This window comes from Equus asinus, chromosome 12 (assembly GCF_041296235.1).
Source record: "Equus asinus isolate D_3611 breed Donkey chromosome 12, EquAss-T2T_v2, whole genome shotgun sequence".
Taxonomy (NCBI): domain Eukaryota; kingdom Metazoa; phylum Chordata; class Mammalia; order Perissodactyla; family Equidae; genus Equus; species Equus asinus.
The window spans coordinates 42,452,772-42,553,820 of NC_091801.1; the positions used below are offsets into that span (position 1 = coordinate 42,452,772).

The following is a 101,049-nucleotide window of genomic DNA, read 5'->3' on the forward strand; positions in this document are numbered from 1 at the left end:
CCACTGCCTCCTGTCTTACACAATTTTCTTTTCCATAATTTTTTATATCTCCAGAACTTGGGTAAACCTTAATTGGACTTACCCATGTATCTAACAGATTCTTCGATCCCCATTGGATCTAGTATCCTATTCCTTCCTAGTGTGGAGACTTCCCTCCTCCTAAATGACACCCTTTGTAAGTTCTTTTATGAATGTCTATAAGTGGTAGACACCTCCTGCCTCGTGGTTTCTCTAGAAAATGTCTATTTCATGCCTACTCTTAACGGTAGTTTACCTGGGCTTGGAATTCTAGAATGATAGTTAATTTTTCTGAGCACCATGAATATATAATATTATCTTTCGACATTTTATTGATGTCAACTTTAACGTCAAGCTTACTGTTTTTTGTAGTTATCCTGTCTTTTTTCCCCAGGCTGCTTGTAAGATCTGACTCTGAAATTTCCTTTAGAATATTTCTAGGTATAGATTTATTGTTATTTATCCTTTTGGGGGGTAATTATACTTCTGGGATCTAACGATTTAAGATAAGTCTGGAATATTTTCAATCATTTTCACATCATATATTGCCTCTTTCCTTTCCTCAAAGACATTCCATTAGATATGTTAGACCATATAGTTTTATCCCACAAGCTCATTAAACCTTACATATTTGTTTTTCACTCTAATCTGCATTCCCTTTAGTCCTTTCTTCTGGTTAACTAATTCTATCTTCAGTTGTATCTAAACTGTTATTTTACCCGTGTAAGGTGTTTTAAATTTTAATAAAACTTTTGTTTATAAAATTCTACCTTTTTATACCTACCCCTTCGTGGTATCTTATTTTTCAGATTTTAAGATTGTGTCTTAATCATTGAAAATATGCTTTTTGCAATTTATCATAACACTTTTATAAATTCTTAGCATTCTAAACCTACTTTCAGTTGATATTAATTACATTCAATCATGTTAGGTTTTTTCATAATGGGCCTTATAACTTGGCATCTTTAGCTCATAATTTGTCATGCTTTATCTATGGAAATACTGTGCAGCTTGTCAGAGTACAGAACCAAGAAACCAGAAGTCAAAGCCAAGCACCATGGGGAAAGCAAAACAAAAGCAAGAAAAAAACCCCTCCAGAGAGTAGGGCTGAGCCTACATCAGAGAACTGCCAGCATGCAGCTGGGTGTACCTCAGAATTGCTGTGGATACACAGCATATGTATCCGACACTGTATCACTGTTACAGAACAATTTTTTTTTTTTTTTTGCCATCTTTTTAAGTGGGTATATCAGTAGCAGTTATCCAATGCCTGTATCCCCATAGATGTGTATGTTTGGAAGAGGGGTGTGGCTAGAGGGGGCAGAAAACTTACCTCTTTGCTTCACAGGTCTTCATATCAAGGGTAACTGTATCTGAAGAACTTAATCTGGCCTGGATCTGATTTAGATTATGAGATCCTGGGCCTTGAACCGGACCCAAATGCTGTAATGAAATAAAATTTTTGAGGGGTCTTGGGAGAAGGTAAGTATGTTTTGCAAGTGAGAGGAATTTAAATAATTTGTAGCCCAAATGCAGACTGTGGTGTTTTTAAAATATGTCCATAAATCCTTTAACACTCTTCTCATTGAGGGCAGTTTCCGTGTCCCCTTCCTTCAAATCTCAGCTGATATAAGTAACTCACTTTTAACAAATAGAATACAGCAGACGTGATGCTGCAGGACTCCTGAAGCTATGTCATAAAAGGCAATGTTGATTCTGACTTGTTTGCAAAGACACTTGCTTTTGGAACCTTGGGGCCACCATGCAGTGGAAATCCCAAGTCACGTGGAGAGGCCAAATGCTGGTGCTCCTGTGAACCCTCACTGAGGACCCAGACTACAGCCAAAATCAACTCACAGACATGTGAAGACTCCTCTGATTGATTCCAGCCACCAGCCACGGAGTCACCCTGACCTGTCAAGTCTTCACGAGCCTGTGCCCCAGACACCGTGCAACATGTAGAACCTTCCTCCTATGCTTTTCCTGAATTCTAAACCCACAGAACCCATAAGTATATGGAAAGGTGGTTTTCAGCCAGTAGTTTTGTAAGAATTTGTTAGCTAACAATAGAAACCCCAATATAGGATTTGTAAATTTATATTTATACTAGAAGCTAAAACTTCATAATGCTTTATCTTGAAACTGTTGTGTAGCCTGGGTGTAGAGTTTCTCTTGCTACGGAAATGCAATTAATTTAGAATATACTTTCATATTTATTTTTCGGCTAGACTTTTCCTAGGTACAGTTGTGGTGGACACTGAAGCCACACCAACTGGATGGCACACATTTAGTGACAAATTCTTAGAGGAATCCCAGCTGGAGTCCAAGAAAAAAACAAAGACTTGTCTGTCAACTCCCTGTGTTTGTGGGTTTATATTTCAGCCAAGTTTTTCATTGAGGGTTAGTTTTACTGTAGGGGTTTCATTGTGAAACACGGATCCTTCAGGGTCCCAGTACAGAGTTCCTCTTCCTGTAGGGATAGTAAAACCCAATCCTCTGGGTTCTAGAGAAGCTCCCCACCCATCCTCACATACCCATCAACTTAGGGAAGCGGTACACCAGCCTCAGCACTGGATGCTCATTGAGCTTGTTCTGAACTCCTTCTTCTTTGTGGAAAACGAGGCATTGTGCTTTCCTTTATATGACCTCAATTTTGCAGGTACAAGAATGCTTGATATAATTTGTCTTGCATATCCAGGCGTTTACAGTGGAAGGTTTTTCAGATTAGCTACTCATGCACAGTGCCATGCCTTATTTTATTTTTTGTTATGAACAAAAAATGGTGCCTTTAGAAAACATAGATAAGCATGTGGAAAAGATACAAAATTTCCATAAACCAGACGTCTATATATTACATTTTAAAGAGTTTGATCGATAGATTTTCAATCTTTTTTACTATGTATTTGTTCAAATAATGATAAATATTTTTATTTTACCAAAATGAAGTAATATCAGACACAGTGCCTTCTAACTCTTTTTACTTAAAGATACTTCATGGCTATACTGTCCATGTTATTAAACACAACATTTATTAAATACTCATAACTTTTATTGCCTCTATTTTGTACTATTGGATTACTTCAAATATTTTCTGTTAGTCTTCTAATATTGGATGGTTATGTTTCAAATATTTCAAAATTAAAAGCAGATTTGTGATGATTATCTAAATATTTTCTGATGTGTGGTCTATGTTTTGGCTTATGGTACCTGCTTGATTTCTCTCCAAGGGGAGGTGGTTTTGTATTTTAATTAGGCATGCATCTTCATTATGCACATCAATTTATATAGAACTATTTTAACCCACCACCGAACTTGATTGTCACGGTAGATGTGCTGCTTTAGTCAACTGGAAACAGAGTAGCTAAATCCCAGATACTCTGGAGTTGGACTGTCCAACACAGTAGCCATTAGCCACATTTGGCTATTGAACACTTGAAATGCAGATAGTCTGAATTGAGATATGCTGTAAAAGCCGGATTTTGAAAACTTAGTACAAAAAAAGAAGATCAAATATCTCATTACTAAGTGTACACTACGTACATATTGAAATGACAATACTTGGAAATATTGGCTTAACTAAAACAAATCATTAAAATTAATTTCACCCGTTTAGTCTTACTTTTATTTTTAGTGCTTAGGGGACTGCTGAAGGGCCAGATGGTGAATGGGAAGTTCCTTTTGATGGCGAAAGTACACAACTTTATTCCAAGTGGAGACAAAGGTTGGGGTTACAAGCTGAACAGGTGAAATCCAGTCACATTCGTCTCTCCATCTGACGTTGGGAATGGATCCACAGAATGGAGATGATGGTTTCACCCAAGTATTTTCGCAATTAGGAGCTCCCTTATGAAATAAATGCATATCTAGCCAGGAAAATAGTCCATTTTTATTCTGGTCTCACGGATATGTACAGGAGAAGAAATTAATAGTAAAATGGTGTGTTCATACATTGTTGTAGACTTTCAAAATACGTTTTTAAAAGAACAATTTAATGAAACACATTTATAGCACTTTTTCCATTCTTGAAACTTCCAAAAGTGACTTTTTTCAGATTGAAAACAAAAATGAATTTGCCTCAACTTTTGTTATATTGTTACTAATGAGATCAGAGTGAAAATTATGTCTTAAAAACATAATAATAATATCTTAAACATAATAATGATAATCTTGAACATAATAAAGATAATATTAAACAGTTGTCTTAAATTACCAAATAAATAGTTGTGCTATTATAAGATAATACTATTCCTATTGTTTCTCTCTTTCAGGATCATATATGTAACTTCAAAATTAAATCATCCCTTTTAATTTTCTCTTTTCCACGGCCCAATATTTTCTCACAGGACACAATGTGTGACCATCATCTACCCGAAGTCTATCCTATTGCATTAGTAAGAAAAACCAACTTAACAGCAGCAGCAACGGATCGACGAGTATCTAAAAGCTACGGTGCCTGGCAGCACATTGTGAAACCCTCTGTCATGTGCATTATGGGTACATCAGCCCTTTATGTTCTCACAGAAACATCTTTATATCTACAAGTTTTTGCTGCAACTATCTACTTTTGTTTTCTAGCGTAGTACCATTCAAACTGCAATACCTGTTTTCATTCCATTTTCCAGAATGCCTAGGTACAGTTTTTGAAAGCACATTTTAAAAAATGTACATTGAAAACTTCTATTATGATCTTTTTTTGGAGTAGTGCACCTTTTCGCAAGTATTTTTAATTATTTTATATTTATAAAAATATATTTTGTAAATATCAAGTACCCTATAAAATATATGTATATTATGTTATTTAAATAGAACCTAGAATACTTGACATTCAACAAATATATACTGAATGAATAACTTTTTTGATGACTTTGGCAGTCCTTAGTGGTTGGCTAATCAATTTCCATCCCCAAGGATGTTCTGCCTCTCCCATCTACCAACTGTAGAGGCAGGCATAGTTAAGTCTCAGTGCGTCAGCCTCATTGCCCTTAGAGGGAATCAAATGACACAGCTATGGATAATAAGATGTATATGAAAGTCTGCAAGGGGTGGGCATGAGAAAACTTTTGCTTCCTTATGAACAGGGCAGCTATAGCTTGAACCATTCTCCCCGCTTCTTCCTGCCCTTTAAGGTTATTCTTACTGAAGCCATGGTGATCATCTTAGGGTCTTGGGGAGAGGCCCTGAGAATTGCAGATACAGAAACTGCAAGATTATTGAACTGCTGTGGCTATTACCATCACTACCAATTCTTCTTAGGTGATAAAAAATAAGAAAAAAACTCTAATTTGTTTAAGCCATTGCTAGGCAGAGTTTCCTTGATAATGACTATGATAATAAATAATACAATGACCAAGATGAAAGTATTATTGAGAGTCAGGTTGTAGACATCACTCAAACACAGTGACCGCACCAATTCTTTGTTTTATCGCATTGCCTCCTTTTCCAGTCCTCTTTTCCAACTCTGCTTTCTTGGAAGGGAATTCATGAGCTGTAATACTTGAGGACATTCTCCTCTGTAGGTTTCAGGATTTTCTTATCTGCCATATTCACCACCCGTCCAGGAGCAAGACCAAAGAAAATCTGCCTTGGGTCCTTTCGAGTAGTAAGCACTTTGAAGAGTTCATCTTTAGTAACGTCAGGTAAAATATAACCATACTTCTGGGCGAGTTCAAGTCTTGCTTCAGGAAATTTGGCCGGATCCGCCAGGTCACCACGATTCTTTGCATCAGTATAATACGGCACCAGTGCTTCAGGTGGAAGCATTCGTTTTGGAATGGGTTGTCCACGCAGAAAGAATGGAACAGGTTTGCACAGAATTTCTAAAACAATTTTTAAATTAAAAAAAGAGAAATGCAAATGTTGACTATTTTATTTACATGATGATTTTCTTTTAATAACGGTATTTTATAATCATTAATTTTTAAATATGACCAAGATGAGAACTTAATTCCAAGAACTTTTTTAATTAAATAAGCTTGTTTTAAGTAAACAAATGGAAATGCTTAATTTTCAAAAGTTTGTATCTTGAAAGTCAGAGTTACTCCTGGGTTACCAACCATTAGTGAGTTTCTAGACATAGGTAACATTGTATTTAAGCCCTGCGTTCAAAACAAAAACAAAACCTTTTTATGACCTACTGGCTGAGGTCTATCAGAGGACAGAGCCCCACCAGCCACAGCACTAATAAGAAATCCTGAAACAGAAAACAGAGGTGTCGAAAGGGCAAGTCAAACAGCCATGAGGACTTTACAATCCTCACATGCAGCCAGCATGAGACAAAGAGGGAGAGAAGAAAATGACTGCAGAGCAAGCTTACCCAGACTTCTGGGATCACAGAAGGCTGTAGTAACGACACCACCACTCTCTTCGATTGCAGCAATGGCTCGTTCCGAAGCCAACTGTACTTCAATATTAACTTTCGCCTTAAAGGTATCAGCACCCTGTAACACGTCAAAATAGTCTGTGAGTAGCTAGCTTGGCTACAAGTAAATTAACTATGGCAAGCTTCCTTTTTACACTGTGTTTTCTCCTCCAAAATGCCCACAATGTAACAGCAATTCCTACTTCAAAGACTTCTGCTTCGAGGTCCTATCAAATAACATCAAATTCTTTTACATTTTCTAGGCCCCCTTCTTTTACCAATTTTCCTTCCCTGTGAGCAGAGATGACTATATTTTCACTTGATGTATTTCGTAGACACCAATATAAGCACCCATTCCCAGTACTTCGGTAATAGTTGGCTGTTTAACCCTCCTAACAACCCTATGACAGAATTATTGCTAAACCAACTTCACAGATGGGGAAACTGAAGCACAGAAAGGTTAAATAACTTGCCCAAAATCACAAAGCTAGGATTCTAACCCAGACAGTCCAGCCACAGTATGTGTTCTTAACCACAACATTACGCTGTAGGATACAGATCATGACTTATCTTCCTATCCATTAATAAGCAAGAGGCCAAGAGAAGGTTAAAGAGGGGGACGAGTGGGCTAGAATCAGCGAAAGAATAAAATATCTGAGCTTTGGAGGGGTCACCCCCTCTAGGAAAAAAGGGAGCAAAGGACAACAGAAATTCACTTTGCATTCGTTATTGACTTTATTACAGCCTCTAAACTGACAGAAAATAAGTTTACCTTTCCCTACCATGGTCAACACTGAAAAATGTAGTCCTGAACTTTTTTAAGTTCTACTTTTGATCACTTTAGTTAGGATGTGCTATATTTAATTTCAAAACAGATTCTGACAAAAATAAAAAGATGGCATCATTACCATTCTTTATGTAGTGATAAGAATTTTTTCCTATTTTGGTGTGGTTGAAACAAGCTGGCTCCCAATCAAGTTCCTTTTATTAATTATGAACCTTTAATATATTTAAAAAATATTCCATCAATTCTAAGATACACTTTTTCCATCTATGATACCGACCTGCATTTTAATAATTATGGTACGTCTGACTCAATAAAGTAAGGTCTTGCCATATTATTTGTGATTTTTTTTTTTTCTGCTGAGGAAGATTCACCCTGAGCTAACATCTGTTGCCAGTCTTTCTCTATTTTGTCTGCGGGTTGCTGCCAGAGCATGGCCGTCGACGAGTGGTGTGGGTCTGTACCCAGGAACTGAACCCAGGCCACAGAAGGGGAGGGCGCCAAACTTAACCACTAGGCCACAGGGCCAGCCCCTATAATTTGTGATTTTTTAATTACTATTCCATAGATTGCTTGACCACTCCCCATCCTTGGACATTGGGGTTAGTTTCAGTATTTTAAGTATTATAAAAGCATTTTTAGGAATGTCTTTCTATCAGTTAGGTTTATTTTGTTTTTCCTTGAAAACATATCTTTCCAAATTGGTAATTTTATGCTGAAGGATCAGAAAGTCTTATTATCCACTATTTACTACAAATCTGAAATCAATTTACAGAGCTGTAAACGATGTGGAACTGTACTTACACAACCACTGCCCTGGTGTCGTTTTCAGGATTAGTTTTGTTAGTTTAATAGACACATACCTGTGAGTTGCTGGGATGCGCAGTTTAACAGCTGAAGAGGTCACGGATTTTTCCATGTCAATTTACATGTGCATTCCCTTATACACCCAGAGTAGGATACTGAGACTTAATCGCATATTTGGTAATCTATCTTCAAATCATCTTATTTGAAAATCCTTTATCCATAAGGTTTACTTTTTCAAAGGAATCTAAAAGGTTTTTCCGTAAACATATGCCTCCCTCTAGTGGACACTAAGTTACTCACACAGTTACATTACTGACAACAAGAAGGAGGAGTAGTTACTTAACAACACGTTTATTTGCTTATGAAATTCCTGGCCAACTTCTATAAATAGAAAAGTCCTTTACTGCGATTAGAATTGGATTTGATCCCTTTCCTCCATAAATACTGAGTTATTATCATGAGCCAATATTTCCAATATTGCAAACATAGGAATGAATCACAGTACCTGCTCTCAAAGAACTTACATCACACTGAGGAAGACAATGAAAAATAAATGCATTACTTAGTAATAAATGTCAGGTGTTCATATATTCAAAGAAAAAAATACTTCGGGCAGAGTAATGCAGACAGAGTACGACTGTGGGGGAAGCGGGTGGGGGCTGAGTGTTCCTTTATAAAAGAAAATCAAAAAAGACCTTTCTGATATTATCAGATCTGAACAGAGAACCAAAGGGAGGGAGGGAACAAGCTGAACGGACACACGGGAGAAGAACATTCCTGGACCATGGGAACAGAGGCCCCTCGACGTCATCATGCTGGCTTTCTAAAACCACAACTGAGTATAAACACAATCACCACTATGTAATGGTTATAACAATTCAAAAGGGATAAAAACAAAGGAGGCAGAGTATAGATTATATGAAAATCAGAAATAGCCTCCTATCTAACTCCAAAAATACTAATCCAGACTTACCTCCTCTACCAGCTGGACACCATAATCCCTTTTATATGGCTGGATGGTCACACCTCTCCCATTGACAAGCTGGGTTAAGTCAATAGGCTGAGTAGGATCAACTCGACCCAAATCAATAAGATACTGCAGCCTGTTGAGACTCAAAGGCTGATACTGGCGTCTGAAGCTACAAAACAAGAGAGTAACAGTTGGAAAACTCAACTCTCTTCCTCTAAGTTCTCCAAATCAACTTAAAAGTTTTGTTCTCTATTTTCCTCCAACAATTTAGATGGTAACAAAATAAGACCCTCCTGACTACAACACAAACGTTATACTGCTTGATTTTTGGTAACGAAACAAAACCAGCATTTCCTTTATTTTGCTAAAAATAATTTGCCTCTTAAGCATTTTACTTCACTCATTTACACAAATCAACAAACAAATCTGGGGAAAATTTAACCCACTATCTGAATTATGCATTAATGGAACTCAAAGTAACCATGGTAGTTGTCATTTATTGGGTAATCACAATGAGCCAGGTTTTTATATATATTATTGCTAAGCCTCTAAACAACCAGGAGAACAGGCATCATTATCTCCATTTTGCAGGCTCAATGTCTGGGCTTTTTTCCCTACTATTCCAAACTAATCGCACGACTAAAGATGCTTCAGAGGAACAGGGGCAAAAGTTTGCTTCAAAGTGACTATCAATTTCTACCAAGCTATCTTTTAGGTGATTCTCAGCGAAAAACAGGGCTTTCTACTTTAAAAAGCAGAACAACCTACCTATGTCCTTCATTAAACCCGTATTTTGGGATTCGTATGTAAAATGGAGTCTGGCCTCCCTCAAAGCCCATTCGGGGCCGGGTTCCTCTCTGTCGTTCTCCTTTATCTGTCGCCTCTGCCACATCTTCTACCTCTTCTCCGCCCCCTCGGTCGTCTTTCCTAAAGGAAAGAACAAAGTTTTATGATCTACAGATGCCTTTTTATAAACTGTATCTCATCTTTTCGTTGTATATTTTTTGTTACACCATTTATTCATCCAACCAACCAGTACTAGCTAACACTACCTTGTGCCAAGCACTGTCCTAGCCGCTCTAGCGTCCAAACACTCTAAATCAGCATCTTTGCCTCTGAAGATGTACCTAATTCTTGCAACCAAAGTGCAAGCTGTGTTTCAAAGGCAAACTTCCAAGGATGGGATGGGGATAAGGATTCTACAACAGGCTGGAACGGAAAAACACCTAGAGTTAAACATCCACAACAAACAAAGCTTACATGATAGTTCAGAAATTTTATTTTGGAATTGTAAATATGTCATTGCTACCCATATATTATTTTATTTAAAGATTAATTTTTAATAAAGAAAACATTTTTCTTAATTTACTTCCCGTCACTTCACGAAGGCAACGGACTGATTTTCAAAATTACAGTACGCCACCTAACAGCTTTTCTGGCTGTATTTAGTGATTTGAAGAGACATCTAACGGAATAAATCAATTCAACTCTTTCCCATGAAGCTATACTGGAAAAGTCCTTCATTTTAATTCCAATTTTGAACGGGACAATCATTTTGCAGTGCGACTTCGCTCCTACGCCCTAGCATAGTTATGCTTTTAAGTATAAACCGTATTACGAGTTGAGACCACGCGAGAAGATTTTCCTCTGCAGTTAAGGAGAACAGGGACTCAGAAACCCTACCTCCATCCCAATACCCTCTGGAATAAGCAGTCCCCGGAAAGCGCGGGCAGTGCAGGGCCGCTTCCATCGCCCCGTGCGCCAGCGCTTGCCCGCAACGCCACCAGCCACTTACCAGTTTCCTGGAGCCCGGATTCGGCTTTCAGTTGGCCAGGCTAACCCGGGGCAGGGTCCGGAGCAGGTCCCGAGCCCTGGACCCACGTGGTCTGGGACGCTGCTTTACGGCTGCGGCCCCGCCCCTGTCGCAATGCCGCGAGCGCGCCAGCGCCCTGGACTCCGGCAGCGGCTTCGGAAGCTTTAGAAGATTGACATGTCGGTGTTGCTCTGCCTTTTTTTTTTTTTTTGGTAAATTCGCTGCAGATGTCTTCATGGTTTGAGAGATCGTGGCTTGAGCCCGGGCTTGAACGTCCGGTGTTCTCTTCCGCCACAGCAAACGCGCACTGCAAACGCTGCAGTCTGCGATCCTCAAGAGGCAGTGTCTTCTCTGACCGCGCCGTGGAGAATGAGATAACCTGAGCGCAGAATTACTAATTTTGAATTTGGCTAATTAAACACAGTGAGATTAAACAATACTCAGAGTCCAGCTAGTAAAATGCCTGGCTAATACTAACCTGTGTAATGAAATTCAACCTACGCACTCCCATCAGTGTGCTTCTACGTGTACTGCATTGACCCACCGAGTCGCTGAGATAACGAACTTCACTGAGCTGCTCGTGATGACAGGTGCCACAGGAGCGCTTGGCACGTGTCATCGCTGTGTTGTCAGCCTTATTCGATCAATCGCTTGTGGAGGTAGATGTTACTACCTTTTACGGACCGGGACGGTAAGGGTTGGCAAGGTCGGGTAGCTTAACCAAGGTCTCACAACAAGCGGCAGAGCCAGGACTCACACTTACACTGCCTCCTAGTAGAACAGTAGTGTTTCCTAGGATATAAAATTGAATATCTGCAGCATAGAATACATAACATTATTTTCAAGCTAAAAAATAGCTTCCCTATTTTTGTCTTAAGTGAATGTGGTATAGAAGACAAGGTTCCTTTCTTTTTCTTTCTCTTACTCTTTTTATATTTCACTTGTCTCGCTGGGGAGTTGTTCTTTCTGGTTCCTCTTAGTGATCACAAATAGTGAAGGAGAGAAATTTTTGGAGGGGAGCTACTTCTATGTTTAATTAAACCCTTTTCAACTTATTTTAAAACAAGTATAAAATACTACAGAAAGAAAAATTTGCATTCATGCTTTATTTAAGCAATATTTATGAGCAAGACACTGAAACTTGTTACTGAAAAATATACGTGGATGAAGTCAAACAAGATCTTGCTCCCACGTTGTTTGAAATCTAGTAGGACAGACTTTCCCAAATGGAGTATTTTATAAAAGTTAAAAAAAAAAAGTACGTCTCTTGTGGACCTAATAATGCAAATTCAAGAAAAATACAGATATATGAGTTCTATCAAACAATGTGAAGATAAAGTCCAGACTCTATTTAGAAGTACAAAATACTGAAAAAAAAAAAAGCTAGTTCCTGCCTTTAAGAGGTTTTACTTCAATATATTTCATAATCTTTTCTTTAGAATTTTCATACTTCTGAGAGGAAAATTACAAAATATGTTGCAAAACGTGCCCTAATCTACAGAAATATATACAATTTTTTTCTCTACCTAGAAAATCGTTTGCATTAAGTAATGAACTTTCGGATGAGTGTTAACACCAATAATGTTTCTCATGGAAAAAATGTGTATTGAATAGATGAGATACAGGAAATAAAAAACAATGTGCTGCATTTCTTGCAAGTAGATGCTCTTTGTTGTGTAGGTTATATAATGTTATTGGTGAACATCCGTTAATAATAGTGGAAATAATTGTTTGTAGTTAACTGTAGGCCGTTTGTTTATCCCATATCCAACATGTTGATGAAGCATATAAAACTGTCAAAATAATTTAATGAGTTTCATCTGTGTTTTAAGAATGTAGGTTAAGGTGTGTGGTGAATAAGTCATCAACCCTTACCTGAAGCCTATAGTTTTACAGCATCATTGTCATTGCATGATAATACTTATTAAGCACCCACCTGCTGGGGGTGTTGTGCTACACTCTGTTTAAATGATGTTAATGAGACCTTGCCATAAGAAAACATCTCAACGAGAGATTTAAAGTCCATCCTAATTCCAGTCCCAGTTGATAGTGACTACTGAATCATTATGTAAAAAGAATAAAACAAGCCCTGTAAAGATGGTGTAATTTGAAGTTCCTTGGGAAGGCCTCTTTCTCACACACTCCCAAATAATTTTCCCCTACCTATCCCAGTGCCTTAACAGTCTGCCAACAGAGATGAATTCTTTTGAGCTCATTATTTAGAGTTAAAATTCTCAAGGTGGGTAGAGAATGAGAGAGGGGGATGAAAATAAAAGGGGATAAATTTATCACATGAGGTACTTGGTATGAACCATAATACTAATACACCGTGAAGTGAAGCATCTGATCAATTTAACCCTCTGTTTCTGAGATTAAAAAACAAAAACATGCATATAAAACTCTCCCATCTAATCTCCCTAAATGAGATCACACATTAAATAATATTTGGCAGGGATGGGAACAGGAGGAGGAAGGGAATTTCAGTTATTAGATTATTACTGATCTTTACCATGAGCCAAAACCAAATCATTTTTATTTTTTATTTATTTATTTTTTTTTAAATTTAAGTGCAAAAGCATTGAAGAGCTTTACTACAAATTACAACCTAGAAACACGTTAACTGAACAATTAAAATTCATACAATCAGATTTAGATATATAACAACACAAAGTAGGAAGAGAATTACAGTACATTCACAACACAAGACAGATACATGAATTCATTAGAAAATACTGTAATAAATAATTCATGAATTATAGAGCAATTGATTTATGCATAAATATAACTAATTGCCTAACAATCAGTTTATATTAACAAAATCTGTCAAAATCAAGGCAGCCAGAGTTTTACTAAATTACTGCGACAATGGAAATACTGCCATTAAAAAACAAATACAAGTATTTGTACTGTAAACAACTAAAAAAATCAGTCTCACTAAAGTTAGTATACAATATAAAATTATCATTAGCTACCAGAAATGGTTTAAACAACTTTACTGAGCAGGAGTTTTCTAAAAACAGAGGCACTGTTTTTCCTTTGCCTTCTTTTTTTTTCTTTTTTTAAAATATAAAATACTTGAGGAACATTCAAATAAGTACAAAGCACATAATGGTTGCTTTCACCTTCATTAAAAGTCTGCTGAAACTGGATTTTTCAGAAAATAATTAATAAGTAATAACTGGTAACTAAATTTATAAAGTACTTTGAAAGTTTAACATAGAGAATATCTTAATGGAATCACTGGGGGGGAAGAGGAACCCATAAATTTCCCTGCCTTTCCAAGTTTGTATAATCAAAAGGGAACTCAATAACTAGAAACATTTTGTTTCTTTTAAAAGTTAGGAGTTGATCATTACCTACAAACTATCAAAAAATATTTACTTTACTATTTCTGACCAAAAATAAATAACACAAGTACTAAAACGCGGCAAATTAACTATAATATTACCTATAAAACTACTGAGCACTGTGAAGTCAATAGCAAAATGATCCCTGATTTTATGAATCCTGTCAAGTTTTTGGTCAGGTCATCTTTTAAATGATATAAAAGTGTTCTGTAAGTATCCCTTTACTATAAACTTCTCAATCAATTTATTAATGTAAATATAGTGTGAGGAATAAAAAAGCTCAATACAATATAAATATTATGTAATGCCTTCAAGCCCCCAAATTTTTGCAAGTAAAATTCTGTATAAAGAGGTCAATAAAATTGTGTTGAAACATTAACTTTGCTTTTCACTGGGGGCGCGGGGGGCGGGGAGGGGAAATATATTAAATCATCCAAGTTCTGGCCCCCACAAAATATGGCTTAATTCTTTAAAAAGAAAGATGACCCTGACATCTGCTGTTTTGCAATCTATTATGTATACTTTCTTGGGGGAATAAAAAAGAGCGAGAGGATTCATACCCTAGCATGCAGGTAACATTAATTGCTGAAGAGGGTTCAGTATGGATCGAAGAGACCAAATATCTACTTGGTTGTGTATTTTCCTCTCTTCAGTTTCCTTATACATATGTAAGCAGTTTTTCAATGTAATAGCTGAAAATCTCTTTAGTATTACATGTATATGTGATTATTAGATACACACAAACACAAGTGTAAAAACACAAGTATTTGACAAGGTGCACTTATTTTTTAAATTCAGCTTTAAGTATTCCTTTTGGACTTAGGAAAACTGGCTTAGAAAAATGATCAGAACCTGACTTTTAACAGAGCAAAGGGGCACTCGGAGAAGTGTGAACATATGAAGCAAATCCCCAATCTTTATATGGAGGCACATGCTTTATAACATTTTACCACTAAAACGGCATACTCCATAAATCCAACATGGATACTCTGAACCACATTTTAAAACTGCTATATAAAAATTACTGGTCTCTTTTATGAGGCTAGTAAAAGTTAAAATGCACTGCCCAGCTTCTAACTGCCCAATTAGTAGAGTTTACATTACTGAAAGTTCAAAACAGCTTCAGTGTTAAATATTTGTAAATCCATTTAAGACCCTGAACAAACTGCAAATTTGGTTATTAGCAAAATGATAATGTATCGCCCACCAAAATGAAATCTGTAATTCATTTTGATAAACTGAAAATGTTTTGAAATGTCACAGCAGCAAATATACTATAGTTACACTGAGGTTTTTCAATAGTAGGAGTCTATCACAATCCTTAAAATTTAAAGTAGTCATAACATCAACTAACCAGCACATTTAAACCAAAATGATCATTCTCAAGCTTTGTCTGTGCACATTATAAACATGCTCTAAGTTGCATTGCAACTTTCTTTTCTAATCTTACGCATGAGCTTATTTTTCAAATGAAAAACAAAATTAAATTATTTTAATAATTAAATTTAAATTACTTTTTGTTCTTAGTATTCCATCTTATGTTAAAGGATTTTATAGCTCCTGGGGTTAACAATGTGTCAGTTTTTTTCAAAAAGTGTATACCTTATAAACCCCAACTTCCTGCTAAAACAACTATTAAATGATAAATATTAAATTTCATTATACATATCATTTAAGGTTTTCTTGTCTATTCCTGGTGGATGCACTTGAGTGCATTTCATATTCATATTCTATATTCATAGAATGCACTGTAGTGTCCTAATACTGTATATATTAATTTTTCTTAGTATGGAGATAGCTGCGTATTTAAACTCTGATTGGTTGTTTGACGTACTTACAGTAACTGTAAGTATGTTAGGTAAAAATGTTTAAAAACTATTAATAGCATATTTCCATTATAAGATGGTTTAACTGAATGGCTGGGGTGGTCTTTCACCTATAAAAATGTTTCACTTGACAATTACTTGTTTTCCCACAACGCTTTATGCTATTGACTACTAAAGAAAACCTGAATCTTTTTCACCTATTTATACAAGGATTAAATACAAACTATCAGAATTAAGTAAGCAACTATATAATTCTGTCCACAGTGAAAACCCTGAATAAAACTTTTTTTCAAAAGGCATGTAAGTGGTTTTTGAACTGCAAAATTTCATGTCTCCTGTCAGAGTGAGCATCTGTAATTCCCACGTGTGTGTATACAGACACACAAACACACACCTGTGCACACACACACACACAAACACACACGTACAAACACTTTCCTAACAAGTAATCTACACAGGCTTGCTGCTGTTTTTGCAGCTGCCAGTCCCTGAATCTGTCATACTATATAACCCAGTGTCTGGTACTCGGAGTTTCTTCGGAGGAGGAGTCTTCAGTGTTCCAGATCTTTCTTTTACCTTGTATTCTAAAGTGCCGTGAGGTACCCCATAAATTCCTTGTGCTTTGGAAGCACTCATTTTTCCACTCATTACCATTGCAATAGCCTCTTCCATTATTTCATGATCATACTGCCGATAACGGCCACGGTTTTTCCTGGGCTGCTTATTATCTTTTCGATCCACTCCATCTTCAGTATTTTCAGAGGTTCCATCAACTGTTCCATTTTTAGAATTAAGACACAAAGGAGAGAAGTCCCCGTGTAGAAAGTAAGAGTCAACACTTGAGTGAGTTACGGGCCCAGAACATTCTATTTTCTTCTGTTTAGGGAGTATATTTTTCAGTTTTTGGAGAGCTGATCCTTCTAGGACTGGAGAGGTTTTGGAAACTTGATACATAACATCCAGCAGACCAGGACCATCAGGTTGTGGTTTTGAAACAGAACTTACTCGTAGTTGAGGAATTTTTAACTGTACAGTAGGATGTGAAGTTTCATATTGTAGGCTTTCATTTTTTTCTTTAAATTGAGCAACCATCTTCTGTAGAGTTAACTGATGGAGGTAACTGGAAGCTGTTGGGAATTTTAATCCTGAGGTTTCAAGTAGATTGAGTTTACTTTTTTCTGTGCGCTCTGCTTGAGCTCTTGCCCACAGGGCTACTTTTTGCAGCACTGCACAAGTTTCTTCACTGTCTTTATATGAGTAACTATCATTGAAATCTCGAGTTTTGTTTTTAAAAGATGCAGGCTTCCCTGCTGGTAAGGCTTCTAAGTGGAGAAGTAAAGTTTTTTGAGGTATGCCTGCTTTATTTCTGTCCAGTGCTCCAGACTGAATGTCTTTCAAAGCTTTTGAGAGCAAACCATCTGCAAACTCAGCACTTCTTTCCACATAGTCCTCTCTGTTTCTCTGTAGTCTCCCAGCCATTGAATTTTCAGAAGGATCGCATATGGATGACTCTTCAGATTTTATGCTGGTTTTCTTTGTAGAGAGATCTAACACTCCATCCCCTTGCTGAGTATTTTGTTCTTGCATTCGATTCACAGTGAGGTCTAAGGGGCCTTCCTGTTCTTCCTGAAGGGAGTTTTCTGCTTGATTCATTTGAATACTTTTACATATTAGACTTGGTCCAATTGAACCATTTCTATTCTCTTGAATTTTACCACTTTTTGAAATATACTCAATTGCAAACTGACGTATCATCTTTTTCATTAATTCCTGAGCAACTAGGGGAATGTTAGGATCACAGTTCTGAGGAAGATCTTTCTTTCGAAAGAGTGCATTTAGGTAATTTTCTGCTTGGCATTCAGTCTTTCAGTGTTGGACTGGCCCTGAGATGATAGTTCCTCTGTTGGTGTTGACTGTGAAGAATCAAGAGATGGTAGACAATCCTTCAAATAAACTCAGGTCTCTTCGTAGCCGTGGTCCATAAAGCCCTTCTAAAATACTCTCAAAACCTACACAGTGCATGAGACGGTGGCGCCAAGACTCGAGTTCCCGCCGGCATCCTCTCCTCTCCGCCGCGCACCGAGGGCTCCGGCACCGGGCGGCGAGGGCAGCGGCCACTCTCTCTCTTCCCTTGTCCATCCGCGTCCCGCGTCCCGTGTCCCGCGCCCTCATTTACATACGAGCGGCGCAGGCACGAGGCAGGGGCGCGAGCCCCGGAGCGCCAAAAACAAATCATTTTAAGAATGAGACCAAGAATAGACTCATTTTGTAATGATCAAAGTTGAGGAGCAGAAAACAACCAGAGATGTGCGGGAGGAAGCCAGGGGCAGGAGGGCAGTGAATCCCTTTGATACTGGGAGAAAACCAATTCCGAGAGAGCCAATCAGAGGGCACGGGAAGGGGCTGGAAATAAATGTCACCTCGACAAAACCTACCCAGTTGTATCAAAGCTTGGCCCTGACTTCAAGGCCTTCATTCACAGCTAAATAGTTTCTGTTTTAATTTTATTAAAGTATACTAACGCATACATTTGTTATGAAAAAAATCAAGTCATACAAAATAATAATGAGGAACAAAAGTTCTCCACAGGTAATTACTTTTCACTTTTTTTTTTTATTTCTTCCGGGGACTGCCTCCATATTTATAAATTAAAGGATCTCAATCACTAATTGTTTTATCAATTTTTGACATTGTGGATTCACTTATCTTATGACAGGTGAGGATTTAGATTAAATTTAAACTATTTCCTCTTAGTATTTTAGTTATTTTATGATAAACCGTATAATTTAAATAAGGTAAGTACTTCAAACATCTGTTTTTTGGATTTTCAACTGTCAAAATTATACATTAGCTCCTCACTCTGTGCGAGATGAAGATACTTACACACCTAACCTCTCACACTTCTTTGCTCCTTCTACTTGCCAACTTCTGTTAGCTATATATTTTCTTTAACATTGTTATAGATTATAATGTACTTATACACTTTAAGTGATCATTTAGGGTAAATAAGAAGCTACAACAATTACTGTATTTGCTCTCTCTAGAACACTTTTCATTATTGCCCTCTTTCCTGGCCACAAAGAACTGGCTTTCAGGCTGACAAGCTTTCTTTAAATTCATGATCACAAACCTTAAGCCGGTCATCCTTTTCCAGGGTTTTAGAAAACTTACTTTTTCACTCTCCGCGATGACTATTTTGTATGTTCTCTCTTGGCCAATGATTTTCCTTTATACTTCAGAAAAAAGTCACGAGATAGGGAATTTCTCCCACATCCCACCACGAAATGTACAATCCTTCCTACAACTGCATTTATCTTCTGCATCATAGTAAAGAGAAGGAAGTGGCTTTTCCTCTGTTAATGTTCAGTCTTTCCAGCTGCGATCTGGACTCCTACGTCTGCCACCTAGTTAGGGGTTTAGTTGTTTTCCGTATCCCCTCTCTTTACTGCATCATCAATCTCTCCTCAGGCTGGATGGTCTCTTCATCATAAAAAATGTTGTAATATCGCTCATCTTAAAAAAACAAAGACAAAACACCACTTTTCTTTACCCCGTAATCCCTCTAGCTGAGCCTATTTCTCTGCTTGCTTTCATAGCAAAACTTCTTGAGAGTTCTACGTGGACTCTCTTTTCCTCCTCTTTGATTCATATGTTTTCCTATGAATAACCTCCATATTGCCAAATCTGATAAGAAATGCAAATCAAAATCACAATTGAGATATCACCCACAAATGTTAGGATGACTATTACCAAAAAACAGAAAATGGCAAGTGTTGGCAAGGATGTGGAGAAATTGGAACCCTTGTACACTGTTGGTGGGAATGCAAAATGGTGCAGCCACTATGGAAAACAGTATGGAGGTTCCTCAAAAAATTAAAAGTAGGGGCTGGCCCTGTGGTGTAGTGGTTAAGTTCAGCTCTCTCCGCTTCTGCAGCCCAGGTTTGCAGGTTCAGATCCTGGGTGCAGACATTCACCGCTTGTCAAGCCATGCTGTGGTAGCAACCCACATATAAAATAGAGGGAGATTGGCACAGATGTTAGTTCAAGGCCACTCTTCCTCAAGCACAAAGGGGAAGATTGGCAGCAGATGTTAGCTTAGGGCCAGTCTTCCTCAAAAAAAAGAAAAATTAAAAATAGAGGCTGGCCTGGTGGTATAGTGGTGAAGTTATTCGCTCCGCTTTGGCGGCTGGGGTTTCATGGGTTCAGATCCCAGGTGTGGGCCGACACACCATTCATCAAGCCACTCTGTGGTGGCATCCCACGTACAAAAAATAGAGGAAGATTGGGGCCAACCCGATGGCATAGTGGTTAAGTTCGTGTGCTCCACTTTGGCGACCTGGGGTTCGGAGGTTCAGATCCTGGACATGGACCTAGTGCCATTCGTCTAGCCACACTGTGAAAGCATCCCACATACAGTAGAGGAAGATTAGCACAGATGTTAGCTCAGCGACAATCTTCCTCAAGCAAAAAGAGGAAGATTGGCAACAGGTGTGTTAGCTCAGGGTCCATCTTCCTCACCAAAAACAACCACATTAAAATAGGCTACCACATGATCCTGCAATTCTACTCCTGGGTATATATGCAAAGACTTGAAATTAGGATTGTGAAGAGATATCTACACTCCCACATTTATTGCAGCATTATTCACAATAGTCAAGATAGAGAAACAACTCAAATGTCCATCAATAGGCAAGTGGATAAAGAAAATGAGGAAAGTGTGGGATATACACACAATTAAACATTATTCAAACTTAAAAATTAAGGAAATACTACCATTTGTAAAAGCATAGATGGACCCGGAAGATATTATGCTAACTGAATACCATTCACAATCGCAACAAAAAGAATAAAATACCTCGGGGTAAATTTAACCAAGGAAGTGAAGGACCTATATAATGAAAATTGCAAGGCCTTTCTGAGAGAATTGGATGACGACATAAGGAGATGGAAAGACATTCCATGTACATGGATGGGAAGAATAAACATAGTTAAAATGTCCGTTCTACCTAAAGCAATCTACAGATTCAACGCTATCTCATCAGAATCCCAATGACATTCTTTACAGAATTAGAACAAAGAATCCTAAAATTTATATGGGGCCACAAAAGACCCCGAATTGCTAAAGCAATCCTGAGAGAAAAGAACAAAACGGGAGGCATCACAATCCCTGACTTCAAAATTTACTACAAAGCTACAGTAATCAAAACAGCATGGTACTGGTACAAAAACAGGTGAACAGATCAATGGAATAGAATTGAAAGCCCAGAAATAAAACCACACATCTATGGACAGCTTATCTTCGACAAAGGAGCTGAGTGCATACAACGGAGAAAAGAAAGTCTTTTCCAAAAATGGTGCTGGGAAAACTGGAAAGCCACATGTAAAAGAATGAAAACTGACCATTCTTTTTCACCATTCACTAAAATAAACTCAAAATGGATCAAAGACCTAAAGGTGAGACCTGAAACCATAAGGCTTCTAGAAGAAAACGTAGGCAAGTACACTCTCTGACATCAGTATTAAAAGGATCTTTTTGGACACCATGTCTTCTCAGAGAAGGGAAACAATAGAAAGAGTAAACAAATGGGACTTCAGACTAAAGAGCTTCTTCAAGGCACATAAAACAGGATTGAAACAAAAAAACAACCCACTAACTGGGAAAAAATATTTGCAAGTCATATATCTGACAAAGGCTTGATATCCATAACATATAAGGAACTCTCACAACTCAACAACAAAAAATCAAACCACCCGATCAAAAAATGGGCTGGAGACATGAACAGACATTTCTCCAAAGAAGATATACAGATGGCTAATAGGCACATGAAAAGACGCTCATCATCGCTGATCATCAGGAAAATGCAAATGAAAACTACACTGAGATATCACCTTACACCCATTAGAATGACAAAAATATCTAAAGCTAATAGTAACAAATGTTGGAGAGGTTGTGGAGAGAATGGAACCCTCATACACTGCTGGTGGGAATGCAAACTACTGCAGCCACTATGGAAAACACTACGGAGATTCCTCAAAAAACTAAAAATAGAACTACCATACGATCCAGCCATTCCACTACTGGGTATCTATCCAAAGAGCTTGAAGTCAGCAATCCCAAAAGTCCTATGCACCCCAATGTTCACTGCAGCATTATTTACAATAGCCAAGACATGGAAGCAACCTAAGTGTCCATCCACAGATGAATGGATAAAGAAGTTGTGGTATATATATACAATGGAATACTACTCAGCTGCAAAACAGAACAAAATCATCCCATTTGCAACAACATGGATGGACCTTGAGGGAATTACGTTAAGTGAAATAAGCCAGTTAGAGAAGGATAATCTCTGTATGACTCCACTCATATGAGGAATTTAAAAATGTGGACAAAGAGAACAGATTAGTGGCTACCAGGGGAAAGGTGGGGTGGGGGGCAGGCACAAAGGGTGAGATGGTGCACCTACAACACGAATGACAAACATTAATGTACAACTGAAATCACACAAGATTGTAACCTATCATTAACTCAATAAAAAAAAAGATATTATGCTAACTGAAACAAGTCAGTCACAGAATGACAAATATAGCATGATTTCTCCTATAGGAGGTATCTAAAATAGTCAAACTTAGACAAGCAGGGGACGGGAGTGGGGAAAATGGAGAGTTGTTGTTCAGCATAAAGTTTTAGTTATGCAGGATACATAAGTTCTAGAGATCTACAACATTATAAACTTAAGAGGATAAGTCTTATGTTAAATGTTCTTCCCACACACACACACAAAAGCAAAGGGACGTAAGAAATCTTTTGGAGGTGATGGATATATTTATTACCAGGATTGTGGTGATGGTATCATGGGTGTAAGCATATTGTCCAACTTCATCACAATGTATACATTAAATATGTACAATTTTTTAATGTTAATTATACCTCAATAAAGCTGAAAAAAATATAAATTCTCTGTTCTCTTAAATGAGTTCTTAGCAGCATTCAAAGCAGTTGAGCACTTGCTCCTTGAAATACTTTTCTTGTTGGGTTTCTGGATAGCCCATGCTTCTCTCACTTTTAGTGGCTCCTCTTATACTATCTAACCCCTAAATGTTGAAATCTATTTTTCCTATGCAGGTGATGGGGTTCAGGGCATGACGCCCCCCCCCCCCCTGCAAGATGCACCACTCTGGTATGTGGATTATTTCAAGCTGAAGAAAATAAAGGCTCAGAAGACTCAGGAAGAACATTCCACCTTCTCCCCAACTGACTAAAAGAAATTTAAAATAAAGGCCAGTCCCCAGGACAAGCCATCACCTTAGATAACTCTGGGTATCTGGTAGACTGGGAGGATCCTTGCTAAGCCCATTCTTATCAAAGTTCTATTTACCAAACATTTGCTTTTCCATTTCCAGGAGTTGCCTTCCTCCCCTTTGAAGCTCCAAATCACTACCCCCAACATCCTCCTTGTCTGTAGCTGAAGAAATTTAAACAGGCAGCCTCAGCCAGATGACTGAGTTACTGTTTCTCCTGAGTTTCTCCCATGTATACATGCTATTAAACTTTGTTTGATTTTTCTCCTGCTAACCTGCCTTTTAAATTATTTGACCAGCCATAAGAACCTTAAGGAAAAGGGGGGGAATTCTCCCACTTCCCCAACACAGGTGATCTTAAATGGTTTATAAATTCTCAGGTTTATATCTGCATCCCAAATCTGAGTTCAACTTGTTTGTATTGACAAATAAAAATGGCAAGCAATAGGATATATTGGAGAATATGAGGAAGCCATTTGGTGTAAACCTAATTCGGCCTGACCTTGTCTTTCCAAAAGGGCCTGACCGTGGCTGTTGAGCATGCATTGTATATCCGCTTTAGATATTCCCTATGGCAAGAACAAAGGCCCTTGAGATAAAGGTGCAACTTCCCTCCCTCTCCCAAAGTTGGCATCTCCTTAAGGCTTAAGTGTCTTTCCTTAGGCTAGAAACTGATTGCTGTGCTCACCTGTGACTGCCCAGCTCAAGACAACAGACTTGCCTCCTGCTACGCCCTCTGAGATAGCAGACCTACTACCTGCTGTGTCCATCAAGTGCTGTGCTGACAGGGCAATCTTGTGACTATTGTGGGAGGGACATTTCAATCATATGTGAAACGTCCTGCCTGGGGGTATATAACCACTCTGTACACCTCACTTCTTTGGTGCCCTTTCTTCCTGTGGGAAGAAAGGCCCCGGGCCATGGTCCTCAGATTTCAGCTCAGAACAAATTCACCCAAATTTTCGTTTATAGATTGGTTATGGATTATTTTCATGGACAGTATCTAGCTGTTTAATTGACATCTTGACTAGGATGTCTTCATAACATAGTCAGAAGGAAATTCTAGATATCCAACTCTCTGCCACAGTCCCCCCAAAGTGCTCTTCCCTTATATTCCCCATCTCATTAAATGGCACCTCCATTTATCTAGTTATTAAAGCCAGCAACCTAAGAGTCTTCTTGATGCTTCTCTTCCCTAATTCCCACATAAACAAGACCTATCTTTTTGATCTACAAACACCATACTTGTTCAACCCCCCTTTATCTTGCCTAGAACAATGCTAGAGTTTACTGACTGGTCTACTTTCACTTCCACTGTTGCCCGCTTCCAGTCCATTCTCCAAAAGTAGTCAGAGTCTCATTACCCTTCAGTGACTTCACACTGCACTTACCATGGCCTATAAAAATTAGGCTAATCTGATTCTTTCATGTCTCTCTATCCTCAAAGTGCTGGGAATACTGCAGTGAATCAAACAGGCAAGTCTTCTATTCTCATGGAGTATTCTGGGGGCTTTTTTGGGCAGGGGGTGGGGAATAGAATAAAGAAGTGCAGATAGATAAAACCATTTCTGAAAGTAAAGAGTACTATGAAGACAATTAAACAGGGGATTGTGCTGGACAGCAACTGATATTTGTGGTGGGTTTTAGACTGTGTGGTCAAGGATTGCCTCTCTGAAGGGACATTTGAACTGAATGATACAAAGGAATTTTTAGCACTTTCTAAGCAAAGGTTTATTTCTTGATTATATCATAATCTCATCAAGGATCATCTGGGAACTCTAGTTTTTATCTAATTCCAGGACCCAGGCTGAGAGAGCAGCCACCAAACTGAAACTTGCAGGTTGCTGTGACAAAAGGAAGTAAGATTCTGAAGGGCCTCACACCAGCAATGAAAAGCTCTAGTCTGTAAGTGACACAGATTTCTTCCACCTATACTTTATTAACCAGAACTATTCACATGACCCCACCCAAACCAAGAATTTGGGAATTGCAGTCCTACCACGTCCTGGAAGGCAAAGAATCAGAAATATTCGGAAAACATAATTAACTACTACTATAGTCCTTCATGTTCACAGGGGAAAATATAAAGGAGGGAAAGTCATAGATACATGCATGGTAGTGGCAGGAGTTCTCCTACAACTGTGCAAGGCCATTAGAATTGCTAGTTCTGGTTCCTCTGGGAGGCATATGGCAGAAACAGAAGACAGTTTGGTGAAGCTTTCCGAGTCTTGCTGCTATCTGATCCCTCTAATACTGAGGAAATGGTTTCTTACTGTTTTGCAGACCTGGAAGAATGAATCCACAGAATGTGACCTCATTCTCCCTACTCAGGATTCTAGTTGGCTCACTTCAGTCAAGTTGCCTTAAACTTTTCTAAAAGTCAAGAACAGTCTGGAAATACATATATTCCCCATATCAACTTCTCAGGGCAAAAATCAAAGAACGGGCACAAGACCGGCTCAATGTTTTTTTATGAATGATTCATAATATTAATTTGAAGACTGTTTCTTACATATTATACATCCATTTGTAGAGGGAGTAAAAGGTTCAATCAAGGTTATAGACACCACTAAGACATACCTGCTTTTTCTTCTAGTATTTCCAGTTTGTCTTTTTAAAAAACTTAATCCTTTGTTCTGTTTGAAATCTTTCAATTGTGAAATATTTCAGGACTGATATTAAATGTGACTAACACTAAGCCAAATACCTATGTGCCCAATACCCTGCTTATGAAATAAAATATTATAAAAATAGTCATAGGTCTTGTTTTTGCACGCTTTTTGGTGAGGAAGATTGGCCCTGAGCTAACATCTGTTGCCAACCTTCCTCTTTTTTTTCTTCCCAAAGCCCCAGTACATAGTTCTATATCCTAGTTATAAGTCCTTCTAGTTCTTCTATGTGGGAGGCTGCCACAGCATGGCTTGATGAGCGGTGTGTAGGTCTATGCCCCGGATCCGAACCAGCGAACCCCAGGCCGTGGAAGTGGAGAGCATGACCTTAACCACTCGGCCATGGGGCTGGCCCCCTATAGGTCTCTTTTTATACCTAATCACATTCCCCTTTCTCCCAGCTTCCCCAGAAGTAACCACTATTCTGAATTGAGAATTTATCCTTCTTGTGCTTTTCTTTGTAGTTTTACTACATCTGTATGTATCTGCTATCAATATGCGGTATTTTTGAGATTTGGGGTTCTAGCAATGACGGGGGAAAACAACTGGATTAAAAAAAAAACAACAAGACTTATCCTCCCACCACACACAACTAAGAAACCGGACAAAACATACAGTGGTGTCCAGATATTAGACAACAGTCAGTGAAAGATAATGATCTCTGAGAGAAATGAAACAAAAGATGTGAGCCATATTATTGCCCCAGCTTACAGCCTGGAGAGAATTTTTAGGCTGTGTGCAGGCAGGAAGTACCCAAACGGAGCCTGCTGGTTCCAGGAGCTAAAGATACAGAGTTCATACAAGGAAATCTTATGAGCATTTATGGGATGAAGTATGAGAGAAGACAGATCTGCAGAGGAAGAGCTCCAAATGAGTACTGATCAATGCAGGTGTGTGAGGAAACTATTCAAGGCCAGTGAAAGACCATGAGAAAGATTCAAGGCCAGTGAAAGACCATGAGAAAGATTCAAGCTAGCCATCCCAGAACTCACACAGGGCTGGTAATACTCTATATTCCCACTAGCCAAATAAAAAAAACCTCCTAATACAAGGACATTCTCAAAAGGGTATCACATCAGTGTTGGGACCAAATTAGTCCTGTACTAAAAGTTGTACTGGACCCACCTAACAAAGCAAGAAAGCAAGCCTCAAAATGGCAGAGTTGATTACAAATGGCTTAACTGAATCTCAAAACAAAGCCTGAAAATATTTTAGAAAAAAAATACAGAAACTCCAACAACTAAGAAAATAAAACTCACAATATGTGGCACTTGACAAAAAAAAATTACCAGATATGCAAGAGACAGGAAAATAAGACCTAAAATAAAAAGAAAAATCAATCAATATGAACAGACCCAGAGATGACAGAAATAGTTGGCAAGAATGTTTAAACACTTAGTATAAATATAGTTCATATGTTCAAAAAGGATGAAAGATGAGCATTTTAAGGAGATATGGAAGATGTAAAAGAAATCTATTCCTCAGCAATATGAATTTACTTAACACTACTGAATTGTGCTACACTCATAAATGGTTAAGATGGTATATTTTATATTTTTAGCATGGTAAAAGAACCTTTCTTAATCTAAAAGGAAACAAACAAAACAAACCACAAATAAACATCTAGAAGTGAAAATACAATGTCTGAGAAGAAAAATAGTATGGTTAAAATTATCAACAGGTTAGACACTGTAGAAGAAGATTAATGAACTTAAAGACAACAGAAATCATCTAAAATGAGAGAGAGGAAAGACTGGAAAAAAACAAATGTCAGTGAGCTATAGAAAAACATCATGTGCCCTAATACAGATATAACTGCACTCCCAAAAAGGAGGAGAGGGATAGGACAAAAAATTTTGAAGGACTTACGGATGAAATTTTTCCAAATTTAATGAAAACCATAAACTCATATTTCCAAGAAGCTCAATGAACCCCAAGCAGAAGAAACAAAGAAAACTACACCAATGCACATCATAATCGTACTGCTTAAAATCAGTGATAAGGAAAAAACTTAAAAGCAGCCCAAAAAAAGACACGTGTACAGAAGAAAAATGAGAATTACAGCAGACTTCTCACTGGATTGAATGAAAGCCAGAAGACAATGGAGCAACACCTTTAAAGAGCTGAAAGAAAAATAATGGTTGCCCAGAATTCTATATACAGTAAACATACATTTCAGAAATGAAAATGAAATAAATACTATTTCAGACATATCAAAGCTAAAATTCATCACCAGCAGCCCAGCATTATAATAAATATTAAAGAAAATCCTCCAGACAGAAGAAAAATGATACCAACTATAAATCTGGATATACACAAGGAAATAAAGAGCACTGGAAACGGAAAATTTGTGAGTAAATACAAAATACACTTTTCCCTAATTTTTAAATATCTTTAAAACATTACTGACTGGTTAAAACAAAAATGTAACAATGCATGTGGGGTACTAATATATGTAGAAATAAAATGTATATCCACAATAACCTAAAATCTAGGAAAGGTGAAATGAAAGTAAACTATTGTAATGAGCTTATACTATACATGAAGGATAATAATATGATCAGAAGGTAGAGCATAATAAGTGAAAGATGTCTAATATAAACCCTAAAACAACTTATAAAATAAAGAAAACAAAGAGTACAGATAATATGAAAAGAATATTGACTTATTCCTAACAATTGAATAAAGGAGATTAAATGGAATTAGAAAATGTAAAATTTTCTGCCTTCTAAAAGAAGGTAGAAAAAAAATACAAAGAGATCACAAATAAGAGAGAGAATGAATAAATAGCACAATGGTGCATTTGACCACTTTAATCACAACAACCAGTAATCATTTTAACTGTGAATGCTGTAAAAAAAATCAAAAGGTAGAGATTTTTGAAACATGAAAAGATAGAGACTGTCATGAAAAGGTAGAGACTGTCAAATTGTATGGAAAAGAAGAACAACACTAAATACATATTCACCTAATGACAGAACTTCAAGATACATAAAACAGAAAATGATAAAATTAAAAGAACTGCACCAATCCACAATTATAGCCACTATTATAGATGTCAATACCCTTCTCTCAATAAATGACAAATGAAGTAGACAGAAAAATCAGTAAAGGAAGACTTGAATAACTCTATCAACCAACATTCTACCTAACATTTTCCCAAATACAACTGGATCACTGACCAAGATAGACGGTAAGATTGGCCGTAAAGAAAGTCTCAATAAATGTAAAAGAATTCAAATAATAAAAACTATGCTTTCTGGCCACAATGGTATTACATTAGAAACTAACAACAAGCCAAAGCAATCTCGAGAAAAACCAACAAAGCTGGAGGTATCACAATCTCTGAATTCAAAACATACTACAAAACTACAGTAATCACAACAGCATGGTACTGGTACAAAACACACACACAGCTCGATGGAACAGAACTGAGAGTCCAGAAATAAAACCACACATTTACGGACAGCTAATTTTCGACAAAGGAGCTAGGTACAGACAATAGAGAAAGGAAAGTCTCTTCAATAAATGGTGTTGGGAAAACTGGACAGCCACAGGCAAAAGAATGAAAGTAGACTATTATCTTACACCATACACAAAAATCAACTCAAAATGGATTAAAGAGATGAATGTAAGACATGAAACCATAATACTCCTAGCTGAAAACATAGGCAGTATGCTCTTCAACATTAGTCTTAGCAGTATCTTTTTGAATACCATGTCTCCTCAGGCACTGGAAACAAAGAAAAAAATTAACAAACGGGACTACATCAAACTAAAAGTCTTCCCCATCAACAAAATGAAAAGACAACCCACCAACTAGGAGAAAGTATTTGCAAGTCATATATCCAATAAGGGGTTAATTTCCAAAATATAGAAAGAACTCACACAACTCAACAACAACAAAACAAACAATCCAATCAAAAAATGGGCAGAGGATATGAACAGACATTTTTCCAAAGAAGATTTACAGATGGCCAACAGGCACATGAAAAGATGTTCAGGGGACGGCCCGTTGGCACAGCGGTTAAGTTCACACCTTCCACTTTGGCAACCTGGGGTCTCCAGTTCAGATCCCGGGGGCAGACCTACACAATGCTTCTCAAGCCAGGCTGTGGCAGGCATCCCACATAAAATAGAGGAAGATGGGCACGGATGTTAGCTCAGGGCCAGTCTTCCTCAGCAAAAAAAGGAGGATTGGCAGCAGAAGTTAGCTCAGGGCTAATCTTCTCCAAAAAGGAAAGAAAAGAAAAGATGTTCAACATCACTGATAATTAGAGAAATGCAAACCAAAGCTACAATGACATATCACCTCACATCCATCGGAATGGCTATTACTAAAATGACACGAAATAACAAGAGTTGCAGAGGATGTGGAGAAAAGGGGAGCCTCATATACTGCTCGTGGGAATGCAAACTGCTACAGCCGCTACGGAAAACAGTATGGGGATTTCTCAAAATATTAAGAATAGAACTACCATACAATCCAGCTATTCCACTTCGGGGTAGACATCCAAAGAAGACGAAAACACTAATTTGAAAAGATACATGTACCCCTATGTTCATTGCAGCATTATTCACAATAGCCACAACCGGGAAGCAACCTAAGTGCCCATCAACAGATGATGGATAAAGATGTGGTATATGTACACAATGGAATCCTACCCAGCCATAAAAAAAACGGAATTGTGCCATTTGCGACAACATGGATGGACCTTGAGGGCATTATGCTAAGTGAAATGTTAGACAGAGAAGGACAAATACTGTATGATTTCACTCATGTGGAATATAAACAAACAAACAAACACACACACAGAAACAGAGAACAGATTGGTGGTTACCAAAGGAGAAGAGGGTGGGGGAAGGCCAAAAGGGGTAAAGGGGCACATATATATGGTGACAGATGGAAACTAGACTTTTGGTGGTGGACATGATGTAACTTATACAGAAGCTGAAATATAATGATGTACACCTGAAATTTACACAATATTAAAAACCAATGTGACCTCAATTACAAAAATTTTCAAACTCAGAGAAAACAGTATTTGAAAGAGAACTGAGGGGCTGGCCCCGTGGCCGAGTGGTTAACATCGCGCGCTCCGCTGCAGGCGGCCCAGTGTTTCGTTGGTTTGAATCCTGGGCGCGGACATGGCACTGCTCATCAAACCACGCTGAGGCAGCGTCCCACACGCCACAACTAGAAGGACCCACAACGAAGAATATACAACTATGTACCAGGGGGCTTTGGGGAGAAAAAGGAAAAAAATAAAATCTTAAAAAAAAAAAGATAACTGAAAAATCCGCATATATATGGAATCTAAACGTATTTCTAAATAACTCATGCATCAAAGAACAAATCCCAGAAGAAATTTTAAAATATTTTGAATAGAATGGAAATGAAAGCATGACATATCAAAATTTGTGGGGTATAGCCAGGCAGTTCTTAGAGGAAAATTTATAGCATTAAAAACTCATATTAGAAGAGAAGAAAATTCTCAAAACTATGGTTAAAGCTTAAGAAGCCAGAAAAAGAAGACCAAAACAAACCCAAATAAGTAGGAAAGAAGTAAATAAAAGGAAGAAATCAATAAAAATAAAAAACAACCAAAAACGACAAAAAGGAGAGAAAACCAATTAAACCAAAAACGATTTGTCTGAGATCAATAAAATTGACAAATCTCAAGCAAGTCCTATAAGGATAAAAATGAGAAAACACACAAATAAATAATATCAGGAAAGAGAGAGAAGACATCACTACAGAACCTTCAAACATTAAAAGTGATATGGGAATATAGTAGACAATTTTACGCCAACAAACTAATGACTTAGATCGAATAGACAAATTCCTTGAAAGACACAAACTAGCCAAGTGGACTCAAGAAGTAATAGAGACAGGACTTCCAGAATGGTGGTATAAGGAGCTCGGCAGAACATTTGCCCATGAAACGATCATTTAAATGATCAAAATTGGAGCCAGCCTGTGGCACAGTGGTTAAGTTCGCACATTGCACTTTGGCGGCCCGGGGTTCGCCGCTTCGGATCCTGGGTGTGGACATGGCACCACTTGGCAAGCCATGCTGTGGTAGGCATCCCACATATAAAGTAGAGCAAGATGGGCACAGATGTTAGCTCAGGGCCAGTCTTCCTCAGCAAAAAAAGAGGAGGACTGGCAGCAGATGTTAGCTCAGGGCTAATCTTCCTCAAAAAAAAAAAAATGGTAAAAATCATTATTATTTTTAAATTTAAATTTTCTGGAAATTGTCCTAATGGCATACAGCAATTAAAAAACATTTACTCAGGAAAATCTAGTAAATCTGGGTAAGAATAGCAAGTCTGTGCCATTTGAGCCATGTCCCACTCCTACCTCCACCCCTCCTACAAGTCGGAGTGATCTAGCTTTACAAGAAAATGAGACCCTCTCTCTCCTCTTAGCTCGCAGTCTAGGGTGAGAGTTTCTCCCTGGGAGAGCAGGCTGCTGGAGTCTCTAACGTTCTCAGCTTCATGTTGCAGAAGTTCTATTCCAGGCAAATGTAGCCAAGAGGACTGGGGCTCTGTTCCCCCAAGTAGCCCCTACTTGGAAGGTGGAACTCTACCACAGGTAGGAGCAGGTTGAAAACACCGGGCCCTGAGCACCCACACCCCAGCTTGCTGACAGGATGCAGGTTCCATACCAGGAAGTATGTCACGGGCTGAAGTGTGTTCCTGAAAAATTCGTATGTTCAAGTCCTAACTCCCAGTACCTCATAATGTGATTGTATTTGGAGAAAAGGTCTTTAATGAGGTAATTAAGCTAAAATGAGGTCATTAGGATGGGCTCTAATCCAAGATGACTGGCGTCCAAACAAGAAGAAGAAATTTGGACAAAGACTCGTCTAAAGGCAAGACCTCGTGAAGACACAGGGAGAAGACAGTAACCTACAAAACAAGGAGAGAGGCCTCAGAAGAAACAGCTCTGCCCACAACTTGATCTTGGACTCCTCACCTCCAGAACTGTGAAAAAATTAATTTCTGTAGTTTAAGCCCCCCAGTCTGTGGTAATTTGTTAAGGCAGCCCTAGCAAACTAATACAGATTTTGGTACCAGGATGTAGGGTGCTGCTGTAACAGATACTTAAAATTGTGGAAGTGGCTTTAGAACTGGGGAATGGGTGGAGGCTGGAAGAGTTTTGAGGTGCAAGTTAGAAAAAGAAACCAAAATTGAAGATTTGAAAGTTCTCAACCTATCTACATTACAAAAAAATGAGAAAATCTGTTCTGGAGAGAACATCAAGGGTGTGGCTGGACAATCACTCACTAAAGGAGCCCAACAATAAATCTGAACCGAAAGATGGACAAACCAGAAAACTTAAACACAGACTGATGGAGATTATGCAATCTGAGGAGCAGAGAGAAAAAAGAATGAGGAAAAATGAACAGAGCCTTAGAGAATTGTGGAACACCATTAGGCACACCAACCTATGTGTAATGGAAGTAACAGAAGGAGAGGAGAGAGAGAAAAGAGCAGAAAAATATTGACTATGTAGTGATCGAAAACTTCCCAAATATGATAAAAACAATATATATCCCTGAAGCTCAACAAACTCGAAGTCGGATAAATGAAAGGAGGGCTACACCAAGACGCATCATGGTCAGATGTTGAAAGCTGAAAGTATATATCCAAAGGAGTTCAAAGCAGGGACTCAAACAGATATTTTTATGTCAATGTTCACTGAAGCATTATTCACTAAAACCAAAAGGTGAAAACAATCCAAGTGTCCATCCACAGATGAAAGGATAAGCAAAATGTAGTGCATATGTACAAAGGTATATTATTCAATGATAAAAAGGAATAAAGATCTGATACATGACACAACATGGATGAACACTGAAAACATTATGCTAAATGAAATAAGCCATGCAAATGGACAAATACTGTATGAATCCACTTATATGAAGTATCTAGAATAGGCAAATTCATAGAAATAGAAAGTAGAGTAGACATAACCAGGGGTTAGAGAGAGGGTAGGGTGGAGACTTATTGCTTAACAATTACAGACTTTCTGTTGGCGGTGATGAAAAAGTTTTGAAAACAGTGGTGAAGGCTGCACAACATTTTGAATGGAATTAGTGCTACTGAATTGTACACTTAAAAATGGTTAAAATGACCAATTTTATGTTGAATATATTTTACCACAATTTTAAAAAATCAATAATGTAATATATCAAAACCCACTGAATTGTACACTTGTAATGGGTGAGTGGTATGGTATGTAAATTATATCTCAATAAAGCTGGTTTTTTTACCCTTAATAAAAAGATATAAAGAACATAACTAGCTTTATGCCTACTAAGGAAATTGATTTCCACTTCAGGCCTAGATGACTTTATGGCTGAATTCTACTAAACGTTTTTTTTCGAACTTTACAGAAGTATAATTGACAATAAAAATTGCATGTACTTAAGGTGTACAATGCAAACAGTTGATATACATATACATTGTGAAATGATTATTATAGTCAAGTTAACTAACACATCCATCATAGTTACTTTTTTGTTGTGTGTGGTGAGAACACTTCAGATCTGCTGTCTTGGGGCTGGCCCAGTGGCATAGCAGTTAAGTTTGCGTGCTCTGCTTTAGCGGCCCAGGGTTCACCGGTTCGGATCCTGGGCACGGACATGGGAACCACTTATCAAGCCATGCTGTGGCAGGCGTCCCACATGTAAAGTAGAGGAAGATGGGCACATATGTTAGCTAAGGGCCAATCTTCCTCAGCAAAAAGAGGAAGATTGGTGGCAGATGCTAGCTCAGAGCTAATCTTCCTCAAACAAAACTACTCTCTTAAAAAACTTCAAGTATACAATACAGTATTATTAACTATAATCACTATGCTGTACAATAGGACCCAAAGGTTATTTGTCTTATAACTACAAGTTTGTACCCTTTGACAAGCATTTCCCTATTCCCCCCAACCTTCTTCCAAACATCCCAGGAGGGAGTATACCAGTTCTACGCAAAATCTTCCAGACTTTTAAAGGGGAAGGAATACCGTCCAACTCACTTTATGAAGCCAACATTATCCTGATACCAAAACCAGATAAAGACATTACAAGAAAAAAGAACTATAAACCAATATCCCTCATGAAAATAGATGGAAAAATTCTTCACAATTTTTGAACAAACAACTTATCATGAATTGAGTGAAAAAACAAAATATATCATGACCAAGTGGGGTTTAACCCAGGAATGCAAAGTTGACTTAATGTTAAAGTCAATTAATATAGTTTACCATATTAACAAACTAAAGAAAAAATAATCATTTTAATATATATATAAAAACATTCGATGCACAAAGATTCATTCAGTACAATAACTCTCAGCAAACAAGGAATAAAAGGGAATTCTTTCCACCTGATAAAGAGTATCTACAAAAACCCTACAGTTGACCTTATATTTCAGGATGCACGACTGAATGCTTTTACCCTAAGATCTGGAATGAAGCAACAATGTTTACCTACCACTTCTATTGGAGGTCCTAGACAGTACCGTAAGGCAAAAGAAAAAAATCAAACATGCAGCTTGGAAAAGAAGTAAAACTGTGTTTATTTTCAAGTGCATAATTGTCTAAGAAAACCCTAAGGAATCTACAAATAAAAGCTACTAGAACTTTTAAGTGAGTATAGCAAGATTGCAGATATGAGGTCAATATGCAAAAATTAGTTACGTTTCTATGTCTAGCAATAAATGGTCAAACTGAAATTTAAAGTACCATTTTCAATAACGTAAACATGGATTTTCTAGGAATAAATTTGATAAAAGATATTCAGGACTATACACTGAGAAGTGTAAAACATTGCTGACAGAAATCCAAGATTACCTTAATACATGGACAGAGATACTGGTTCATGGATCGGAAGACTCAGTTGTCATTTTTCCTCAAATTGACCTGTAGATTTGAGAGAATCTCAATGAAAATCTCAATAGGTTCTTTTGAAGAAATAAATTAGTCAACCCTAAAATGAATATGGAACTACAAAGGATATAGAATAGCCAAAACAACTTGGAAATAGAAGAGCAAAGTAGAAGGACTAAAACTAGTTGATTCCAAGCTTATCATAAAGAGACAGTAATCCAGACAACGTGGTATTGGAATAGTCACAGGCCAGTGGAACACCATAGAGAGTTCAGAAGTAGACTCACAAATTTATGGACAATAGATTTTTAAAATAACAGTTTTATTAAGATATAATTCACATACAATACAATTCACGCATTTTAAATGTACGATTAAGTGGTTTTTCGTATATTCAGAGAGTTGCGCAACCATCATTACTATTTAATTTTAGAAAATTTAGGTCACCCACAAAAGAAACCCTGTATCAATTAGCAGTCACTCCCCATTTCCTCCTGAATCCTCCTTCCCTGGCCCTAGGCAGCCACCAATCTACTTTCTGTTTCAATGGACTCGCCTATTCTAGACATTTCACATAAATGGTATCATACAATATGTTGTCTTTTGTGACTGGATTCTTTACTTAGTTGAATGCTTTCAATGTTGTAGCATGTATCATTTCTTTTCCTTGCTTAGTAATATTTCATTGTACGGATATACCACCTTTTGGTTATTTATTCATGAGTTGATGGACATTTGCTTCCCCTTTGGGGCTTTTACAAATCATTCTGCTATGAGCATTTGTTTACAAGTTTTTGCGAGGACATACGTTTTCAGTTATCTTGGTTATATACTTGGGAGTGAAATTGCTGGGTAACTTTATGTTTAACCTTTTGAAGAACTGCCAGACTTTGGAAAATATCCCAAGCAGCTGCACTATTTTACATTCCCAACAGCATGAATGTTCCAATTTTTCTACACCCTAGCCAACACTTACCTGTCTTTTGTGATTATGGCCATCCAAGCAGATGTGAAGTGGCATCTCATTTGGTTTTAATTTGCATTTCCCTATTAGTTAATTATGTTGAGTATGTTTTCATGTGTTTATTGGCCATTTGTATATCTTCTTTGGAGAAATGTCTATTCAAATCTGAGAAACCATTGCCTAATCCAAGGTCACAAAGACTTAAATCTACGTAGTCTTGTAAGAGTTTATAGGTTTAGCTCTTACATTTAGCTCTTTGATCCATTTGAGTAAATTTTTGTATATGGTATGAGATAGCTGTACAACTTCATTCTTTTTATGTGGCTACCCTGTGGACAAATGATTTTTGACAAAGAAGCCAAGAGAATTCAAAGAGGAAATGATCATCTTTTCAATAAATGGTGATAGGAAATGGGAGAGCCATACGCAAAAAAAGGTCTTAATCGTTGTTTCACACCATATGGAAATATTAGTTCAAAATGGATCATAATAAGTGTCTAAATATAAGAGCCAAAATTATAAATTTTCTAGAAGAAAATATAGGAGAAAATCTTAGTGATGTTGGGTTAAGCAAAAATTTCTTAAATAAAGCATAAACTAAAATAAAAGGCATAAACTATAAAAGAAAAGTCAATAAATTTGACTTCATGAAAATTAAAAATTTTTGTTCCTTAAAAGACACATAAGAAAATAGACGATCCAGCCACAGATTGACAGAAAGTGTTTTCAAATCATCTATCTGACAAAGTAACTCTATCTAGAATAGACATAAACTTCTTACAACTCAATAATAATAAGACAATCCAGTTTATCACATGGGCAAAAGATTTGATCAGATGTTTAAACAAACTATGTTGGAAAACATTTTGGCAGGTTCTTAAACAGTCAAGACTTCACCTTCCAGTTGATTCAGTAGTCCCACTCCTAGAGAAATGTGAACATACATGCACATGAAAACTTGTACAAGATTCTTTATAGCAGCTTTATCTGTAATAGCCCCAAACCGGAAACAACTCAAAAGCCCATCAGCGGGGGAACAGATAAACAAATTGTGTTATATCTATATAATGGGTGCTACTTAGCAATAAAAGAAATGACAACTGATACAACAACATGGATGAATCTCTAAACAGTGATGCTGAGAGAAAGAAGTGTTAGAAAATGCAAACAAATCTATTGTGACAAAATAATCAGAGGTTTCCTGGGGATGGGGCACAGAGGGAAGAGACAGGGATAGACTACAAAGGAGCAAGAGAAGTTTTGTGTGTGATGGATATGTTCCTTATTTTGATTGTGGTTATAGTTTGAGTAGTATATAATAAAACAAAACTTATCAAATTGTACACTTTAGGTATGTGCAGTTCATTGTACATCACATATCTTAATAAAACATCGGAAAGAAACAATATATGGTACTTTAACGTGTTTTCACATATAAATGAATTTATCTGTTTTCTTGTTGATGAGTGTCTAGGTTGTTCTCAGTTTTCAATTTAGGAAGAGCGCTGCAGTTAATATTCTTATATGTCTCTCTGTGTACGTACATGTGAGGGTTTCCAAAGTAGGCCCCCAGAGTAGACTTGCTGGGTCATAGCTATGCACATCTGCCACTTTACTGGATCTTCCCAAATTGTTCTTCAGGGTCATTCCCTTTTATACCACACACCATTAGCAGTGTACGCAATTTAAGCTTGTTCCACTCTTTCCAATATCATGGATCTAAAGTAATAAATTGTTTTAATTTGTACTTCTTTAATTATTAGAAAAGTTGGGCACTTCCTTGTAAATGCTAGTCATTTGAATTTCTGGATACTGACTAAAATTTGGTGGGAGGAATAATGGAGGAACCACCTGAATTTTCTCCCAAATGTAGCCAATTACTTTAATATCATTTGCTGAAAAATTATCATTTTCCACTGATTTGAAATGCCACCTCTAATATGTACTTATTTCTCCCGTGTGCTTTTTTTTTTTCCCTGGAGTTTTAATTCTGTTCTAGAAATAAATCTGAGTAACTAAGGGCATTCAGTAAATGACCTGATCTGCTTATCCTTTCCTACATTGGTAATTTACTCTTGTAATTTTTGTAATTCTAGATGATGTTGATGAGGAGGGAAAAAATTTTTTCCTTTACTTTCTCAGGTTCAATAACTGGGGTCTTGCAAATTGAACTGACAAAAGACAGATTAACAGGAGAAAAAGGTTTATTTCATATGCATATGGTGGAGGGGCCTCAGAAATGACATGAAAATCCTAAAGAGGCAGTCAGACTGTTACCATTTTAACAAAGGGTAATAAATTTGTGAAGAAACGACAAGACAAAGGAAAAGAGGTTTGAGCTTCTAAGGGTGGTAAATTGTGAGGAGGTAAATATAGGGGGAAACTAAGGAAAGATAAAGGTTATTTATTAAAATTTGTTTGTGCAGGCTCATGTTGGTGCCGATTTTCTGTCTTCTTCATAGCCATAAAACTCCCTTAGGAGAAGAGATTTATGGCAGCCCTCAGTTTTTAGAAGTTTCTGCTCTTAGTCAGAGAAAGAATCTCCAAGAAGGCTTCTTTCTGTATCTGTTGATTCTCAATGGCCTTACCTCAAAATAATCCATATGGCATATTTTGGGTGGTGCATTCTAATCCCCTTCAATAAACTGCCAATTACTCTATTTCTTTTTTAACATTCCTGGATACTCCTACATGTTTATGAATTTTAGAATTAGTTTTTAAGATTAAAAGAATTTCCAGAACTAAAAGAAACAACTGGGTTCAAGCAGAACAAGAATTAATAACGTGGGACTGAATAAGCTGAGAAGGATAGTTATAATTTTTACGACTTCTTGTTTGAAACATTTCTGGTTCTTTAGTGTTTTGTTTTTCCAGATTTAAGGAAACTTTTTCTCTTAAGCTACCTATGATTTACAATTGGTAAAGTATACCTTTGTAAACAAAGAGGAAACATTTACTTTTTCTCCCTGTATGATCCCTCCAGAATTTAGAAACTCAAGTGTTCTTTTCATGGCAATACAGTAAGTTACTTGCATAATTTCAAGAAGAATCTGTTCTCCTTCTAACAGGGTACAATTGAAAACACTGGCTATGTTACCAAGGCTTTGACTGGAATGTCATAGTTGAGAGAGATATGCATAGATTCAGACATGACCAGACAGCTGTAAGGAACTGCTTGAAACTTGGCTTGGCTTCCTGGCCTCAGAGGCTTTGAAAGAGTCAAATCTGAGATTCCTTATAAAAAGTTCCAGCAAAGCAGTCTTAAAAGAGCTTATGTGGTCAATCACCATTCTTGCTACACTCATGTAAATAATCAGGCCAAGTTTAATACAAACAAATTAGTTTTACTCTGATTATCTTTGGTAAAAATTGGGGTAATTGTAGAGAGAAAAATTATGTTTGCACCTTTGTAGATATTTAGATTCTAACCCTGTTAATCGTCTTTGAGGTTTTGTTATATACCTGTAAACTGAACTGGATCCTAAATTCTTCTAATTTTCTCAAATATCTGGCTACCACTCTCCAACCTAATGTTTCCCATTTCCTCCCATCCTTCTGATCTGGAATCACTGAGACCAAAGACTGTCCTTGAATCTCCTTGGGAAGGACTATACTAGGTCTTCCTCCCGACCCAGATGGCAGCCAAACCTCCAGGACTTAAACCTTGGCTACACATCTCACAGTGGAAGAAAGCTCCTCCTGACCTCTGGTCCTTTACAAACACTGAAGACCTCTGAATCAAACTGATGAGCAGGAGAAGCAGCTGACATTGACGTAGACTGCTTCCACCCAAGACACCAGATCAAGATTTCCCATTGTAACTAAACATGAAACACTGTCTTCCTCTCTTTCTTTCCTTTACTCTGGCATTGGCCTGGCAAGATAATGCCACCATCATATCTCCCAAGCCATTACTAAGGGAGAGCAACCTTTCAGACAGCTGGATTCATCATCAAAAACTCCAATCTGTTCATGATGCTGGAACCCATGAACAATGCCACCTGAGCAGTAATGGTTTATGCCCCAACAGGATTTAATTTCATCGGTGGTGGTGATCATTCTCCTTGGACCTATAAATGCTTAGATGGCTAACACATAACTGGGCAATGCCCCTTAGGTTATCTAACTGTGCCACTCAACTGTTCTCAAATAGGCTAAGACACTTCATTGGTCAACTCCCCTAATCATCCAATTCGAAAAGACCTGCCAGGAGGCCTTCATGATTCAGGATGTGCTTCTTTCGGCAGGTCCCTACTTCCTTTGTTAGGAGTGAGTACAAATGAGGCTGTGATCAGAAATCCCTCCTTAACTCTTGAAAGTATTGCAGAATTCGCTGCTAAAGCAATAGCTGCCCAATGAAAATCTCTATAGACTCTCAGCTCAAAGTAGTTCTTGATAATACGACAGCCCTTGATCATTTGTTAGCTGAGCAAGGATGTGTCTGTGCTGTGGCCACCACCCGCTGCACCTGGATTAACACTTCTGGGGAAGCTGAAATTTAGTTACATAAAATCACTGAGTACGCCACTTGGCTTAAAAAGGTGACTCCTTCAACAGAGTATTTCTTTCACTTATTGGATTTTGATTGGTTTGGGTCTTGGGGACCATGGCTCTGAAGTGCACTCCAGACATGGGAATGATCCTACCAGTAACAGTCATAGTAATCTCCCTGATGCACTGCATTCTCTCAAAAGCTTTAAATGCGTGTTTGCAGCTGCTAACCATCAAGCAAATGAATGTGAAGTCGTGACCTGTGAATACCACAGGATTCAGCAGAAAACCTCATGACCTGTGACTATAACACGGAGAAACAGTAAAAGCTGCGAGACCAACAGAGCGGTAGCTGAGAGTGGCACTAATGCCTTAAATTTTGATCACATCTTTCAAGTTATGCTAAGAGTCTCATGCAAAGGGGGAGAACTGTTAAAAAAGAAAAAACAGGAACAAAATGGTGTCACTTGTGCTAAGTCCCACATCAATAAATCAAGACTTAATTGCACTTTCAGTCTCTCACAGGAATGTGACCTTTAACTAGTCAATCTGGAATTACCTGGTCGGCATGAGTGAGTAATCTGCCTCATAGATCCCCACACTACTCTTCCCCGAAGGAAGGTGATCTTGCCCGAATCTGCTCTTTGCTAGAAACTTCCTTTATTCTGTCCCTTCTGCCCATAACAGCCTTCCACTCTGCATAGCTCCTTGGACCTCCCTTCTATTTGCTAGCTGGGATGCTGCTCAATTCATGAATTGTTGAATAGAGCCAATTCGATCTTCAAATTTACTCAGTTGGCTTTTGCTTTAAACACCTTAGCATAATCATCCTCTGAAAATAATGCTAATTTTGTCTTTTCTCTATTACTATATTTCTTTCTTTCTCTTATCTGGGGGACAAAGAGATTAATTAGAACACTAAGGTTCCTTAGAGGATGTAAGACTTCAGTGAATCTTGCAGGAATAGCAGCATTTGGACTGGCTAAGAGGGGAGGATGACAGAAATATAGCCACGCATTGCTCAATGATGGGGATACATTCTGAGAAATGTGTTAGGCAGTTTCATCATTGAGCGTACTTACACAATTCATCATAGAGTGTACTCACACAAACCTAGATGGTATAGACTACTACACACCTAGGCTATATGGTACTAATCTTACGGGACCACCCTCCTATATGCCCTCCGTCCTTGACCCAAACGCTGTTATGCTGTGCATGTCTCTAGATAAAATTGAGCTGTCCTACTCCCAACTAACGGAAGTCAGTTGATAGAACGGCTTGGTGGCGCCTGGAACTCTACATATTACATCACAGAAAAACTCAGACTAGTAGTGTCTTGGAACATGTTTTGTTCATAGTAAGTGTGAAAATAAAGGAAAACCTCTTTTAAAATGGAGTCATGAAACCCTGAAGGGGGACCTCTCACGTACATACCACTCACTGCTGCCTGCTTAACTGGCAGGAAGATGGACGATAAGAATTATTTTAACGAGGCCTATTTGTATAAAATTCTCTCAGTCCCAACTTCTTATCCGTGATGATAAGAATGTAACTTTTCTGCTGGTGCAACGGAGGACATCTTCACCTAGGAATTTCATCTCCTGCTTTTAAGAAAAGGAAGGAAGATCCGTCCCTGCCGCAGCGACAACGCATTGTCACAACCTTACACTCTTGTTCTTCTCCCATGAACTTTTATTCTAAATAACCCTCCTTAATTTCCTCCTAACACCTAATAAAAACTAACTTTCCCCCTGTCTCTTCCAACTTGCCTATGGTTCACCATAGTTTGCACGTCCAGAATTGCAATTCCTCGGCTATTCCCAAATAAACTCATTTTTTGAGCTTGCCCCCCAGACAGCTTCATTTAGGTTGACATAAGAGCTAAAGATAGTTTTAGTCTCTATTAACATCACAACCAAATACTTAAATCACAACCAAGTACTTAAAAGCCTGACATAATTGTAGACTCATAAGTGAAATGTCACATTATCATTTTCAATAAATCAGCATCAATTTAACATTTTTGAGAGCCCCCCAAATTCTCAGCACTCAAATCCAAGACAAGAAAGATAAAAAACAGTACGACTGCATTCTGGTTATCATATGAATTAAAGTGGAGTGTGTGTGCGTGTGTGTGTGTGTGTGTGTGTTTTAAAGCCTTTTGTTCACCAGCTTCTTTCTCTATCTTACACTGTACTCCCTAAGGACTGTGTATATCATTTAACTTTCTCCATTGAACGATAAACTTCAGAAGGTCTGGCCATTTTGGTTCTACGGGGTTTCTATCTCTTGCGCTTTCCCAGATCATACCATGTATTTAATATGCATTGACCCACCTGTGCAGAAAAGGGACCGTCTAGTCTCATGCTTAAATCAGTACTATGTCACTATCCATCGATCAATAAGTTGTGCATTCTCGGTGACAACTGAATGTTTTCTCTTTCAGCTGAAGTTTAAAGGAGGAGGGGAGTCGACTCCAAAACTGCACACTGGTGTAGCCCCAACGGAAATACAGCGAAAGCTCGACCGACCTCTCCCAGCGCAAACGAGTCCACCCTGGCTTCAGGAAACAAAGGAGTATGTGGGGTTGCGGATGACTGGCTTTGGGGCTCATTCTTTTCACTATCGCGCCCCAGGAGCGGAAGGCAAGCCCAGGCTCCAGGGACCACGCAGTCCCGCTGGGGCTGAGAGCGTCTCCCCCAGGGTGTCCCGGACGCCCGGCAGGAAAGAGCGCCGCCGGGCCGCCGACACCTGTGCGCGCGCCCGGTGGGGCGGGCCGGGAGCCCTCTCTCCCTTCCGCCTGCGACGCGCGTTGTAGGTCGAGCCGGTGTATGTGCGGTAATAACATGTCTGCCCCGCTTCCCGCCATCATCCCCGCCGCCCGGAAGGCCACTGCTGCGGTGAGTGGCGGCAGCCGGGGCTCGGAGGGGACCCTCGGCCCGCTGCTCACCACTGCCCTTCGCGCAGGGTCGGCGTCGCTGACCGCCTGGCGGCCGGTGGGTGGGTTCCCTCCGCCGGGTCCGGGGTGGGCTGGCTGGGGTGGGGTGGTCGGTGTCGGGAGGGCGCCGGGGCTGCGGCCGGGCCGGAGGATCAGCGCGCCCGCCCCCGTCAGCCCCGAGCCCTCTGCATTGCGGAGCGAGTGCGGCCCGGGTCCCCCGGGACCCCGCCGCCGGCCCCAGCTTGTAGGGACCGGCGTTAGCGGCCAGGCACCCTAACTCGAGGTGGCTCCGCTGCTCGTTTCTCTCTTGTTTGTGGGTGAGGGAAGTCTCTAGTCCTCAAGAAAATGACTTTATTTTCTTACCTTGCACTCGTGTCCTGAATTAAAGAAGTTTGAAGATTGGCAACTTATGACATCACAGGGTGCTGTTCTTTAGAAAACCGTGTACGAGGAGCTCAAATGTCTTTTTAACCCCGGAAGCTCCTTTTTGTGATGGAAAAAGTCTACAGTTTACATGAGACTTGCATGGTTTGACTTGAAACAAACTATTTTTCGTAGAATGTTATTTGCACTTAAGAATGTCTAACTGGGACCTCTTTAAGTGCTAAAGCCGCACATTAATTATCTTCGGAACTACAGTGAGAGAAAGTAAGTATTTTTCCCACTGAAGAGAGCTCTATGGAGTCTGATTTGCTGAAGGTAGTGTTCTGAAATTCTGGCATCCAGAATTGACCAACGCTAGTGTGTATCGATTCTGTGTGGGTTTATTTGGGCATTGTTTATTAATTTTTTCTCTTGTAGGTGATTTTCCTTCATGGATTGGGAGATACAGGGTAGGTACCATTATTTTTAATAACAGTAATGAAATGGGGTCATGCAACTCTACTTACAGGATCAAAGGTTTAATGTTAATGAACTCTAGGATTGTATGAAAAAAGATTGCTAGTGATATTTCTTACAGTCCAGTAATATGATAGAATCTTTTCTTTTTTAAAAACCTCCAGAATTTCCTCTCATCATCGTGAATTCGTCATTTTTCAACTCCTGTTTCTGGAACGTATTAAAATTGCAAACTCCTCCTTGAGTTGCTGTGGGCATTGGATACCAGAGATGGGTGGAATGTTTGTAGAGAGTGTGCAACTGAGAGCTTTCCGGAGGAGTTAAAATTTCAGGGCAAGTTGAGGAGAACAACTGGTTGATTTTGATAAGAGCAATAATCGCAATGTGAGGTATACGGCATTCTGAATGAAAGCTTAATTATGCCCTTAAGAGAAAAAATCAGTTCAAGGGTAGGGGAGGCAACTCAAAGATTTATTTGGCAGTTTATCAAACAGATTTTGTTGTGCTAACTTGAGATGTACAATTTATCTTTCAGTCAGGCTTTTCCTATATTGTGAAGTGTTTGTTTTTAATTTAAATTGTGATTATCTGTTTGAAACTTAGGTAAAACTGTAACAAAATTGCAGAATTAGAGGAAAACTGAAGAGAAACAAATTTTGAGTAGGTGGTCAAATAAACTATTAAATAAACTATTAAATCTTCTTTATAAGGGTGTGTTGGGCTAGATTAATTCTTCAAAGTGATTCCTGATATTCTTTTATGCCCTTTAAGTAGAGGTACATGACAACACGGAAAAGATTGTAGGACTCTTTCTGGCAATGAGGTAGTCCTATGAAAATGACAGACTTATATTTTACTATTTATTTTCCTGAACAGATTTAGAGAAGCTCTCTTTTATAATCAAACCCTTCTTGATACTGCGAGCCGGGGAGGAACTTGCTACCCTGTCACTTGCCCAATAAAGAGAGCTTCTAGGCCTGAAGAATCAGTCCAAGAAAAAAAACTTCAGTGTAGAAAGGTTCTCTGTGGGCCCCCATTTTGACATATTCTGTAGACTGAAGTTAAGAGTGAAAATGAACAATGTGAGATTAAAAATACCAAGAGCATCCAGGACATCTTGACCGAGAATTAAGTTTACATAAAAGATTAGCTGGCCAGCCCCATGGCCGATTGGTGAAGTTCATGTGCTCCGCTCCGGTGACTCAGGGTTCACCGGTTCCGATCCTGGGCACAGACCTGCACGCTGCTCATCAAGCCATTCTGTGGCAGCATCCCACGTGGAAGAACTAGAATGACTTACAACAATTCAGGCGTGAGGAGGGGAGAAGTCCTAAGGCTCTGACATTCATACCGTGTCCCTGGTTCCATTCTAAGCTAGGAAATGCTAACTTTTATGAGGTTCATGTAGAAGAGTGAGCTTCGGGATTTTTCTCTCAAAATTCTATGACGAGACTAACCAAAGGTGGGAATTCTAATGAGGGAACTTGGCTGAACTTTAGGCTTTGAACACTGAATCTAGGATATCTCTGAGAGTGTAAGTACATGAAGTGGATTAAGTGACGGAGTGATGGCCATAGTGAAGATTTACTGGGCTCCGAAATAGGAGAGAAATCACTGAACATGAGGCTCAACTTCTGTCCTATCTACGGAAAGCCCATTAAGGGAAGATCAATTTTAGAAAATGTTAAAGAACAACCAGGTTTGAATTTAGTACCAATACTGAATACTCATTGATTTTAAAGAAAAATATATATGCATATGCTATAATGCTAGTACCCCATTTTAAATAGAAAAATTACCATACATGACTCACCTTCTCTTCACTGAAAGAGAAATTACTAATCTTAAAAATGAAATTGTCTAATTGCTATTATATTTACATTTCTCTACATTTTATCGGTGCCAAAACATTTAAAATATATCCTTCTAGAAAATAAATATACTACAGAAGATAAAACTAGTTGAAAACACAACCATGTAATGTTTTAAGGCACTGCATTCCATTAGACAGAACCCAAAGTGAACTGAGTACAAAGACACAATGTGAAGTTTATACGTGAGACTCTTCCCTTCTCTCCGATTTTGGACTCCAGTGTTAATCTACATGAAGTCGGCTCCCTAGCTACACAAAACATAACTTCTCAGGATTTATTTGAATTGTTATAAGCAGGTAATTAAGTAAACTAAAAGAAGTCTAACTGAAAATTCAATGTGCAAGTAAGCCGAGATACACTTGATAAGGATTCCATATGCTAATGGCCTTGGTGCCACGCCAGCTCTTTCCTCTGAAGTTCTCAGATTTCATCAATCTTTGTGGACTGGCAGCTCAGCAGCTCCCTCACCTTCACTGAGCCACAGACACGTCTGCGCCATCTGTGTCCTGAAGACAGGGGAGGACATATCAGCATTTCCCCTTCCCCAGGAATTCAGTTGACATTCTTTAGTAAAATACACAAAAGAACAGATTGCGCTTCATCTATAGGGCAATTTCACATTTCGCAAAGCTGTATGGTGCACAAATCTCATCCATACACATCTGAGGTCGTCAATTCATCATCTCATTATATCAAGAAAGAACAAACATTCAACAAATATATATTGAGTGCCTAGCATATGAAAGGAAGTACACTGATATGAACCCATTCTTTGCCCTCACTAGGCTCATATTCTATTAGGAGCCATGTGACATATACGCAAAGGAATTCACACAAGGCCAAACAGGATCACGTGTGTGATACACACCAAGATCTATAGCAGTATAACGAGCAAGAGATCCTACTCCCAAGTAGAATAGCTGGCTAAAATAGTAGAAATGTTATTTCAGCTAAACCTTGAAGAAACTAAAACCGTTTTTGTCTTTTGTTGAGGAAGCAGACAGGAAGAGTTAAACATCTCAAGTAGAAGGAAGGGATTAAGCAAAGCCAAAAACACACACAGTGAGTGTGCAAGGCTGTGAGCAGTCCAGACAGCGACAGCACTGGCTGTCTACTGCACAGCAACTTAAAACAAAGGCAAATGACCAGCCCGGACCAGATCACAGAAGGCTCTGACTTCAAAGCTGGGATTTATCCAGTAGCGTCAGTGGGGAGTCACCAAAACACAGCACCGCTTTAGGAAGGTTAATTTTTCAGTACACAGGACATAGTATAGGTCGAGAAAGCCTCGAGACAGAAAAAGTACATTCTAATAGTTTAACTGATAAAGCCCAGAACTAGAATGATGTCAGGAAGCGGGAGTGCAAGGTGATGTAAAAAGTATCTTAAAGTGATCTAGAAAAGTATCTTATAGTGATCTACAGGAGATGAAACAGAAATGAGGAAATTTATGCAAATATAAATTAAAAACAAAAATCTTCATCAGAAAGCTTATTCGAACAAGTACCTTGTAACCAACGGAGACAGGGGATGGGGTCTTTCTTAAAGAAGAATTCAAAAATCACCCAATTGGGACAGTTTAAGGGCTCATTTTTCTGGAGACAGATTTCGTTTACTCATTCAACAAACACTTATTGCAAGCCTACTGTGTACCAGAAAGCATCGTTAATTCCCTCAAGAACAAAGCAAACAACAGAACAAGCAGGGGATTCACTGTTGGCCCTTAAGAAAGGCATCATCTCTGTCCTCTCTGAAAGAACTGGGACTTGTTCCACTGGAGAAAGAAAATGAGCCTCGAATTTCTTCCCATAGTCAGGTTTCAAGACTCACAAGACATAGCAGGTGTTCAGACTACAATAATGAGATACGTTATTCCCAAATCTTAAAGCACATGCTGCCTATGCAAATTCAACAACATCCAACTCCACAAAGATTTTCAAATATGCAATTCCACTTAGACTATCAACTCTTATCCAAATTCTCAACTAGCTGTTCCTTGACTAAAAAGTTACATGTAACTTGATCTTCAGTGTTACCCATAAAAAATTATTAGCCCAGCAAGAAACTCCCAAAAGAAAGTCCCCGCTCTGACTGAAACAGTCTCTGCTATGGTTTAAAAAGAAGAAAAAAAAAACACACTTGCAAGAAAGAAATCGAAACACTCCAATACTCTTTAAGAACAAGAACAAAACAAATCACTAGCAGCCCTCTGATGACACCTGGTGGCCGCTTCTCACAGGAAGTTTCTTTCAGCATTTTAAAGAAATTATTCCAGGAAACGTTAACTTCTCAACCACTTCACATGCTATCTTGACTATGGGCAGCACACGTGAAGTCTCTCCCCTCATTTCCCTCCTTTTTGTTCCAGTTTTCACTTATTTTGTTCCAGTCTTCACTTCTCTTTTCATCTCCTCTCTCTTTTCTAACCAGTAGACATTAAGGCAGCTTGAGCTTGCTTTCTGTCTCTTTCTCACACCCTCTCTCACTCACACACACACACACACACCCTCACACACACACGCACACTCACAGACATCCTCTCTCACTGGTACAAGGCCACCCACACAGGAAACCACCTTCTCCCTGCCTCCATCCCACGCCATCTCACCCTTCACCCCTCCTAGACTTACCCAAATTAGTGGTGCAAGCAGTGTGCAGTTAGCACGTGTTGGCACCAGGCCCATGGTAAAGTCACAACAGGGGATAGTGTGCAGCATGGCTGGCGTGCACACACGTGCATTTATAAAAGCTCCCAATGCTCTTTTGCCCTTTCCCTTTGAGGAGCTCAACAAAGGACGAACTCCAGAAGTTGTGGAGATCCTACAGCACAGTGTCCTCCTGGAAGGGCAAGGTAGGACAGGTAAGACTTCCTACAGGCCTATTGCGAGCTGAGCAAGACAGGAATAAACGGAAATTAGCGGACTGCTCAGATCTCTTTCTTAATCTACCATTTTCAATTGGACCTTTTATCGAAAGTATATGTCTTATACGATTACCTGATTTAATAAAGTACCACCAAGTCCATACATAGTCTGTTCATGAGAAAACTGTAGTATTCGTTGTCGTTACAAAACACCATGTGCATAACCTAAGGGTAACCAAAGGGAGCTGTGCTTTATGTAATCCTCCTCTCACCACACTCTCCCATCAGAAACATCACTTTGTAACAGAGACCACAAAATAAAGTATCTGATCCTACAAAGAAAAAAATCACTCTTCTATGAAAATGCTAACGGTCACAAGTTGAATAACTTCTCCCGTGACAAAAGAGTAAAATTTAACACCCTAAAAACCACTTATTGGTAACATCAGAAGCAATTTTACCACAAATGGATGTGTAACATAGTTGTTTATTCACAATGGGATCAGCTCCTGAACACTCGGGTCCAGCCAAACCCACCTCCTCAAAGGGCCAGGGACAGGCTGCATTGCATTCCTAAGGGTAAGTCTGTTAACTCTACCTTCCCCCACCAGGAAAATGCCTGTGGCGATTCAGAATGAGTCCACAAATTCTCTGACACTCCCTTCAAAAGGTGGAGCCTAATTCCCTCCCCTTGGTGTGGGCTGGCCTTGGTGACCAAGTGCTTGCAAGGGACAGAAAACAGTGGCAGTGAGGGTTTTCGGCTCTGGAGACACAGTCACAGAGGTGCCGGTATCCTGCTTGCCCCCTCTCTTGATCACTCCGCCCAGGGAAGTGGGGGACCTGTCGCAAGAACACTTCTGCAGCCTGTGCACATGGAGGCCCAGGGGGCAAGGAACCGAAGCCTCCTACCAAGAGCCAAACAGGAACTGGGGCCTCCTGCCAACAGCCATGGGAGCGAGCTGCCTGCAGAGCAGCTCCTCCAGCCCCAGGCAAGCCTTCAGATGATTGCAGCCCCTACAAAATCCTGACTGCAGCCACAACCAACTGGGTAATGAGCCTACTCCACACCCTGACCCACAGAAACCGGGGGATAATAAATGCTTATTTGCTTTAAGCCACTAAGTTCTGACATAATTTGTTACACATCGGTAGATAACTAATATAATGCCCTCTCTCTCCTTTGCACCTTGGCAAGAGTAGACAGGGCTCAAGTTCACCCCTCGTTTGTATATATTTTACATAGATTTCCTTTCCTATACCCTCCAACCTTTAACAAGAATGTTCTATACTATCACAATAGTATTAAGGTACACGGGAGGAGGTCCATGAAGTATACTGGTTGAAGAGAAGAATTCCCATCAAACTTCTGAAAGATTTCAAAACTTAATAAACTGACATTTACATTTATGCCTCTCCCACTACCAAAACCAGACTTGACACGGCTTACAATGAAAAACTGGGATACTAAAATCAAGAGTTATTAAAGAGCTAACTAACAAAGACACGAGGTAGAGAGTTTCAAATTTAGATTTGTATGGAATAAAAGAAATGTCTTCATGTTTCCTGAAAAACCTCATTTTGGATGAAGGCATTCATTCTTATTGGCCCCTAGAATCATTTATAGCAAACAACTTGCCTCAAAGATAACAGTAGCCATGAGTTCCTGTCCAGCTAAGCTCAGAAATGTTAGCAACCTCTATTTCTACTCTTCCCCAAACCTGAGGGGGCAGCCCATGCAGTAAACACCTATACAGCCACATGCCACTGGGGCTGAATGAGTCACACTCCTTTTGGCCACACAGAATACAAAACTTCCTCACCCTCACCTAGCAGGAGGCATTCAAACTTCGGAGATGTAGGGGCCTCTGGTCACAGGACTCACATCTGATAAGTTCCACCTCCAAAGCATCTCACATGCCATGTCTAGCCTACTTCTAAAAATAACCTTCCCCAGCCAGAGTCCAAGGACAAACCGAAGACAAGCTAGAACTATGTGCTCTTAAGCCCAAATGGTCAGAGTAAATAAAACTATCGACGGAGAGAAAAAAATTCGCACTCAAGTCAGAAGAGAATACTGTTCCTATTCCAGGGGATACACATGTTCTGTTTCAAATACCTAATTTGATTTTGCCTGCAAGTTAACAATTAGAATATTTGTTTAGTGCTCAAGTTAGAGCTAAAACAATCATTAAAAAGCCATACTAATAGGGATCAAGCCATGGTGACTGTAACAGAATAAACAGACCTCACCCCTTTCATTATCAAAGACTCTCCCCTTCCCAACACTACTCGTGAGGATGTAGTTAACAGCAACATAACCTGACAAGTCATGGGACAAAAATAAACTGTAACATTAGCCCAGTTTTCTTACTAGGCCGTTTCTTTTATTAAAATGGTCCTACACTTCAAGTACTATTTTCCAAATACATTAAATTGATCCAGTAATAAAGTCAATTTCATGGCGATCTTAACCACCTCTGACAAAGCTATCTTGTGTAGTAGGAAAGATTTTACACAAAAAGTTAAAATTCCTTATATCTCCTTTCAAAATGTATTTTTAAAATTAATGCTTTGTTAATATTTCCATCTAATTGTTTTGATTTTTTTTAAAAGGAAGAAAATTCTTATTGGAACAGGAAAACAGCATAAAAAAAGGAAAATTCTATGAGTAAAACAGAAAATGAAAAGTTTCAATGCCATTAAAAGCAGACACACACGATCATTCGTGTCGTATGCCATTTGAAAAGGTTGTTTTATTATCAATGGAACTAATCACAATGAAACCATCTCTTACAACTAAAGACATTATAACGAATTTTCTTCACAGCTACAGAGAGACGAGATTTGCTGTTTCACATCAAATAGAACAGGCTACATAAATTCTTCCTATTTATTGTAAAATATAATTTCATCTATAAAATCAGTCCTGAAATATTAAAACAAACAACAGACTTTATATCCTTTTCTTAATTTAGTTTAAACGGTCTATTCGCTAAAAAAGGGGGGAGGTTTGCAATCACACACATCTCTAGATTCTTTCACCATCTCAGCAGGTTCTCTCTATAAACGTTATGCCATTCATTCGAGAATGCTATCATTTTTCTGTAACTTTCCTGATCCCCTTTTCCTTAGTTTTCACCTAGCAAAACTGCATTTCCATTTTCAAGTTTTCCCTCTAAATTCTCCTTCTGAATTCCATTTTGCTGCTTTTCACTAAAGCTCTATCAGTGTCTCTCACATCTCACTGTCAATTAATTGTTATAAGTGAGAAAAGGGCAAAAAATCTCCAAAGTTTAAATGATTGTTCTTTGACTATTTTAACATACTCCTGTTTTAACTGATCTAACACAAATTACAAAATTAACTCATCTGAAGTTCTATCACTTTTCCTTTATTTACCTTGCCTGCTTTTACTATCCTGCCTGCTGGTATAGGGTGTTAATGATTCAAATCCTAAAAAATGGGTAAAGGAAGTCAGGAGCAAAAACAGGACTATATATGAAGTTAGACTCTTCAAAAGGAAAACCAAAAAGACTAAGTTTCAATGTGCTCAATGTCTATAGTGTATAAGACTCATCTACAAAGTTCTGGAACACCTGAAATAAGCAACTTGCTTTTCAACTTTAAACACAGATGTTTTAGAACAAATTTAAAGTATTAATTTATACACCAAGGGACAAACTTACCAAAATGACGGAAGAAGTTAACATTTAAATTATATATAAATCCAATGGTTTAGGCAAATTCTAGAACTTTAAAACCATTTGAGAGGGGAGAGAAGAAGCACGTGGGTACTTCCTCAGCTACCAAGGATCGCCAGGGCACCCCTCCAACAAAGTACTCTTTCCTGCTGACACTGATAGGAAATGTCCCCAGGACAACATCTTACATACTCTCAAGTGAACAAAAAGATATGGGCAAATAAAAGGAGAAGAGGAGGAAAATGCGAAAAACTTCCCTACTGGAATTCTTTCCTCAATACCTGAAATTTAAGTCAGTAATCTAACAACGCTTCCCCGGGCCGTTCAAGCCTCATTATCTTCTTCACCCTCGGATCACGGGATTATCAAATTCTTTCTCTACCACAAGTATCAGTATTTTCCAAGATTTTTTTACCCTAATTTCACGTTCATTAGCACTTCCTTAGGCCCATTCCTCACTAACTTTAGAAGCACATCCTGCTTAACACTGTTCAAAAATTATTTAAATACACTGTTTTCGTTGTCCCTCAGTCACAAACAAATGTAGATATTAATCAAACAGAATACTAATCTGTGATAGGAAAAAGCTGTAACCAAAGCCCTGTTAGACACAGTACGTCCGCTAGTTTCCTGTGACTGCATCTATTTCTATTAGAATTTTATGGATTAAGCACTGAAGATCCTAAAAAATAATATTCATTATGTGAACAGTATTTCCCAAGTATGACAGAAATATCACTAGTGGCGTTTAAAATAAAGTTATCTACCACATGTTGGGATTTTTAAATAAGTATGTATTATTCAAATAGATATTAGGAAAAAATAACACACCAACCTATGACTCCACATGTATTACTTCTTATGACAATGCTAAGTTTTAAAAAACAAAAAAAAAAGTGAGAAAGGGGCCGGCCCTGTGGTGTAGTGGTTAAGTTCGGCACACTCCACTTCAGTGGCCCAGGTTCGTGGGTTCGGGTCCCAGGTGCAGACCTACACCACTCATCGGCCATGCTGTGGCAGCATCCCACATGCAAAATAGAGGAAGACCGGCACAGATGTTAGCTCAGGGAGAATCTTCCTCAAGCAAAAAAAGGAAGCTTGGCAACAGACGTTACCAAACAAACAGAACAACAAACAAAAAACAAGAGTGAGATAAAATGCTGTGGTATAAAACACAGCAGAAACAATGAAGGAGTAGGGAAATGACTTAAGTTTGGAAAATGCCACATCATACATACCTTATACATTTGCTAACTTTTCAATTATGTAAATTCTAGGAAATCAATAAAAACTAATAATTCTTAGCCCTAAGATCATTATTAAACAAGAGTGCTCTGAAGATCAGTCTCTCCTCCACTGCTGGCAACCTTCACAGTTGGCATCACAAATCCTCATTCACCAGTTTTCACATGAGTAGTAGCCTCCTTCAGATTACACCTCTAAGAAAGTACTGCAGCCTAATAAAATGTCCCAACTCTGTCACATCACACGTCTACATTCTGAGGAATAGATAACAGAATTATACACGTGGAGAAGGAAAACTGCAGAATACTAATTTTCTACATACTCAGAACCTGCCTTTCCTTTGAGATTTGGATACAGTGGCTAGAATCCATCTAACAAGAAGATAATGCCCTAATACCATACTGGTATAAAAAGTGCACTGACAACTGGCCAAAGCACAACAGAAGTCTCTCTCTCGCTCTGGTAAACTTCCACGGCAGGTGTTCCTGGTCAGCAGGCGGTCTGTTCCAGGCCGACTCAGGGATCCTGGCTCCTTCCATCTTGCAGCTCTGCCCTGGAGCTTCCTCGTTCCCTGCATTCAGCTGACTGAAGAAAGCAAGCCTGGAAGCAGCAGACTCTTGGTAAAATATCATCGAGACGTGCTCTGAGACAATTCTTCTCCAGGTCCCAACCAGCTCTGCTTCCATCTGCTGACCTTTGACTTTCAGCATCTGGTCAGACATAACTAACAGTAGTCTTGCAATCTTGACTCAAAAGCAGTGCTGGGACCCAGGGCAGACCGCCCCCAAAGTATGCTACAATGGCACACTGATTATTTTGACTTAGTTATTTGAGAAGCAGCTGATGCAAAAATTGCATTTTGACCCTTTCCATTTCCCCCTGAAAGCAGCAAACGAATCTCCCATGTGAAAAACAGCTTCCTCACGAGGCTGACCCAATGGCATAAGGGTTAAGTTGGCGTGCTCTGCTTCGGCGGCCCAGGGTTTGCAGGTCCGGATCCCGGGGCGGACCTAGCACCGCTCATCAAGCCACACTGTAGCGTCATCCCACATAAAACAGAGGAAGGTTGGCACAGATGATAGCTCAGGAACAATCTTCCTCAAGCAAAAAGGGTGGGGCTGGGAGGGGGTGGAATTCAAGGCGGAGAGGCCTGTATAAACACACCTTGTTACTTTTTTACTAATTTACCACCATAAGTCCAAACTCTGCTTAGATTGCTTACTAATGAAGCACCCAAACCTAAGTATCTTTGTCCTGTCAAATCCTCACAAATTTAGTGTTTCTGTGTGTAAAAAGTATAAAAGCTGCCTGCTTTGGTCACTTCTGAGCGTTAATTTTATGATCTCCCACGTGTACGCATTACATTCGAGTTTTCTCTTTAATCTGTCTTGTGTTAATTTTACTATGAGGCCAGCCACAAGAACTCAAGAGGAATAAGGGGGAAATTTCCCCCTCCCGGACAGGGGCATCTACCACTTCCACTCATACCTGCTTCGCTGCAAGGGAATCTGAAAAGTGAAACCTGGAGCTGTAGAACTGTATCTTATGGAAGGACAGAACTGATTTAGATGGACAGCTAGCCATCTCTGCCACATACCAATGCCCAAAAATTATCATATCGCTTGTCACTCTACCATTAATGAAGGCTTTTCGAGACCTTCGACAACCTTTTCTGAGAAATGCAACTGTCCCTGGAAGAGCATGCCTGGACTTACTACCTCCACGTCTGTAACACAAGGGAACCACAGCCAATACCAATCATTTATCAATTTAGCTAATCAGCCAAACATGAATCCCTTGGTCCCACCCATGGAGAGATCCTGATTAAGAGAGTCTGGGGTAAGGACAAGGATCTGTAGTTTCAGAGAGCTCCCTGAGTGATTCTGATGAGCCAGATTTGGGACCCCCTGGAGTAAACTCCCTTCTAACTTCAAAAAAAAAAATATAAACCTAACATATATTTACTAGACAGAGAGCTGAAGTGTGGAGAAGAGGGGAAAAAAGGAGAAGAAAGGTGAATCAGGAAGGAGAGTAAACAAACTGCACTCAATAGGGATGTCACACAGGGATTCCAAAACAATCTCTCATGCAAAATGACTCTGAGGAATGTCACTTTTAGCAAACACTGCCTCCACCTCCCACCCTGAAATCCTAGGGTGTTAAACACCACCCATATGGAAAACCAGATTACAGACCCTCAAGATTCTTAATGAAAACCATTTGGTCTCATTTTTTGAAAGACTATAATTCCTACTACCTCTCCTCGAATGATCTAAATTGTCTAAGCTATTTTTAAAAGTAGATTACCACCTTAGTTTAAATTCTAATGGTTTTATAGTTATATGAACTTCTATAACTGTGATTTCTCATTCTAGAATAATTGATCCAATAATACGCATCAAATTCTGGTCCGGAATCCACGATCAGCAGAAGTCACAAGTGAATTACACACTTTGAAAGAAGTGGTTTGTTGCTTGCTCTAGGTTTAAAACACAAAGTTTCCATTATCCTTAGTAACTGACAAGCATGCTGGGCTTTGGCTACATTTGATGATTACACTGCTATTATTCCAAAGGCATCAAACAATAAATATCTTTTTCCTATTAGGCTTCCTATTACCTTACTTGTTTTTATTTAAAACTTTTTGTGTTTTTGTTTAAAGGGGGGAAAAAGCATATAAGAGAAAATAAAAGAGAAATAGGAACATGCAACACATTGAAAAGCACTGGCAATTAAGACTGAGATTGTCCAGCTTCAGCAAAATGCATCTGAAACCAGAAGAGCTGAAGTACTTAAAATTTGTTTCAAGAAGCCTATGTTCGGATCTCCAACAAGCACTACGTGTGTCTCAAATGCAGACATCCCTGCTATGGAAGGACTCTCCTGGCTGTCAGCTTAGTAAGGGGCTGACTCTGCTGCAAAGTATGACATTATACAATTACAAATGCTTGACAGTTCATGTGGTTTAGACAATTTGAGCACTCTGAATTGAATACCAAACAAAAACAGTAGTGCTATTTGGTTTCATATAATTTGACTTATGGCTTCTGGAACATCTTTTAATTTTTTCTGTATTTGTTAATTTTAAGGAGTGACTGTCATACTACGGTGGCTTAAAATAAAGTTTACAATATAACCAATGTTTATCTAAGAAATAGTCCTCATAATATGAGATAATTATGATACAAAAAAAATTATCAAAGGCTACAAAACAATAGGCAAAGGGAGAGTCCCCAAAAGTGCCCTTTTTAGCAACCAAACTGCCTAAGCAAGGAAGTAAGATTTCCCAAATCCTATGGTGTGATCTTACCAATTTCTAATGAACTGGAAGATGCAATCCTTAAAACTAAAAACAAAATGCAATTACTTTTCTGCTTTAGGGACTCAGCATCTGCTAGAATGACCGTCATATACGCTGGTTTAGAAACAAACCTACTAAGATAAAGAAAGCAACTTCAAAAATGCGGGTATATACAGCCTTCCCTCTCCACAGTCTTCCACACTCCCATTCCTATTTTGACTTTTCCTTTTTGTCTCGAAACTCCAACACTCTCAGGCATAACAGTCTTGTCTGGCTGTCTCTCCCTCTGACCAGGTCTGACAGAGTGTTTAGGAGTCAGACAGCCTCTACCGTTTTCACCTCTGTATCCACACACCTTTCCTCCCCTAGGAAACAGGAGGAGTCGTGGTACCAACCCCCATATGCTCACTGTGAGGCTCAATCCTCAGTTAACTGAGGATAAACTCAGTACGTAATGTCCTTAGACCAGTGTTTGGCACCTGGCAAGTGCTCAGCAAGTATTAACCATCATCATCATCAAAAACAATCTTCTGTTTGATATCCCTACTGCTGAAAGGACTTTCAGACCATAATGCTGCAAGAACATATATTCCCCACCATCACCCCCACCATATCTTTTTCATACAAACTGAATAGTCCCTGGGTAGACAGACCTCGCAAAAAGAAAAGACATAAGTGTATGTTTTTTAAAAATTTGGCAGGTACAAAAAATAATTTGAATATGTGCGAGGCACTAAGCATAACATAACAAAACCCTGAGTACAGATCACAGTTTAAGAAAATTAAATTCAGGGGGCCAGCCCCATGACCAAGCAGTTAAAATTCTGCACACTCAGCTTCAGGAGCCTGGGTTCACAGGTTCGCATCCCAGATACAAACCTACTCCACTCATCAGCAATGCTGTGGAGGCATCCCACACACAAAACAGAGGGAGACAGGCACCAGATGTTAGCTCGAGACGAGTCTTCCCCACCAAAAGAAAAAAAAAAAAAAAAAAATTAAATTCCTAATCTTTCAGTTCCGTTTCGGGATCCCTATCACCTTCTCTCTTCTAATAGAGCTACCCACTAATTTGAATGTGTTTGTAATTAATCTGTTTCATTACTTTGCCATATCTGTATTCCTAACAGTATGGACTTTTGCTTTACATGTTTCAAAACTTTAAAAAAGGAAAAACACTATGTGCATTCTTCTGGAAGTAGCTTTTTTTCCTCAATATGATATTCCTGACAATAATCCTCAGTGGTGCATGTGGCTAAAATCCATTCAGTTGCACTCCTATAGGAATACAATTTATCCATTCTCCTCTGATGGACACTGCTTCCAGTTTTTGCCTTTTACAAACAGTGCAACTGTGAGCATTCTTGTCATGTCCTCAGGCACTCACATACATGCGTTTCTCTGGGGCAGCAGTTTGCCAATTTTAGCATGCATTAAACCACCTGAACGGCTTGTTAAGACTGAAAGCTGGCTCATCCCCAAAGCTTCTGATTCAATAGGTCTAGGGTGGAGCCCCCAATTCTGCATTTATAGTAAGTTCCTGTGAGATGCTGAAAACACAATTTAGAAGCACTGCTCCAGGATAAAGACCCAGGAGTAGAATCACTGGGTCAAAGTGTACATCCATCTTTAACTTTACTAGGTAATCCCAAAGTTATGGTACCAATTTGCAATCCCACCAGTTGTGTGTAAGCATTCCAGTTATTTCCGACCTTCCTAAACAGCAGACATTGTCAGATTTTTACACTGTTGCCAACCCAATGTTATGAAACTATACACCACGTTGGTCCTAAACTGCCTTTCCCTCATTACTAATGAAGTCGAGAATCTCTGCATGCAGGTTTCCTCTTCTGTGAGATGCCTACTTGGGTCATAGGCCCATTTTTCTATTGTTCTTACTGATTTGTCACTGTTTACCTTTCTAGATACAATCCTTTCTCAATAATACGTCCTGAAAATATCTATTCTCACTTGTGACTTGTCTGCTCACTTTCTTGATGGTTTCTTTTCATAACCACAAGCTGTCAAATTAATGCTGTCAAAGCGGTCAATCTTTTCCTTTATGGTCTACACTTTCTGTGATCTGTTTAAGCAGCTCTTCCTTGTATTAGAGTCACACAATTACTGTCCTACATTGTCTTCCAAAAATTTCATAGTTTTGCCTTCTGTATTTAAGCCTTTAATTCACCTGTAGTTGATTTTTCTGAATGATATGAATTAGAAATGTATCCCACTCTCAAGAAGTTTCCTATTGGCTAAGGCCCACAGATATGACCAACTATAACTTCAGAGAGGATAATGATTCCTGTTAACCCCTACCTTATTGAGGTTTATTCTGCTCTCTCATCGAGGCAAACCAAAAACTGGATAATTTCAATACGGAAAACTTGGAGGGTTATTAGCAAATTAGTCAGACTATGATCCCCACCCCACCATACTCCACGAAGAATCCTTAAAAATACCACAAAAAAAAAAAAAAAGAGGCCAGCCCTGTGGCCAAGTGGTTAAGTTTACACACTCGGCTTCAGCAGCCCCAGCTTTTGCCAGTTCAGATCCTGGGTGCAGGCAGGGCCATGGCACCACTCATCAGGCCATGCTGAGGCAGCGTCCCACAGAGCACAACCAGGAAGGCCTACAAGTACAATACACAGCTATGCACTGGGGAGCTTTGGGGAGAAGAAGAAAAAAAACAAAGGTGCAAATCGTTAACACACAAAAAAATTGTTTTAACTCTAAATTTAGTCTTATTCTAAAAAACTGAAAGTTGAACATTGGGGAAAGTGTGGCAAAATGAGCATTCTCAACAGTACTGGCTGGAATATAAATCTATACAAACTTTCTAGAGGGTTATTTGCAATATATCAAAAGCCTTAAAATACATATCTTCTTTGAGCTATCAATGACTCTTTACAGAACTTATCTTAAGGAAACAACTGAACAAAATACATATTTAGGAATATTCACCATGGAACTCTTTATAACAGAAAAAATTGGAAACAACCTAATCTCCAACAACGCAGGATGGGTTACAGACGAAGCCGCTGCAGCACATCCATATACGGTCATGCGCCATCTAAGGACGTTTCAGTCAACAGTAGATCACGTAGATGATGGCGATCCCATGAGATTAGTACCACAGAGCCTACATGTGTAGGAGGCTATGATAGAAGAAAATTTTATATATTGAGGTGTATGGGGAAGCCGTTCTGGTTTAAATGCGATTTGGACTAAATTTTATTTAAACCAAAGAAGCCTGACTTACAGCCTGTCAAATGTTCGTTGTATATTGTCCCAAAATAAAGAATGTACTTTTTTTTTCAATATTTTTTTCTGCTTTATCTCCCCAACCCCCCCTGTACACAGTTGTATATCTTAGTTCCAGTCCCTTCTAGTTGTGGGATGTGGGACGCCGCCTCAACGTGGCCTGATGAGCGGTGCCATGTCCGCGCCCAGGATCCGAACACTGGGCCGCCGCAGCGGAGTGCGCGAACTTAGCCACTCAGCCACAGAGCCGGCCCCAGAATGTACTCTTTGAAGGTAAGAACCAATAGCTCTCTTCTTATGACACCAGTACTTTTTGAAGGTAAGTGTCCTTTCCCATGACACTGGGGTCATGCTGACCCACTGTGTATGTACTAATCTATAACAAAGTATCTCCTTGAACCCTTGAAAGAATGTACCCCTGTCACACTTGATGTATGTCTGTTTGGAAATGGTATACAATGGTGCTGAAAAATCACTCTTCTTCACAGCACTTACGAAGGCTGCACTCCCTCCCAGGCTGCAGTCCTCAGCTTGGCTCGAGTAAAACTCCCCGCTGTGGAATGATTATTGATTATTCGTGTCAACAGCTCGACCATCTAGGTTTGTGAAAGTACACTTTATGATGTTTGCACAATGATAAAATCACTTACTGACACATTTCTCAGAACGTATCCCCATTGTTAAGCAAGGCATGACTACAGTGGAATACTATGATGATTACATAGCTGTGTTAATGTGGAAAGATGTTTCCAATAGTCTGGTAATTTCTAAAACCAGTTAACAAGATGCACATATGATATTCTTTTATTCTCAAATATTTATGGAGTGCCTTGTGTATGCCAAGCACCAAGCAAGTGACTGGTAAACAAAAAGAGATCTGTTCCCTGCTTCTAAGGAGCTTACGAGCTTTGGAGGGGGATGAGGGGGAGGGAGACAGGCCACATATATATCTTCCAACTGACTCCTGTTGGGATATTAAAGGGATATACAGTTTGAAAATAGAGACAATTTATATGTGTCTATGTATCTATGTAATATCTCCAGCACTTCATCAGCATAGTCTACAAAGAGAACACACACACTCAGCTGTATGGACTAGGAAGTGGGTCAACAAGAGGATACTTGGAGCAACTGCCTTGTGATGAACTGAAGCACATAAATCTTCTACAAAAATGCTCTAGGGAGAATCTGAAGAAACGCAATGTAGTTATGGAAAGTCATCCACTGGAAGACAGATGCGAGACAGATCGCAGAACCACAGAAAAAGAATTGGAACAAAGAGCTTCCGCTGTTGACAATTCAAGACTAAGACTGACCAAGATCAGGTACAAGTTCTTGAACAAATAACTGTTCTTCTAGAAGTCTACAGCTTTACCCTTCCCTACTATGTTGGGATCTAACAAATAATAATGAAGCCTCCAAGATAAGAAAGATCTCATAATTAGGGTCAGGCTCAAAGGATTCTGACATTCTATATTCATTTCATTTAAACATCTGCACTACAATCAGTAAACTTATGAGAGTCATTAATTACAAAGGGAAAATTTTTTTCTTTAGAGCACAGAAACATGTCAGACACCTCAACCAAGAGATCAAAAGTTAACATTCACCAGCGATGAGACCTATCTACATCACACATGTGCCAATATGATGCACTGAGAAGGGAACAACCTCACCACTGTGGTATTCTTGTCAAAAATGCTTAACCCTCAATTTAATCATGAAAGAACACCAGATAAATCCAAACTGAGGGACATTCTGCAAAATACCTGACCGGTACTCTGGAAAAGTACCAAGGTCACGAAAGATAAAAAACTGTCATAAATTGGAAGAGACCAAGGAGACACCATAACTAAATGCAGTGTGGGCTACTGGACTGGATCCTCGACCAGAAAAAAGATATCAGGGGTGAAACCCGAATAAAGACTTTAGATTAACCGTATCAACTGCCTGGTTTCAATAACCGCACTATGGTTACATAAGATGCTAACAAAGGGACGCTGGGTCTAAGGTATATAGGAATTCTCTGCGCTATTTTTGCCATTTTTTTCTACTTCTATAATCATTTCAAAGTAAAAAGTTTGTAAAAATAATTTCAGATGAATGATAAAGAGATATGGGGGATCACTCAATAACTCTTACATAAAATATGCTACCTCCTCGGGGCTGGCCCTGTGGCTGAGCGGTTAAGTTCGTGTGCTCCACTGCAGGTGGCCCAGTGTTTCGTTGCTTCGAATCCTGGGCGTGGACATGGCACTGCTCACCAAACCACGCTGAGGTGGTGTCCCACATGCCACAACTAGAAGGACCTACAATGAAGAATCTACAACTATGTCCTGGGGGGCTTTGGGGAGAAAAAGGAAAAAAAAAATATGCTACCTCCTCCAATAATTGTGCTAAAAAAAACCCAAGAATTGCAAATAAGGCATAAACAAGAATAATCTGTAAGTATTCACTAAAAACCTGTGATTGGGATAATCTAGAGAGCCGACTAACTTTCCTAGGGCACTGAAGTCTCTCCAGATAAATAATCTACCTCATTTTCCCTATTAATCTTTTTTAATTCAATTCAACTTATATTTATTTAACATCTACTATGGGCATGGAACTGTGCTGGGGCCTGATAAGATTTTGATACATTAAGAACATTTCAGTACACAAAATGAGAAAGAAAAACATAGAGTAACAAAACTGGAAGGAACTTTTCACTCCCATACAATCTAGCAATCAATACCGGCACCCTTTTTAGTGTGATTGCTGCTAGGAGCTCAAGTGTATCCCCTTTGCATAAGCGGTTCTGACCTCTACAATTATCTCCAAAAATTATCCCTGAAGATGCCAAAATGACTCTAAAACATACTCCATTTCTAGTACATTTTTCCATCTAATCATTATGTTGTTGGTGCATTACAGTACACAACACAAAATTAAAGAACTTGATTCTCTGAACGTCAAGGAAGGGTCAAGCTGGTATAAACCCACAGACGTTTACTTACTAGCCTCTTAGAAGAGGTCAAAGGCAACATCACATAAGGCCGGGGTTCTCAAAGTGTGCCCTCAGAGTCAGCAGCTTTAACATCACCCAGGAACTTGTCAGAAATGCAAATTCTCAGTCCCAGTCCAGACCCGCTGATTCAGAGACCCAGCCCAGCATCTGCGTTTTCACAAGCCCCCCAGCTGACTCTGATGCACCATCAGTTTGAGAACCACTGATGGAACAGCAGAAAGACTGGCCCCGTGAATCTGGAGGCCTGATTCCAATCCTTGCTCTGCCACTCACCTCTACAATGCATTAGCCGCTCAGCTTCTGTGGGGCTCAGCCTCCTGATCAGTGAGGGAACTGCAATAGCTCACTACCACAGTCCTTACACCCTAATTTGATAACCATGAAAGCATTCATTTGTATAAGGCCTAAAAGTGAAAACACCACTGCAGTATTTCACCACGTATTTCTCTCTTTCATCCAAATGAAACAATTAAAATTTCTTCTTGGCATCCACCAGCCTCTGAATCAGACTTAACGTATCTACAATAATTTCTTCTGATTTTAAATAAAATTGTGTTTACTACTTTGCTGTAGCAAAAGCCATATAAATGCTAATTTTACAGTTTCCTATTTAGTTCTCTATCAAGCCTATTTTGGAGCAATTCCTCATAATAACAAAAATTCCAAGAAACCCACCTACTACAGACTGAATTGTGCACCCCGCCCCCCCTACACACACACACACAATTTTGATGCCAAAGCCCTAATCACCAATGTGATGGTAGTTGGAAATGAGGTCTTTGAGAGGTACTTAGGTTTAGATGAGGTCAGAACGGTAGGGTCTCCAAGACGGGATCAGCGTCTTTAGAAGAAGAGGAAGACAGACCAGAGTTCTCTCTCCATCGCTGCCATGTGAAGACACAGCAAGAAGGTGGCTGGCTGTAAGCAAGGAAGAGCCCTCACCAGGAATCAGCACCTTGATCTTGGACTTAACCTCCAGAACTGGGAGAAGTAAATGACGGTTGTTTCAGCCACCTGGGGTTATGGTGTTTTCCTAGAGCAGCCCACAACGACCAACACACTCACTCAAAATACCCCTCTGCTGTGGGCATAGTTCAGAAGAACTGTGCTCCAACCTCGCATAAAGAATGTGTGTGATCAGACCACTGAAGTACTCAGCAGCTATGAAAGAGAAAGAATTTTAAAACGTACAGATCTAGATACTTCCATTACTAAGAAACACAGCTTAATTTCATCTCCTAGTCATGGATTTATAAACCGCGATTCTTCTCACAGCCTGTGGAAACTATGACAAAAACCTCTCAGAGGAGATGTGAGAAAGACGGACAGAGGAGAATCAAATAAGAAGAGTCCGCTTTATAAAGGTTAGAGAGTTCTCTTCGAACACAAACCTAGGTGGCATGAATGTGGGCAGAAATGTCCCATCAATCAAGTGAATACCCACTAATCCTTGAGACCTAACTCAAATGCTGTATCCTGCAAGCTCGCGCCACTCCTTCCCAGGCAGTCAGACATAAATCACTCTGTGCTCCCCTCTCTCCATTTCAGCACTGAGCAAAAGGCACTATACTTGTTTATGGATCTGTCTCTTCCACCACACCTTGAAATCATCTAGGGCAGCGTGTTACTCTCTCCAGCACCTAGAATGGTGACTGGCATGAAGCAGTTTGCACAAGTGGAGCCACTCTGCTTTGCTGAATACAAGTGGAACTCTCTGTGCTATCTCACAGCTTTTCTGTAAATCTGAGATTATTCCAAAATAAACAGGTTTTTTAAAAAAGGCACCAGGAGCCACTGTATTATCAGTAATAATCACACCTGCCTTACATGTCACGCGAGAAGACACCAGCTACTAGAGAGCCTTGCCTCAGTGTTTTTCAGACGTGCCAGCAGGAGTCAGTAACCTTACATGTAGCAAACTTGAAAAACAATGAGTGACAAACACTTGAGACGCTAATCCTGACCTTAACTTTGGTCAAACTGTTTAACTTTAGTCTCAGTTTGTGAAACGGGACTAGTAATTCCGACCCTACAGGGCTGCCGTGCTACATGAAGTCTACAGAGTATACATCAAATGAGCTCTCCTAACGATGTTCTAATCAATACGTGTTAGTGACCTTCCCCAGGCAGTGCTGCATCTGGACTAACGCTTCACCGCAAACCAGGTGCATACTGTAACTAGTTCCACCGCCACGGACTGTAAAGTCCCGACACAATCACCATTCGGGCTATGATTACCTAGAAAATAATCCTACATATGTGTCCACAGATGCCAACCCTGCCAAGATGTCCTAGTCCAGAACCCCCCAACCCAATAAACAGGCTATTCAAAACTCAACGCAACCGCAGGGGTCAGCAGCTCCTGGCACCCACCTCCCCCCGACTAAGCTCCAAAAAGCGGGCACGCACACTCAGGCCGTGCTCGCCCACTAGGAAGAGGTGGGTATCTCCAGGGACGATTCCGTTGCTGCCAACAGCGACGTGCGGCAGCCTGGGGTCTCCCGCTAGTTGCTGAAAGCAGCTGGACCCTGAGTGGCCAGGACCGTCCACTTCCAGGCGTGGTGCTCTCGGGCACCAGCATCCTCAACCGAAGGAGGCGCGGGTGGCAGCAGCGCATCGGTGCGCTGGGGAAAACAGGGAGTGGGCGGGCAGCCACGGACACCACCGCCCGGACTAGAAACCGACACCGGGCAGCTCCCCGCCTGGGCGCCCGCGTTCCAGTCGGAGAAGCCAGGCGGTCGGAAGCGCCCCGACTGCGTGCAGGGGTGCGTGGGGCGCCCGGGGCGCCGCTCCCGCGCCGAGAGCCCGGGCCCGCGGGGAAACGGAGGCCCGCCGGGTCCCCGGGAGCACGGCTCGCGGAGCGAGCAGGTGACGGCGGGGGCAGGGCGGCTGCGACGCCGCGCGGGCGGCGGGCGGGTGTCGGGCGAGTCTGGGTGGGTCGGGAGGGACCGGCGAACGGGGAGGGGCGGAGGCGGGGGGAGGAGGGAGGAGGAAGAGCGAAGGGCCCTAGCGGGACTCCCGGCGCCCAGCTGCCCGGCCCGAGCCCTCAAGCCACCGCCCCCAGGCCCCGCGCAGACGCTGCACGGTCCCCGCCTCCAAACCTCCCCCCCGGCCCGACCAGAGAATAACTTACCCGTTTGCCGACGGAATCGCTCCTGCTGGCCCCTCTGACGGACTCCTCCGGCTCGTCGTCTTCCGGAGATGAAACCGGAAGTCCCACCCCTACGCAAGAGGAAAACGGAAAGCCGAAGGAGTCAATCTAAGGAAGGGGAGACGCAAACATGAAGATATTCAAAGAGATAGTCAAAAAGAAATGATATACTAAAAAACTGTTTTCATAGTTAATAGTATTACAGGTACAAAATTAGGTTCTGTCTAATCTACCATTAAAATAGTTTTACAAGCAGTTATTTAAACAATAGACTGAAACATACATTTAATAGGCATAGAACATGAATGGATCATTTTAAAACAGAGAGATGTAAATTTTTAAAAATTAGATAAAGAAGTTTGGCCAAAATAGTTCATCAAAAACTGCCAAAAGCAGATTATGAGAGTTTCCATCCATTAAATGAGAAAATACCAAAAATCTAATGCTAATGGTTAGAAGGTGCAGTAAGCTGGACACCACTCACAAGTGTCAAATGGGTCAGACTTTCTGAAAAGCAATTCAGTTGTATCTAAGAACAACTTTAAAACCTCATCATTCACTTTGAAACCCAGTATGTCTACTTCTAGGGGTCTGTCCTAAGAAAATAATATGAAAAGGTTGCAATGATGTATACAAAAAGATGTCCACCACAGGGTCATATATAAAAGTAAAAAACTGTGAACAACCAACGTAAGAAGCATTAAAAAATGGTCATATAAACCAACATATGCATGCATACGAAGTATTATACTGCCATAAAAATATCTACCAAGAATATCTAATGACAAAGAAAAACACTTCTCACATGAGTTTAACCAAAAGCAGATTTTAAAATATTATGTATAGCACATTCAGTTATGTAATACCCGCCCCCCCAAAAATCAAAATATTATAGTGGATACGGGTAATTTTTTTTCAGATTCATTAGAATTTATTAATTCCTCTCAATTTCCTACAACGAGCATATAATGCCTTGACAACAAAATTTAGAACTATTTTTAAAGAGGTTTGGGGGCTGGCCCGGTGGTGCAGCAGTTAACTGTGCATGTTCTGCTTTGGCGGCCCAGGGTTTGCCAGTTTGGATCATGGGTGCAAATATGGCACCGCTTGGCAAAAGCCATGCTGTGGTAGGTGTCCCACATATAAAGTGGAGGAAGATGGGCACAGATGTTAGCTCAGGGCCAGTCTTCCTCAGCACAAAGAGGAGGATTGGCAGCAGATGTTAGCTCAGGGCTGATCTTCCTCAATTTGGAAAAAAAAAAAAAAAGAGGTTTGGTTTTCTTTTTTTTCACTTCATATACCTCTGGTACAAAATACTAAGCTTCTAACAAACCAAACCTCTCACAAATAACAGCTACGAAGTCTGGATAAAATACTAAAAAAATAACTATGTGATGGCTCTGGAGACTAAACAAAAGCTGGAAGTTTTTAGTGTGGAGTCAAGGCCCAAAGCAAGCAAATGTCAAAAGGCAATCCAGCACGCCTCCCCTTTTGGGAGGCTTTACCCAGAGGATATCCAGGGTCGGAGACCACTGAGGAAAGACAGGCAGCTAAATCACAAGGGAAAAACCAGTTGTACTTCTGGATCAGAGGGAAAGTGTCCGAATGCAATGATAGCCACAGAAGAGTAAGAAGTAAATAACATAAAGGAGAGAGCTAAAGGAACACCTGAATCTATGAATAAACCCAGAAAACATAAACCATGTATGAACAAGAGTGAAAGCAGATTGCAATTAAACACCAGGAATGAGATAGGAGTGGCTGACTACTGCAGACATGACAGATAACGATGTGGTAGTAGTCAAGTCATCCGCCTGCTAAAATGAAAACACCAACAATATTTAAAGCAACACAACAAAATCCAGAGACCACACAACATAAAATTCAAAATGACCAAAATTACTTGAGTTAGGAAGAGTCAGAAAACCGTGTCCAAATCTCAAGCAAAAAGATGTATGCCAAACATGATGGTCAAAATGATGGAATTATTTTAAAAGAACCACAGAGTAGCTGTTACAACAGTATTAAGTGAAGTAAAGAAAATATGTTTGAAACAAATGGAAAACAAAATAATAAATTTCAGCCAAGAAATAAACATTATTTTTTAAAAAGCCAAATGTTAATGTCAGAAACAAAAGATAAAATAGGTGGTGGAGGGAGGAACCTATTTGGAGCAGGCAGCAAACCTCTATCGCTTTGTCAGCCACAAGTGACCAAAGTTGGTGGGAAGCAACCAAAGAAATCTCACAACATTGGTCCACAGAGGTATGAGCCCAGTCTGGGCAACTGTCAGACTAGCAAGAAACTCAGCAAGGAGATCCTATAAATGAAAGGCCAATAAAAGGACCAGATGAAGTTCCCCACACACGCCTGGTTGACTAAGCAAAGAAAATTCGAGGGAACGTGGTAGACAGTAAAAGCCCCAGAACACAGGCTTGGTAACTAGGTAAACTTTGAATGTGCCCACTGTACACCCACAAATAGAAAGACAGATGGCAAAGATCATAATGGGCTCAAGGTGTTTGACTACAAATTCTGCCCAAATCATTGTGTGACCATTAATTCTTACATTTACAGGGGAAACACCCAGAGAGTAAAGCAAAATACGAGTAAGCAAGCATTTAAAAACTGAACATAAACATCAGTGTCTGTACACCACAGGGAGATAAAATTCTATGCTTTTAAGACCATGCAAGTTAAGGGAAAAAAAGACATTCTAGAAAAGTGAATCAAAATCCAAACTTACCACATCACACTATACAAAATGTCTTATTTTCAACAACAACAAAAAAAGAAATCATAAGCTGTGTTTATATGAAAATATAAACTATGGTCCAGATTCAGGAAGAGAGAAACGTCAATGGAAAATTGGCCCAGATGTCAATGTAGCAGAGAAAGTCTTCAAGTATCTCCTGTAAAGAGGTTCTAAGAACTCTTTCAAATTTTCAAAAGTTTTTTAAAAATATAATAACAGCGATTCCACAAATAGGGAATGCGAATAAGGAAATGAGAATGATAAAAACAACCAAACAAATGCTAGAGATGAAAAGCACTATAAGAGAAATGAAAAAATTATTACATGGGAAAACAGCAGATTTGAGAAGGCAGAGGAAAGAATCAGTCAAATTAAAGATAGAATGATATTAATTATCGAGTCAGAAGATTGGAAATGAAAGAAAACTTTAAGGAAAATGAAAAGAGCTTCAGAGACCTATGGGACAATTTTAAGTATTTCAACAAATGCGCAGTAAGAATCCCAATAACAGAGAAAAGAGGGAAAGGGGTAGAAGAAATATTTTAAAAAGTAATAGCTGAAAACTTTCTAAATTTGATGAAACACATTGATCTACAGATACAAGAAGCTTAACAAACATGAATAAGTACAAACACAAAGAGAGTCACACCTACAAACATCATAGTCAAATTACTAAAAAGAAAAAGACAACAAGAAAATCTGGAAAGCAATCAAATCCACCACATACAAGGAACAGCTACATGTTCAACAGGTGACTTTGCATCACACTGAGGAGAAAAAAATACAAATAAGAGCTGACTTATAAGAAATAACAGAGGCCAAAAGCCAGAATAATAATACAGTCAAAGTGCTGAAAGAAAAACCATCAATAAAGAATCACATATCCAGCAAAACTATACTTTAATAATGAAGGGGCAGTAAAGACATTCCCAGATAAATAGAAGACGACAGAATTCATGTCAACACAGAATAAGGCAGTAAAGGAGGAACAGACAAAGAAAACACAGGAGACGCAGAATAATAAAGAGCAAAATAGTATAAATCCAACCAACTACATTGCATTAAATGTTAATAAACACTACAGTTAAAAAGAATTATCAGATTGTATTAAAAGTTCAAAACTATGTGCTAAGCATAAAAGACACAATTAACATTCAGAGACAAATATATTCAAAATATAAAACCTGGAAATGATACTCTCATGCAATCTGTAACCACAGGACAGCCAGAGTGGGTATATGAATGCCAGATCTAAGAACAGATTTTAGGAAGAAGACTTACTAAAAGTGAAGAGGAACAAAGAAGTGAAGGCATAAATACTGGATAAATACAAGTAAAACTACTTCCATTCTCGTTTACATAGAAAATCCTCAGGATGTAAAATACACACATACACACACACACCCACACTAGAACAATTAAATGAATTTAGGAAATTCAAAGGATAAAAGGTTAATAAACAAAAATCAATTGCACTTTTAAATATTAACAGCATGCGATTTGATTTAAAATTGTGCAAAAATAAATTTAACCAAAAAATGTGCAAGGCCTATGCACTAAAGACTAGAGAACACGACTGAGAGAAATTAAAGAAGACTCAATGGCAGTTTCTTAAAAAGTTAAACACAGAGTCATCACATTACTCCAGTCATTTCCCTCCTAGGTAATTACCCAAGAGAAATGAAAACACATGTTCACACAAAGACTTAGACAACAGCACATACGACAAGATATAGCAAATTAATTTACAGTGACAAAAAACAGGTCATGGGTTCCCTGTGGCAGGCAGGAAGAGGTGGTGGGCTGCAAAGAGGCATGGGGATACTTAAGGGGGTAAGAGAAATGTTCTTTTATCTTGATTCTGTAGATGGCTTCAGAGGTGTATAGAACTGTCAAAACCCATCAAATTGTGCACTTTATATAGATGCTGTTTATTGTATGTAAACTATTCTGCAATAAAGTTTTTGAGCAAAAAAATAAACAAAAGAATAAGTGAGTGAATGAACAAGGGTTTTAAAGCAAATAAGCATTATACACCTGTTGAAAAGGAAAGAATAAAATTTAAATGGTGAGGAAACTTTGTAAACAAGTTACACTTTTTAACAAATCTCTAGTTTTGTTTCTTCTAATTTGTCTGTTTTAAGTCTTAAATCTGTCTTGAGCATAAAGGGATAAAACCTTAACAGGTTCTACTATAAAAACCAGTCATAGAAACAAATCATTTAACTATGGCTATATAAGGAAAATGACCTCATATCTCATAGATTGTTTTTCGATCTGTATAGATAATTCAGTTTTACTGCTGAAAGCAGTACCAGCTATCAGATGGAAAACAAGTCAATTTTATCGTCTGATTCACCTTGAACGCATCGCGTCTGCGTAGCGCACAGAATCACAAAATGTAAAGCTATTACAGCACTACAGTAGAAAAAGCGTCACTCCCTAACAGACTCAGGAGTATAGTCTACACTTGCCATCTCTCTGTCCAAAACAATGCTGGTGGAAACAGACTCTTCCCGAACAAGAAGTGTCACAATAAGTAATTGCACTATGAAACTGAATGACTGCGTTTTTATTACCATTTTCATACAGAATTTTTACATACTTAAAATTCTGACCAGAAAGGTTAGATTAGAATCACCTGGGCCAATTTGGAAATGCTAAAAGATATGTATGGACACACACAAAAACACACACTTACACACTCTCTCTCTCAGTCACACACAGACATGTTTGTTAGTATATATATTTGTTTTTAAAAGGTAAAGATAACAGTAACATTAATAACAACAGATAGTACCTCTCTCTATCTAAATATAGAAACATATCGCAAATGTATACTACTGCCCTAGTTTTGCTTTACTGCCAAATAAACAAAGCAATTAATTCATAGGGTGTCACTGATTCCTAAACTCATCATTCATGAACTTGATTATTAACGAAATTAATAATGAATAAATAAAACTGATATACCTAATTTCTTCAAAATTGATCACAATAAAAAATGCCTGCTTTGATACTATAATTGAAGTAAGTTATATAAGAACAAATGGATAATATAAGCCTTGTCTATTAATTCTTAAAACATAAACCATTTAAAAGCATTCCTGAAATCAGACAAAACAGTTAGACCACATCAGGAGAGCAACGAAAACAAAATGACCTGAATCGTGATGCAGGGAAACATGAACACCTCAGCTATCAAACACTCACCAAGGCAGCAACATCACCCACCAAGCCTTAGCTAAAAATAAGAAACCTGCCCAAAAGGGCTTGGAGCAGCAAAACATATTTGAAGAGATGATGTTTGAATTTAGGTACTGGGATTGAAGGTGAGTCTCTAAGTTCCTTCCTCAGATCCATCACCCCTTCCTGATACTTACTGATAAACCTGATTCATTGGCTTCTTATCGATGGCAAATAATGGAGAGCAATTGTGCTACTCTAGACAAGATCACTGATAGCAGTGAAATGGGAAAAGGGAAGACAAAACTAGAAAAAGCAGACAGAAAAAATTAAAAGTAATCAGGGAACATTCAGATATTTAAAAACACCCTTCTCTGGGTCAAAATGCCCAGAGGACATGATTTCTTAGAGCCCAACATGACAACGCACAAAATAATAATCCTAAGTCACTGAGACAATATTAAATCAGGTTATGGAGAGGTTCCAAAAGTCGAAAACTAGGAAATTAATTTTTTCAAAGGTTCTCACGAAAATGATTAAATTTTAAAAAAAAAACAAAAAACAAGAACATCATGAGACATAAGTCCCCAATGATTCAGGTCCATCCACCAAGCCATCTAAGCAGTTATGGCTGGTGGGCAAGGCCTGCACGTGCTCCATGGCTGTGCTCTGCTGTCCTCAGGCCTCAGGCTTGCTGCCTCCTCCAAGAACCAGACTGCAAACCCTGACACTGGATTAGCCCTCTGCCTGCACATTCCCATCTGCCCCCACCACAGTTCTTACTACTCTGCGTTACAACTGGCATGTGACCTTCTTGAGCAGAAGAAATAAACTCTTTCACTAGCATCCCAGAACCCAGCACAGTACTCAGCATATAGTAGGATTTCAGTAAATACGATTTTTTTTAACTTATTAAAAAAAACTTAAGCTATGTTCTATCTGCAAAGCATATTTTGATAATAACAACAGACACCCAAAATATGCCACAAGAGCATAAAGTAAGAAGTTCCTGTTGACTGCTAAGATTAGAAAGTCTTCACAGAATGGACAGAGTTCCAACCACACATTCAAGCTCAGGATGAATTTAACCAAATGGCTAAAAAAAGTACAATGGTCCCCCCCTTACCTGTGGTTTCACTTTCTGCAATTTCACTTACTTCTAGTCAGCAGAGGTCTAAAAATATTCGATGGAAAATTCCAGAAATAAACAATACATAAATTTTAAATTTCTCGCCATTCTAGGTAGCGTGATGAAATCTTGTGCCATCTAGCTCCCTCTCACCGGGGCCGTGAATCATCCCTTTCTCCACCGGATCCACGAGACCCGCCTGTCAGTCACTCAGTAGCCCTCTTGGTTATCAGAGCGCCTGTCAAGGTATCACAGTGCTGGTGTTCAAGTCACCCGTATTTTATTTAATAATTTCCCCAACGTGTAAGAGCAGTCATGCTGGAAATCTGGATATGCCAAACAGAAGTTATTGCTGTTACTCTCTTACTTTGCCCAATTTCTAAGTTTATCACAGCAGTGTACATGTCGGAAAAAACGTATATGCAGGCTTCAGCACCATGCAGTTTCAAGCACCCACTGGGAGTCTTAGAACGTATCCCCCCCACATAAGGGGGGACTACTGTATTTCGGGAGATAGGGATACTATAAGCACAAGTAAAAGAAAACGAGAGCAACTGGGTATCACATAGGTTTTCAAAAACGGCAGCAGTGAAAGGTAAGGCTGGAAAGACAGGCAGGGCTGCAGAGGAGCCAAGAGGGGTTAACATAATGGAACTTAACAAAATGGAGGTTAACATTACGGAGCTTAACACAATGGCATGCTCCAAAGGTCACACGGACACTTAGTCCTCCAGAGTGACTCCCTCTCCGCAACGTCCAGCAGTTTCATTGCATGTAGAATACATTTTGCAAGTAAGAGACAAAAGAAAGACAACAACTTTGCTATATGATTCCTTATGTCAACACTGTTTTACCCTGGACCAAATCAGAGAGTTGATACCATAAAAAATACTTCAAAACACTACGTGATGTTACGAGGAAACTACTGGCAAAACTTACTTTCAGGTGGTGATTATTATTCAAACCACACGTGATAAAATACTACTAATCATAAGAAGTGGTACTCTTATAATACAACTGCTATGCAATTTTTTTAAATTCTTCAATTTTGAAATCAAGTTGAAAGTATTGTGTCAAAAGACAGTGAAACAACTATCATTAATCTTCAAAACTGACAAACAAAAAAGACATATAAACAAGTGCCAGGATAATAAAAATGGCAGTGTTCATTTTTTAGAAGAAAAAAATAAATTGTACTAAAATTATTAAGCTAACAAAGCAACAGAAAAATATGAGCAGAAAAATGACAGTTATCTGCAAAATTCATAAATGCGTCTTTTGTATAACCATAATGATCATATTTTATGCTGTCATTTTGCATTTAATTGCTCACCCTGGTACTTTTCTTCATAGAAGCCATCGGTATCCCACAGAGCCAGATGCTGAATTGCAAAAACATACTGTGACCATGGACTTATAAGAAAGTTACTTTGCTGAGCTGTGGTGTATGACAAGTTAATTTTTGTAATTACACTTCTTCCAACAATATATGAAGCTACTGCCTATGATTATCCTATATTATTCAAAAGAGGCAAGAAAGTATTCTTTATAAAATACTAATCAGATTTTTTTAAAGACTTCAGCTCATGTGAGAAAGTTAACTTTTCAAAAAGCTTTTCTATAAGACGGCCAAAAGTAAAAATCACCACCTCAGCTGAAATACATAAGCAGATTAATATGTTAAGGCATGACTATGTTTTCTGAATGTTATTAATACATAATGCCAAGTTATTTCAAGCCTTTAGGAAACGTCACATGCTAACCTTGGTCTTTTGATCATTACTTTTAGTTCTGCTATATTATGCTAAACATAGTATTCAAAGGATAAATCCATTAACCGCCATTTAGAAAGAAATGGCTATTGCACAAGAATTATCCGCAGGGCGTAAATTGTTTTAAATTTAAAATATTTGCAATGACGGTCACTGTCACATACTCAATAGTAATAAAACAGGAGGACAGCATACATTGCTAAAACACAGGCTATTCCCTATAATATAGTATCTGTGTGCACATACTACAAAATTTGGCAGCTATTATGTTTTGTTTTATTCATTAAAAGAGAGCAAATGACATTTCCCTTTTAATAAACTTCCCCCATGTTGAAGCCAAAAGAGTTATTTAAAGATTAATGTTAATTATCAGGACAAAACAACCTGAGCCAAGTTTTCCAAATGCCTAGGTCAAATCTGCTCACTGGAGGAGGATATTTAAAAAATAACTATGTCATATATTTTTTTTAAAAAACTCTATCACTTAGTGACTTAAAATTTAATAGAAGTTATGTTTTAATTACATAATACTAACAAAATGTATATTTTCACTGCATTATACAAAAGGAACGTAAGATACTAAAATGCTCTAGATAAATCTGAAGTTTTCCTCAGGATTTTAATAAATATATAATGACTGATTTTTTTAATGTGTAACATTGTTCCCATGTCATTTCCTAATCTAAAGGGGTTTGTGTTTGTGAAGGTGTCAACTCAATGTATATTCAAGACTTAATAAAAAGTCCTAGAATTTTGAGAATCTTGGAAATCTTTTATTTCAAATCCCTCGTGTGTTTTTTTCCTAACTTGGACTGCAATTTGAGATATGCTATTTCACGGTTCCACGTCTGCTTAGAGATCACCAACTCAGACACTGATTGTACAACAGGAGAAACATAAAGCACACAGAGCTGAAACACAATCACCAATAAAGCAAATACCTGGCCTTTCGGGTCCTCTTTGTTCTGACCCCTGCTATTTAAACGGGAATGATAAACTCTGCAGACGTCATTGGGCATATACTAAGAAGGAACATGCTCAAATCCCAGCTATTTGTATTTTTCTTTCCCCTGCCCAGCCTCGATCTTCCTCCCTGGTCTACTTCATTCATTCTGCGTGCTCTCCAGCCACCTCAAATGGTCCAGGGACTCATTGCCTTTATTTCCAGTCTCTACCTTACTTCTAATCTCAGCATCTCTTCCTGGATGACCTACAGATATCAAACACTCAATACAACCAAAAACAAATTCATCTTGCTCTCCTCTCCCAAACCTGCTTCCATGGAGCTAGTCTGCCAGCTCTCTACACAAAGATCAGTGCTCTAAACTATTCTTAGTTCCTCCCTCTCTCACCTCCTCCTTCAGTGGCCCTTAATCCTGTCCTTTCCACATCAAAAATGTCTCTCCACTCTATCCTCTGTACTCTACTTCTACTGCCTTATGTGGAACTTCATCAACTCCAGCCTCTCGCGTGCCTCAGTGGCTCCAGGGAGAGAGCCTCCTCTAATGGGGCCTCCACAGAAAAGCCTCAGTTACTGAAGCGAGCTTCTCACACAGCCCCTGAGGACAGTATTCAGTGTCTGAATAGCTGTGCGAAAGGGAATGGTACCTATTAAGGAAAAGGGACAACACCAGAGGGTGGGAGATCCGACAGCTTTGATGGTTTCAACTTGACCATAGGAAAAACTACTAAGTAAAGCACACAGCCTTCAATTCAAAGCCCTTGACAAACTAAACCTTGTCCTCTTTCGGTGCTTCTCCCTCTTTTAGGCCCTGCTAAGACCCACATTAGGCTGCTGACTGGTTCTCACCCAGGTGTGCCTTCCAACAAGCTGCCCTCTTTGCCTAAAAAGCCCTCTCCTCCTACATCCGCACAGAAAACTCCCATGGGTCTTCCACGTTGCTGTGATATTTTCTGTGACTTCTCCAGGCCAAGCTAATTACTCCGCCGTGCACCTCTGGCACTGACAAATGTTCTGTTACAGCCAGTATCTTGGGACTGACTGCTGGGGTTACTGAAGATTACAAGGACAAGAAGTGGGATGGTTTACTTTTTGTGCCTAGCACAAAGACTTTTCAAAAACTTCATTAATTTTAAATGAAGTGAATTTGTTGGAACATAAAGCATTTTGGGAATTTAAATAAACGGAAAATAATCATTTTCTTTAAACTTAAAATGTTTGACAAGAAATGAAAAAGGGAACAAATTAGTTCTGGAAAAATGCAAACTAATTCCTATACTCCCATTCTGAATCAATCTTACAAATGGGACTAAAAAGAAGGAAGGAAGCGCCTGTCTGGTTTTTCAAGTAAGAGAAGGCAAAACCAATATGGCAGCAAGGTAAGGTTCTGCCTGCTCCACAGAACCCATGGTACAGAATCCATGTTTCCGACCTCTTCTTGTGCAGAACTCTCACGTTGCATGTATTAAGGCTGGATTTAAAGACTGTAGAGTAGTCTTAATAATGTGTGCAGAGACAGCATTTTATAGTTTCTAAGCCACACTCACACACATTATCTCATCAACTACTCAAAGACACATCATTTCTCCACTTGGAGAGGAAGAAACTAAGGCCATTTTCCTACAACTAATACATAGAGGCTGGAATATGAACCCCCAAGAATTCTAACACTAACTACATTGCCTCCCTAACAACCACATTTTAAAGATGTCCAATACAGGCCTCAGAACACTAACCCAGGACACATACATGATGCATGCCAGGGCCAAACCACTCACCTAGCGTTCCTCTGAAGTTCACAATAAAAAACAGAATGAATGAACATTAATAAAATGGTTCACTTTTGGAGCCGTCCCAGTGGTGTAATGGTTAGTTCATACACTCTGCTCCAGCAGCCAGGGGTTCGCAGGTTCCAATCCTGGGCACGGATCTAGCACCACTTGTCAAGCCACACTTTGGCAGTATCCTACATAAAATAGAGGAAGATGGGCTCAGACGTTAGGTCAGTTGACAATCCCAAAGTTATTAAGTGTACAAGCAAAAAGAGGAAGATTGGCAACAGACATTAGCTCAGGGCCAATCAACCTTACCAAAAAAAATATTTCACTTTTAAATAGACCTTAACGAATAACTTTGCTTTAAATTATAACACTACATATTATTACATTTTACATGTTACTACATATTCCATAGACTATGTAACATAACATAGTCACAGATTCTAGGAACTAGGACGTGGAATCTTTTGTATTGGGAGGGAGAGGGCTAAGGAGGAGTTGCATTATTCTGCCAACCAAAATAAGCAAGATTACAATTGGATACTAATTAAAATCCAAATTTAATTTTGAAGTTTTGTGCCCCCTCTCCATGAAATGGGTCCATGAGGAATGGACAGAAACAACTCATATCCACTTGTCTAATTCTGACAGGACATCAGATAAAATAACAAGAGTGCTACTTTAAAAGACTCTGTCCAATTCCCCAGTAAAATGAAGGATTTATCACATTCATTGAACTTGGAACTATTCCTTCTTATACAACTAAGTTTGACTGCTCTGACTTTTATTTTCAGAGACTGTTTTTCCCTTCTCCACTCAGGTTCACTACATTGATTTAAAATGCAGAGGGCAAAACTCAAAGACAATGACTAACTCATTTTGATTGTCAACTTGTAAGCTAGTGAACATTAGTAAACATATTAGATACTAAAAATACAGTAGTAAAACTTATAGCTCTTTACCACTTAAAAAGCATTCTTATTATCTCATTTGACGCTAGCATCACTGTGAGGTATAGTTACAGAAATATTACTCAAATTTTTCAATAACACTCAGAGAAGAGACGTGATGTTGACAATCCCAAAGTTATTAAGTGTACAGCTGCCTCGGCCCATGAGGACAGTATTCACACTGTCTGAATAGCTGTGGGAAAAAGAATAGTACCTATTAAGGATAGAGGGGGAAAACCTAAATTCAGTAAAAACATTATAACATTTCCCCAAACTACACTATTCAATTATTTTAGATATGATCATTAGAAAAAAAATGAAGAAAATGTATAATTACACATTTCTACTCAGTAAGAGAAATCTGAATTAATTAGAATTTTAAATTGAAAATATTAAAACAAAAATCAATACTCCTACACTAGAAAAAATGAAAATTAGAAATCTCATACCACACTGGAAAAGTTTATAGCATTTCTTCAATTTCATTTTTCTATTAATGTGTGTAAACTCTGTAGAACTAGCCAAAGTAATTAAATAAAATAGAGATAATATCCAAAAATCATGAAAGTTTATACATTTTGGTAAACTTTTAAAAGTTAAAATTTATCTTTCCTAATTGAAAACTGGGTTAAAAATCTATCACACATATAAAAGTACAAAATTGCAGTGAAAGTTCCATCTTTGGTATATTCACATGAACAAACAAAATAATTATCACCTCTTTGAACGGAAGTTATAGACTTTTTCAGGTCAAAATTCTGTTAAAATATAACTATTTGAAGTGTTCAAAAATTTGCATTAATGTTAATATGGCAACATTTTAATGTGGACAATAACAGAAAAACGTCATTCCCTCCACAGAATTCTGCCTCTAGAAGTACATTTAACAAAGTTGGAGGAAACAGGATGCTTGTTGATAGTGACAGGCTTATTTCAAAACCCAATTATATCTGTTCATTCCCTTTTGCTAATTAAAGCAAAAGGCATCAAAATCTCTCCTAACGATGTTCTAATCAATACGTGTTAGTGACCTTCCCCAGGCAGTGTTGCATCTGGACTAACGCTTCACCGCAAACCAGGTGCATACTGTAACTAGTTCCACCGGCACGGACTGTAAAGTCCCGACACAATCACCATTCGGGCTATGATTACCTAGAAAATAATCCTACATATGTGTCCACAGATGCCAACCCTGCCAAGATGTCCTAGTCCAGAACCCCCCACCCAATAAACAGGCTATTCAAAACTCAACGCAACCGCAGGGGTCAGCAGCTCCTGGCACCCACCTCCCCCCGACTAAGCTCCAGAAAGCGGGCACGCACACTCAGGCCGTGCTCGCCCACTAGGAAGAGGTGGGTATCTCCAGGGACGATTCCGTTGCTGCCAACAGCGACGTGCGGCACCCTGGGGTCTCCCGCTAGTTGCTGAGAGCAGCGGGACCCTGAGTGGCCAGGACCGTCCACTTCCAGGCGTGGTGCTCTCGGGCACCAGCATCCTCAACCGAAGGAGGCGCGGGTGGCAGCAGCGCATCGGTGCGCTGGGGAAAACAGGGAGTGGGCGGGCAGCCACGGACACCACCGCCCGGACTAGAAACCGACACCGGGCAGCTCCCCGCCTGGGCGCCCGCGTTCCAGTCGGAGAAGCCAGGCGGTCGGAAGCGCCCCGACTGCGTGCAGGGGTGCGTGGGGCGCCCGGGGCGCCGCTTCCGCGCCGAGAGCCCGGGCTCGCGGGGAAACGGAGGCCCGCCGGGTCCCCGGGAGCCCGGCTCGCGGAGCGAGCAGGTGACGGCGGGGGCAGGGCGGCTGCGACGCCGCGCGGGCGGCGGGCGGGTGTCGGGCGAGTCTGGGCGGCGTCGGGAGGGACCGGCGAGCGGGGAGGAGCAGAGGCGGGGGGAGGAGGGAGGAGGAAGAGCGAAGGGCCCTGGCTGGACTCCCGGCGCCCAGCTGCCCGGCCCTGAGCCCTCAAGCCACCGCCCCCAGGCCCCGCGCAGACGCTGCACGGTCCCCGCCTCCAAACCTCCCCCCCGGCCCGATCAGAGAATAACTTACCCGTTTGCCGACGGAATCGCTCCTGCTGGCCCCTCGGACTGACTCCTCCGGCTCATCGTCTTCCGGTGATGAAACCGGAAGTCCCACCCCTCCCCAAGAGGAAAACGGAAAGCCGAAGGAGTCAATCTAAGGAAGGGGAGACGCGCGTCAGGCTGAGAGGCTGGCGGCGTCTGACCGGGAAGGCCACCTGGCGCTTCCAGCGGCTCCCCGAGCGGGTAACCCCCGGGCGATCCCGCCTCCTCCCTCTCCATCCCTCCTCCCTCCACCCCTTCGCCCGCCCGCGGTAAAGAACCCCGAGGGCGGTGCGGGAGAAACGGACGCGCCCGGGCCGGGCGGGAGCCGGAGGCCTGCGGGCCGGGCGGCCGGCCTCCGCCTCCACCGGCCCAAGCGATGCCCGGCGCCTCTGAGGCCTCCTCTAACGGAGCGAGGTTTTCCTGCTGTGCCAGGCGCGTGCGCACCTCCGGGTTAGGAGAACAGCCTCTGGATGCTCCTAGCAGGGGTCCTCAGAGTCGCAGACCCTAGGAAGCCACGAGCCGAATTCGGATTCTAACGGGTTCTAATGAAAAATGCAGGAGGATCGGGGTCCAGTTCTCAGAAGAGGGGGCTGGGCTGCGCTGGGCTGGGCTGGTGTCTGGCTAACACAGAGGCTGAGGGAGGGATGCGCTGGAATGAACATGTGGAGCGAGAAGAAGCCCAGACCAGGTTCTTTGTGTGTCTGTGGCCGACTGCCTTCCTCCAGCTGCAAGTGCAGAGAACGTGTGTCACCACAGGGCTCTTGCACTGTCCAGCACACACTCACACAAGGTTTATTTTTATGAATACAACATAAAACCAAGAACATTCCCAGTCCTCATTATCTTCCATAAGAGCATCTACCAAATCTAATTGATAGTCCAAACCTGGACAGTCCCAAACCTGACATGTTGCCCTCCTTCAATACGATGACATCCCCTCCTGATCATGTCACTATATACTCCCAATAAGTATACTGGGTGGTCATCTTTATCCATGTGCATATGCATCTTTGGTAAAATTTTTTAAAGCAAATACTTAAATTTCTCTATCCCCAACCTCTTTGTCTTCTTATTACTAGTTAATTGGTCTTGTGGCTAATAACTGGGCGGATTTCTGTCACCCCTCTGAATGTAATCTGTCTGGAAAATACTTCCTGTCTGGCTCCCAAACCACAGCAAGACCCAGGTAGCCACATGGCTTGGGTTTGGGTAGAAAACGTGGACCCATCAATGAGAGCTGGGGAGACCCATCGTGACCCGGGGAGGCAGAAAACCACGGCTCTGGACTCAGGCATCCCAGGGTTGGAATCTCCTAGATTCAATGACCTCATTCGTCCTCCTCCTCTCCTCACCTGGTGGCAGCTGAATAATTGACCAAGACACTGCAGGTGTCAGAGATTCAGCAGGAATGAAGATCAGCAAATACATCTTCTTATTTGGTGACTTGGTAAAACTGATGTTCCCTTGCTCAGAAATGGTTCTATTTTACAACCAACTTTTGTTAATTGACTACTATGAACACCCTTGTTAAAATATAAATTGGCGTCAGAAACCTCGTGTACAGTTAGTCCTTGGGACCTCTGCCAAATACATCAGGTAGGTCCACGGAATCTGAAAACCTCACAAGATTCAACCAAATCTGGCGAGCGTGGACTGTGCTTAAATAGTAAAGAGTACCAAACACCTGCGAATATTTAACCAAGAGGACTTGATGTTGTCCAGCACCAGAGAAGAAGTGGCTCCTTATGGATGCCTCAGCGAGGCTGATGCCACAGGTGGGTCCCGTTTCTGTGACAAGAGGCAGGGTAAGCTGGCCCCATGATCCAGCCGTTTTAGACATGACGCAGCAAGCTTTAAAACTGACATTTCAAGCACCCACAAAGAGATGGAATGTGTGGCACTTTGTTTTTATTTGGAATCATAAGAGAAACATTTTTAATAAACCCTTAACTTCTTCTCCATTAATGCTATTTAAATAGTGAATTCATAAAGACTGAAGTGATTTGTTTACTTATACTTAGCTGTAGAAAAATTACATGCTTTTGTTTATTTGTTTACACCATCCAATCCAATCGAGCCAAACAAGCTGGTCGACTGAAATGACTGATGAATGCAACCTGAGCTGACAGCTTCAAATTTGGGATGTGTTACTGATGTCAGGTTGATCAGTTCTCTGTCTAAAATTGATGCTATTTAAAGCTTTGAACAATTTAGATGTAGTCACTGAGTAAAATTCCAACGGGGTGAGAGAAATTCCATCAGGGCTGATTCTGCTGTGGTGAATTTCCATGTGCGCAGGTGTCAGAGGGAGAGTGGCCTCTACCGATGGGGTAGTGAGACAGAACAGGATGCAGGAGGGGCGGTGGGCTGGCGTCACTCACAGCAAAGGTAAAGAGGCTTAGAATAAAGATAGACGCATCTTCTCACAAGGAATCCCAAATGGCATAAGAGTGTGAATATTGGTCATTTCTGTTTCAAAACTTTTCAAGAAAGGAAAAAGTGAAGGGGAGGCAAGAAGTTAATATGTATCACGCTTCAATAACTCATCTGAAAATGAACCCCCAGGGAAATCATGGTAGTCGGTGGGGTAGACCAATGTTTTTATTAACAATATAAAAGGAATGTGTGGTGAAAGCAACGGTGACATAAGTACTGACAGTCCGTGGATGAATGATTATGTGTCCTGAGCACCTCAGGACACAGCAAACTAGAGCAATTCCACCAATCAAATGGCAAGAGAAGTCTAATCGAAGAACCATCCTTGTGCTGGAAGGGCAGAATGAGTCCAGTCCGGGGACTACTTCGGCCAGACTTGGGGAAATCAAGTTGTTGAAGGTAGCTGTGACTTTAGAGAGGTGTGCAACAGAGACATTAAGCCATTTCCGGTGTCTCTACCTTTAAAATAGTTTATTACTGGTCCAAATGTCCAAAGACGTATTAAAGAGGGAAAATATTATTTACTGGACAGAAATTCTCTGGATATTTAGATTCTATTGCTGTCCAGGGATGTGAGAGAGGGGATATGTCAGCAGCTCAGATGTAAGCTGGAAGGTTCCCGTCATTGTTAATGCAGCTTAGCCATCTCTAGGAAAAAGGCAGCAAATAATTGGGATCCCTCTATGTAGTTCCACCTAACAAAAGAAGAAATAAAGAGAAACTGTTATTTCCATTCAAATAATGGAGGAAAAGTAGTCTACAATTTAAACAGGAAGATTTGATGACATAAATTCAATCTACAATACGCGGCATGTCGGAAGGTTACTGATGTGGACACCCTGTGGTTTGCACACTGAGAGATCAGCCCCCTCAAGAACCTGCTCACTGTTGATTTTCTCCTTCTGCGCGTGCTCTCCATCGTCCACAGTGCCCAGCGGGAGCATCATCACACTCTTTTGGATGACATCCTGGAATATATTGGCAATTGGTATGGTTGATCCATCCCGGATCATATCTGGTTCTGTTCCAAACACTGAAACACAGGAAAAGAAGGCATTGAATAAATTAATGAGAAGACTACCCCCAGTGATCTCCGCAAATGTCGTGTTCACTTTATCTTTCTTTCTTTTTTTTTTTTTTTTCCCACCATGAAATTTGGTGGCTGGGATAAGTAAGCGTCTTGATATCATGCAATTTATATTCTAAAATAGTCAATAGAGTCAAGAAGAAAACTGTGGTTGCCTTACTTACTATTATCTACTTTTAAAAAATATTTTTAAATAATATTTTAAACTAACGTTAGCCTTACAGAAAAGTTGCAAAAGTAGTACAGAGAGAGTTCTCATATATTCCTTACTCTGCTTCCCCTAATGTTAACATCTTACATAACTATTGTACAATTATCAAGAATAGGAAATTAACATTGGATAATATTATTAACTAGACTCAGACTTTATTTGAATTTCACTCTTTCCCTTCTGCTGTACCAGGATCCAATGCAGAATCCCACACTGCATTTTGTCATTGCTCCTTAGTCTCCTCTTGTCTGTGACTGTTTCTCAGTCTTCCCTTGTCTTTCATGACCTTGACCCTGCTGAAGAGTACTGATCAGTTGTTTTGTAAAATGTCCCTCAGTTTGGGTTTATCTGACGTTTTTTCACGATTGGAAGAGGTCACGTGTTTTTGGCCAGAGTACCACAAGAAGATGTACCTACCTACTTTTATGGTTGCTTCACGAATTAAGTATTAGAAACACTACTATTAAATATTAGGAACACATTTCTTTGGTGTTTTGTAACCAACATATGAATAAATCGCTGTACTCAACTTTCACCTGAATGTTGCAGTGTTTGTACTCAACTTTCAAGGTATCCCAGGAAACAGTTTTAATGGATATCCTGGGGTTTAGAAAGAGATGAGTTGAAACCTTCTAGGCTATAGGGAAAGTTGCCAGAGATGGAGTGGGAATGAAAAATAAATGAAGACACAAAAGAGAACATGCCGTGTCTTCTGGATCCACAGAGCAAGGTGTGAATGTGAATAAAGATGATGTACGCTCGTGCATTGCTTAATGACAGGATACATTCTGAGAAATGCATCGTTAGGTGATTTAATTGTTAGATGGTTTAATTGTTGTGTACTCACACAAACCTAGGTGGTATAGCCTACCACACGCCTAGGTGATATGGTGCTAATCTTATGGGACCACTGTCATACATGCAGTCCGTTGTTGACGAAAAACTCATTATGTGGCAGACGACTGTCCTTTGCTGGCAGGACTGGTTTAGCACACAGACAGACAAAAAGGTGCCTTATGCATTCCTGCATTTTCCTGTACTTCGTGTCTTTACTGTTGAATTTGACATTTCAATGACACATCTCTCTTCAGCTGGCATTCCATTTAACTTCCTAACTCTTCTTCCTCTTTTCTTCACCCCCAAAGTTTACTGGTAAAATACTGCTACAATTGAGGGCAGTGGGGATGATTGTGTAGAGAAGTAGGGCTCTCGGTGTTGGACTTGTCCTCTAATTTTTGATGTCTGTGTCCCTTGTACTCATAGACGCAGAGAGTTAGTGCTCCAAGGAGGTCTGGAGGCCATTAAACCCAGACCTCTGTGACCGGGAAGAGCAAGTCCCCACAGGGCAGCGCGGTGCCAGCTTGCTCGCTCCACCACAGTTTAGCTTCTTCATTTTTAACCCCAGAGGACTTCCTTTACTTTCGTGCAAGTTCAGCTGTGCTTTTAAAAGTTTTTATGTATCGGCCAATATTTCCATGAGTTTTGCAGAAGGAGGGTTGGGAGGTTTCCAAGTCCATCATTTTCCCCCAAATTCAGGTCTCCAGAACGTGAGTTTGAACCCCGGCTTTGCTACTTCTAGCTGAGTGCCCTCCAGCAAATTATTTAATCTCCTCGCGCCTTAATCTGCACCCCGGGGAAGGCTGTTGGGAGGATTCATGAGACAGTGTGTGTAAAGAGCCCTGAACCACACCGTTCACCATCAGTAATGCGGCCCATATAAAAGGAGAGTCCACAGTGAAGGTTTAAAAGTGTCTGCTTTATCTACAGCCCTACGGGGTACCACCCCTTGTTCCCAGTGTAGACCAGCAATCAAAATAGCATAAGTCTAACCTGTTTTGATGGCTCTTTTTGCTGCAAGATACTGATTATCTTTAACATTTGTGATCCGTGGGTGTAGTCCTGGTGCCATAGAAACAACCATCTGGTTGGAACGATTTCTTTTGGAAAATGTATATTCAAGATGCTGCTTTACCTAAAGGTAACATTTTCAGTTGTAAGAGAAAATTTTGAGTAGCTCTCATAGCCTTGTATCAAGAAACTGATTGGAATCCCAAGCTGACGCATTCAAGCGTTCTGATTTTCCCTCAGCTCTTCCACAGGGAGGACGCGGAGTGAGCCGGGTCTCCAGGACGGAGAGCTGCGCCCAGTGTGAGGAATGCTGGCTCTCACTCCCACCCCTCCCGAGACCCTCCAATCCCCCCTCCTGTCCCCACCCCTCCCCGACCACAGTGTCTCACTGTTAATGTCGGCTTATTATGAATTTGGGTAATTATGAAACCTTGAATGATATTGTGGGTCATACAAATATGATGAATGTTTGAGGTAATTATGAAACACAGTACAAGTAGAACTTCTCAATTTGAATATCCCTCTTTTTGGACTTATCAGTATCTTAAGGAATATTTTGGGAACATTACACACTTGGAAATTTCCAAAAAGTGGGAGCAACTTCACGCTAAGCTGTGAAGGAGGCTCATTGACAGCATCTTTCTCTCTCCCCTGGGCTCCATTCCGGTTGCCATTATGGAGATCCACCAGAGAAAAACTCCATACTCTGAAATATTCATCCCTTCGACAAACATTTAAGGCACACCTGTCACGTGGCAGGAACTGTTCTAGGTGCTGGGACATAGCTGTGAGCAAGACGAAGACCATCCTGCGCTCATGTAAAGTGTGTGCTGTGAGGAGGAGGAACAGTCCATCCAGAAAGGGAAGGAGGAAGGAAGATGGAAACAAAAAAACGGAGGGACGCAGAGGGGAAGGAGGATCTTTGAGAATGTAATTAGCGCTAAGACGACGATAAAAGCGGACAGTGGATGGAGAGAGGGCGCCGAGGTATTCCTTGAGCTCCCTTCCTCGGAGTCTACCTTCTGTGCAACTTGAGGTGCACTGATGATAGGTCGATACTTCAGACACACACCTCCTTCCAGACACAAACGTTTTCATTAAGGTGGCTGCTTTCAGGGGGTTGATTTCAGACATCATGGACAAACTAACGCTGGGGGTAAAGATTTTCCGGCTCAGTCCAGCCGTAGACAAGTAGCTTCTCCGTCTGTGTGTAAAACCCATCTTGCCTTTTTATGCACCATTTAGTTTTCAAAAATTTCCCATCACTCCAACTCCAAATGGTTATTTGTCTGATGACTGTAATTGCATATAATTGAGGAAAGAGATTTTTACTGAACAAAAATCCTATTGGTTTCTTGACATTTGTTCCAGTCCCTTCTGTATTGGAAAAAAGTGATACTTCAATGCTAACAGCTGAGTTGCTCACTACTGTGTGGCATGTGGCTCTCAGGAACGGCGCTGCTGGACAGAAGAACAATGCACGTTTGTTACCTGTGTTTCCACCACGGACATATTCATGTGAGGGACTAGACGGATTGAAAATTTTCCTACAACTCGGCCAGCTATGACTGTTTTAGCTCCAGGCTCCTCAAAGGCGCCCTCAATCCCGTGAATAGAAAGAGATGGGTACCTCCATAGGTGCATTAGAATTTCCTCCTAAATTGAAATAAAAGTATTTTATTGTATGAAAGAATGTTTAATTAAAACTCAGTTGAATTGTATTGCTTGCATCACCAATTTCTGTACATCTGTGACACGGTTAATGGCAAGTTAATTATCGCCTCACTTAGATATGTCTGGACAAACAGTACAAGTGGACTTTCCCCTCAGGACACGAGATCTCTGCTGCCTTCGCCTGCCCAAGCCACTCCCATTGGCGAGGGCCCCTCGTCGCTGAAGTTTGCAGTTACTAGATGGCAAAGGGGCCCTTTCAGAAACTTGGGTTCAGTTATAAATTTCTATCCCAGTCATTGCAATGATAATTTGTGTGCTAAATGTATTTTATTTTTCAGAAGGCTTCAAAGAACTCTGCAGATGTTTGAGCCAGTTTTCAATCTTGCTATGGCCGCTGTAGAGCTAGTCTGAGGAAGAGCTACGCTTCATGATAATAAACTCTATCACTCTCTTCTGCATGCTTCTCCCTCTCTTGGCTGTTCCCCCAGGAACCAGCCATAGCTAGCAAACACCCTAGCAGGCAAGCGTTTTAAAAAGGAGGAGGAGGAGGAGGAGAAGGGAAAAGGAAAAAATCTAAATTTGCCAGTAACGCTTTCGGCTTTGGGTCTGCTTATTACACCAAGGCAGCAGTGACGTAGCAGTCTACAGATTAGCCCCTAAGTCTCTTGGTTTTGTCTAGAAAAATGAACAATTAGGGTCATGGAGCTGGAATAACCTCAGACTATTCTCAATCTTTAAACAATTAGGGAGCCCAGCTCACCGGCTGCAGGCCGGCTTGGGATTGAGTCCAGAAAACTGATTTGGAAAAACGCATCTGTGAAATGAGCAATTGCTCCACGGTTAGGTGCCTGAGTCCGGTGCCAGTGGGACCCCAGATAAAGGTCTGCTTGGTCTAGACCACAGGGAAGTGGCCTTGAAAGTGAAAGTCCCCCCTGGAATTAACATCTGCTTTCAGTTCTAAGATGTGCAGATAAACAGGACACGGTAAATTAAGCCTTGGGAAAATATTTGTTACCATCATTCTTTGTTCAGATTATCCATCAGCTTGTGATCATACCTTGGTGTCAAACAGAAATTTCTTAACCTGGCTGCTATTCCGGTATTCTTCTAGGTCCAGGTCAATGGCTTCGTACATTTTTTTTTTTTTTCCTCTTCAGTAAGAGGAGCCACGTGGTCATAGATTCCAGGGATCAGAATATGACCCGATGAGTCTACAAGGCTACCTACAAGATACACCCAGGAAACAAAGCCACATGGAGTCACCAGTATGCTGATGTTCTGGCCCTGGAGCAGGATCATGGGGGACTCTCCTGGGCTTGCAGCAGACCTTGTGACCGGCCCTGGTGCCCACAGCAGAGCCACTGACAACAACTCACATCCCAGAGGTGATGGTCAGAAGAAAGAGCTGGTCACCAGGCAAACTCAGCCTGAGTTGGACCCGCGTGAATGTCCGCCTTGTCAATGGAGGGATGAAAACACACGGCTCTGCAGTAAATTCCATTGGGTATGACTTACCTGCATTATATCCCAGTTCTCAACTCCACCTTTATATCATAAACAAGCTTCTTTTTTTAAATTTTATCTTATCCTGAGTTAAAAAGTAACACGTTCATTATTAAGAAACTTTTTTTTTGAGGAAGATTAGCCCTGAGCTAACTACTGCCAATCCTCCTCTTTTTGCTGAGGAAGACTGGCTCTGAGCTAACATCCGTGCCTATCGTCCTCTACTTTATACGTGGGATGCCTACCACAGCATGGCTTTTGCCAAGCGGTGCCATGTCCGCACCTGGGATCCAAACCAGCAAACCCCAGGCTGCCGAGAAGCAGAACGTGCAAACTTAACCACTGCGCCACTGGGCCGGCCCCCAAAATTTTCAATATATATGTTTTTATATATATATATATATATATATATACATACCTGAGAAACTGAAAACCATCATTCCTTCTCAATGTTTCTCCTCCTACATACACCATAATAATATAATAAATACTCATCTTTAATCAAAAGCATAATATCCCTGAGGTCTAGTCTATGAGATATACATCATGACCACAAAAGCCTCCACAGTGAATAAGAAGATACTCAAATCTGTTCTTTATGAAAGAGTTTTGGACCAATAGGAATGGGGGAAAATCATCAGTGACTATCTATAAAAGAAACAGAAGTCAAGATTTAGCAAACACTGCTCAATATCTTGAGAAAGTACTTATCAAAGATACAATGCAACTAGCAAGTAGACGAACAGAAATGACAGGAAAATGTCTCCAGGGCAGCCAACTTAATCCCCATTCAAGTAAAGACACTTCATAAAGATACGCTTCATATTCTTGATGGGACAGTCTTTCTTGACAATATCAGAAAATTACTGCGAAGCACTGTACTTTCAAATCTTTCTGTTAAAGTCGATAATTACAAAGCACAGAGTTGAAGGCTCTGTGAGGATGGATGCCTTCCACCTAGTGATTGGACACCTGCTGTGTTCTAGGCCCCAGAGGAATGAATACACAGGACAGCGCTGTCTCTGACCACAAAAGGCTAAATATCAAGTGTGACCCGACATGAGCAGACCACCAGGTGGCTGGCTCTGTAGAGACACAATTAAAGCCAAGGTAAACACTCTACCAAAATCTACAGTAGTGGGGACGGCAGTAGTGCGATACCTAACGGGCTTCCCAGCACTCTGAGAATGATCATAGACAGCAAAGCCCTGAGGTCTGAGGGTGTCAAGGCAGCAAAATGTGAAGCAATGTCATCACTGTTCTGGTTTTCAACCACATCCTCCTTGGGCCCCGTCTCCTGGTCCTCCGAGGACTTTGCCCAGACTTGTGTAATCCCACTTTGGGGACAGTACTGCAGATTGTTGTGCATGCATCAGCCTCCCTGCAGGTCCTGAGTTATGGAATTCTCCTCATTTAGCCCAATCAAGCATGTTGTACATTGAGTAAATGACACAAACTCATTAGTAAAATTCAAGTCAAAATAATAAGCTGAGCACTGAGTGATTGGGACTTGCACTGATTGGCAGTCCACCCTCTAGCACCCTCACCAAAATCAAAACAAAACATCAAAGTACCGCCAATAATACAATCACTAAGTCTTCCCTTTAGGGTATGTCCCTCAACTTCTGCTGGCATTCTTGTGTGGAAGAACAGAGCTGCAAAGATGAATAAGAGACAGACCCTGCTCACAAACCAGCCAGAAAGATGCAGGGTAAAGAAATAACTCTGGGTCCACGTGCAAAGAGCTCTAAAGAGGGGCAAACCGTCAGGAGCACAGAGAGCACACAGTGAACCAGCCAAGGAGGAAGCGTCAGGGAAGACGACTGCATCACAGTGGGGCCTCAGAGGTTGAGTAGGAGGCGACAGGCACAGGCTCAGTGGTGAGAAGAGAGATGCATGTCTGAAACATCCAGATTGACAACAACGAAGACCCGAAATACTCTAGCAGCCAGGATGCTCAGTGTCCACTTATGACACTGAGCTGTGACATTTTTCCTGTCAATTTAGCTGGTGTTACCAGACATTACCACAGTGTGTGTTTGTGTATTGGGGGATTCAGATGTCATTAGCAAATTAGGCTGTGATTTGAGCAGCGCGGGCTCTCCACATGTCACTGCACATCTCCCGAAGAACTGCCCGGCCCGCTCCACGGTGTAGGTTTCCACCTCAGACCCTGTTTTCTCAGGACACGGAGCAGCCGTCCCAGCTGCTGGCTCAGGCTGTGCCAGCAGACACACATCCTGACAGGAGAGAAGCGTAATGTCCTCCTTTTCCTTCCCTTTACATCCTACGGTGCCTTGATAATTGATGCATCCTTCCATGCTTCATAAATATTTCAGACCTTCACCGAGCCTTTCGAATCTAAAAACTTCTTACCTTTCCTCTCACTTTCCACCAAGGGGGTCATCTCCTACTATGTTGATGAATTAGATCATTACAAGAAATACTTGAGCTCACTGCCACAAAGTCTACAAATATCCCACCATTCTTAGCCATCAATGACTCCTCTCCTGATTCCATTGAGAATTCATCTTGATCCTTGGTTTAGCCTAATTGTCTCCCTTCTTCCTCCTCTCTAGAGAAGTTTTATTATTGAGTCCAAATGTCATATTCTCTACTAGCAACCTCCCCTCCCCTCCCCCATCGAATTCCTTTCACTCATTCAATCTCTTCATTATTGAAACAACAGCCTCTCCTGAACCCATTTCTGTCTAGTTCTCGCCCCATGTCTTCCTTCCCCTTCACAATGAACCTGAAAGATCAGTGTTCATGGAATTACCATCTCCTCACTCCCCCACACTTCAGACTTACTGAATCACCAATGGTCTGTGAATTAATCAATCTTGATAATATCACAGCTATCTCCCCATAATTAAATCCAAAGAGTGTTTCTGCATCTTTCTATTACTTGGAACAAACGCAGAACTGGGCCACGATTTTCTTTTGGAATGATTCCCTGTCCTCAGTTTCTCGACATCTCAGGCTCCTGACTGCCTGTGAACCAGCTCACACTCCCTGGTGTCCTTCACAGGGTCCTTCTCACACAGCACTATTGCGAAAGCTCAGGACTCAATGTGAGCCCTATTCTCTCCATTGACCCTACGTTGTCTCAGTACTCTTGTGCATTTCTTCTATTGCTTCAATGCCTTCCACTGTTATCTCTATGATGACGATGTCTAAAAACCCCGTCCAGATCTTATTTCTGAGCTATAATGCTACAGGTGTATGTTATAGGCACCTTAAGCAAACATATTTCCAACGGAAGCTGTTAACTCCCCCTCGCCAACTAGACACCCCTTCACCTCTCGGTCTCCGATCTCGTCTGATGACTACAGTTGACATCCAGGGAGTGATGTTTAACGCAAACTCTCAGAACCACCTGACAGAACAAGCACTGCTGCTGCCAGCACACTGAGCAGTCACCCTTCATCTCCGCCCCAGGATCCACACACGTATTCCTACTCTATACTCCGTTTCAGTTCAAAACGTCAGGTCCTCCGAGATCCCTTTGTTCAAACTGCTGCTGAAGTAAGCCTTCCCTCCCCGCCTGTTGTCTGGTGACTTTCCCTTCAGGCCACTGTGGAACAAATTAGGACATTCTTTTCATTGCGTATTGTGTAACCTTTGAAATTGTCTCAAATAATAGTAAAATGATTATAATCACAGTGGATATTTGACAACTGAGATATGAAAGTAGAGAGCAGAATCCTGATTTTATAAGAACAAATGCATGTTTACCTCTGCAGGGAAAGTTCATCCTCTATCGCACCAAACAGCATCCTCCCAGGGGATGAGACAGTGAAGCACGAGGCCTGTGCTCATTAAAGAACAAGGTTCCTGCCAGGAGGCCAGTAAGTTTGTTTTTCCATTGTTGCACCTCACAGTTAGACGCTTTGCGTGCCCTACGTGAGCAATTCATTTGATTTTTTTTGTTTCTTTTCCAGATTGGCGCCTGAACCAACATCTGTTGCCAATCTTTTTCTTCTTCTTCCCCTTCTTCTTCTCCCCAACCTCCCCTCCCCAGTTCATAGTTGTGTATCCTAGTTGTAGGACCTTCTGGTTGTGCCATGTGGGATGCCCTCTCAGCATGGCCTGATGAGCCGTGCCATGTCCCTGCCCAGGATCCCAACCCTGGGCTGCTGAAGCGGGGCACGGGAACTCCACCACGCGGCCGTGGGGCTGGCCCCCCAACTCATTGAATTTAACATGTGCTCTCTCTCTCTCTCTCTCTGGGTTGTCTTGTTTCAGTTTCGATGGGCTGGGGAGTAAGGTGAACATCCCTGAGGACTCCCCTTGCTGAGTGGACATGTGTGGTCCTGGTGAAAGCCCTCACCCAGTGGGGCTCCTAGAGATGTGACTCAGGGGCACTAATTCCCTTTTGGTGCCTGGCAAACTGGGACTCATCTTCCTCTGTCTGCTATTTGCTCTGTATTATGTCTGCTCCTTTGGAAGACAAAAATTTGTGTCCAAAGGGAAAGTTCCAGAAATGCTTCCAGGGATGATGATGGGACTTTGATTTCCAAGTGAGTATTTCTGGCATCTGATTCAATTCCGTTGTCATTAATCAAAAGCTGGCTCGTTCTGGATTGGTTCCATCCTTTCACAGCGATAGCACCATCTTCTACGGTCATTACCAAAAATGATCATTTCGTTTGAAAGCTCTTCCCTTAGAAGCCACTGCTGTGTTAGTACTTTATCAAGTTAAAACACTTAATTTTACATGCCTGGGTTTCTGTTTTGGTTTTTTGGTTTTTGAAAGCAGCTGAGCATGTTTGAACTGAAAATGAAAAGTATTTATTATGGAAGTACCCATGCTACCTCATTAGGATAGAAGAGGACATATCATTTATTTGTTATAAGATGCGAAAATTCAGAAGTTTTCCCTTGATCGGTAAAATTGCCCCTCTCAAGAAAGTTTTTTTTCTTGATGTTCAGTAACTTATTTTGGAGACCCACGGGGTCATGTCCAGTGAGATAGTTCTGTTGGAGTGAGGATAGTGCTGCTACAACCTGTCCTTCATGCCACCTGCGACATGCCCTACTCTGCACCAAAGACCAAGGACGGTCCTTCTGAAGACAGGGCTATGTTTGCATTATGAGTTGAGAGATGCTGCAAAGACCTCCTATGGTTTCCCTCATACCCTACACTACACAAATAGACACTTATGCTTTTAAGTCTTGACATTTCGTCTCGAGTGTCTGTTAAAACGTGAGTATCTAGGATAGAAAGCGGCTGTCATCCAGAATCTTACCAGGGTTTCCTGCTGGCCACTTTGGAGGACAGAGCAGAGTGACCCACTAGGGGAGGGGCGCATGACTGCCGGGCCTTGGGGAAGAGCTGACCGGAAGCTGACTCACCAAGGACCGTCCATGCTTGTCTTGGTTGGCAGTGACAGCAGCTGAACGCAACTTAAAGGATTTTAATTTGCATGCAGCTTTGCACAACATCTTTCCATCTTACTTCATCCTCCTTGCTTCCTGTGACATTTGGGGATAGGATAGTTTCAGGGATTCACTGAACTTGTTTGCAATGTTCAAATAGTCTTGTATGATGTGTGCGCTTGTTAATTGAGGTATAATTGACATATACTTTATATTAGTTTCATTTGTACAATATAATGATTTGCATGTATCGTGAAATAATCACCACGATAAGTCTAACTAACGTCTGTCCCCAGACGTAGTCAATATTCATTTTCTGGGTGAGGACATGTTGTGTTTTAAGGTGCAGAAGAATCGGTAATGATGTCATACTTTTCCGTATACAACTTGATGAATTTGAACATAAGTGTCCACCCATGAGACCATCACCACCATCGAGGCCATAAACATATCCATCATCTACCAAAGTTTTCTCCCATCCCCTTTACTATTATCATTATTTTGCTTTAAGAACACTTAACAGAATATATACTCTGTTAGAAATTTTAAGGACAAAACACAATACCGTGAGATTGCTACAGTATACGCTAGGTTTAATTTTTAGAGGAACCTCCAGACTATTTTCCATCATTACAGTATTAGTTTACATTCCCATCAACAGTTGCAAGGCTTCCCTTGCCTCCACAACCTCACCAACATTTGTCACCTCTACTTTTTTTGATAATAGCCGCCCTAACCGGTGTCAAGTGATATCTCCTTGTGGTTTTGATTTGCATTTCCCTAAAGATTAGTGATGCTGAGCACCTTTTCATGTGGCTGTTGGCCATTTGTGTGTCTTCTTTGGAAAAATGGCTATTCTACTCCTTTGCCCATTTGTTAACTGAGTGCCTTGGTGTTTTTGCTATTGACCCGAGAGATGAAAAAAGAAAAAAAATGTCCAGGCATTATGGATGCTTCCCAGTTGATGCAGATGATTTTGTCTTTATGCTGATGACAAAATATCGTGTTGTGTGCTTTTTCTTCAGCAGTTATCATAAGACTAGCAGTAGAATGGCAAAGCAGATAATCAGGATCTCCCGGGTTTCCAGTTTTACAACACAAATAAGACGAGTGGTAAGGAATTTTTGATTATTTCAAGGAAATTATTGAGATCACAGTCCGTGGAATGTAGGACTGACAGGTCCACGAGGAAATTAAAGTGAGGACATGGTGATCTGGCATCACTTCCGATCGGAAGGAACAGGTATCTTCTGTATGAATGTTTGAAGACATATTGGAAATCAGGAATTTGTGGTGGATGAATACATTTTCTGAAGGGTTTATTTCTTTATTTAGGAGGAAGATTACCCTGAGCTAACATCTGTGCCAGTCTTCCTCTCCTTTGTCCGTGGGATGCCTCCACAGCGTGGCCGATGAGTGGAGTAGGTCTGCACCTGGGATCTGAACCCGCAAACCTCAGGCCCCTGAAGCAGAGCACACACAACTTTAACCACTCAGCCATGGGGCTGGACTCTAACTTATTTAGTTGTGAACATGATCGTTTGGGTTATGTAAATGTCGGGACCTGGGAGTGAGTCGCTAAGAGTGGGGTAGTTGATAATGTCACAATTGATTTAGACCCTAAAGAGGCTAAGAGCAACAACTGGCCAATGGGTTAACCAAAGGAATAGTCAGAAAACACAGAAAGGATGGGAATGGGGATCTATAGTAAGCTGGGGGATCACGTGTCCTCAGAGAGAGTGCCAGGACTTGCACAGAGGAGAATGGCAAGAGCAATAAAAGAGAATAAAATCACACTGAAACAAGGAGGGGGTGTTACGAGATGGGGGAGGAAAACTGATCTGGAGCAGTCCTGAGTTTTGACCTTGAGCTTTCTGTCCTTGACCCAAATCTGCTTGACGATGTCCTGGGACACAGGTCAGAAGAGCTCCAGAGGGAGAGAGGAAGGGTGGAAGTACAGGGAAACTGAGATAATTGTCCTAAGAAGCCATGCTTCATTTCTCATTTGGGTCCAGTTTCATGATTACTTTTACAGGATGAGAGGAAAAGAAGTGATGATGGTCAAGTCTTCGCAGAGGAAGCTGCGTGATCGTGGGAATCAACCCAAACCAAAGCCGGGATTAAGAATTCCCATCTCTTTGAGGATGCGCAGTTACATATTCAGAAGGCCAGTTACTAGAATGCCATCCCACCCAGCAGTGAGGGGTCACTGGGAGAGCACGTGGCACCAGCCCCAACAGGTCTGCTGGCAGGAGAGAAGTGGCAAGCCCTTTGGAACTTGCCGTAGCCTTGCAAAATTGCACCTTGCAGCAGAGGTGAATTCCTGCGGGGTGCGCTCGCATGGGGTGCCCCGTCCAGTCCCATACACACCCCTGCCCTTCCTCAGATTTGGCAGAGATGATTCTGGGAACTGGTCTGGGCATCCCACAGCTCCACAGCCAACAATTGCTGGTGACTGTGGAAGATCTGAGCAAACAGGAGGGGACAGGGAAGAGGGCGGGAGAGAGCAATTGTGGACAGGCTCAGCAGCGAGGCAGAGAAAGTGAGCGCCCAAGAAGGATGTGCTGACAGCACCAGGAAAGAGAGGAGACGCTGGTGCCCCTGCGATGGAGCCCGGCACTTCACTGACGTCTCCTTGAAGGGTCCCACGTTTTCTTGCTTGAGCTCTTGCAACTTCAAGACATACCAATCCTTTTCTTTTATTAAACTCCTCTGTGGGACATAGGAAGCATAGACAGGGATTTCTTGTGGAGGAGAGACTGGATTTCAGCTGAGTAGAGCAAGGAGGGCTTTCCGTTTCACGGTGCTCTCGCATTTTCCTTTCCGAAGTATATTATTTATCTGCGCTTGAAAGTCACAGAGAGTTACCGATTCGCGGGATGATTCCGTTGTCGCCCTCACAGCGACACAGTAAAACCTACCTAGTCAGAATGGATCATTCCTTCTGTGTAATACTCCAGTAGATTCCAAAGATCATTTCAAAAGCGCTGGTATATCTCTGTTCTCAAATAAGAGGTCTGCTTCCAGGTCTCCATTTTTCTGCTCTTTATTGCATGTTAATTCAGAGTTGCAAGGAGGAAATACCACATTCACCTCAATCTTTAGATCTCTATGTGCTGGAAATTGGATTCACAGAAATGGACAAGGCCTTTGGGGGATCGTGCTGTCAACAGAGACCTTTTCCGGTATCAGCAACGTGACAATAAACCGCTGCTTGTTAGGACTTGATTGTCTATTGGAGGGATGGAGCTTGCAGTATTATGGAAATCCTCTTTAGAATTGCTTACCTTCACGTGACAGATTTATCAGATTCTGAGAGTGATGTGGTAAAAAATGACCTAGGGTGGCGCAGGGCTTAAACTGGCCCACTCCACTTTGGAGGCCCGGCACTGGCACGTTCGGGTCACGGTTGTGGACATTCACACCGCTTATCGGGCCATGCTGTGGCAGACATCCCACATGTTAAATAGAGGAAGATGGGCACAGATCTTAGCCCAAGGCTAGTCTTCCTCAAGGGGAAAAAAAAAAAAAACGAGGAAGATTGGCAATGGATGTTAGCTCAGGGTGAATCTTAGCCCTTGGGCATCTTCAGCTGTGGTCATTTGCAAAATATGTAGACCATGCATGTACTGGGCAAGCCCAGGCAGGACAGCGCAACCGGCCTCCCGCCTGGCTGCTTGGGGCTGCTTGTCCGTCTGGGTGGATTCAGTGCAGAGAATGATGACAATGGACTGCCTGGCTTCTCCCTCAGAGTTTCCCCTGAGTTTTCTCCATCTTGACATGCAAAGCAGACACTGTGTGGAGCCCTCGTGTTCCTCTGGGACTCGGGCTTCCCTCTGCTCCTCAGCCTGGAGAGGAGGAAGCCCACGTGTGGACTTCAGGAGATTCCTGACCGCGTTTTGTGGGCTAGCACGTCCTGGGCTTGAAGTCCCCAGGGAATGAGCAGAATCCAATCCAGGTAGGACTGCCATGACCCGGACCCTTCAGGAAGGCAGGTTATGGTCCCCTAACCAGGCAGAGCACCATGACCAGCCGCGGGGTTTGTGGAGGGCGAAGGGAAGATGAAATGGGTCCTGGAAGAAGGTGCTTATAAATACCAGCTACCGAGAGGGAACCAGCTGCAAAAGCGTGCATTTGAGGAGTATGAGTATTATTTCTTGATTCTGTTTGGAATAAGTTAGAGTGCATGATATATTTGTGTGTGAGTGAACATATATATATAGCTGTCTCTCTAAAATTTATATCAAAGTAACATAAAGACTGATGAGATACAGGTGCTGCACATGTGGGCCTCTTTTTGTTGGCGATCAGTTCATTTTTGGCCATTGGAAGCCCAAAGAGGCAACGAGTTATTGTCCTCTGCCGTCTGGTAGGCTCATGACAAACAAAGCGCTGCAACCAAAGGGTCGGCTCTCAGGAGCCTCACGGCCCTGTGAGGGAAACCCCTTGGACACGGTGTCTTCCTCCTGGGCCTGGACTAGCCTTGGGACTTGGCACTTCTCTTTCTCTGTGGCGGGAAGGTACAGCCGGCTCCGGCTTCCATTTAGAAAGTCACCTTCCTGGATGGCTGTGCCATACCAAGAAGGGCCTGGGCTGCTGGGAACCAGCATTCCTCCTCAGCTGCTGGCCGTACTGAGGAGGCCTCCCTGGCAGGGTTCACGCTGCTGTGTGTCTGGGTGACACTTGCAGCCATCAGAAAGGAGGGGAGAACTCAGAAGGGCCAAGCACTTCCTGTGGTCCTAGTCTTACAGGGGCTTTCCCGGGGTGGGGCGGGGGGGGGGGGGCGTTCAAAATGCCAGGTGGTAACCCTCTAGCTCCTGGTCACCGGGTGGGTTCTTGGAGTGAGCTCGGAGCAGTGTCTGCTCACCACCAGACTGGAACCATTTAAGTGTT

General features: G+C 40.5%; 1 long non-coding RNA gene and 2 pseudogenes across 1 annotated transcript; 1 reads left to right on the forward strand and 2 right to left on the reverse strand.

Annotated features, from left to right (window-relative positions):
* Positions 1–2,755: 2,755 nt before the first annotated feature.
* LOC123283965 (large ribosomal subunit protein uL15m-like) lies at positions 2,756–82,072 on the reverse strand (annotated as a pseudogene).
* On the reverse strand, positions 13,280–18,110 carry LOC139039821 (ligand-dependent nuclear receptor corepressor-like protein pseudogene; annotated as a pseudogene).
* Positions 19,435–30,919, forward strand: LOC139039826 (uncharacterized). Its single transcript, XR_011493035.1, has 2 exons — positions 19,435–25,127; positions 25,506–30,919. It is a non-coding gene; the product is annotated as an uncharacterized lncRNA (long non-coding RNA).
* Positions 82,073–101,049: the final 18,977 nt, after the last annotated feature.